The sequence below is a fragment of the Eublepharis macularius genome, chromosome 8 (genome assembly GCF_028583425.1).
Source record: "Eublepharis macularius isolate TG4126 chromosome 8, MPM_Emac_v1.0, whole genome shotgun sequence".
NCBI lineage: Eukaryota > Metazoa > Chordata > Lepidosauria > Squamata > Eublepharidae > Eublepharis > Eublepharis macularius.
In genome coordinates, this window is record NC_072797.1 from 20,132,682 (window position 1) to 20,273,448 (window position 140,767).

At 43.9% G+C, this 140,767-nt stretch overlaps 1 protein-coding gene across 2 annotated transcripts; it reads left to right on the top strand.

Moving 5' to 3' along the window:
• Positions 1-30,447: 30,447 nt before the first annotated feature.
• On the top strand, positions 30,448-90,343 carry MALT1 (MALT1 paracaspase). Of its 2 annotated transcripts, XM_054986404.1 has the most exons (17): positions 30,448-30,664; positions 32,644-32,810; positions 36,833-36,954; positions 38,993-39,143; positions 46,891-47,069; positions 49,673-49,769; positions 52,815-52,847; positions 53,233-53,259; positions 54,797-54,829; positions 64,339-64,542; positions 68,038-68,215; positions 71,492-71,566; positions 72,819-72,946; positions 77,395-77,544; positions 81,710-81,867; positions 83,188-83,313; positions 84,920-90,343. In XM_054986404.1, exons 1-17 carry the CDS (start codon positions 30,510-30,512, stop codon positions 85,388-85,390), a joined length of 2,454 nt encoding a protein of 817 aa, XP_054842379.1. In that variant the 5' UTR covers positions 30,448-30,509; the 3' UTR covers positions 85,391-90,343. The 2 variants fall into 2 exon arrangements, with proteins under 2 accessions (XP_054842379.1, XP_054842380.1); XM_054986405.1 differs by lacking the exon at positions 52,815-52,847.
• The last annotated feature ends 50,424 nt before the right edge of the window (positions 90,344-140,767 follow it).

Consider the following 140,767-nt stretch of genomic DNA (forward strand, 5'->3'; position numbering starts at 1 on the left):
CCTTCCTCTCAAGCCACTTTCCCTCATGAAAACATCATTGAGGGTAAGTTATTTCCCTGTTTTTGCTGTTCCATGTGCACAAATACTCCACACAGAGCAGCAAAAATGGGGAAATAACTCACCTCCATTGCTGTTTTCAGAAGGACAAACAGCTGGGGGAAGGAAGGCAGGCACCCTTCCGCCACCCCCCCAGGAGCATTCTTAACCCATTTGGGCTCTTCTTTTTTTAAGAAGCCATTCCTCACAACTGCCATGTGGCTGCAGGAACATGAATGGGGTCTGTGGAGAACTCATCAAAAAAGTAGTATCTCATTTGGCTCTTAGGGAGATATTCTTTACTATTTGTTGTATCTTTGACTCAGGACTAGACATGGGCACGAACAGCATTATAAACGGGAAAAAGCCACGAACAGCCCGTTTGTCTGTTCGCGAACAAGCTGTTCATGAGGCTCCATTCTAAATGAACAAGTGGTCATTGCAAGCCTCCTTCGTTGCCTTTGTCAGCCGTTCGTCAAGCCAGACAGTCTGGGGCCTTTCAATCAATCCCCTTGGCAATGGCAGGGACTGAGCTCTGTCTGAACTCCTTCTGGCTTTTCTTCTGGCTTTAACGCTTCAAAGTACTTCCAGCAGAGAGTTCCGTTTTTGCCACTGTGAAGAAAAAATGACAACAAAGGGGGAGACCTATGCATCATGCCTTTCCAGGGGTGCAATCTCTCTGAAACTTGGGGGGGGGGGTCTTCGGAGGACAGTGAGGACTATGTCCCCTGCAAATTTGGTGTGTATTGGACATTGGGAAGGTCAGTTTGTAACCCCTCAAAGTAGCTTCCAGCAGAGAGTCCTGTTTTTGCCACTGTGAAGAGAAAATGACAACAAAGGGGGAGACCTATGCATCATGCCTTTCCCGGGGTGCAATCCCTCTGAAACTTGGGGGGGGGGGTCTTTGGAGGACAGTGAGGACCATGTTTCCTGCACGTTTGGTGGGTATTGGACATTGGGAATGTCAGTTTGTGGGGTGTTTAAAGGGCCCTGCCCCTAGCAGGAAACGGGAATCCCCCCTGCCACCTGCCAGCTGATAGTTTAAAGGGATCTTTAAAGGGCCACGAGCAACTAACATGTTTGTGAACAGGGTCATGTTCGTTACTGTTTGTTGTTAGTTGTTCGTGGATGGCAACAAACAATGAACAGCTTGTTTGGGTTTTTTTTTTCCGTTCGTGCCCATGTCTACTCAGTACTGTTTTGCACATTAACAGCGCAATCCTAAACATGTACTCTGCTACCTTTTAATGCTATCCACTACCTCTTCTTTTTGTTTATCTTTGGCTTCCTATATAGTTCACATTCTAATCTAGGTGTCAGCATTTGCCCACAATATCACATGTCCTGCCTAGAATCTGGGCATAACAAAGATCACATGGGATCTTTTAGCAATTATTGATATGAAATGCTGGTGATGACGATAAACCTCTGTGTTTCTCAGGACTTAAATGTAAACTAGGCAACTAGTTCCTCATTCTTGTCTGGAATGCACAACAGAATAAAGTAAGCTAGTCTGTTTTTTTAAAAAATCAGACTCCACTCTGTATGTACTCAGAGACCTATTACAACAACACACAACAAGGCACACACAATTGGGTCCATGGCAGATAAGCAGGGGCTTATCTGACATGTTAACTGTCTCCAGCTACATAAACACATTTCTTCTGAAGTACGTCCCACTGAGTCCAACAGGACTCTTGTTATTAAGTTAGCATTTATACAGCAATTCTGTCTTTTCAAAGCACTTCATATTAGGGTTGCCGGCTCCAAGTTGGGAAATTCCTGGAGAAACCTGGAAAAAGTGGGGTTTGGGGAGGGAAAAGACCTTGGCATGGCATAATTCCATAGAGTTCATCCCCCAAAGTATCCATTTTCTCCAGGTGAATTGATCTCTGTGGCCTGGAGACCAGTTGTAATTCTGGGAGATCTCCACCTAATACCTGGAGGCTGACAACCCTACTTCATATACATTATCTCAGTAATCCGTACAACCCAATAAGGAAGATCAATGTTATTGCTTCTATATTGCAGATGAGAGGCAGAGGGAGAGAGGGAAAGATACACCTCAGGTTTCCCAGTGACTTCATGGCAGAAGTTAAGAACTGAAGGCAGTCTCTCTGTGATTCACAATCTCATTGCCACTTTGTTGTGTAGCTTAGTGTAAACATGGAAACAACACAAGGCAGGATTCTTAACACAAGCTTCTGTCCTCCGTACAACTCTGCTCTACATTCTCCTGCACCTTTCCTTCCTCCACGCACTACGCTCTTTTCCTTTCAGTACGGAGGGGTCTAATATGCCCAGCTACAAACTACAGTCTCCCTAATGAGATAAACTTCTAACATCAACAATGAAACAAATTACAGCTATTAAAACACATCCTCCTCCTTCTCCTCCTCCTCCTCAACATGATGGTTGTCGTTTCTTTATAGTCTACATTTCTCAGTGACATTCAAGGCAGATTACATACTGCAAGTGAATACAATATACTCAATAGCTAGGACATTCACAGAGCAAAAATACAACATGATCCGCAGTTAGGACATTCAATGAAAACAGATACAGTAGGCTAAAGTAGCTGCAAATTTGAAAAACTAGCAGAAAACCAAACACATAGATGAAACTTTTGGAATTTAAAGCGTAAGTAATTAACATGACACCTTTAGCAACGTCAAACTACCCAGTAGGAACATATCTACATCATAGATCCAGAGGAGTTAGCCGTGTTAGTCTGTAGTAGCAAAATCAAAAAGAGTCCAGTAGCACCTTTAAGACTAACCAATTTTATTGCAGCATAAGCTTTCGAGAATCAAGTTCTCTTCGTCAGATGCATAGTACAGAAACTGGTCAAATACAGAAGAGGAGGGGAGAGAGGGGAGAAAGAAGGGGACATATATCACAAGGGGACAGAATGCAATTAGCGTGGAGGCAATCAAAACATTCCTTTGCTTGGAAATGTAAACATCGCCTTTTGGTGTGCAGTCAGTTTGCCGTATTAGTTTGTAGCAGTGAAAGTATCCAATTCCTATGTAGTATAAGCCTTTGATAACCACAGCTCTCCCTGCCAGCTGCATGCATCTGACGAAGAGAACTTGATTCTTGAAAGCTTATGCTACAATAAAATTGGTTAGTCTTAAAGGTGATATCTACATCAGGAGACTGTACCCAATAGTATAGGCTATAGTTCCTGTCCCTTACCAAGTTATATCTCTGAGCTATTATTTATGACACAGCCCTATAATCTGAGTAGAAAGCACTCCTGAATAATTCAGTTTTGCATACTTTGCAGAAAGCCAGGAGGGTGGGAGCTTTCCTGACCTCCTCAGGCAGGCCATTCCATAAGGTGGGGGCTACCACAGAGAAACTGTATGTGTGGGCAGTTGATTTAGCCCAACTGCAGGACAGTATCTGCAGAAGGCCCTGTTCAGTTGAGTAAAGCCACCTTGGCAGAACATAGGGAGGCAATTGTGCAGATATGAGGGACCTAGGCCATGAAGGGGGTTGAATGTAATAGTCATGATCTTGAACTGAGCCCAGTAACTGATGGATAGCCAATGGGGTGACTGCAGAATGGGAGTGATATGCATGCTCCATCTGGCTCCTGAAAGAAAATGAGCTGCAGCATTTTGCACCAGCTGGAGTCTTTGAGTTGACTTTGAGGGGAGACCTATGTAAAGTAATTTACAGTAGTCTAGTCTCATGTCACCATGGCATGAATCCAGGTGGCCAGATCAGCGGCGTCGAGGTAGGGTGCCATCTTCCAACCTACTCTAAGTTCCATTCTAAACTGAGTTGCACCATTCTAAGTCCATTAACTTCAATGGATTTAGGGCCAAACTACATGTTTCAGTTTTTAGTGACTTGGATCCAGGTTGCCATAGGAGGTGGAGGAAGGACTCTTGAAGGGACCCCCCAAGCTGTTTTCTCATACAGAAATAGTGTAGGGGGGAGCTATTTCCTCCATTCTGCTGTTCCACATGGAGTATTCTGTGCATACAGAGCAGCAAAAACAGGGAAATAACTTCTCCCCGTGTTGTTTCTGCATAGGAAAACAGCTTGGGAGAAGCAGGAGCCCTTCCTCCCTAATGGTGGTGTTCCAATTTGGTCTGGGCTTTCCTTTTGTTTTTAAAACCTATTCCCTGCAGCTGCTGTGTGCCTGCAGGGAACACGGACCCAACTCTAAAAACTGTAACGTATAGTTTGGCCCTTAGAAGGCTATAGCCTGCTTAGGATGGTGCTGTTAGCCACTACCATATCCCATTATCCATAAGGTTGTTGCTTAACCTAATTATTCCTGAAAGCATTCAAGAAACCAAATGAGCAGATGATGCAGCCTTACCTAAACAGGCGTAAAGTATGAATCAGGTTATCATCCGTTATTTCGTAGTTGTAAAAGTCCTTTACTTCTCTGATATCTTGCCCATTCTTACACCAGGTTATCTCTGGTTTCGGGTTGCCTAGAAACACATGGAGAACTTTATTCTTGTACACCAATATTTCTAAAAAACAGGGCACTGACATACTAAAGAGGGTCAAGTAACATTTTATATTTCAGAAATGGCATGGCTTGATTTTACTATGGCAGTCAGTAGAATTAGGGTATGAATCCTCACATTCAGAATGGCTTTAATCCTTTGGCTGCAAGAGGCTGGGATCAAGTAGTAGGAAATGTATCCTCCCAGTCAGGTTAGTCACAGGGTAGACTCACATGAGGCTGCCTGCCATAGGTATGTTCTGAAAGTTAAATTCTTCCTAGGCAGGCACGGCCCTAGTTTGGATAAGGACTATGACATGCAAGGAGAGAGGACTTAAGCCTTCACCACACCATTTTTTTGACCTGAGGATTGTTCTGATAGATACACGACAGTTTCCCAAGTGGGACAAAGAGTGACTCCCAAGAGCCATTTCCAGTTTTCATTGCCCCCATGTCCCCACCCACAACCCCCCTGCTGGTTGGAAGGCTAGGCCTGGCATCCCTTCAAGTCACCAACCTCATAGCTTGCTGTGCTCATGATATTTAGCACAGTGAACTACAGGGTTAGCGAGCATCTTGAATGAGCAGTTCTGCCTTGTGCCAAAAGAGCTGTAGCAAAACCTGATGAAGCAGCAGCAAGAGTGATAATCCATTTTAGTGAATTTTAATCAAAGTTAGATTCATAACAAATGTCATAGCCTGTATTTCTTCCCAATGAGAACCCAAAGCACTTTCCTCTATTTTATCCTCACAACAACCCTGTAAGGTAAGTTAGGCTGAGAATGAATGATGGGCCCAAGGAACCAGGAACCTTCTGTGGCATTCTGGGAAGTCCAACCTGGGTCTCCTAGATTTAGGGATTCCAGGTCCCCTGGTGAGGGCATAGGATACCCCCTCCCAACCTCCACCCCCTGCCACCACTCACATGGCCAGCAGTGGGGGGGAGTGGATGAACAGGCCTTCTATCCACGCTCCCAGGCTCTGCACGATGATGTCACTTCCTGGGAGTGATGTCATCATGGTGCCCCTGGAGTGCACGTGCACAAAGCACACATGTGAAAACAAAGAAAAAGGTGACTGCTAGGTCCCTCCTCTCACCGGGAGGGTAAGGGGACCTGGCGACCCTACCTAGATTCTAGACAAACTTTCTAACCACTACACCAGTTTGGTTCAGAGAGCACAGGGAGGTTCTTAAACCCCCTGACATTTACCCATCCTCTCTGTTCTGCCTTGCTCCCCAATATGGACTCAAAGCAGTTCACATCATTCTCTTGAGAGGATATGACTGACCCAAGATCATCCAGCAAGCCTCCAAGCTTATGGCTCCTGTATTCTCTCTCTGTGAAAGAACTGAGTCCTGTGCCTCAATAAACATTTAATTTCTTTCAGTTAACCTATTGAGTCTGTGTTCCTTACTGGAGTGGTTTAATATGGGCCATTTTCACTCATCCAAATATTCCACCAATTTTGTGCCATGATCCAGTTACTGCGATCCCGCATTGCCTCGCCTTGTTCCGCTTCGTTGTGCTTCCTTGCACTTTCAGAAGTTCACATTCTGCAGAAATTGCACAATAGTGGGCGGTCTATGTGTGCATGTCACAGTTGACCACAGTACCTTGACACCCACTTTCACCTTTTTTTTTTTAAGGCTCCAAGATTTGCGCAATATCGCTCACCCGGCCAGTACATGTTGGAACCCGGTGCACAAAGGCGAACAGAGGGTAGCATTCTGGTATGCCCAGCTCCTTTCGCTTTTTTGGGGGGGGGGAACTGACCGAGGCCTTGGGGGCTGGAAAAGGCTTTCTAGGCTTCCTTCCTCACACCCCTCCCAACTCGCTTTCCCCTCCCCCGGTTGGAAAGAGGGCTCTGAACTTTGGAGGCATCTGTCATCTTCACTGTCCTCCCCGCTACCTCCAAGACAGTTCTATCTCCTTGCCCTCTTCCAAGGGGCTTCCTCCAGTGCCTGCAGAGCTTGCTGCTAGCGCCTTTTGCACAAACAAAAGCAGCCTGATGTGGTAGATTCAGGAAAGACACCAAACGCTGGGCTGCTCCTGCCATCTCTGCAGATTTGTGCTATTGCGCTGTCTCCCAGAGAATTTTTTTTTAAAAAAGAAAGTGGTGGTTCTCTTTTGCTTAGTGCATAATTAACAGCAAACCATAAACGTGCAGAACTTGAATGTAATCAAAAGCAACATTAGAAAAAAGGAGGGGCTTGACTATCTCTGGGAGCCTGCAAAGGCTTGTGGGACTCCTGGTCTTGGGCATGAAAATAGGGCCGTTTCCACACTGCTTACTTTCCCTCAGAATGACTCGAAACGTTGCGCAAAAACCATGGAAGATCGCGTTTTCTCACGCAAGATTTACGTGACATCGTGCAAATCTCGTGCGAGAAAACGTGATCTTCTGCATTTTTCGCGTGATGTTCTGGGTCGTTCCAAGGGAAGGTAAGCAGTGTGGAAACGGCCTAGCTTCCAATGGTTCAAGAAGAGAAAAAGGGGGATGGGCTAAGTGGGAAGGAAGCGTTTCCAATAACTCCAAATCGTTTCCAGGCGTTCCCACCAACGCAACAAAACTGCTAAATAAGCGTCACTAAGCGGAATAAACTATTACGGGATAATACAGGTATTCAGGGGTTAAGCAGAAGAACAGCGATAGGATGCACTAGTTTTGCACTACGATAAGGCTGTGTGAAAATGGCCATGGCCCACTAGGGACATAGATTTATGCTTCCCAAGCCATTTGGATATGGTTAAATTTATGAAAAGTGATAGCTTCCTTAATCATGTAGAATTTTTACAAAGAAACAACACATTGATCTGAATGTTAGACAGTAGTGCTTACCAGATATTTTGCAAGTGAATGTAGCATCTTCATTTTCTGGCACAGATACAGAAGACAAACTGCACAGGAAATAAGGGGAACTCTTAACAGCAAATGATTCTGAGCGCAACAGCATTCTGCACCACACTGACCTGAAAGAAAAAAACTTTACAAGTGCTTTACAAGTTTACAAGAAGTCCTGTGTTTTTATGATCAGTGCTTCAGAAATCGATGTCAGATCTCAAGATTCCCACCAGGAAATGATTTGCATTAATAATTCTAAGAGAATGGACCCTTGCTTCGGAAAAACCAAAGAGATTCCTTCTAGGCCATCTAAATGAGAAGACCCACTTAAAGAGCCAGGCTCATAGTTCTTAGTGAGTGAACAGATCAATTCTCCTAGGCCTCGTAATACCCCAGGCTCTGCATCTAGTGTTCTTGAAGCTGAGGCAGGGTTTCGTATGACCCCTTTAACAGCAGAGAAAAATGGCAGCAGTCTCTCCCTTTGCAAAGATCCACAGCTGAATGAGTAGCTCATACACCAGTGATTAATTTTAAAAGTTTAATGTGCTGGGAGACACATTCCCTCACTGCATATTCGTATATCTCAGAACAGTCTGGTGGATGATGTTCTATAGTAGAATGTAGCAGCAGGAACATTGGACTCTGCTATCTTGTGCTTCATAGCCTTAGTAGTCCTCCACTCCAGAGCCAGGATTTCTGTATGTCGGTACATGTGTACTATAGCTAGGCAGCAGGTGATGTTCTAAACAGTTAACAAATGCTATAATGATAGCCCAGTGTCTTTGAACATCTCTACTATAACAGAAGTGATCATTAATTTAACTTGACTGTCTATTTGTTGGAAACCTTTGATACTGTTTCTGTATTGTTATTTATTTCTTACTTTGTGATGAATCTTTGCTTTTTTGAAGTGTCCACAAATTTGTGATTATAAAAAATATTTTTAAAAAGGAGTCTCGTGTTTCTTTGAAGCAGCTTTTGTGTCAATTAAGCTGTTTGTTTTCTGTGGAAGGCCATAGAAAACAAATGGACAGCACTAAGCAATTTAAGGCTAAAATCTTGTTTGGTTTCACCAGTCTGTTCTGCTTTCTAAGCACCTTGGGAGTGACACACTGTGGGTGGTTTATATATATTTTGTCTGCATTTGTCAATTCTGAAAAATAACACAAAAACCAATATTAAAAGCAACTCTTTGGACACTGCCCAAGAGGACTTCTTTGGAGGGAATCTACCATGGTGTGCCACTTCAGCTGTTCAAGAGATCCTGTGAAAAGTGGAGATAGATCAAGATGGGTAGCTGTGTTTTCTACTGCCTGTAGCAGTAGAAAAGAGCAAGAGTCCAGTAGCATCTATAAGACGAACAAAATTTGTGGTAGGGTATAAGCTTTTGTGAGTCACAGCTCACTTCTTCATTCAGGTATCTGGAGAAGTGAGCTGTGCTGTGACTCACAAAAGCTTATACCCTACCACAAATTTTGTTAGTCTTATAGGTGCTACTGGACTTTTGCTCTTATGAACAGTAGAGTAGTAGTAGAGTAATACCTATCCCATGCACACTGTGTCAGGCTTTAAAATCTGTGACATTCAACACAGAAATGCCAGTGAGAGGAGGCTTTAAATTCATTACTTGGATCATCTTTTTTCTCCCTGAATCTCTTTTTTAAAAAAACCATTTTTCAACATCATCTAGCCAGAGAAAGAGTTTGCATGAGCTCAAAAGCTTGTGCATTGTTTTGTGCTATTGATCCTAATAAATGCATTACATGGACTGTGGTTTGTTTCTAGGTTTTAAAAACTATGGGCATCTTCTCTTCACATGCAGCTAGAGCCCCACTGGAGTAATATGCATGTTACTTTCCAAATTGCTTGTTTGTATGAGTAGCACTAATTTACATTGTAATGAGTATGGCAATGAACAATCAGCAACCTGCGATATGCAGATGACATTACACTGCTAGCAGAGAAGGCTAAAGATCTGAAGACTCTGATCATGAAACTAAAGACAACAAGTGAAGTAATGGGGCTTCAGCTGAACATCAAAAAAACAAAGATCATGACCAACACTAACAAACGAGTCCATATCAAGATAAACAATGATGAGATCGACATGGTTGACAACTTTGTCTTCCTAGGTTCAATAACAGGGGTGACTGGACACCTGAATCAATAACAGGGGTGACTGGACACCTGAAGTAAAGCGGCGAATCACACTTGGACGCTCAGCAATGGTCAGCATGGATTCAATCTGGAAATGCAAAGATGTCACAATAAGCACCAAGCGCCGACTGGTGACAGCCATTGTGTTTCCTATAACAACCTACGGATGTGAGACATGGAACTTAACAAAAATGGACAGGAGAAAAATTGACTCATTCTAACTGTGGTGTTGGAGACGACTCCTGAGGATCCCTTGGACAGCAAAAGTAACAAACCAAGCTGTCTTGGAACGCATAAAACCTGACATGTCTCTGGAGGGGAAGATTACAAAGCAGAAGCTCAGCTATTTCGGGCACGTAATGCGGGCCAACTCACTAGAAACATCAATGATGCTAGGAATGGTGAGTGGAATGAGGAAGAGAGGAAGACCAAAAACCCGCTGGCTGGATACAATCCTGAAAGACACTGGACTGAACATGAAGGAATTGAAAGAAGCAGTCAGAGACAGAAAGGCCTGGAGGGATACAATCTACAGAGTAGCCAAGGATCGGACACGATTAAATGGCTAGGATTGGGGATTGGGGGGAGTATGGCAATTAACAAGAGAACAGCACCCCTCCTATGCCTTACTTTGCTGCATCCAGCAACCTGCTATCTCATCTCCAGCACACATCTCTCTGTGGTGTTTTGACATCTCTGTTCCTTCAATCCAGGCCAGTGTTTTAGACTGCCCCAGTCCACTCTAGGACTTAAGTAGAAAGGAAGTTGTTGTCACTGCACCTCTATACAGAGAAAGAATATTGAACTGTGCTCTTATTTGAAAATATGTTGTCCCCTTATTCTAATGCCTAGCATTAAGGACACAATACCCTCCTTGTAACAACAGCCTAACCTAAGCACTAAAAGTCGCTCTAGACAAGATGTCTTGGCATGTATTTGTCAAGTGTAGGCAGACACAATGTTAGCCGGGAAGCGTAGTTTAAAAAGACAGAGCTGACAGAGATCGGTCCTCAGAGGGTTTGTTAATTTCATCTTCTCCTCTCCAAAAGCTCTGTCAATTTCACCTCTGTGTGGGATCACAACCTGAGGGCAGCGAGGAATGGAAATGGGCTGGAGCTGCCTTTCATAGTGAGGCTTGGACCTGGAGAGGTTATAAGGGTCTGAAGTTTCCCTTCTGGCATTTCATAGCCCCTTCACACTGATCCAGTATATAGCAAAGCCTTTGCCCTGCCACTGGCTATGTCTTTTTAAACTACCCTTCCCGGCTAACATTGCATCTTCTGACATGAGTTCTTCACGTGTCAGATGTTTAGTGTAGAGAGACCCTATGAGAACCAAGAGAAGAGCGGGCCCCAGGATGCAATAAGATGAAGATCCAGAGGGCGTCCATGCTCTGTGTATGGTTAGGCACAGTGTGACGACTCCAGCATTCTGGGAGGGGTAGGAAAGTTTCTATACTCCTACCATGTTTACCGTTCTGTTTAATCACAGATGGGTGGAAGAAGTCATGCCTTCCATTTTAAAAAACACTGTGGGCTGGATACAACCAGCTTTTCAGATGGTGAAAAAAGGAAAAGTTTTCCTTTGACGACCCAATAAAGGTTGACCTTGGATGGTGGGATATGCACAGATGGAAGGAACAGAAGCTGCAGTAAGGAGAGAAATTGAGCAGGACTGAATTAAAAAGCTGACTGGATCTAACCTGTTCTTTTGCAAATACAAATTTTAATGTAAATGTTGCAAAAAATGTTGCTCAGGGATTAGAGGACAACCTCAGTAACAACAACAACAAAAGTATCTCCTCTTTGTGTTCAGGTACTGATTAGTCCATTTTACTGAAGAGACTTATAATAACAGCTATTATGCAAATGAACAGCTACACTGACAATAATAAAAACTCCTATTATTTTTAGCCAATGATAACTCTTTTTAAATAATTTAACATTAGCTCCAGAGTCATTTTCCTAGACTGGAATGAACAAACGTGTAAATTAAATACATACCTATAATTATTCTGCATTGCATGAAGTAACATTTACAATTGATTGCAAAGGACTAGGTTCCCCCCTCCCTTTTATACCGCTGAATCAAACAAAAGATAATGAAAACAATTTCTTGCACTTCAAAATGCTGTCATTTTCTCCTTAAAAACATTTTAAACTGCAATCCTATGCTCACTTTCCAAACAACAAGCTCCACTGTAGGTCTTACTACTGAGTAAGTATACACTGCTCTTTAATCTTTTAATATATCACATAACCTCTTAAATATAGGTCAAGGAAAGATGTGAAAAGAAGAGCATTTTAAAAGTTTCAGCCATCCGCATGCAAGTGCCCCCATGGTAACTTGTTTAGCACAGTTTCAGGTGAGTAGCTGTACTGGTCCGCAGGTGAACTAATCTTTGTGCTCTGCACAGAAGTTGTAAATTTAGGGAGATTTCCAGGCCCCATCTGGAAGCTGACAAACCTACTTTTATGGACCATCTTCCCTCAGAGGTCTGGTGACTGAGGAGCAAAATCAGTGCAACAGAGGGAGGTCACGTTTTTAATGGTAACAGCAGCAGCTATAGATAACTCCCATTTGGACTGAGGCCATGGGACAGCAAGGCATTATTTACACCATTTGTCGGATGCAAATCAATTCCTTTCCCCCACCCTTTGGAGGTACCTCAGGTAGCTTACAAATATTCAGCAATCAATAAAAGCAATCAGAAAGAAAAAGGACGGTACCATAACACAAACCAAACACAAACATCATAAAACGTACTCCAGTTGCCATTTACCAAAAGCCCTCCTATAAATTATCAAACATGAAATTGCCTTATACCGTATCAGGACACTGGTCCATCAACATTAGTATTGTCTAAGGGCCAAACTACAAGTGACGAACGACACAGGTTGGACACTTGTCAGCTTCCCTCAAGTTTCGATGGGAAATGTAGGCAGCTTTGCAGAATGTTGGACAAGTGACAGTTGAAAAGTCCATTGGTCAGCAGTTGGAGAGCCAAGCTGCAAGACCAGGATGCCTACATTTCCCATCAAAACTTGAGGGAAGCTGACAAGTGTCTGACCTGTGTCATTCGTCACTTGTAGCTTGGCCCTAAGACTGGCAGCAGCTCTCCAGGATGGATAAAAGTCTTTCACATCACTTGCTACCTGATCCCTTTAACTGAGGACACTGGGAATTGAACTTGAAACCTTTTTCATACCAAGCAGATGTTCTGCCATTGAGCCACAGTATCTCCTCACTGGGATATTAGAGATACTCTTGACCTCCATACAAGGAAACCCATTCCATAAAGTTGCAGCAATTGCTGAGAAACCCTGCAAGTGGGCAGAAATTGTTTATAACTCCCTAGAAGATGGAACGACGAGAAAATGTTGACACAAAGAATGTAATCAATCAGTACACAAGCTCCAAGATGCAAGAGATGATCTCTAAGGTATGGAGATCCCAGGTGGTGAAGAACCAGCACCTTGAACTGATTCCGGATCAAACAGGTAAACTGATAAGGATATTTCAGAATCAGTGTATCATGCTCAAATTGACTTGCTGCAGCCTGAAGGGAGACTGCTGCATCTTGAAATCTTCAAAGCTGACTTCAAGGGCAGCCCCCAGAGCATATTACAGTGATCAAGCCTGAATGGATCAGATGAATTTAGAAGAAAAGCCAGCATCCATGCCGTATGTAATTTTGATCAAGGGCTCTTTTTACAACCACACTAAAATCTATTCCCATGAACTGGTGCTAGCTTTAGAGCTGGCTCACCCAGCAAAAAGGGGGATGCTGCTTTAGAAATAAAGTTCACACACAAGCTTTGTTGCTTCAGAAAAAGAAGTGGATGGACTTGACTGCTAAGGAACTCCACACAATGATAGAAAAGGAAGAACCGGCATTCTAGCTCCGATGGAGAGAGATACTGAGAGCACATCTTGCCCTCATGGAGGTTAGACAAAGAAACAAGAACAAAAAGAGCCAGTCAAAAGGAAGGGAGATCCTGAGATCTGCAAGCAATCTGGGTAAACGAAGATTCAGGGTTAGTAGCAACTTAGTGACTGATTTGATTCCCATGGTACGAGCTTTTGAGAGTCAAAGCTCCAGTGAACCAAACAAGAGGAAGCATAGAGAGAAATCTGCCCTACCCCCCTTACTAATTCTACTGCCTTCTCTGGAGTACTGGAGTGTGCTTGGTATAAAGAGACAGTGCACTACCTGTCACTTCCAACACTACACCACCCAAACTCATTACACAGCCAGCCAATGAAAGGCTCACCCCATTCAGAGCTGATAAAGCACTCTGTTCCAAAAGAGCAGCCTTGCCAACCAAGCACCATCTCCATCTTACTGGATTCAGTTTTACTACCCTCTCCCTCAGCCATTTTACCAGGCCCTGGCCAGAAACAAAGGCAGCCATTTCTGGACGAAACACAGAGACTTTTGGTCTGATCTAGCCAGGCAGATTTTACAAACAAGGATGTGAACACGTGCGTAATCTCACCAGTTGTGACACTCTCCTGGTATCAGAAGCCCCTGAGGTCTTTATGCCCTGTGCTGTGCAGCAGCGTGAATCAATGCTGCTGCTGAATAGGCATCAGATATTGTCATTGCCAGATTTGACATAATGTCAAACAAAGCTTAAGTGGCACAAGGATGAACAAAGAATAGTACATGGCAGGGGTGATCTGATATGAAGATCTGGGCATTCTCCCAACAAAAAACAATATCTCATGTTGTTGAGGTGTTGAAATCACCGTGTGTGTGTGTGTGTGTGTGTGTGTGTGTGTGTGTGTGTGTGTGTGTGTGTGTGTGAGAGAGAGAGAGAGAGAGAGAGAGAGAGAGAGAGAGAGAGAGAGAGAGAGAGAGTGATCGTGATATGAAGGAACGCAAGATGAATTCTTACAAAAGGGTATCTGAATTATACGTTAAGTCTTAAGGAATGAAAAGATGGAGTAAAGAATGCAATCCCTGGGAGATAAGGAAAAAGAAAGGTAGATTGGAAAAAGCAGATGAGATTCAATTCCACTGGAGAAATTAAACAGGAAAAATAAGCCCACATAGAATTAGAGTGTCTTGAAGGGGCAAAATATATGGGGTCTTACATTCAAAAGTGTATAATGAAACTGCAACAATTTTTAAAAAAAACAACAACTGCAGGAAGCTACAATTTTGAACGAGGGGGACAGGGTGGGGAGAGTAGGTTCATGACCCTTTCCCTGCTGTTAGTATTCTCATGCAAATCTAGCCACAACCCTTATTCTTTTGTGGTATTCCTGATGTGTAACTTTCCCTACATACACACTCCTGGAATATGCAGGAGGGTACACCGGAGGGTTGGTTTTACTTCTGCAAAATTAGTTTTATTCATTTCTTGTTTTAAACGTGAATTATCATTTTATTCCCACCCCCATGGGAGACTGGGGGCAGGGACATGAGGAGGGGGCTCATTGTGCCAGCAGCGTGATGCCATTTTCAGGGCAAACCTGGAGGTGATGTCATGTTGTTCTAGGATTCAGCAGAAACTCTATGCCAAAACTGTAACATTTCTATTGACTCTGGATTTCCCCCAGAAATTACATCTTGCTGTCAGAGCAGTGGATTTTTTTTGTCTTTGTGGAGAAATGCTTTTATTTGTAGATTTGGACTGTATCAAAACCTTCATCCCCAGTTAAAAAATGTCTCTTAACTGAGAAAAGGAAAGCGGGGAGGGGAAACCAAATAGTTTCTAAGTGGCACCCAGCCTTGAGCATTAGTTATGCAGTTGTGACCAGGAGACATCCTGCTAAAAACTTGCCTTTGCAGGTGTGAGGGGGGCCACAGACCTGAAGGACTAAAATGTCAGAGAGGTTTCTTCATGGAGCTCTCAGGAAAAGCCTCTCTGACATGTCAAAAAGAGTCCAGTAGCACCTTTAAGACTAACCAATTTTATTGTAGCATAAGCTTTCGAGAACCACAGCTCTCTTCGTCAGATGCATAGTACAGAAACTGGTCAAATATAGAAGAGGAGGGGGGAGGAGGGGAGGAGAGAGAAGAGGCAGTTAGGGGGGGAGAGGGAGGGTGCAACCAAAACATTCCTTTGATCTTCTCTTTCCTCCCCTCCTCCCCCCTCCTCTTCTATATTTGACCAGTTTCTGTACCATGCATCTGACAAAGAGAACTTGATTCTCGAAAGCTTATGCTACAATAAAATTGGTTAGTCTTAAAGGTGCTACTGGACTCTTTTTGATTTTGCTACTACAGACTAACATGGCTAACTCCTCTGGATCTCTGACATGTCACTTTGACCTGCCCAGGGGGTGGGCAAAGAGAAAGAATGAAACCTCCTGGCAAAGGGAGGAGAGTCTCTGGCTGATTTGAGCTGGAAGGTGAAGGAGCTGAGAGCTGGCTTCTTGCAGACGGTGGCCACTGGCCAAGAGGAGGCTGAAGGCCTGAACCATGAAAGGTATGAGGAGGACTTCTCAACAAGTTGGAATTATCTGAGACAGAGACCCTGCCTAAACAGAAGATCTAAGTTAGGCACGCACAAAGGGAGGGATAAAGGAATTGCATTTGTATCCATTTGTTTTGGAGATTCCTTGCTTGCTTTGGGGCAGTCCTTAAAAGTGTGAATGTGGACATTTTCTTTCTTTTTTAAATAAATGCTTTTAAAATTCTTATATGCTGGTACCTCTTCTCTGTACCACATAGACTTCCACTGCTCAACCACACCATTTAAAACGGGCCCCATAGAAAGGGGGTGGTCTGTAGGCAATTGGCTGATCCCCCAGTGGTATACAAGTGCAGTAATCAGCCCCTGCAGTAACCAGGTGCTGGGAAGTAGGAGACTGGGCAGAAGACACTGTGCAAGGCTGGCCTGCACAGGGGAGTGAGCAGCCTTGGCCCTCACTTGGCCCACAAGGTCAAGTGGTCGCTGCAGGTGCAAGAGAGAAGGCGCAAAAGCCACCTCTGAGGGCTGGGGAGGCACTAGCTGTGCCAGGTGGAGACTTGGACTGCCACTGGTTAACCCCAGGCACCCCAGAAGGCTAGAAGGGACAGCGTTCACGCGTCAGTGGAGCTGTTCCACTACAGTCTTACTTTCCCCACACCAGCCTACCAAGAGGCAGCAGACAACAGGGGCTCAAAGCAGGTGTCTCCCACTAGGAGCTATGGTTGCTGGTCCCCCAGTGGGGCGGGAGACCTCCCCTGCTCCCAGCCTCCTCCCCCTGCCATCACTCTCCTGGCTGGCATGGGAAACAGTGCAGGAACCAGCCTCCTGGGGTGCACTCCCAGAGCAGTGCAATGATATCACTCCCAGGAGTGACGTCATCGCCCCGGCCCTGGGAGTGCTCCTGGGCTTCGTGCTTGGGCCCGTTTGGGGCCCAAATTGGCCTGGCTCAAAGCCTGAAAGCACTTACAGAGCCCATGCAATAATGTCACTCCCAGAACTGAGTATGAAAATGGCAGCCCTAGGCTCAATGTAAGTGTACTAAATAAATAAATAAATAAAAACAGTATTGAGGAGCAACTTTGAGTGAAAAATTCCCATAGGTTAAAGGAATAAACACATGCATATATACTGTTTTTTCCTATTTAAAAAACACAGCTTCCCAAGGTTGCTTTTCATCTGAAAACCAGGGCTTTTGTTCAGCAGGAACGCGGTGGAACGGAGTTCCAGAACCTCTTGAAAATGGTCACATGGCTGGTGGCCCTGCCCCCTGATCTCCAGACAGAGGGGAGTTTAGATTGCAATCTAAAGTCCCCTCTGTCTGGAGATCAGAGGGCGGGGCCACCAGCCATGTGACCATTTTCTCCGAGGGCAACCCACTGAGTTCCACCACCTCTTTTCCCAGAAAAAAAGCCCTGCTGAAAACAAAAACTTGTCAAGACTTCATGTATTTGTGTTCACTGTGCAGGTCTTCACAACAATTGCTTAAATTTGGTTGCCAATTACTCAATGAACGTACTTCCTCAGTTTTCAGTACATGGGCGGATGATACTCAACAAAGCCATGAAGATCAAGCTGTACAATTAATGCAAATGGAACACAGAACGGTAAAAATGGCACGTCTGGCATTGAAGGGATTTTCAAAATCAGGGAACGTTTCCATCTGGGAACAGTGGAGGACATTACAACTGCAAGAGGAATAGCAATCTGTTTGCTCTGTGATGGCAGTTGCTGTAACAAGAGAATGGCTAACACCCGTATTTAACAAAGGAAATAATAACAGTAACCCAGGCAACCACTGTCCTTTGAAGTAGGGTACAGGGGCTATAATAGCACAGCTACATAATAGCCATAGTACATGCAGGGGGTGATGCTCAGGCAGGATTCTGGAGTCCAGGAAACAAAGTAAAAGGGAGCATGCATATTTGCACTACCTCTTACTTCTTACCAAGTTTTCGGCAGCTGTTTTAATCAAAGTCTCACTGCTTTTGACTTTACATACTTACTAATGTTGAGGAGGGATGCCTTGTACATTTTATTTATATATTTAGACAATTTCATGATATCTTTTCAGAGACCTGATTGAGGTGGCTCACAACTAAAATAATGTTGTAAAAAAACCCAGAAAGCCATTAAAAGCAAACAGTGGGGAAAAAACATGCCAGAAAGTAAAAACATACAATTAAAAAGAAGCCAGATCATACAAAATAAGCCGTTCAACATAGAACATATTCAGGCTAAAGCAGACCATAAAAATAATTTTAAGAGATCAGTCCCTTAGATCTAACGATTTAAAAGTCCATCCCTTGGGTAAAAAGAAATGTTTTTGGCTTGGCACCTACAAAAAAGTTGGATAGGTGCCTGGTGAGCTCCAAGGGGAACAGCATTCTATCAGTGAGATGCCACCACTGAAAAAAACCTGTTTCTGGCAGGGAGCAATGTTGTCGGTTGATGTGTGATATTACTTCTGATTTGTGCTGGAATGGCATCATGACACTTTAGGAATTCGCTTATCTCTGGGTTTTTCACCATAGAGATGTGCTATTCGTAAAGCGTCATGATGACAACCTAGAAGGGGTCTCGCAATGCCATGTGTCATCACATGGTGTCACTCTCTGTGCGCACCTCCTGCTGCTGCTGTAGGGCTGCCAGGTCCCTATATCCTCCTTGCAGGAGGGGGAGGGACCTGGCACTTAACCTCATGCTCCATGGATGTTGCTTTTTGTGTGTGCGCAAAGCACGCATGCACTCCCAGCGCTAGAGTGATGATGTCACTTACAAGAAGGGACACCAGCATGATTACCACGGGCATGCTCCTGCGCTTCATACAGGGTAAATTCAACCCATTTGGGGCCAAAATTGGCCCCAGCAAGGCGCAGGAGCACAGCTCACACCCCATCAGAAGCGCACCCTATGCTCTCTTTTCTGGATTGCCTGCCACTGATGGAAGACTGTGACATCCGGGAACAGACAAATATCACTGGGGAGGGAGTTCCATCATTTTGGTGCCATAAGTGAAAAGCTCTTTTCTCAGGTTGCCTCAGTTCCATGAAAAGCTTCAGTTGGCCATCTCCGCGTATTAAGCCTCCATAAAAGAGGCATCACATTTTTCTCAAGGCCTGCTGACAACCATGAGACACAGGAATAGTTCCAGATTGTAGATCCAGATTGCATGTATGCCATGCAGCTCCAGGACTCATCCTCATGTGCTTTTTCAGGAGGTAAAACAGCCTCCAGTTGCTGTTTCAGCATCAGAAAAGACAGAGGAAACAAGAGATCCTGAGGCTGCCACTCCATTTGCACAATCTGGATCAAGGCCCCACAGCAACTTTGAAAGAACTACAACTGCTTTTAAAATGGCTGTGATGGCCAAGGGATGGACCTATGGCTGCTGTCACATGAAGTTTAGCCCTGCGGAAAGGAGGTGACGTTGCAAGATAATGCTCAAAACCACTGTTGGCACTGTTGGTGAGATGACCTTGCCTACCCTTTATTTTCTTTTTTACAAGGCTACTTATACAGATACGTAATCATACACTTATTTTGTAATTACAAAATTTATCTTTAAAAGTCATTTAAAGTCAGTTCAAAACTGTTCTGAATGTGGCGTTCCAGGCACTATCCAAAAAGTGCCTGTGAAAGACACAGGAAAATATACACACGGCTATTGCAGCAATGCGCATACCCGTCACACTCCTGGATCCAGCTTGGGCTTTTCCTTGCAGCAAGTGAAGAACTTGGGGTAGAGGGTTTTTTGATCAGAAAAATGATTGCAGGCTGCTTCAATCAAATTCACACACCCCAACGTCCTTTATTTATTTAATAGATTTCGGTCCCGTTCTTTAGAACATGTAAAGGTGATCAATAATGCTCAGTTAAAACAATAAAGAACTAAAACCAGCATTAAAACTTCTCTGAAAGGCTGAATCTCAAGGGGAAGCATTGTTCTGGAGTCTGCTCACACCTCTTGCTTCCTTCAGCTCTTAGAAATGGGACATGTCAGTGCCTTACACTTACAGCATAATCTTAAACTGAGTCACATCATTCTAAACGCATGGAAGTCAATGGGATTGGAAAGGTACAACTCTGTTTAGGGTTGCACTGTTCATTAGTCAAGCCAGTAGCCTTTTTCTACAAACCTTTATTGCAGTGTATAATTTAAATTTAATATAATCTCCCACTCCATTCCCTCAAGACTTGACAATAACTGTGGATCAAGTAAGAAGTATACACACTTTTAATTAACAACACAGCAGGCTGATTGCCTTGTTGGTCTGCTAGAAGAAAAATCCAAACACATCAGCCGTGTAATATTTTTCATTAGGACCAACAAAGACATCACAAAGTAAGAACCAAGCTTCGTATTCCACATAACTTCAGAGAGAAAAAAAATCTCACTTTGTGACATTTTAGAGGATCCTAATAGAAGGTATTCCACTGCTGTTGCTTTTAATTAAAAAGAGGAGCTAACGAAATGCAGGCAATCACAGACACATGCTGATCCTGCCATAATCTATTTTTAAATGTTCATCAAGTAACTGATATATTCAACTTGTGCAGTTTATTCAGCCTACGTTTGGGGTATGTATGCATTATGTGTATATATATATTTGACATGTAAGCACATATTAAGAATATATGTTAATTTCTCGGATTTCATAGAATTAGGTAGATAAGGTGTGCAATAAATCATTATATAGATTATATTATAGATCACTGATGTCTTTCATTCATAGACCAGATCTGTTATTTGTTTCTGACACGTTATATGCATTCAATTAAAAACGAAGGGACGCTATTTAAAGATATTTTTAATACTACCAAATCCATTCAAGTTAGCAAAGTTTAATAATGATAAATGTGTATGATGTATCACTGGTGTGGCTTAAATAATGAATAGCAGTGCTTGTTAATCATGCTGTTTAAAGTACTCTAGAAATACGTTAACAAGAAAGAGAGAGAGAAATCTGGTTGTTTACAAGCCATCTTAAGACAACAGAACAAAAGTTTCTTGAAATACTGACACACGCACATACTCACAGTGGAATGCTCTGTACGGAAGGGCTGGCGTGACATAGAAAAGATTGATGACTTGTTCCTCTTTTGTAGTACGTCTCTTTGACAAAAGGGAGTTGCATGTCATTCCCACTTGTGGCAAGCGTAGCTGAAAATATCAGTGTCGTTTTGCTGGGTCTGATCGTATCACTGTGTATCTGTTGAGGGTAGTTATTTCATCACACTGTAGCAGGTGCCTCTTCCCAAGGACATCTTGATGGGGAATTGGGGGCCTGGCCTTCAGATCACCTCACACTCTTCTATTTTAATTGAAAAAATGTTCAGGCACTAGGGTTATGATATGCGAGTTAAATAATGCAGTTTTTAACTGGAAGGCGTGTTCTTAATTGTACACCTGCTTTCTTAAGTAAAAACCAAGCTATTAATTACCACAGCTTCTCCAGTTGCCTGTGACGGGTTCAGCAGAAGCGTCTATTTGAGACAGATGGGAATGTGGGCAAATATGATTAATGCAAGAAATTAGATAAGCAGTACGAACCTGAGAGCCCACGGGCTGCGACACAGCGACACCAACCAAGTTTCACCGCAGCACAGCGGTGAGGATGTGTGCGTAGGTGTACCAGGTGGGGTTAGGTAGAGTTGCCAACTGCCAGGTGGGGCCTGGAGATCTCCCGGAATTACAACTGATCTCAAGACGACAGAGATCAGTTTGCCTGGAGAAAATGACTGCTGCGGAGGGCAGACTCCATGACATTATGCCCTGTGCAGGCCCCTCGCCTCCCTAAACCTGCCCTTCCCAAACTTCACTCCCAAATCTCTAGGAATTTCTCAGTCCAGAGCTGGCAACCCTAGGTGTGTGACAGCTGCTCTCATCCCTCGGCAAGAGCATGCATGCCCGTCCTTGAACCACTCCTCCATCTCACTCGTGTGAGACCTGCACATAACAGACAGCAGAAGGTGGGAGCGGGAAGAGGGTAAGCAGCAAGCTTCTTCAGTCCAACACCAATCACACAAGGACGTCATTGAACAGTAGCAGGGAAATGTGGGGAGGCCTGATGAATGGCGCGGCCAACTCTCTCTGTCCAGTATGGCCCTTGTGCCTTGGCAAGCTGCACTGAGAAACTGGTGTGTGTGTGTGTGTGTGTGTGTGTGTGTGAGCCACCCCTACTACAGCATGAGTGGGACAGCTTTGCAGGATAAACTTGTCTGAGTGGCTCAAGATGGCGCAGAAGCTGGGCTGGAGCCAATCAGGTGGCATCTGCAAGCCACAGTGGCAGGATCCACACTGGACACGGCTGCTAGGAATGTCGTCCTGCTGGGTCTCCTCCCTGTTGAAGTGCCAGGCACAAAGCTGCCAGTGACACGGGCAATGATGAGCAATGTTTCTGACCAACAGCATGATAGTTGTGATCAGCAGAGTTATGCCCGGGGGGGGGGGGGTTAGGGTGCCATCTGCAGTTCCTTCGTTCACTGTGGGGGTCCCCCACATGCCAGGCCACCACACCTGAGGCACGTGGTATAACCATCCAAATGACATCTATCCCTCCGGGAGTCACCCTGTAACTGCATCTGATCCATCTGCTGAGGCTGCCCTATGGGGCTTTAGTCTTGCAAAGCATTAGATACCATGTTGTTAAGCCAGAAGTTCCATACAGCAGGGTGGGGAGACTGCTGGTCACTCTCCCAATGCAGTCCCGCTTCCTGTGCCCCCAACTACAGAGGAACTGAGTGTCTGCCTGGGGACAGGCTCTTTCCATCCAAGACAGAGCTGTTGCCACCTGCTTTGCTCATCTTTCCACCCTGTGGATTAGTTTGTGGATGACAGGTAGATTACATTTCTTATAAGGAACTCATCTTCTGTTGCTGCGCTCTCTTACTCTCAGTTTTTGATATTTCAAGCTGCTTTGAGTCCGCACTGAACAGAGAAAATCAGGTTAAGAGGGCTCACGTAATTAATAAATAGGCAAGAGGAGAAAGAACCCTGGCAGTTTTTGTGCTGAGAGCCTGGGACCAGGATGCCAACAGCCTGGAAGCGGGGGTGGGGCGGGGGTGGGGGGAGTCCTGTCCCTTTAATAGAGGCTTAATGGAACATTTTTTAAACTTTTGATGATACTTACCTCCATGCCATTTCTACATATTAAGCCTCTATTGAGGGAGTGGGACTTTTACATGCTGTTGGCAGCCCTATATGCCACAGTTTCTGTTAGCATAACTTTATGCAGGTTTTGTGGAACATTCCTAGGCTTAGGGAGCAAACTTCCAGTATGCCTTCTGTGCTGGTGTGCAGTGAGCAGCCACCATACCAGCACAACTCCAGGATGTGCTGGTGTGACACTTATATGCAGGGCTTTTTTTCTGGGAAAAGAGGTAGTGGAACTCAGTGGGTTGCCCTCGGAGAACATGGTCACATGACGCAGAGGGCAATCTCAACTCCCCTCTGTCTGGAGATCAGGGGGCGGGGCCACCAGCCATGTGACCATTTTCAAGAGGTTCTGGAACTCCGTTCCACTGAGTTCCAGCTGAAAAAAAGCCCTGCTTATATGGCTTTCTAAGCATTTTTGGCTCGGGGCCAACGGCTATTAGCAGAGTATATGATTGTGCTTATTAAGACTGTGGAGATCTGTCCAAGGGCCTCTAAAATACAATGAACACTGGAGAAAACTCTGTATTATTCTGGTGAATTTAGGCATAAGAGAGATGAAATAATAAAGTTACGAGCCTATTTTAATTTGAAATTTTATGTGAAAACTTGCATGCTCAGCTGTACGCACTCAGGCTGCTATTTGTATTGGGCACAATTAGCCAAACTTAAACTCTTTTAAAACCCATTGATACCCATGGAGGAAACTCAAGCATGTGCTTGCTTAGTTCTCCAGTCATAATCAAGACCGTCTCGTGCTCATAGATGCAAGGCATCATTTGAATGAGCAACATATGTGACTGACTCTCCCGGAGACCCAAACCAAGGTGGATTCTGGAACTTTAAAATTTATAGATCTACATGTATATTGATATTCTAAGGACGTCTCACTGGAATCCTTCTTGCATGTGAAAAAGTAATCCTTTATTGCACACCTGGTTGTGAAGGCTCAGTTGTGCACTAAAGCAACTGTCACAAAAAGCTCAAACATCTTGGGAATTATGGAAGTGAAAAAAGCCTGAGTGTGTGGCTTCCAATGTAAGCACACTTACTAGGGGGAAAAGTCTCACTTAACTCAGTAGGATTTACATCTGAGTATGCATGTTTACGGCCCAGGCTAGCCTTTCATCAGATCTTGGAAGCTAAGCAGGATCAGCCCTGATTAGTACTTGGATGAGAGATCCCCAAGTAAGGGTGCTATACAGAGGAAGGCAAGGGCAATCTACCTCTGAAAGTCTTCTGTCTTGAAAACCCCAACAGGGGCTGCCATAAGTCTCCTGCAACTTGACGAGTCTTAGTTGTGGGTTTTCCGGGCTGTATTGCCGTGGTCTTGGCATTGTAGTTCCTGACGTTTCGCCAGCAGCTGTGGCTGGCATCTTCAGAGGTGTAGCACCAAAAGACAGAGATCTCTCAGTGTCCTCTGTCTTTTGGTGCTACACCTCTGAAGATGCCAGCCACAGCTGCTGGCGAAACGTCAGGAACTACAATGCCAAGACCACGGCAATACAGCCCGGAAAACCCACAACAACCATCGTTCTCCGGCCGTGAAAGCCTTCGACAATACATTGACGAGTCTTTCTACCACCATGCATGTCAAGGATTGCCCTTCATGCATTGCTAATTGCAGGACTAAAGGACAATTTACATTAGCACGTGTTGCTGGGCACATGATGTGGCCCTGCCCGCAAAGCCTTTATCTGTACATCTCCAGTGCTATCAACTGCTTTCTAGCAATTCTTGGCTCAGGCAGGAGTTGCATTTTTCAAACGTGAAGGAGCTTCTACATGGGAAAGGGTTTTTCAACATTATACGCAGCCAATATTACATCTAAATCAAACCCTTCCTTATTATGAAAGCTGTTTCTTCTGTTTTACTTTCATCTTTTTACAAGGAAATTAATTTAATACTTCCCAGCATGAAATGGAGAAAACCAAGTGTGGAGGGATTGCTTTTGCGAGGGATTGCATTTGTGAAAAAAACAGAGGGATTGAATTTGCGAAAAAAACAGAGACCAAGATTTTACCTTGGATATAGTATTAGTATAGTGAGCATGGCTCACACAAGGTTTTTTTTTCCCCAGTATGACATTGAGACTGGAGGGTAATGCTTGGATTTTGACCAACCACATGACATCATCTTCTAATTATTGATAATCAGGATTTCCTCTGCTTTGCTCTAATTTTTCCCAAACCTGGGTTAATATGACCTTTGGGGGAAAATCATGGTTAAAGCAAATTCGCATGCCATATGGGTGGGAAAAGTGCTCACTTTGGCTTGAAAAATCTGTTTTTCTACCCTCCTATTATTTTAAATTTTGTAACAACCAGCCTGATGAAAAATTCTCAGGAGCTTGAAAGCTTGCATAACATTTTGTATCAATTTGGTGGGTCCTGGTAAAAGGTGTATTACTAGGGTTCCCAGGTTCCTATACTCTGCTAGCGGGGGCGGGGGGACACAACCCAGGACGTACCTATTGTGATCTCCTTGCGCATGTTCCCGGAGAGGTATGATGACATCACTTCTGGGAAGTGACATCATCATGGTGGCCACGGGTGTGCCCTGCACTTTGCATGGAGCTAATCCTGGCCCATTTGGGGCCAAATTTGGCCCAAGCAAAGCACAGGAGCATGCCTGCGGCTGGCACAATGATGTCACTTCAGAAAGTGACATCATCGTGCCCTGCTGGGAGTGTGCCTGGTGTGTGCTTTCCCAAGTTGACTGCTGGTGGCCATCTCTGGGGGCAATGGGGCAAACCTGCGGGAGATCACTCATCACCAGTGGGCAACTGGGAAGCCTATGTATTACTCAGATTTTGCTTGTTTTATGAATAATCTTGGACTAGCCATACTCTTATCAGCCTAACCTACTTCAGAGGGTTGTTGTGAGGATAAAATTGAGAAGAAGAGATAATCATATATGTCACCACAGGCTCCTTTGAGAATAGGCAGGCTAAAAATGTACATCATTGAGCACAGAATCAGACATAATTATACAGATAATCTTTTCCCTAGTAAGATTGCTAACCTTTTCCCTACTAATATTCTTGTGCCTTTAACAGCTGAAATCAGCAAGAGAATTTTTTCCTGATGGGGAAAATGTTTTGCCTGTTGTTCTGTCAATTATAGTGCTGTTACAGGCATTCTGACAGGGGGGAAAACTTTCTAGCCCTAGGAAAAACAAACATACATATTGAATTGCTTTCCCTTTTGCCACAGTATGTGAATCATGCCAAAGAAAGGCACATTTTGTTGATTCCTTTTGCCTTTGTGAATCCAATTCTTTTACAAAAGCTTTTGAACCAATAAGAGCGCATGGAAGTTTATGTATATACTGTACAGTATGAATGTACGCACAGGGCAGAAATGCATGTTAGTCTTATACAAAAACAAAATGGTCAATTTTATCACTACCATACCACAAATGAGAGGAGGAAGAGAGTGTGTTTTCCTTCAGAGGCGTAGCTTAATGGTTCAGCACCCAAGCTATGCACTGGAAATCCTCAGTATTAATCTTGGCACATCAGGGAAACTTTTGTTACATTTTTCTCCCACCATTTTTCTAAGGAGCTCACATCAGTCTTCTTTATTTATGTTCCACTTTTCTGTTCAAAAAGAACATTCAAGGCAGTTAAGAGATTATAAGACATCCTAATAAAATACAAATATCAACCAGCCTATCAATAATTGATAAAACAGTCATAGGGTGGGATGGACTGGGTGGAGAAGCAAACTTGGGCCACGTCTCAAAAATACCTCTCCACTCACGGAATGCTGGTGGCTCATTCGCATGATTTCTGGCGTCACCGTTTCCAAAACGGAGGCAGGCAGTTATGATTCCGTCATGAAAACAGAATCATAACAGACTGCCTCCATTTTGGAAACAGTGATGTCAGAAATCGCACAAAAGAGCCGCCAGCGTCCCGTGAGTAGGGTGCTATTTTTAAGACATGGGGAAATGGCCGTGGATTGGATCTCCCAGTGAGCGACCTTCTGTTCATCCACGCCCTTGGTCTATTAAGGTTGGCATTGTCTACTCTGACTGGCAGCAGCTCTCCAGGGTCTCAGTTCTTACTTATCACCTATTCGGTAAAGGTACCGAGTCATTACTGACCCATGAAGGGACGTTGCATCACGAGTCCAATGTTTTCTTGGCAGACTTTTTACGGGGTGGTTTGCCATTGCCTTCCCCAGTCATCTACCCTTTACCCCCAGGAAACTGGGTACTCATTTTACCACCCTTGGAAGGATGGAAGGCTGAGTCAACCATGAGCGGGCTACCTGAACCTGGCTTCTACCAGGATTGAACTCAAAGCCCTACAGCACAGAGTGGTAAGCTGCAGTACTGCAGCCCAAGCTCTGCTCACGACCTGAGTTCGATCCTGGCAGAAGCCAGGTTCAGGTAGCCAACTCACCTCCTGAGAAAGCCTGTTCCACTGAGGGACTGCTGTAACTGTCAGGAAGTTCTTCCTAATGTTTAGCTGAAAACTCTTTTGATTTAATTTTAACCCATTGGTTCTGGTCTGAGGAGGAAGTTTGAACAGGGTCTGTAAAAATGAAGACCATCTGTGGGTGGACACCTAAAGAACAGATCTGTCTTTCTGTCCACCATCTATCTCAGCACTGGAACGCATGAAATAAGGACAGAGTGCCTCTGAGCTCATGAAAAACAGTTTGCCTTCATGACCGAGTACCTAACCCATCACACACCGTTTCTAGGATAGCTAAAAGGTCTTCCAGGTCAGAAGACGGGATCCATGCCAAGCTAAGACACAGCACTTCTAATTTTAGAATTAAAGCAACGGGCAGAGAGTGAAGGAAGAACAAGTTGTGGGGGAGTCAGCAGGGGTTGCGCCATATGTCTTCTTAAACAGGTGACAGAAAATCACATGACCATCCCAGGCAACATGTCATTATAGCTTGTCTGTATGTGTGGGTCTTGAATAAGTAAAATGGAATAGGAACCAGGGAGAGTCTGTGAGAGTATTTGTGGGTACGTGCCTTTGAGCAGAAGACAGTAGGGTAATTTTACATCTGCAATCCTTTGTGCAGAAGGGGGAGGGCATTGGCGGGACTGGAAGCAGCACACTAATCCTACAAGGGACAGGAGTAGGTGGAAGAATTAATATACAAGAAATATTAATATACAAGAAATATGAGAACCAGCATGGTGTAGCGATTACAGCATTGGATTAGGCCCAGGTTCAAACTCTTGCTTGCCATGAAACTCAGAGTCTCTGCACACAAGACATCTTACATGGGACATTCAAGCGACTTACTTTCTGTGTGGTCTTATACTCAAGTGCACTCTGTCTCCCTAACAGTGCACGTGTATCCACAATGGAAGATCAAGTGTAAGATCTGTCACCTGAGCATCCCTGTTTAAGATGTCTAGTGTAGAGAGACTCTTACTAGGTGTCCTTGGGCCAGTCTTCTCTCCCACCCTAACATACCTCAGAGGATTGTTGTGAGGATAAAATGGAGGAGACAAGAATCATGTATGCAAATACAATATTTGAAGGGAGCCCTTTCAAGACCGTGCGTGATAGAAGTCGCAAGCTCAGGAGGGCAACCATGCTTCTTGGAAAGCTATTAAATGTAGCACCTGGAAATGTCTGTTTTCATTTCATCGGGAGAAGAACACGTTTATTTGCAGTGAGTATTGGCTAGTCTGTAATGTTCATTGAGGCATTTTTTTCAGGTAACCAAAGAGGTTGAAAAAAGACCTTGTGTGCAGGTAATAATAGTAGTAGTTTATATACTGCTCTTCTAGACAAAGTGGTGTCCCACTCAGAGTGGTGAACCAGGTCCGTGATTGGAAGACTTGCTTCCTGCAGTTTATCCTCACAACAGCCCTGCGAAGTAGGTTAGGGTGGGAGAGAATGACTGGCCCACAATATACCCACAATACAGGTGGGGAGCTGGGGCTGAGAGGAGCAGCTTATCCAAGGCCACCTGCAGAGTTCATGGCAGTAGTGGGAGTCGAATTAGCAGAATGCTGATTCACAACCTAACCACTTTACTATCAAGGTCAATATCCAAAAAGCTAAAATGGTATTAAATCACAGAAACTTTAATCAATTATAATTGTACCTGGTCATAGGAAGGTGCCTGTAAATATGTTACACCTCCATGTATATAACTGCAATTATTTTTAAAAAATTGTACTAGGGGAATGTACTTATATATGAAACCGAAGTTAATACATTTTAATGCAATGTTTTAAAAATTATTTATAATTTATAAACCTCTTTGGTTACTTGGTACTTCTGGGTTGAAACTTCACCCCCTTTTCCATTTTTGCTGAAGGTATATTTCCATCCTGTTTTTCTTCCCAGTATACTCAATGAGCTTAAACTGGAAGATTAGCCTCCTGTTTTATCCTCGCAAAAACCCTAGGTAGGAAAGAATGACTGGCCAATGAAGAAAAGAAATACTTTTCATGGGCTCAGAGGCACTCTCTTATTTCATATCTTCCAGTGCTGAGAGAGATGGTGGACAGAAAGATAGAAACTCTTGGTATACTCTCAGTATAATCAGTGAGCTTAGACTGGAAGACTGGCTTCTTCCATTTTATCCTCACAACAGCCTTCAAGTAGGTTAGGGTTGGAGAGAAAGACTGGCCCATAAAAGAAAAGCACTTTTCATGGGCTCAGAGACACTCTCTAATTTCATATCTTCCAGCGCTTAGAGAGATGATGGATAGAATTATAGTAACTCTCAGTATACTCTCAGTATACTCAATGAGCTCAGACTGGAAGACTGGCTTCCTCCGTTTTATCCTCACAACAACCCTGTGAAGTAGGTCAGGGTGGGAGAGAACGACTTGCCCATAAAAGAAAAGCACTTTTCATAGGCTGAGAGGCACTCTCTTATTTCGTATCTTCCCGTGCAGAAAGAGATGGTGAACAGGTAGTAAATATAGGATGTTAGGCTGCAATCCCAGTCTCCTGTGGGCATTTCCACTGAAAACAATGCGATTTACTCCCAAGTAGACCTGTTTCAGGCTTAATCCCCCTGTTCGAAGTGTGTATAGGGGGAAGAATGGGGTTGCTTTGGGGTGCCTGAGGAGAAATGTTCACCATCCCAGCCCTAAGCACGCTTCCTGCAGGGGGCACCCCATTGATATTAGTGGGGTATTACCCAAGATTGAGCATTCCTAAGGAGGAGGAGGAGGAGGCCTCTGCTTGACGGCCTAGACCCTCACCCTCAAGAAGGCGGCCCTGAGGGGAAGATGGCGCCTCCCCAAGGCCACCTCCGCGGGGAGCGGCTCGGGGTTGCTCAGCTGGGGCATCCCCCGCCCGCTCGGCTTCCTGAGCCAGGCCGGCGCCGCCTCCCGGCCCTCCCACGGCTCCCTTTCGGTTTCCCTGTCGACTCTTCCGCGGCCCCTGCAAGCGGGGTTGTGAGGGGGAAGCCTGCCCGGCATGGCGGGGTCTCAGCCGACCGCCCCTCTACCCCTCAGCCGCCTGCCGGAGCCGCTGCTGAGGAGACTCAGCGACCTGTTGGATCGGGCAGCGCTGGGCAGAGGCTGGAGGGACTTGGCGCAGCTGGCCGCCAGTCACGGCAGGCTCAAGCTGAGGTGAGCCGCGGAGGGGCGAGGCCGAGGGGAAAGGGCCGGGCTGGGAGAGTCGAGCGGCTTTCGGGCGCCACTGGGCTCTTCGCCGCGGCGATGGGAAGGTTTAAAGTGGACCTGGCTGCGGTCCCTGTAGCTCTTGAGCAGTTGCAGGCAGAAATTCAGCCGGCGAAGCTTTTAGCTGCCGGGGGTTAAGGAGGCACGAGAGTCCTGCCTGCAAAACATGGTCGTAATTCCGTTTATTTTTTTAAAAAACCCTCCAACATGACTGAGGAAGGAAGCTCTGACTCTCGAAAAGTTACACCCTGTTGATCTCTTAATACGCCACTGGACTCAAACCGTTCAGCGTGAATCTGTTAAATTAACTTTGTTTAAAAGAGTTCACTACCACCTCTCTGGCTTGTGATTTCCCATTCATCACAGGTATTAAGTATGCGCTTTGCTCCTGTTACAGATGTTAACTAGTTTGAAGTATCTGCTGAATGGTCTATGCATCTTTTTTGGGTGCATCATAGAGGTGTTGGTCTGCAGTAGAAAAGCAGGATTTGAGTCCAGTGGCACCATAGAGACCAACATGGTTTTCAGTGTATACACTTTTGAGAGTCTGAGCTCCCTTCTTCAGATACAAGTAGGAATGGAAATCCATGAACCTTTATATCCCTTTATTATATACTCTTGACTGAGATATAAAGACTCCGAGATCTCCATTCCTCCCTGTATCTGACGAAGGAAACTCTGACTCTTGAAATCTACCCTGAAAACCTTGTTGCTCTCTAAGGTGCCACTGGACTCAAATCCTGCTGTATCTTTGTTGTTGTTAATTTTAAAAGTGTGTTTCATCTTCCTACTTTCTGTTGATTCTTATTTATATTTCCGTGCCCTTTATAACAACAACAAAGTTTATTAGCCAGAGGCCATCACATTCTTGAAATCACCGTGCCCTTTATATGAAGTGACTGCCCAGTGAGGATCCACTCATTGCATCTGAAGAAGCGGGCTCTAGTCCACAAAAGTTTATGCTAGAATAGAAATGTGTTAGTCTTTCAGGTACCACAAGATTGCTGGCTATTTGTTTTTTTAGTGCAACAGACTAATATGGCTACTTCTCTGGAAGCTTATTATACAAACTAGGAAATACTTTGCAGAGTGTTTTCATTGTTCTCCAGGCTTGGTCCTATGCATTCATCATACCTTGGAAGGAAGTCCCTCTATGTCCAGAGGAGTGTATTCCTGTGTTGGTGTGTGCATAGGTGGGGTTGCAGACTTGCCTTCCCTGTAACTCTTTAAAATGGTTAATGTTTCTGAAGTGGAGAGATATTGGGGAGGATATCCAGGCACATAGTCCAGCTTGACTTCCTGACATGTTTTAGGTGAGTAGATGTGTTGGTCTGCAGTTGAAGAGCAAAATCCGGGTCCAGTAGCACCTTAAAGACCAACTAGATTGCCAGTTTGCTCCTCATACCTTGGAAACCTAGTTTTTCTTTTAAGGTGCTATTGGACCTGGATCTTGCTTTTTGCCTAAAATGTGGGAGATGATTCACTGGAACTGCCGAAGAGGTGAAATGATGCATTGGTCCATAGCAAAATGCATCTAATAATGTTTATTAAGACCAACCCCCCCCCCCCAACACAACACTATTGTAAGATTTTGTATTCTCCAGAACTGTTTATCTGGGTGGACGGGTAGGGGGCTTTCCCTTTCCCTGTGAGTAATTGCAGGTGCCCCTCTGTTTACTTCATTTATCTTGCTGGTGTAATTTTGCTAAACAGAATCAAGAAGTTGCTTAGGAGGAACTTTTTTGTACAAATAGTTGCAAAGCCCAGAATTGTGTACTTGGCTTAGTGGTTGTTCTTGATAAAAGAAGCCTTTTTGAAAGCTGTTGCTGAGAGAGAATTGGGTTTTATTTCAGTAATTGGTCATGATTATTAATATAAAAATGGACTTCCTAACTTTTTTTTCTCTAAAATATTATGATTCTTTACAGTCCTCAGGAATTGGAACAGTGTTCTCTCCAAGTACTGGAGCCGGACGGAAGTCCCAGCAGGAGTCTCCTTCAACTGTTGGGCGAAAAAGGCTGTACTGTGTTGGAAATCAGAGAACTGCTACAGGCCCTAGAACACAGCGAGGCTCTTCAATGTCTCGGCCCTTCAAGTTAGTTTTGAGTTTTCATAATAAACCACTTCTCTGTGTCTTTTGCTGAACATTCTCTTTAAGATGGGACTGTTTGACGTTTGCTGCATGAAGGAGTCAGTGTGGTGTTAGTGGGCAGAGTATCAGACCTAGGCTCTGAAAGACCCAAGTTCGAATCCCCACTCTGCCAGACCTTGGGCCAGTCACTCTCAGCCTAACCTATCTCCACATGGTTGTGGTTCTGAGGGTAAAACTGGGGAGGGGGAAATGATGGGTGCCACTTTGGGTCCTCGCTATTCAAGCAGAATAAATACATAAAAAGCAGCCTAGCTTCGTTTGTAACTATGAAACAAAAAAAGATGAAGGGGCTTGAAGCAGTACTGACATGGAAGGAGGATCAACTGGCCGGTTTTCTCTTTCCCTTGTCTGAAGCTTTAGTGCATTTGCAGGTTAAAATACTTTGTGCACATTGTTTCCATATTGGAGATGTGGGCTGACAGAAGATCGCCTGCTTAAGGTTGTCTCCTGGCAGAGATGAGATTTGAACCAGGGACCTCTTGGATTGCGATGCTTTACATGTTCCTAAGATATCCTAAGAATGGGGAAGTAGTGTTCAGTATGATTTTTCAGCTGATTGATGGGGGGGGGGGGTGGGCTGTAAAGCTCTGTGGCTGACGTGTGTGAGCTGCTGTAGCATAGTGGTTAAGTGGTTGGGCTTTGAATCAGCACTCTGCTGGTTTGAATCCCACTATTGCCATGAGCTCAGTAGGTGGCCTTGGGTAAGCCATTCCTTTCAGCCCCAGCTGTATTGCAGGGATAATAATACTCTGACCTTGTTCATCGCTCTGAGTGGGGCACTGATCTTTCTAGAAGAGTGGCATATAAGAGCAGTTAGTATTTTTGCACCTGAGGCATCAGGAGTAATGGGCTCAAGTCCTTGAAAGTTTATGCTAGTGAAAAGTGTTAGTCTTCAGGGCGGCACAAGACTCCTTTTTACATTTTTATAGGGGATACCAGGACACGGGAGACCTTTCCCACTGGAGACATTCTCCCCATCTAGGATTCTCCCAAGTTCTTGAGGGCTGGAACTGGCTAATTTCCCCAGTCCTGCTTTCTTTTTTCAATGGATATTCTACTGTTCTCTACACACTGCCTCCCCAACAACATTCTGTCCCAACAGGCTGGGATATTTGGGGGGGGGGGTTCCCCTTTGATTAATTTACTGGGTGAGTTGTCTTAGTTTTTTGTATTTTAAGATGTTGGTTATTATTATATTACAATTTGCAAAGTCATATGTTTCTGCATACCTGGGGAGTTCCTTAAGTAGCTCAGCGCTACCTTGGCAGTGGGTAGTGCTGAGCTGCTGTCGTTTCCACACAAGAGCCCGTCAGTTTAACATTAGGTACAATGACGATGAGTGGATGACAGCTTTATCAGTTCCAACAAGGGGACTGGACTGACATTGGGAACAGTCAGAGTAGAGTGGGCTGAAACTTGGGGGGGGAGGGTGGTATCTGCTGTCATGATCAGAGACAATCTGCACACCTCTTGACTAGTACTTCATTGTTACAAGTGAATGAGAGCGAGAGAGAGAGAGAGAGAGAGAGAGAGAGATGACTCACTTTGCAGGTATTTGAGTCCTACAAAGGAGCCTCCTTTATATTTGGAGCACTTTTTAATATATGGTAGTAGTCTCTGAGAATAGGGTTATGGCTGACAATGTGAGACAGAAGTAACTACCTTGCCATACTGCTGTATGGGTGACTGCTGGAGTTCTGTCAGTGCCAGCTATTGTGCTCTCCCATTATATCGTTGCATAATAATAATAACAACATTCGATGTATATACTGCCCTTCAGGACAACTTAACACCCACTCAGAGCTGTTTACAAAGTATGTTAGTATTAATCCCACAACAATCACCCTGTGAGGTGGGTGGGGCTGAGAGAGCTCTGAGAGTGCTGTGACTAACTCAAGGTCACCCAGCTGGCTTCGAGCGGAGAAGTAGGGAATCAAACTCGGTTCTCCAGATTAGAGTCCCGCTGCTCTTAACCATTACACCAAACATAGATAAACAGTGTGGTGTACTGGTTAGAGTTTAGGACTAGCAATCGGGAGACTTAAGTTCAAATCCCCACTCTGCCATGGAGGCTTGCTGGGTGACCTAGGGCTGCTCACAGCCTAACCTATCTCCCCTGTAAGGATAAAATGAAGGAGAGGAGAATGATGTAAGTTGCTTTGGGTCCCCTGTGGAGGAAAAGGTGAAGTAAAAAAAGGAAACATGCAGGAGATAGGTCATGTATCAGCCAGAGATCCTTCAAACTGAATGTATCTGGGATTTTGTTACCAGGTTCTTGACAGTACTGAACCATAATTGGCACATTCTATTGCCTGATATCTATGATAATTCTATAGCATACGTAAATAGCTTCTAGGTTTGATCTATCAGTGCCTGTGAGAAATGTGAGTTCTGTAACTTTCACTGTATTCTGAAATAACAAGATTGAATACCGCTTGTTTGTGCAGTCTAAACACAGAAGGTCAAAGTCTCCATTACTGTATCAGTGTTGATGGGCAGTGTTCTCCCATAAGATTTATAATGTCATGCAAAGAGAAATGCACCTGGTTAATTGGTTTTGCTCCATTGGTTTTTAAGTCCAAGCAGGTAGTTTTATATGAATGTTTTGAGCACGATGGGAGCAAAGTCCCAATGTTGTTAATCCTGAACTTTTCCAAATATTAGCAGTGAGACTGCAGATGTTTATAGAAAGTAAACGTATAATGAGAGATGTAAGAACAGCTATATTGGGGATTCTTCAATCCATGAATGGATATGTGGTGTGTAGGAGATTCCAAGTATGGATAAACTCTGAATAGCCATGTTTGAGCGTTATGTTCTGTAAACCTCTGCCCAGCTGTTTTTCCAGAAAGCCTTAACCCCCACACACTCCCATCCTGTATTTGTTTTGAATGAAGGATTCCAAACACTGGGGCGGAAGGAACGCCTTGGCATTCCATCCGCAGAACTCCAGTAGTTTGACCCTGTATTCTCAGCAAAGCTGCCTTTGAAGAGATGCTTGTTTTGTTTGTTGCTTTATTCTTGTGGTAGTGTTTGGATTGCTCCGGGCTTGGCTATGGGGTAGCATTGGTTGTCTATTTCTGAACCATCGATAGTTGTACTCTGCTGATTAGAGGCACTGGTCAAATTAATAGAGGGCGTTGCCATTCTGCATATGTATCCTGTGTCTTGGAGGTGGGAGTAGAGAGGGGTTGAACCTGGCCCACAGGGAATGCACCCAGCATTGCTAGGCCTGTCTGAGCAAAATGTTCACCCCCTGCATGGGCCTCAAGCAATTTACTGCAGAGCAATATTGCTACCGATTTCAGCATCTGAAGTAAAATGAAATAAAAATGAAGACCCCCACCCCTACTCCCTGGTATCTTAACGTAAGTTCCAGGAACATTACAAATAATTTCTCAATGGGGACATAGACAGAATAGTTTTGTAATGGTTCAAGAGGTTTAGACTGTAAGTGCTTCATAACCTCTAGGGGTGGAGACCTATTAAAATGGCTCACCCAGATATGCGTTCCTGAGGGACCAGTAAGGAGTTTCCCATTGACGTGGTTGACATTCTTATCAAACAATTGGAAGTTGGAAGTGTCCCAAGTAGTGGGCATGACTGCTTCTAAGGTGTACCCTCTTTGGTCCCTCTGCACACAATGTCCTTTTATATATTTCTACTGTTTTCAAAATTTTGATTGTTTCTAATTTTCATGTTGGAGATCATCCTTTAGTTTAAAATAAGATCTTATTCTTCACTGTGTGGCAAATGTACTCTTGATCAGAGATGATAAAATCTCCTGTTTAGTTACTAGTTTGGTGAAGTAAGTTGGCCTGTTGCTGTAACAGTAAAAGTGAGACTCCCTGAGAAGTTTGGATGTGGAAGGGTATCACTTTTAAATTGACCAAAAAATGCATCTGACCCAACTCATTGGTTTTAGGTAGTTTTATTCGGATTGAATGTATTCCCCTTTTTTGCAGGTATAAAAATAGCTGTAGAACCAGAATCTCAGGCAGTGCTTTCTGGGAAGGTGGTGAGGCTGAACTGTCTGGCAACTGGTTATCCACTTCTACATTATCAGTGGTTCAAGCAAGAAAAAGAGGTAAATCACATTGAAAAGCTCTGGAAGCCTACTGGACATATTGATAAAGTGTAAAGCAAAATTGTAAATTTCAGAACATGGAGGGGGGAAATCCATAGGCATTGGATGTAATTCATTTCTCTCATAGCCCATGGAGCATTCTGAGATATCCATCTACTATATCTTTTAAATGATAGTGGTTGTCTTGATTAAGGCAAATTGCTGTCAAGGTGTTGTATGGCAAAAGCATAATGGGCTGTTTTTGTTGTTTTATGTACTTGCTTTTGTCTTAAAAAGCAGAGTAGGCCATTCTGAAAAGGTATTTTTCTTTAAACAGAATTCTTACAAATTACATTTCAGAATCAGTTCCTTATATTGCTGTGGTAGCTTATGACCCATTTTCTAAAGAAAGAAAAATTTGCTATTCTGTTTTGCTAATAAGTGAGTGAATGACACCCGAGTCTATGAGGCAACCAAAGTCTTGGTTGTAAAGCATTTAACATCTAGGTGCCATAGCAGATTTACAAAATGTAATGTTGCCTTTAGTTAGTTAAGTTTTTTTTTAAAAAAATTGCCTGCAGCATGCCCCACTGAAACCGGATTTTCTGTAAGATCTCAGTAATCACTGTTCTGTTTTGAGCTCTGTGGCCATTTCATTCCTCTTTTTACTCAAGGCCTATGATAACCCCTTCCTTAGAACTTGATGACTACAGCTATTGTTAAAAGCCGTTTTAAAGATGAGTTTAACTGGGTGGTGACCTCCAGTCAACATGCTGAATTGTTTTTCTCTCTGTGTTTCTAGTTAAATGTCTGAAATCTTTACAATCATCAGTCAAAAGAAAGAGTTTCTGAACTAACAAACAAGCTGTGTGGAGTTCTTTACAAAGGGCATATTACCAATCCATGTTTGAGTACTTTTCCCCCCTTCTGGATCATGAGTATTAGAAATCTGTGGGAGCAGTTTACGGCTAGAAAGAAAACATGGAGAAGTATCTTGAAATACCTTTTTGTAGCATTCTAAAAATCTTGATGCCAAGGAAGGCTACATTGGCATGCAAGGTGAGGAATCGCATTAGTTATGCCTATGCAATCTCACCAAATGAGGTTCTAAGTATGTAGCAAAGAGAAGTTAGGCCTGGGTTTTAGGTGATTGGAAGTGTGTTGAGCAATGGAAGTAAACATATGAGCAGTAATGCTAATACACACACACACCTACGTGATGGAATGATTTAAGGATGTTCAGCATGATTTAATGAACCGCATTAAATTGGAGGACTCGCTTTAGAAATTTCTCGTTTTTTCCCCAGTGTGATATATTGGCTTCAGCGTGCAAATTGTTTCAAAACTCTGCTTATCCTTGAATATCACTGGTTAATGTTCATCAAACTACTCTTTCCAAGCACAATCTAACTGCATGTGCACATCGGCACATGAAGCTGCCTAATATGGAGCCAGACTCTTGGTCTATTAAGGCCAGTATTGTGTATTCTGACTGGCAGCAGCTCTCCAGGGTCTCAGGGCTAAGAGCCAAACTACAAGTGACTCCTTACACAGGTTGGACACTTGTCAGCTTACCTCAAGTTTTGATGAGATATGTAGGCATGCTAGTCTTGCAGCTTGGTTCTCCATTACAGAAGCAAGACCAGGATGCCTACATTTCCCATCAGAACTTGAGGGAAGCTGACAGGTATCCAACCTGTGTCAGGCGTCACTTGTAGCTTGGCTCTTAGTCTTTCATATCCTCTACGGATTCTTATCTGGAGATGCTGGGGATTGAATGTGGACCGTTCTGCATGCAAAGCAGATGCTCTAGCACTCAGCCATGGTCCTACCCCCAATACAGAGTCATAATAGGGTAATACAGAATAATGGCACAATGCTTTGAGGAGAGGAGGATAAAATGTAATGAAAAAATATTAATTTGAAGTGAACAATATTTGAGTTTGTCGCATTTTCCTTATCGGAGGGTTTGACTGCAGCTGCCATATGGAAAGTCCTTGTGCTTTATTATGTGTTATGATTTGTGCTAAGCCTTTTTTAAAAATCCTGTGCAACTTAGATTCCACATGGGAATGCTCCAGAACTGGTGTTCAACCAAGTCAGTGCCGATGATGCTGGGTTCTACATATGTCGAGTGAACAGTGGCCTTTCCTTTGTGTTCAGCCAATGGGCGCAGCTGGTTGTTTGTGATCTCCAAGGAGCTGGCCAAGGTGAGTTACAGAAAACTGTGTGTAACGTGAGTGGTCATGGTGTGGAATCTTTGAGTCACGTAGTCCAAAGCAAATACTATCTTAATAAATATCAGTTGTATAATACGGAGTATAATGCAGTTTGCTATGATGATAACAGATCTATGCAGCATATCTGGCTTCCTTGTGTGACGTTCCCCTTTTTTCTGAGATTGATAGAAGCATGAATGACTTAGATGATGGAGCTATTGCTGACAGAAGACCCATGCTTTCAGGAACTTCTGGCTCGGTGGTATACAAATTGAAAAAATAAATAAATAAATAAATAAATAAATAAAATGTGTCACCCACAATATAGGCCAAGATGTAGCTAAGCACAGTTTCTGCCCTCTTCTCCCTGCTCCATTTTTCCTCACAGAAATTTTCCAGCAGAAAACTTTGACATTTTGGGGGGAGCTCTGGAGGAGTGGGGGGGAACCTCCTTTGGAATATTTTCACTTTTTGAATACTTTTTAAGACAAGGTGTCCCCCCTCCAAGTGTAGTATTAATATTTTTTGTCTAAGACAGTTTACGATATTAGAGAATGGCAAGCAGGAACACGCAAGGACTGGCAGGGGGAGGGGGGGTCATCTAATTTTCTTTTCCCTTTTTTTCAAAAAGCTTTATTCAAGCTTTAAAAAGATTAAATTACAAAGCAGTAATATAGTCTAAAAATACACACAGAGACAAATCATCAAAAGAATATGAAATATGAAAAAATTCTGAGCAACAGAAACCCCAGTGAGAAAATTCCCCAAACTATGTCCATTCCCTGAAAGCCCACTTAACTTTTCACCTTTCCTTGCTTCCATCTCTCCTTCCTACCCACCCAGCAACCTACTTTTGATCTGCCCATCTCATCTACAGTTATATATATTACTTTTATATCCTGCCTTTCCTTACAATGGGAACCCAAAGTAGCTTACATCATTTTCCTTTTCTCTATTTTATCCTTACAACAGCCCTGTGAGGTAGGCTAGGCTGAGTATGTGACAGGGCCAAAGTCACCCAGTAAGCTCCCACAACAGAGCAGGGATTTGAACTTCAGTCTGACTGATGTTGCAGGGTGACTGATGTTGAACAGTAGCAAGCAGCTGGTTCTGGGTGAGTCATGCAAATCGTGTGGTAGCAAGTTGTCCAGTGGTTGTTGCCAGGCCAAGCCACACCACAATGTGTCCTCCCTCAAAGGTCAAAACAGCCCTGGAAAGGGCCCTGCCCCCTCTTCTTGCCTTTTACTGACAGAAACCAAGACTTAAAGGTTGGCCATACTGTTGTGGTTGCATAGCAACAGCCACTAAAAGCATCCGTTTCTAAAAGCTACAGCCACTCCTTTTATCATTTTGGGAGGTCCCCCCTGGAGGGTTTTTTTTTTCTTTCAGATTTTCTGCAAACTGAGGCTTAACTTTCCATTATCCTAATCTCTGGATTTAAGTACCCAGAGGTAAACTGTGTTGAGAATTAGATATATTGACTGATAATCATAATTCCTGTGTATAATGTAGACAAGCAACATATTTTCAGAGATGTCACATTTAAGCAGGCTATTTTGTCCACAGTTAATACACTGTAATGTGCATGATTAAAAAGTTCAGGGCTGACCCTGTTGTAAAGTTTTTTTGTGATATTAAAATATGCTGCTAGGTCTGTTGTGACTTTACTTTTTTATTAAAAAGGCACCTCTTGCATGGAGGGCAATCTAAACTCCCCTCTGTCTGAAGATCAGGGGGCGGAGCTACTGGCCATGTGACCATTTTTGCCGAGGGCGATTTAAACTTTAAAAAACTCCGCTCTTGTTCCAGCTGACCCAAAGTGACATCATTGTGCGGTCCTGAGTTCCACCACCTCTTTTCCCAGAAAAAAAGCCCTGAAAACAACTATTTACATCTTTAACTAATTAAATTAAAAGAAAATGACAATATGATGAGTTGCTTCTAAGTGGATAATTAAAGGAGAGCAATTACTTGAGCCCATTGACATTTCTTACTAAAAATAAGCAGGTCACAAACGAGCCTCTTATAAGAAGAAACAGATAATCAGTGTTTTAGTGGTCTAATGATGGTGTGACGGGATTCTCATAGGCATGTAGATGTTCTTTGTGATAATTTCAGTATCCAGTAGGTGCTGCTTAGGCAGTTGGGGAGAACTGCATTTTCCTGAAGCAAAATAGAGCTCAAAATAGAGCTCATCCAGTCGGAGATATATGTCGCACCCACAACAGAATTGCAACATTAAAGAAGTATGCAAAATAACATTTATGACAGTAAAAAAATGACAGTTCAGAAAAATCGTTAGGGAGGCTTTCTGTGATCAATTTCGAGAGCTTCCTTACGATTGTCAGGAATATCTCTAGAGGTTGTTTGCATTATCTTTTGCCAGTTTCTTCTTTTTCACGTGCCCCAGGCTATACTTCTGCTTTCATAAGTCTTTTGTCCCGTTAAGTTGTTTCCTAATTCACAGAATTCTAGAAACTTTCCAGCTAGTTTGTTGGCATGCAATAATACCAGTGCACCAAATATCTGTTTTGTAACTCTATGACATACTATGGTTTGGAATTTTAATGAGTTATAATAGAATTCTTAGCAGCCACAAGCCACCAAGCAATTTTTAATCCCGAAGAGAAAACAAAATATAATCGTATGACAGTATGCCAGAGTAATCACAGAATGCAATGGTAAAGTTCTCTTTGTAAATTTACATGAAGGAGGTAAGCATTCAGGAAAAACAGATTAATGTTGCAGTGAGGTTGCATGGAAGAAAACTGGAATGCTTGTAACGTTCTGTATGGTGCCCCCACTTTGTGGTGGAGAGTGCCCTCAAGTCATAGCTGACTTATGGCAACCCCTGCTGGGGTTTTCATGGCAAGAGACTAACAGAGGTGGTTTGCCATTGCCTGCCTCTGCAATCCTGGTCTTTGCTGGAGGTCTCCCATCCAATTACTAACCAAGGCTGACCCTGTTTAGCTTCCAGGATCTGATGAGATCAGGCTCACCTGGGCTATCCAGGTCAGGGCACACTTTTCCTTAGGTTAGCAGAAAAAGCAATTTATATTATTTTCATCACTCTGCTTGTGCAACAGGTTTCTCAACTGCAAAAAATGTTTTCAAGTGTAGAGTGCAGCTAATCAGGATCTGTTTTGTAAATGCGTGTTCCTCTTTTCATAAGAACTACTTCAACTGGGTTTTGCATTCTGGTCTAAATGTGTAATGCAGGTCACTGATTTTTCCTCCCTCGACCCATGTTTTCTCCCATGTTTAAATTCTAATTGTATTTCACTGTAATCCCCATCTACATTTTTAGAGGCAGTTTACGCTCAGCACGTTTTTCCCTGGCATGGATGCTTTGGAGTTTTTCCCTCCTGGTTCTCCACAGCGTGGTGACGCTTTCGTGAGCCTCCTGGGTTTCCTTGTCTTTTCTGTGATGTTTCCCAAGCCTGCTTTATTGCGATGTTTTGGGAAAGATCACAGCAGAGGAGGGATGGCTGCCGTGGGGGTGGGAAAGTCTGTCTTCTGATCCCACTTCCATTGTAGCCATTTTTTCCTCCCCACGGCCACTGCAGTCGCTACCCCACCCTTGCACCACTGGAGGGCTTTTTAAAGGTGTCCTTTTTCATTGTCGATTGCTATTTTGATATACTGATACAATGGTATATTTGTACATTAATTATCATTTTTTTTAAGAAAATGCAGGGAAAAAGCCCAGGGTGGTATGGGGGGAAGGAAATGGCCACCGTTGCCATTGGTACAGGGAAAATGTGGATAAACATCACCCTGTGGAAGCCCTGTTGCCGCTATGGAACACCAGCAACCGCAGCAACAATGGAAAAGCCGTGGGGAATTGTCACCATGTAGAACAGGACTTGTTTGTTTGTTTAATTCATGTATACCCCTCCTTGCTCTCCAATAGAGACCCAAAGCAACTTACATTGTTCTCCTCTTGTCAGTTTTATCCACACAACCCTGTGAGGTAGGTTAGGCTGAGTGTGTGTGACTGGCCCAAGGTCACCCAGTGAGCTTTCCTGGCAGAGTAAGGAATGAGTCTTTCAGATCTTAGCCCAGTGCTCTTAACAACTACACCTCACTGGCTCTTATCATGGGGGAAACCATGTCCCAAGAGGAGAGTCCAGCACTGTATCCCCCTCCTCTGTCATCTGCTGCTGCCAGCAGAGAAAATAACATTGAAAGATGCTTCACCAAAGATTCTTGTAGCTGTTGGGCTCTGGCCAAGTCCCAGACGCTTGTACTGTCAATTGCTGGGGGTGATGATTGCAGTCTGGGGAGCTCCTCCCTCACTACCAGTAGACTGCTGCTCCCTTCTGGGCCCTGTGGTTTCCAGCCCAATAATAAGGACTTCTCTCATGTCCAATAAAAACTGAGCTCCACAGGTAATTTTCACCCAGAGGGAACTAGTCGCGGTTATTGCCTAAACTCTCTTGCTGTAGAAAATGGTAGGTGTGGAATTTCTAAGAGCACATAAATGTTAATATTTGTATGGGCCACTCAAAACCATTACAAAGAGGAGAAACAGAAAACTAACAGTTTAAGTCTCCCTGATAAAAGCAGCCTAGGAGTGGGGTGTATCTGCTGTGTGTCCCTCTTAAGCATTGGTTCCTGATGGTACGTGACCTATAAAACAAGAGGATCTGGGACAGCGGGAGACCGAAGGGCGTGAAAGCACGCACTACATGTCATTGGTTGACCCTTTAATCCCCAAGCCCCTGGCAGGCTGGGTGCCAACTGCTGCTTGCGTCTGGATTGTCTAAACCTGTTAATCCACGGACACTGGCGTGATTGACCACAACAACTGAGTTAAGAACTTGCGACAGATCCTTCTCTCCCATAATTGTTCAGTGTGCTCCTCTTACATTCCATGCAAGCCTAAAGCCCTGCTAGCGTAGCCTGTGCATTAGAAATGTTTAACCCCAATGGCTTAGTTGTTTTTATTTTTAATTCAGTTAGAAGCATGCATTAATTAATTTTAAATATTAGTTAGCAGGTGGGGGCAAAGCATACCATGGTGCCAGACATTCCTGAGTCTTGTAAAATGAGGATGAATCTCAGAGTGGAAAATACTCTTGCTCCCTCCCCGGGGCAATGCAGGTGCAGGGGCCGAATGCATTCTTGTAAGCTCAGTTTGTACATTTAAAAAAAAAGTATATGTGAGCGGGAGGGGACTACACAAGCCTAGCCAGCGAATGTCTCTGTGCCTTGGAGTCTTGCTGTTTGCCTTTGCACGATGGATCCAGGGGTGCTTTTCTGTGTGAACTAGTCCTGACTACTTTGCAGTCTTTGTGGGAACTTGCTTGATGTTTAATTGCAACTTATATTTTCTTGATATTAATTCCAATGGGAGAAATAAATATATGATTCAGACATTACAATGGGTTTGAAAAGTTGTTGTTGGCTACTGTGATATATGGAGTAGCCTTTGAGCAATGGCTGTAAAGCATTTTTTTTTGCCATCAAGTCACAATGAACTCATGGCAGCCCCCATAGAGAGGCTGATTCGGGTAGATTCAGTATTTCCGAATTGGCCCCAGCATTGCTGAGCCGATTCGGAAATACCAAAGCAAAGCTTTCCGAAACGCTTTGTGATGCTTCAGAAAGCTTTGTTTTGGTAGGCAGCAACCACAGACCTTTCTTACCGTTTGCAAATGGTGAGAAAAATGTTGCTTTGAGCTTCGGTGTGCTCCATAAAAATTCCCATATCTTTACGGAGCATACTGAAGCAGTTTGAGCTTCTCACCTGTTTTTACCTGATGGGAGGGGGGAGGAGTGGGTTGTAGTGACTCACTACAGGAGGGAACCCCCAATCAAGTGAAAAAGGCAGCGGGGCAAGAAGCTTGAAAGCCACACTTTTCTTGCTGTTTGCAAACAGCAAGAAAAGTTCTGCTTTGAGCTTCGGTGTGCTCTGTAAAGATTCCTGAATCTTTACGGAGCTTTACAAAGCAGTTTACATACGTGGCTTTGAGATTTGGGTTATTCCAAATTGTTTTCCTGCTTTGGGTAAACTCAAAGTGGGAAACCTGAATCTTTTGGGTGGTGCACACCCATAGTTTTCAAGGTAGGAGACATTCACAGGCCATTTGTCATTATTGGTTTCTGCACAGAGACCCTGATCTCCCATCCAAGTACAAACCAGAGCCATCCCTGCTTCTGACAGTTGATGAGATTGGTCTAGCCTGGCTATCCAGGCCAGGACTGTAAGGCCATAACGCCAACTAAGGTGGCTGTAGCATTCATACCAATAAAGAAAGGAGGTCATATACTGTGCTTATTACATATCACTGTTGATAAATCCCATTCATGTGGCTCAAAATACTCTCTAGAAATGCCTACACACCCAATGAAGAAAAAACAAAAGCTGATACCGTTCCTGTAGTGCTATTTGGCTGTGAGTCAGAATCTGTGTATTTTGCTAGTGCTAAGCAAAATGCAGTAACCCAGTGATACCCATTTCCTTGTTCCTGGGAGAAAAGGTAAGAAAGTGGAATCAAACAACATGATGCAAGTGTTGTAATACAGCACATAGAAAGAAGCTTTAAAATGGGTGGGCCTTTTAGGGTGAAACTGTGTGTTTGGCCATCCCCGAATTTACAAGGGCCAATCTCCATGTTATGCTGTTCGTGGGCCTGCCCTGAGTCCTGCCGCACAGATGTATGTTTTTGATGTTCCCTTTTGAAACTTGGGCTCTCAGGTGTGCCCAAATAAGGATTCAAGTCACATGGAGATGGGGGCTTGAAATTTCCTAACCAGAAGTAGCAGCCCCAGGGAGTCACTATTTGCTGTTTTACTGAGACTTACATGTAGCCTATTAGAATATATAACATTTGTCAGTGAGGCAAATAGCAGGGATGTTTCAGGGTAGGAAAATGGTGGGAGGGAAAAGTCCCCTCCACAATGTTGTCCTATTCTGAATCTGGTCCCAGTTGAGAATCTCCCAGCTCATGAATACTGGTCAGGACCCGGGGTAGACCTATAAACAATAAAATGAGTAGCTGGGCCTTCGAGCAGCAGGTTTCCTCCTACAGAATGGTGGAGGGGACTTTCCCTCGTTTGCAGCTTTCCCCCTGGGAAATACTCCTCCTCCTCTGCTGCTTTTCCCACTTGATGTGCCAACAGTGCGCCCGTGTGGGAAACTGCTCTGTTCGCACATATGCATTGGGAAAGACAGGGATTATTATGTAACATCCTTTCCTGCTAGTTCTTCCTTGGAAATCATTGTGGCACTTGCTCAAATCCTTAGCAGTAGAGAAGGAGCAGCCTGCATTCCTAGACTGCCTGTGTCTCAGTGGCAGAGCATTTGCTTTCCTTGCGGAAGGTCCCTGGTTCAGTCCCTGGCATATCCAGTCGAAAGGATCAGGAAGTAGGGGATGAAAAGACCTTGACATGCCTCTTCTAGGTCAGTGCTGCTGACCTACTGATAGACCAATGGTCTGTGAGAGGATAAAGTAGCTTCATGTGTTTATTTGCCTTGCCAGCGTGGCGTAGGGGCTAGAGTTTCGGACTAGGGCCCTGGAATTTTATTGAGCCAATGACACGATCTCAGCCTTTACTGCAAAAGTTTGTTGTAACACATAATCGGAGGAAAAGAGAACTATGTAAGTTGCTTTTGGCCCTTCAGGATATAAATGAAATAAAATAAAAAATTTGCTTCCAAATATCAAGCTTCATTTTTTACTATCAAGAATCTCAGTTCTTTCTCTCCTCCCCCCACCCCCTTTAATTTAAGGAATCTCGCTTGATCTGCCTGAAAACAAACTCTTTATCTGCACCCATCCACTGTCCCAAAGTCTGATCGCGGGGGAAATGTTGGTTCTTCATTGTGAAGCTATTGGGACTCCTGTGCCTCAGTACCAGTGGTTCAAGAATGGGTCTCCACTGATGAATGGGGACAAAAAAGCATATGTGGTGAGCCTTTGTTCTTTTTCTTTAATCAAATGTAAATTCTAAGACTCCTGAAAATTCACTTTATTTTTAACTGTCCTCTTGAAAAGTGACATTTTCTTTAACTTCCTGGTCATCAGCATGCTGAGAATGTTTGCCTAGATATGTTTGGTGTGTTGAACTCTAAAGAGGGTTTAATTGCTTGTTCCAAAGAGATTATCTGGGTGGGTGGAGCTTCACAAAAGGTTATTTGTTGTTACTGGAAATGTAATGCAAAGCTGGATGCTTCACACCTACACTGTGGCCTGTTGAAATTCATAATGAGGGTTCAGGAGATGTTTGCAATTGTTCTGTTCTAGGTAACTGATGGCTTATTTTATAAAACGGTGCATTTATGTGCCCCAGCCTGTTCATAAAAGCTGAAAGTCTACTTTTCCAGGCCTCTGGTGTCTTTAAAGCAGTCCATGTTGAGTTCTAGAAAGAGGAATTAAAAATCAGCATAGGTATGAGAGTGAGAGTGGTGAAATAGTTAAGCATGTCAGATTTGGATTGAGGAGACCTTGGATTAACAATGCAATCCTAAGAAGATCAAAAAGAGTCCAGTAGCACCTTTAAGACTAACCAATTTTATTGTAGCATAAGCTTTCGAGAATCAAGTTCTCTTCGTCAGATGCCTGATACAGAGACTGGTCAAATACAGAAGAGGAGGAGAGAGAAGAGGCAATTAGGAGGGGAGGGGGAGGGAGCAATCAAAACATTCCTTTGCTAGTATATGTAAACATCTCCGTTTAGTGTGTGTATCAGTTGGCTTCAAAGGAGTTTGCCCTGTTAGTTTGTAGCAGCCAAACAGCTAGACCATCCAATTCCAATGCAGTATGAGCCTTCGATAACCACAGTTCTCCCTGCCAGATGCATCTGACAAAGAGATCTGTGGTTCCCGAAAGCCCACGCCAGGTGCCACTGAGCGCCCCCGGACCCCACCTCTGTAAAGGAAATCTGTTACCTGTGGTAATGTGATAACCATTCATAGTCCCTATTCAGTACCAGCTTGACAGAGTCAAATTTGCATATGAATTCCAGTTCAGCGGCCTCCCGTTGGATTTTGTTTTTGAAAGGTTTCTGTTGAACTACAGCGACCTTTAAGTCTTTGATGGAATGTCCTGGTAGATTGAAGTGTTCTCCCACTGGTTTCTGGACGTTTCCATTTCTAATGTCAGATTTGTGTCCATTTATTCTTTTGCGTAGAGGTTGGCTGGTTTGTCCAATGTACAGAGCAGAAGGACATTGTTGGCACATGAGGGCATATTAGAAAATACATGTGCCAACAATGTGCCAACAATGTCCTTCTGCTCTGTACATTGGACAAACCAGCCAACCTCTACGCAAAAGAATAAATGGACACAAATCTGACATTAGAAATGTCAGGCATCTGACGAAGAGAACTTGATTCTCGAAAGCTTATGCTACAATAAAATTGGTTAGTCTTAAAGGTGCTACTGGACTCTTTTTGATTTTGCTACCACAGACTAACACGGCTAACTCCTCTGCATCTTAAGAATTACTCCAGTCTAAGACCATTGATTTTAATGGCCTTTGACTGGAGTAACTCTGTTTAGGATTGCACTGTAAATTTTTTATGAAGTTTTGTGGATGACCTTGAGCTAATCTCTCTCTCTCTCTCTCTCTCTCTCTCTCTCTCTCTCAGCATTACCTACCTCACAGGGCTTTTGTGAGGATAAATTGAAGAAGGGAAGAAGAGGGCAAGATTTGGCCTTTTAAATTTAACATTGTTAGATTCTGAATATTGTTGTTTTCAGAATTTTAAAGAGTTTTAGTTTATTATTTTTAAATGAGTAGCAGGCCTTTGGTCTCAAGGGAATTGGAGAGAAAATAGCTAGCTTTTTTTTTCTGGTGGAGTGGAGACCCTCAGGCCTGCATTCCAAACCAAAACACTTTTTTAAAAAAAATGTCCTGGTTTAATTGGATTCGATCAGGCTTTCAGTCAGGAAGGCCTGGTCTGTGGGTCAGGACAGGAAGTGGTGAAGAATGGCTTTGTGAAGCAAGAGCTCCAGAGTAACATCATCTTAGGAAATTGGCAGGAATGCCCACATGTCTTTCATCCAGCTGGTGTAGAGGGGCTGGAGATGGAATGAGTTCTTCTAGTTTTAAAAGTGGCACCATGCAGGCAGAGGCTTGGATCCAGCCATGTGCATGCAAATGGAGACACATACCTAGTGCAATTGCTTTCTTCCATATTGTATTATAGTGTCAGAAATTAATTGCACAAAATTGTGTGCTAGCAGTCACGCAAGTGGTGATACATTAACAAACAAATCCTGAGTTTCTCCAGTCTAAGCCCATTGAAATCAATGGGCTTAGACTGGAGTAAGTCTGTTTAGGATTGCACCGTAAGTTTGATCAAGCACACATGGAAATATAGCACTGGATCCAACCCAAAGGGTCAGATTTCAGGTTGCAGATCCTGGAATATTGAATGCTGTCTTCCAAGTCACTGGCTTGCTAGTTCATGGTTTGTCTTTGGTTGTCTTTTTCCATCTTTACAATTTTTGCGCTGAGAATCCACTTATAAGTATTTCTTATCAGGAGATGTTACACTGTTTTCCTAGGTTCCTTGTGCGGATGTTGAACATCAAGGCGCATATTGGTGCCGTGTATATAATGACCAAGATGCTCAAGAAAGCCAGAAGGCAGAAGTTGTTGTAGGTAAGAAACTTTAGTGAGTGTAATAAGCAGAATCCCAGCAATTTCTGCTGGGAAATTGGGTCATACAAGCAGGCCACCCACAGAAGCTTGTTGGAGAGGGGAATTCTCTTTACCTCTCCCTGCTGGCCTCTGCTCCTGCTCCCCTTCCCATCTTGTTCAAGTTCCTCTTTTCTTTCCTTCCTCTATTCTGGTTATACTTCTCCCTTAAGAAACCAACAGATTCCCTTAAATGCACAATTAACTATTCAATTTTTGTATCTCTTACATTCAGTCTTCTATCAATGAAAAAAGTGCAAAATGTTAGTCTCAATATAGTTATAAGTTCATAAATACAATAGCATAAATAGTAATAAATAATCAATACTCTGGTTGTTGTGGGTTTTCCGGGCTGTATTGCCGTGGTCTTGGCATTGTAGTTCCTGACGTTTTGCCAGCAGCTGTGGCTGGCATCTTCAGAGGTGTAGCACCAAAAGACAGAGATCTCTCAGTGTCACAGTGTGGAAAAGATGTTGGCAGGTCATTTGTATCTACTCAGGAGGGGTGGGGTTGAGCTGAGTCATCCTGTAAGAGTTTCCCAGGGTGTGGAATGCTAATGGAGGGAGGCTTCACTGTATCCTGAGGAGGTTCTTTTGCATATGGATTGGTGCTTGATGTGCTAATCTTCTCTGCAGGGCTATTGTCGAGTATAGAGTGTTTTGTTAGCCTGGTGTTTTTCAGAACTGGAAACCATGCTCTGTTCATTCTTAAGGTTTCTTCTTTCCTGTTGAAGTTTTGCTTATGCTTGTGAATTTCAATGGCTTCCCTGTGCAGTCTGACAAAGTAGTTGGAAGTGTTGTCCAGTATTTTGGTGTCCTGGAATAAGATACTGTGCCCTGTTTGAGTTAGGCTATGTTCAGCCACTGCTGATTTTTCAGGTTGTCCAAGTCTGCAGTGTCTTTCATGTTCTTTTATTCTTGTCTGGATGCTACGCTTTGTAGTCCCGATGTAAACTTGTCCACAGCTGCAGGGTATATGGTATACTCCTGCAGAGGTGAGGGGGTCTCTACTGTCTTTTGCTGATCATAGCATCTGTTGTATTTTTCGGGTGGGTCTGAATACTGCTTGAAGGTTATGCTTTTTCATAAGCTTTCCCATCTGATCAGTAATTCCTTTGATATATGGAAAAAACACTTTTCCTGTAGGAGACCGTTTTTCCTTGGTTGTTTGATTCATCCTGGGTTTGATTGCTCTTCGGATTTCATTTCTGGAGTAGCCATTTGCCTGAAGTGCGTGGTTTAGATGATTAATTTCCTCATTGAGAAAGTGCGGCTCACATATCCGTCTTGCGCGATCCACTAATGTTTTCATTATGCCTCTTTTCTGCCGGGGGTGGTGATTGGAGTTTTTGTGTAAGTACCGATCAGTGTGAGTTGGTTTCCTGTAGACCTTGTGACCTAACTGAAAGTTTGCTTTGCGGATCAATACTCTGATCCTTATAAATACTCTAACATCAATTGCATACAAATAGTCGAACTATCATATAAATATGTTGTAAGTCAAATCCATATATAGTCAAAATTCCATTTCCATTCCATTCCATACAATGATAATATTATCCCAAAGTACACTCCATATATTCCTTCTAACAAAAGTAAAGCTAATGCACAGTCTCTATTAAGCTTGTGAGGAATGGAGGTCCTCTGATGCAGTGATAAAGAAAGCCGTAGTAGACTAGAATGTATCCAGCCGAATATGAGGGAACCACTCCTCTTGTTCAGCCTGGCAAAACACTAGCTGCCTTCGTTTCGCGTAGTTGCTTTCTCAGGGGCTATAACAAGCGAATAACCAGAGACATTATACACACCATCTCTATACACAACATACTGTAATACCTGTGAAAACAATCAAATCAATAGTACTCACTTATCTTCTAGTCAACCTTTTCTCATAGGATGTACCTGGAGGAATTTCGACGGAGGCAATATCCCTAGTCCAGAACAGCATTCTGTGGGGTTATAAGGTTAAATGACCCCACCCCCTTCCTACAAATACTTGTAGAGTAATGTGGAGATTGACGTATGCTTTCTTTAAGGGACGAGTCCTTTAATGAGAAGTATTTGCAGGAAGGCAAACCATGTTGCCCCTGACTCCATTTTTATCCTTGCATACTGCGCCTGCACAGGGATAAAATGTGAGTCATCAGCAACACAGTTTGTCTTTTATATAGTAGGATTAGCTGCTGCTTTTTTAAAAAAGAGGGTACCCCTGTTCGGTTACTTTCAGGTCAAAATATTACAGTGGGAAAGTTGCGTCTTTTACCCAAGCAAACACATGCCTTCTTAATATGGAAACCAGAGTTTTCATAATACAGTAGCCTACTTAGAAATATGCTAGGTGATGCAGAAAGCTTATCTGCTGGTGTCAGGTGTCAAGTTTCTCCTATGCACATGATTTTGCTGGCGAGCCTGTCTATGGCAGAGGTGAGCAAGCATGGAGGCTAAACAACTCAGACCAGGTCAAATGGACTTCTACAAGCAGAGCCTTTACAGAAGGGTGCCGAGAGGACAAACAGCAGATGGTTAGAGCAAGATAGCCACGATACAAGGGAAACACTTCTGTAGCAAAAGCATCGCTTGTCTATCAGGCTTTGTTTCCCAGCAGAGGTGGGGGAAGCATGCAATGTAGTACCAAAGCTGCATCAGTCTGCTCTTCGTAGATTTAAATTATTTATGTATACCCTGCCTTTCTCCCCAGTGGGGACCCAGAGTGGCTTGCATCCTTCTTCGTCCTTCCATTTTGTCCTCAAAACAACCGTGTGAGGTAGGACAAGCTGAGTGACTGGCCCAAGGTCACCCAGTAAGCTTCTGTGGCAGAGCGGGAATTCGAACCTGGGCCTCTCAAAGCCTAGGCCAGCACTCTCACTGCTATACAATGCTGTCCCCCATTACTCATTCCCAACTGACCTTTAAAGAACTTAAATTTACCCTAGGTTATCTTCCACTTGTATTTCGTACATATCCTAAATGAAATCAAGAACTTCTTCTTTTTGTTTTCTTGAAACCCAAGGTGGAAAATCTATTGCAGTAGAATGCACCGAAGGTAAAGTCAGCCTTTGATGGGGTAGAGCTTCTTGGTGAATTCTGCATGCTGGGAATGATAGATGTTATAACATTAATTGCAATAGGATATTTATGCTACATTGGGCACTAGTGTTTATACTGTGTTGATTTACTTCTGCATGTCCTCATATCTCTGTTTATATCTTCTATTAATGATACAAAAAATGTCCTTTTCTTTGTCACTGAATGTGGAGCAGCTTTACCTGTGTAACGTATTTAACACATCACCATAAACCATAATCATTAAGTATGACCTTCCTTCCTTCCGCCTTTAGCTTTCTGTTAGATCTATTCATGACTCTCCTTATAATATGTCTGTCAAAGTCACCGTTACTCAGTTTTCTATTTTCTGTATTCCCTTTCAGAAGATTTAACTGGTGTCGTAAAGCCTGGTAAGTATAACATTAATTCATAAGACTATCCCTGCAGGACACAAGGGAAGTTGGTAAAAACTGCATCTCTTGTCTCCACTGACTTACCGTAAAACTATCCCAAAGCTCTAATCTAGTCTTCAGTTGCCGAATGTAAAAAGATGATAATTCCTTGATGGAAAAACATCAGGTGTTCTGAGTCTGGAAGGTGCAGGGTATCAAATAATGACCCCATTAGAGTTTGTGCCAGGCATTTTATTCCCCCAAAAAGGCCTGTCTAAAGGTCATGTCAATCCTTCCTTGGCTGCAAAAGTTCATGTTTGTTTTTTTGCCAAGTGCTACTGTGGCATCCAAAATACCCTGTCATGTGGAATTGTTGCATACACAGCAGTGAAAGTAAAAAAGCATTCCACACACCTACTCAGGACATGTGTTATCTGTGCCTCAGCACTGCAAGCAATGCATTTATAGTAACAGTCTTACCTATTGCAGTTCTGTCTTTTTGTACAGCCTGCTTTGTGTCTTTGCTTAGGGCCAAACAAGTCAGCTCACAGCAGCTGCTGGAGAGTCCGATTTGGCTCTGAAGTGTGGCTTGGGGGGAAGGAGGGGCTTGTGTCTCACCCATGCACTGTTTTCTTGAGTTGAAAAGGCTCCCGGTAGGGGAGTTATTTCCCCTTTTTTTGCAGAATCCAACTGTCTCTCACTTTAAAAGAGGCATTCTCCTCAGCTGCTATGTGGCTGCAGGAAGAGTGAATTGAATCTAGTCACCCCAGATCTGACTCTTTTTTTTTTTTTAAAGTAACATCTAGTTTGGCCCTTCGTTTTTTACAGCAGCAGGGATTGGGATCTTTGGTTTGGGGAGCCCTTTTGGAATAGCATCAGGAGTTGGAGGGATGCTTCAGGTTGACCGTGCCATCCTAAGCAGAGTTACACCTTTAGAGGTAACCTGTTGATGTCCAAGGGTTTAGAAGGCTGCAGGACTCTGCTTTAGGATTGCACTGTTATTAGTCCTGTGGCTGGCATAGTTTCATCTAGTGGGATAGCTGCATTCGTCTGTGGTAGCCGAACAAAACAGAAGCCCAGTGATACCATAAGGACTAATATTTATTCCAGTATGAGCTTTCAAGAAACTGTTTCAGCTGAAGAAGCAAGCTCTGTCTCACAAAAAGCTTATAGTGAAATAACTGGGGCTAATCCTTAAAGTGCTGCTAGACTTCTATGTAGCGTGATCTCGTCCTCGGATCCTAGTTAGTGGAGAAACTTACTCTGTTTAACCTACATGCCTACACATAAACATCCCGTATAACTGGAGTTCATGTTGAACAACAATGCTTGCTGTGAGAAGGGGGAAACTAGGCTGAGCCTGCAGCCACCCTGGATCATGCACATTTCCCCATCGTTATGGTTAAACTTGAGATCGGGATGCACCCTTCATAAGATCTAAGCGCAAGGAGGAGCATCACAGCTAGAGAACATCTTTAAAATATTTGAGCATTTGCAGATGTTGATGGCGATAGTCCATTCACATTTTTCATTTCCTTTTTTTTTTTTTAAACAGATCTTCAGAAGCAATCAACTGAAAGGAATTATGGTGAGTAGGTTGCTTGTTGTTGTTTTTTTGAGAATTCCTATGCTCCCCCTCCAAAGAACCTGCTGGAGGCAGCTTACATAGTAAAACACGATAAGGACATAAGACTGCATAAAAGTCATTAATATTTAGCAGGTAGGTTCAGGTACGTGGTTATGGTCACTTTTGTCTAGATTGTATCCTAACAGGGCTTGTTTCTTCATGTTGTTTTTAAGGCCAGTTTGGTGTTGTGGTTAAGAGTGTCTGGACTCTAATCTGGAGAGCTGGGTTTGATTCCCTACTCCTCCATTTGAAGCCAGCTGGGTGACCTTCTTGGAGGTCTCTCAGCTCCACCCACCTCACAGGGTGATTGTCGTTAGGATAATAATAACACACTGTAAATTGCTCTGAGTGGGCGTTAAGTTGCCCCGAAGGGCAGTATATAAATGAATGTTGTTGTTGTTGTTAAGTGGTACTGATATCAGTAGGATTTCATTCGATTTAAGTTTTCTTTAAATTGTTCCCTGAATCCAGAGTTTTCTCTCAATCTGACTTTTGATCCCCAGGATATTTTGTTTGAATAGAGAGAAGCTGTTTTTGGAAACAAGACTTTTGTAAACAGAACAAAATGTAAACTCCTGCAAGTTCACTCCATTTGAAGTTCTGTAGGATTTAGCCGTGTGTCTCATATTAACGCATGGGAGCCATTGACTTACATTGGAGAAAGGAATTAGACTGCAGTCAGGGACACAATTTGGGAAGCTGAATTTGTTCCCCAGCCCTGGTGACCTCTTTGTCTTGTTTTAGGGAAGTTTTGTCCTGTCTTTCAGATATGTCCTAGAAATCTGCTTTGAGTCCCAGTGAGAAAGGGGGACTATAAATAACGCAGATAAAATAAATGAACAGAATTGCTACAGTTCCTTAAGTACTCTTCCTTGGAGCTTTTTAGATTTTTTTTCTGATTATTTATGGGTTTTGGTTATACTGAATTTTGCATGTAGCATACAATAACTTCTTAAAAAGTTATTGAGAATGTATTTTAAATAGGCCAGCTATAGATGTTCTGAATTAACTAAACTCTAGAAAGTTTTTAATTCTAGCTTAAGCTTTTGTGGGCTAGAGCCTTATTCACATGGGGAGATGGGCTTTGTCTAGTTCATGAACACTTATAATAAAATAAAAACATGCCAGGCTTCCAGGTACCACAAGATTCCGGTTTGTTTTATTCTGCAGGGGACTAATATTACTTCTCTGGAATTGCACAGTTTAGTTCTCTGTCCTAAATATCTCTTGTAGGTGGTGGGTAGGAAACAACTGTAATAATTCATACTCAGCTGTTATCGACTATATGATAACAAAATCCAGGTTGTTGGCTGCATCAACACAGCATTGGATATTATGCTATTGTTGCACTGTAGCAAACATATACAACTGGATTGGCTTGACCAAACAGGTTAACCCTGGTTGCAACACTAGTTATCTTCTGAGGCCCTGCATTGGGTGCTCCCGTCTTCTGAGTTTAGGCGAGTGGCAACCTAAAATCGGGCCTTCTTGGTCGTGGTACCAAAATTGTGGAGCTCCCTCCCTGGGGATATTCATCTGTGCCTTTCGGCCCCTTTCTTCTGCCAGTGGGTGAAGACTTTTTTTTGGGCCTTGTTTAGTGCTCCATTGGAGACCTTTTCTTCCTGCCCTGTCTTTTTTTAGTCGTGTTTTATTTTTGGTTTTAATTGATCTCATCTTGTGATGTTTTGCTTTTAATTGTTAGCTACTCCGGTGTCCCTGTTTGGGCAGAAAGTTGGGATATAATTTTTTAAAATAAATACAATAAATGATGTGTGGATACAGCCGTTGCGTAGTTTGATATGGTACTGCAGAAAAGCTAAGCAGTGGAGGGTACTGATGCTTTTGAACTCTTCTCTCTCCCCACCCCTTTTTTTCTTCTTTGCAACTCTATGTTGAATGGTTTCACTGTAGTGAAGATGTACCAGTATGTGTTTGTATGTTTATGTGTTGCTACTGTACTTATTGTACTGTACACTTATATGTACCTGTATAAACACACATTTTGAATTATGTTTGAAATGTTTTTAAAACCTTCATGTTTGCTGCCCTGGGGATCTTAATTTGCTTGGAAAGGCGCCGTATAACTGCTATAAATAAATAAACAACTACTTTAAAAATATGTTGGTCCCCTGATTACTCCGGTGTTGTTTTACACTGATGTATTTGCAATTCTATTTCTACACCTCAACAAAAGCCTAGAACTTCTGATTTAAGTAACAGCCTTTCAGTTTTTTAGAAGACGCTAATTGCTTGATTTGTTAACTTGACCTTCTGTAGGAGGGTGTTTAAGCCCATTCTGCAAAAGGTTCCACTGCATGAGATTCTTCTTTGGACAAAAAATATTCTTTATATATTAAAAGAAAAGAATCAAAGCAAACAAAAAGTTGGTGCATTCTGTTAATACAGCAAAATGCATACCCTGGAGAGGTCATTGCAGAAAAAAAATTACGTTTCACAGCACAGTCATGATCAGAGTGACCCTCCTTTAAACCCACTGATTTCCTTTTTGTTGTTGTTGTTGATATATTTTTATTTAAACAATAAACAGTAAACAATACCTAAGAAATAAAAACAAAATCATCTAGCAAACAAACCAAAATCATCTAGCAAACAAACCAAACTGACAATACATATGAACAAGGAAAGAAAGAAAAAAATAAAGTAAAAAAATAAAGTACAAACGGGGTTCCGATTTTCTCCGTGACAAATATATATCACTAGCAACAAAGCTAGTGAAAGGGGGGAGGCATTGTCGCCACCTGTGCTCCTGATCCTGGCCGAGGGAAGGGGGGGGCGTTGCCACCTCCTCCACTCCGTCCTGATCCCAACTGGGTGAAGGCAGCGGGCGGTCATTGCCACCTGCTCCACAACTGATCTCAACAGGGTGAAGGAAGGGTGGACATTGCCACTTGATCCACGCCTGATCCCGGCTGGGTGAAGGTGGTGGGGGCGGGCATTGCCGACTGATCTGCTCCTGATCCCAGCCAGGTGAAGGCGGTGGTGGTGGTAGACATTGCCACCTACTCTGTGCCTGATCTTGGCCTGGTGAAGGTGTGGATGGACATTGCCACCTTCTCCATTCCTGATCCCTGCCAGGTGAAGGCGGAGAGCGGGCATTGCCACCTGTTTCACTCCTGATCCCGGCCAGGTGAAGGCAGGAGGCATGCATTGTGAACTGCTCCGCTCTTGACCCCAGCTGGGTGAAGGCGGTGGGCGGGCATTGCCACCTGCTCCGCTCCTAATCCTGGCCAGGTAAAGGCAGGGGGGAGGGCATTGCCACCTGCTCCAGTCCGGATCCCAGCTGTGTGAAGGCAGGGGCAGGAATTGCCTCCTGCTTCACTCCTGATCCCAGCCTGGGTTTCCCGCCATGGCAGCACCCTCTGGAGGTGCACCAGGGTAGGAGGTGAGTTGTCTGGAAAACACTTACCCTTTTATATAGTAGGAGGATTTTCAAATTTTCACTTGCTCTGTGTTAAAACTAAAAGCTGTCTTTTTTCTAAAGTTCATATTCCTTAATCCATAAATCCACATACCGTCAAATCATTATTATCTATTTCATGTAAAAAGTATATTAAAATTTTCCATTCCACCTAAAAAATAGATACTGTCTTTAATCAATGAAGTAAGTTTTGCCATTGATGCAAATTACAAGACCTTTATCAATTATTCCTCCATTCTAGGCAATGTTGTGGTTTTCCAGTTTTGTGCATAAATAGTCTTGCTGCCGTAATCATATGTAAAAATAAAGTTCCAAAACTTCTTTCCAGCTGACTGCCCATCATTCCCAACAAGAAAGTCTCTGTCTTTAATTGTATTTTAATCTTCAAAATCTCTTCAATTAATGAATGTATCTGTGACCAAAAAGTTTTTGCTTTCTTATATGGCCACCTCATATGATAAAATGACCCTTCTTGGTTAGCACATTTCCAGCATATGTTTGATGTACCCTTAAACATTCTGGCCAATTTCTAAGGAGTCATATACCAATGATACATCATCTTGTAAAACTTCTCCTTAAAACTGAAGCTTAATGTGAATTTCAACCCTTTTAACCACGTTTCCACATTGTTCCATTAATATATCATGTCCAAAATTTTCTGCCCATTTTTATCATACATTCTTTCACTTGCTCTTCTTCTGTCTCAAACTTCAACAAAAGTTTATACGTTTTAGAGATAACATGTTAATCATTTGTACAGAGGACAGTTTCAAATTCAGTCTTATATTGCTCAAAATCACGTCTAACAAATCTTTCCAAAATTTGCATATAGGAAAACCATTGACAAACATTTTGTTCTACTACTAAGTCCTCTCTTGATTTAATTTTAACTTCACTTTGTAAAAATGCCATCATATCTCGATCTGTTAACCATTTGTCTGGGCTCACCATTTCCCTTCTAAAATGGGCTTCTTGTGATGATAGCTACAGGGGTATTTTTGGGCAAATCCAAAGTTTATATTTGTTCCGTATTCTCAGGATAGCATGCCTAATGTAATGATTATTAAACTCTATGTTAGCCTTAGCCTTATCATACCATCCACTGATTTCTGTGGATTTCAAAAGGTGCCACTCTGTTTAAGATTGTGCTGTCAACCTGGTTGTTGGTTCAGCAAAGGGCAGCCAGCAGCTATGCTCTTTGTGTTATTTATCTCTGCAGGTTGTTTGTGGGAAAGGGGAAGATGTTGCTTTCTGGGCAACGGCACTAACTTCCTTGTTCCCAATTAAGCCCTGTTGCCTGAGATGAGTAAACTATTTGCATGCTGAATCCAGGGGCGGGGAGGGGTTGTACACAGCAATGGAAGTAGACTGACCTGGGCGACCACATGATAAAACTCTTGCCAGACTGTATCACTTGAGTGTTTCCAGTTGTGAGCATTGGTATAACCACACATTCCTCCAGATTTAAAACCAACCAAATGAAAACCCCTTCCAGAAAAACTAGCACATGGAGGAGGAAGATTCTATCCTAGGCTTTTCTCTGACATGTTCAGGGATCCCCCCCCCTTTTTCCCATGGGGAGAGCACTTAAACATTTATTTATTTAATGAATACATTTGCGTACTACCTTGCTGTCAGGATGCTCAAAGGCAGTGCAGGAAACTGGAAAAAATTGTCTCAGGTTATTGGTGGTTCCGGGCTTGCATCTTGTCTTACCTCAAGGCACCCAGGCCTTTCGGCAGCCCCAGTTAAAGTGGACAAGCAGGTGTCTCAGGTGGGTTCTGTCAGGTTGCTGATGGCCTCGTCAGGAGCTGATGACATGCAGCTGCCTTATACGGAATCAGACCCGTGGTCCATTAAGGCCAGTACTGTCTACTCAGATCAGCAGTGGCTCTCCAGGGTCTTAGATAGTTTTTCACATCGCCTACCACCCAGTCCTTTCAACTGGAGGTTGAACCAGGGACCTCCTGCAAGCTGAGCTAATGTCCTTCTACTGAGCCACGGCCTCAATATGTGAGCTACAGCGTTCCCAGGAATTTCATGGAATGATTTTACTATGTGATGTGCCATTTGTGAAGACTGTCCCTCAGCAAGGGGGAGTGCCCAGGCCTTTGCATGGTAATAGGGGATGGAATAGACAGCCGTGTACCAGGTTTGGCGTAGAACCATATTCCCGTTCAGGGATTGTCCTATCCACTCAGCTGCCATCTGGGAACAGAAAAGCGAGACATTGTAGCTGAGATTTCCTATCGTTTTAGGCTCAGGGGTGGTTCTGAAGAGCTTAACAGCGCATGCAATTCTTAGCAGAGTTACACGGCCCTAAGAACGTAACTGGTGCCCTGCTGGATTAGACCAGTGGTCTATCTAAGCCAGCATCCTGTTTCACATAGTGACCAACCAACCACCCTGGATGGCAAGCAAACCCTGGATGGGCATCGAGGACAAAGTCTCCCCCTGATTATGCCTCCTAACGCTGGTATTCAGAGGTTTACTGCCTTTATACATCATGGCAATTAGTCATTGATGGATCTATTCTCCATCAATTTGTCTGATCTCCCTTTAAAGTCATCCATACTTGTGACATACCACTATATCCACAGTTTCTTTACTTGTTTCATAAAGACATGCTTCCATTCATCAGACCTGAGTCCATTGCCCATCAACTTCATAGGGTGCCCATGAGATTTAGGATTGCATTACGAGTCAGCATATTGCTATAGTTTGCTGTGGTTTGAGTGCATGTTCTTTATTTTATAAATATTTTATATTTATGGCTTTTATGGCTTAGTTTTAATCCCTTTCTTGTTTGTACAGTACGGTTTTATCATTTCTTGTATTAAATTTGGATAAATTAAAAAAAAATTATATTGTCAGACCAGATTCTACTGACATCTGCGATCCATTTTACTGGGTCAGTTGCACGGAAGATAGCAAGGGCCCTGAATTTCCTAGGTGAAGCCTTTGTAATTTTCAGTCCAGGACTGGATTCTCAAACAGAATTTATCCTGTCTTCTGTTTATATATGAAGCCTGGCAGTTTGTAAATTGTCTTACTAATTTACAGTTTCTCTTGGGATAAGAGGAGCTCGAAGATATTATGCTGTCAGTGTAAATAGGCCTGTATTAATGACCCTGTTGCCCCAACCCTCCAAACAGGTGGTCATTGAAACTTGGAGAATATAGTAATCATTTGTAACTGTCTCTGTAAAATGGCTTTCATTGTGATGGAGCTTGGCAGATTGTATCTCATCTATAAATGATCTGTTTATTTCTAAAGCTACAAGTACACGCAGTAAATTAAGACCAAGGTAAAGAGATCAGTTCGCGATTGTGTTGGGGAAACATGTCAGATCTCCTTATTCTGCTTTTGAAGCTCAGATGTGTTTGTTCTTTTTACAAATGTCTGAATTGGTGTTTTCAAAGAGAATAGCAAAATATGCAATATCAAAGGAGTTACAAATGTTAAAAAAAGAACACTAAGGCTTAGTTGAGACGCTATGGCATACTGTGGTTTAGGAAGTTTAACTACAATTTAGCATAATGTCTGGCATCGCAATTATAGCCTTGTTCTGTCTGCAGAGGCTACTGCAGTTAGCAGCTGGAGTGCTAAGCACATAAGCAGCTGTACTGCATGGCTGGCTGTTCATTTGGCAGTTCAAACCATGGTTAGGTTCTGAACCAAGGTTAAAGTAAACCATGGTTTGACATAATATCAGAATTGAACCTAACAATTGCAATCCTAAGCAGATTTACACTCTTCTAAGTCCACTGTAGTTGATGGGCTTAGAAGGGTGTAACTCTTCTTATCACTCATATTATACTATAATCTTCATTATCAAAAAAATATGGGATGAGTACAGAATGCTGTAATGTTGTCTCTCCCTTAACCATGCTCCCTCATCCCGTCCTCTTTTAGCTTTATTGTTGAGTTGTGACCTGAAACCGTATCGGTTTTAAATCTTGCCTAATACAACTCTGTTTAGTTGTAACCATGGCTGAGGTTTGGGTAGAGCTGTTGTTCAGTGGTAGAGCTTAAGCTTTGCATGCAGGAGGTCTCAGGTTCAGTCGCCAACATCTCCAGGAAGGAGGAGTAGGGGGTTTGAAAGATCTTAACCTGAGAAACTGGAAAGTTGCTGCCGGTCAAAGCAGATGATACTGACTTTGATACAGGCAGCTTCGTGTTCACGTGTCATTGCAATGTTAACAACTGCTGCAGTTACGAAAGCAAGGGCGGGATTTGCTACTTGGAGGGGGGAGAGTGTGAAGAGAAAGTACATACCCCAACAGCTGGCTCCATCTCTTAGCCATAGTTAAATGGAATCTAGGAAGCCACTCTTTTGGAATGAGATAAATGCTTTTTAAGACAAGGTGTCACTCACTCAAAATGTATAGTATGCAGACTGGCATGAACAACGGTTTTAAAGCATTAGATGATAATCCCTATTTATTTATTTGGGTCATTTATAGTCTGCCTTTCTCGCTGAGACTCAAGGTGAATTACACAGTGTAGGTCAATATAGTCAACGGCTGAAACGTTCAATAAACAATACAATAGGGGGAGGATTGCAGGAAAAACAGGCCAAATCTGATACAGACATGAAAACGGTGCTGGAACAAAAGCTTAAGCAAACTGGCATGACTATTACAAGACATGGAAACTATTCAGTGGGAGAGATGCTATTTTTAGTGACATATTTATTATTTAAATGGGACTAATTTTGTCTATATTTAATACGCTATAACATGCATGATAATAGTTCAAGGTTTTCAGGGTTACAGAGTTTAATTGGATATCCAATGATGCTGATAGTCCTGTTGTGACTGTATGAAACCATTTCTGGCCAGGTAATACCCTTTGTTTACTACAAAATGCATGTGTTCTATGTTCATTTTTTTCCTACCCCTTAATTATTTATTAACTCCATTTATACCTCATTTTTCTCCCCAGAGGGGATTCAGAGTGGCTTAGAACATTCCCCCCCTTCCCCATTTTAGCCACACAACAACCCTGTGAAGGAGGTTATACTGACAGTTTTTGACTGTCCCAATGCTACCTGGTGGGCTTCTGTATGAAAGTGGGGATTTGAACATGGGTTTCCCTGATCCTAGGCCAACACTCTAACCATTATGCCGTGCTGTCTCTCAAAATGACAAAATCTAAGCCAACAAAACATAAGGTAGCACGTAGTAAATCATTTTGCAGGTCTCTTTCCAGTATTAGATGTATGTGTAGAATAGTAACGAGTCCAGTAGCACCTTTAAGACTAACCAACTTTATCGTAGCATCAGCTTTCGAGGACCACAGCTCTCTTCGTCAGTTGCATGGAGGGTATGAAGAAACTGGCCAGAGATATATAGATGGTGAGGGGAGGGGGGAGAGGGTGCAGGGAGTGAGGGGCATGAAATGTAAATCAGTTGCAAAAGTCATAAAAGAGGTGGAGTGCGCAATCCAGGCTGGGCGTGACCCCTTCCCTCCATTACTGAATCTGAATGGAATGCCTGAAGGCAGTTACTTGTGGTAACGTATGTATGTATGTTAACTAAGTTATAACAATACATTTTATACTGTTAATGCATGTTAAGCTTGAGGACAAAGAAAATACTACTACTACTACTACTACTACTACTACTACTACTACTACTACTACTAACAATAACAATAGCAATAACAACAACAATAACTGTGTGCTTATATAACATGCTTCTGGACAGATTAGTGCCCCACTCAGAACAATGAACAAAGTCAGTGTTGTTATTATCCCCACAGTACAGCTGGGGAGCTGGGGCTGAGAGGAGGGGCTTCCCCAAGACCACCTGCAGAGTTCATGGGAGTCGAACCAGCAGAGTGCTGGCTCAGAGCCCAGCCCCTTAACCACTATGCTACGCTATGCTATGTATATATTTCCATTCCCCTCAGAATTTTCAGTTTTTTCTTGGCGAGGGAGGGGAATTTTTTTACCAGTGGTTTCAGAATGTCTGGGAATGAACACCTCTTCTCGGCAGCGTGCTAAAGCGAGATTTTGTTTTTTCAGCGGTAGACAAGGTAGCTTTGCTGATGGGCAACATGAGCTATTGTAGGCATCCAAAGCTGAAGGCTCCTTTAGTAGATGTTTACGAACTAACCAACTTGCTGAGGCAGCTGGACTTCAAAGTGGTTTCACTGTTGGATCTTACCGAACCTGAGATGCGGAATGCAGTCGATGAATTCTTGCTGCTTCTGGACAAAGGAGTATATGGTAAGAATATGATGGTGCAGAAGCAGATCTTTTTAAAGCATTTACTTGCTTGTATATTCTGACATTTTTCATTTTTGTTGTGAGAAATGGCTTTGTCTCGTACCCGTGATGCCCGATGACATACCCTCCAGTGAGGTCTCCTGGCACCTTCTTCTCCGAAGCAGAGAGCCATTCCTGTCTTTTCTTCACCTTACTGGAGCAGAAAGTGCTTCAGAAGACCCTAGGAAAGTGTCTGTAGGGAGCACCCATTCAGAAATGGCAGCCTCCATCATAAGAGGACACTTGGCTTGGTGCACTTTGTGATTGGCCCCAGCTTCTATGTCGGCCATTTTGTGGTGGCGCCAACTACCTGTTCCCAAAATCTTGAAAATGTTCAGAATCTCAAGTGCATTGAGGACTCCTGCCCTGTCCAATTAGTAGAGAAAAAACCCACTGTTTGCATGAAGCGTTTTTTTCAATTCCATATCTGAAAAACTTGGAGTTGATGACTTGTAACATCCTGTTTTTTAAAAAACAAAAGGAAAGAAGGTGCCCACCTGCTGATCGAGCTGTTATCGTGAGTTGTTAATGTTGTAGAAGCAGAACATATGAAACTGTCTCATACCAAGTCAAGATGCCAGTCCTCATTATGTTTACTGCAGCTCTCTTTTCCTAGTCTTGATAGCTGAGATTTTTTTAAGCAGAGAGGCCTGGGATTGAACTTGTGCCTTTATGCATGCAAAACACGTACTCCGCTGAGCGACGTCTCCTCCCCTTCCCATCTTTTCCCTCTTAATCTAAAAAAGCTCTGCATGTAATTCCTGCCTCCCTGTATTACAGTTGCTGTTGTGAACAATAAATTCTGCTTTCATTGAAGGCCTTTTTAGGGAAGACTCCTGCGTCGAGTAGGGCTATTTCAAGTGGTTAAGTGCGAGGGGGGGGGGGCAGCGTTAGTTTTACACCGGATGCCTCCTCGCAACTAGTGACAAGGGGAAGTTATTACATAGTATGACTTTCTCTTTGATCGGGTACCTTTGATTCATTTAACGCAGGCTGATATGACATTCAGAAGGTCATGCCCTTTCTACGGCTGAGCCAAGGGTCACTCTGACAGGAAGATTTATAGGAGCAGGAAAAGTGCCCACTGACCTTGTGACAGCATGCTTTTCACTGTTTTCTTAACGGTAGCTTGTCAGACGCATTTTAAATCCATTGCAGCAGTGCCATTGCTGTGGCTGACTGACGAGGACTCGAATGGAAAGCTGTGTCGAATTGTGTGTAGCACTTAACCTTTTTATTATTTAAAATCTGTCTATAGTAACAGCATTTATTAAAAGTAATCCGAATCCCAAAGCTCTTTCTGCATCTAAAATTGCATAAGTAAAGCAATATTTACACCTATGGGCCCTCTAAAAATAACATGCTGCTGACATCCTGAAATTCTCTGTTTTTCTTTCATATTCTATAAGGAAGTAATCCCAGCCCCCACCCCGCATCAAATCTTGTTCAGCTTCTTCAGGACAAAGCTGATTCATTGTGGGTTTCTTTTTAACTGACTTTGGTTAGACAACTCTGCAGCTAAATGGCTGTTGGTCTTATCAGCTGTTTGATGTTGCTCGAAGTAAACATGGGCATGAATCAAAATATGAATCAAATTTCGTGATGAATTGGGCCTATTAGTTTATCGCGAAACCGCATTTCTTGGGGCCACTTTTTCATGAAATCTACAACTTTGGGGGCCAATTCATTCGATTCATGAATGTTTCATGCTGATCCATTGATTCCCTAGGCAACATAGGCCCGGAATATCTGCAGACCTTTTGTTGCCATGGAAACCCCAATCTTAGCCCACATAACCTTGATAGGCGGCTTTTCCTGCCAACCTGAGAGCTGAGCAATGCGGGTCTGCATAAGTTTACCTGGAAACTGTAGTCAGAGACTGCTTCCTCTCTCTGTTTCCCTTCTTCGTTTTTAAGAATGGGATGGTGGAGTAGTGGCAGCGGCGGCAGCCTCAGCAGCTCTTTCTGCCACTGTTCACTGCTTGCCCACCCACCCCACCTCCAAGCTCTCTGGAGCAGATCCTGAGCAGATCCACTCTGTTCGACTTTTCCTCTGAGAACTTGGAGGTGGGTGGGGGGAGGGCATGTTAGAGCAGCAGGGGGATGGGAGGACGGGAAGGAAAAGTCAGCAAAGAGAACCTGAAGAGAGGAAAACCCCAAGCAGATGTGCTCTGCTTGACTTTTCTTCCAGCAGTGGCAGAAAACCGGAGGACGAGAGGGAAAAGTCAGCAAAGAGAGCCTGAAGAGAGCTACTTGGAGGGTGGCTGGAGGAGAGCCTGCTGAAGTCTCCCTGCGAGTTTGGCATCTCTGGGTATGAAGGGGGCTGTTGAAGTGCCTCGGGTTCTGATGAATCACAAAACTAATGAATTGTATCGCAAAACGGAACAATTTCGTGGAAGTTTGTGATTCGTGGAACGTGACGAAATGCGAAACTCTTGTTTCGGTTTTTTCCCGTTTCATGGCCATCTCTAGCTTAAAGTGGGATAGCAGAGGCATAGTGTTGGTGTACATGTACACAGTGCACGTACAAAGAACTGAACTGTGAAGCAAAGTCTTGAAGGATGATAAAGTGGAAATGTGGCACTAGATCCTAGAGCTGCTATAATTGCACGTAGGCAGCCGGGGTGGTACTGACTCCGGTGATGGTTTTTCGGGGCAGGACTTTCTTTTTAGCAGGTACGTAATACCTATGTGCTCAATCCCCGATCTGTGCTGGTACATTGGGAACAGTGCAGCTGCTGTGTGATGACATTGTGCAGTTGTACCATAATGGCTCACAATCAGTTGGATTCTTCATATATATTGTCATTTTGTACAGTCAGGTCAATATCTTCTGAATATCTCTGGAGCATGTAAAAGATGCAGTCAGTGTATAAACTGCTGTGGCCTCAGGTGCTGCTGGCCTGCATTTAGCCCTTGTTACAAATACTCATGGTGCCTACTATGATTTGCACTTTCATTATTACTGCCGGGATAGTGGCATTTCACATCCTATAAAAACACAACTTATAAATTTGCTGCTGGTGTGTTGGCATAAAAGGTGCTAGAAACATGGCTTTAGGTCCTTTTGAACATTTCTGCCGATGGAAGGGGGGAACAACAATTTTTGCCAATCCCATCTCTTGCAGCAGACCTCCGGTTCTCCCTTTATGCTGCCTATGGAGCTCTCCATTCCCCAGGAATGGCATTTCTGGGGCACTTGGGGATCTAATGGTGGGAGAAGACATGGAAGTCACACTCCACTCACAGAAACTCTTCCATCTGTGGTAACTTTGTGGAGGATCCAATCTGTCACTGCTTGTGATGCTTCCATGTGCCTCATCAAGGCAGATGGATATTCCCAGCAACTATTGCAGGAAAACTGCAGCCCGTTGCGTAGCTTTTGTCATTTTAAATTCAAGGAATGTTCGTGCTGAATATCTTGGTTTTCTTTGAGTTGTTTCACCTTTCCTCCCAGGCTTATTATATTATGCTGGTCATGGCTATGAAAACTATGGCAACAGTTTTATGGTTCCTATTGATGCCCCAAATCCCTATCGAGCTGCAAACTGTCTCTGCGTACAGAATATCCTCAAACGGATGCAAGCAAAGGAGACTGGCCTCAATGTGTTTTTACTGGATATGTGCAGAAAAAGGTATTCAATCTTAATTTCCTGTGTTAAAAAATGAATAGGTTGGGAGGGTGGGAATCCTTTCATTGGTAGAGGCTCAAGATATATAGCTGTGTTGGTTCCACAGAAGGAGGCAGACACACTGAGTAAGTAAAAGGATAACGCCTGTTTACAACATGCAAGATTCTCCTCCAAACTCGGGAGTTCAGAACAACAGCAAAACTTCATGAAAGGAGTTTACTTGCTACACGGCTGACAAAAGAGCGATGTCTTTAATTGTTGATTTCCAGCAAGAATTCTTCCCAAAAGTTTGTGCCTCACGCTTCAAAATTAAACTGCAGACCTGTAAAAAGCAAAGAAAGCTTGAAGTCTTACTGATCGTATCCAATTTGTTTTGTCGCTCTCTGTTAGTCTCTCTGCCATTTACAGAGGCCAAACAGATCAGGATTAAATGAGCACATACAGAACATTTAAAAATTGCAGCACTGTGGGAACATGTAGCCTGCCAGTCTTCCAGGACATTTGAAAACCTGACTTGTGACACTAGCGAAAGAGTTCTAGAGGAAGTCTTTATTGTGAAGCCTCCCAATTGGATTGCCTTAGCTACTTTTTGTAGTGGAATTCTGTTTTTAGCAATTCCAGGGAATGGCTGGCTAACAACAGAAAAGAGTCCAGTAGCACCTTTAAAACTAACCAACTTTATTATAGCATCAGCTTTCAAGAACTACAGCTCTCTTTGTCAGATGCATCTGACAAAGAGAGTTGTGGCTCCTGAAAGCTTATGCTACAGTAACGTTGGTTAGTCTTAAAGGTGCTACTGGACTCTTTACTGTTTTGCAACTACAGACTAACACGGCTAACTCCTCTGGATCTATAACAGCAGAAAGCAATTCTCATTTTTAGATGTGTTTAGATGTGCTCAGTCTCTGCTTAGAAATCCCCAAATCCCCCCTTTTTCTTAGAGCACCTTTTTATTGGGACCTACTGTTCTTTGTATTTCACTTTTTGAGCAGCAGAGTGCTATACCAGAACACATTTTATTTCTCCAGGATGAAATGAGGCCAGTCAGTCCAGTTTGTTGCTTTGCCTTCCACTCACAGATTAACTGTTGATCCCTTGACAGGAACGGTGGGCAGTAGATTGGTCACAGGCAAGGGAAGCTCTAATTTGCACAGTGCAAAATTAACTTCTGAAATTCACTGCCGTACCACATGATGGTGGCCACATAAGTAGCCGTAAAGGGGGGCTGGACAAATTCATGGGGAGTCGGTCCCTCCGTGGCAGTGAGGCATGACCATTAAACAGGATCATCTAAATGGCATTATTGCTCAAATACTGTTTGCTGGGGGACAAACTCTCTCTCTCTCTGTGTGTGTGTGTGTGTGTGTGTGTGTGTGTGTGTGTTGTGTGTTGTGTGTCTGGCTGTCCTCTATGGAAACTGAGTGCTGGGTTACACGGACCTTTGGTCTGATCCTATGGACTGCTTGAAGATCATATTTGTTTTGCTCTGCAGGGCATTATATAATACATTGAGCAGCAAGAGTGATCTCTGTTCAGATCACTGCCCTTTAAGTCCAGTAAGGTCATGAGTGTTAAATTCCAGGTGTGCTTGTTAAAGGTGGGGTGCAGGTGCCTTTAGGGCAAGTCTCATGTAGTCAGAGCGGGAGCGGTCGTGTTGGGACAGATGCCAGGGTTATCAGGGTGGGTGATGCATCCTTGGCAGTTCGTACACATTCCCTGGCAAACTCTTCTGCCACAAGGTCAGATTTTATTTGTGAAAATCTTTCCAGGACTAAATATATGTCTAGATTAAGTAACAACATTTTAAACACTCTGGGGAACTGATGGGGCATGTTAACAGTTGTTTATGTATGTAAAAGGGAATCAGAAACAAAAAGGAGAAACAATTGCTTGCTCTAAAAACAGAACGCTGAGCAAAATTGCAAAAAAATCTCTTCCCCCCCTTCCCCCAAGCAAGTTGCTCAGGTGAGCTTTCAAGGAAAGGCTGAATAGACAGGAGTTAACCTACTAGGATCTGAACAGCCCTTCGCATGATTTAGATCTGTTGGTAGCAAGGCAAGAGATTGGAATGGGGTATAGGCAAGAGAAGTCTGAGCAAACTGCACAATGAAGCTAGGTTTTCTGGCAGGGAACATGGAAGATTTGGAAACCAGATTCCTAGTATATTTTTGTCTCCTGTGTTTAGTCCAGGGATCTCTTATTGCCTGCTTAATGTTGATGCAACTGCTCAGTATTGGGAGACTTTTTCTCCAGTGAACACAAGACGGCTTTGAATTTTATTGTATGCAGCACAAATTGGCTCCAGGCTCTGGTGCTGCCGACGTTTTATGCATTGGGTATTCATCTAGTTAGTTCACGCAAAATCAATGAACTTCTGCCCATTGGGAGCACCCAACACTATTTAACAATCAATAAAAAAGAATAAAGTAACACAATCAATAAAAAAATAAGGTAACGCATTTAAAATGCATAAGAAAAACTAAAGCAGTTAAATCCTGAAATCAAGAGGCAAATAAAATCATGGACAGCATGGACGAAATTGGTGTACTACATGAACCAAAGTAGTCCCTTTCAGCATTATATGACTGCTCTTTCTCCCCCACCTTGTATCTCATCAAGATGGACAAAATCGAGAGGGTGCAGAGGAGAGCGACAAGAATGATCAGGGGTCTGGAGACAGCCCTACGAGGAAAGGCTGAGGGCCTTGGGAATGTTTAGTTTGGAGAAGAGGAGGTTGAGGGGGGACATGATTGCTCTCTTTAAATATTTGAAAGGCTGTCATTTGGAGGAGGGCAAGGAACTGTTCCAGTTGGCAGCAGAGGATAGGACCCGAAGCAATGGGCTTAAATTACATGCATAAAGGTACCGGCTGGATATTAGGAAAAACTTTTTCACGGTCAGAGTAGTTCAAAGGTGGAATCAGCTGCCTAGGGAGGTGGTGAGCTCCCCTTCACTGGCAGTTTTCAAGAAGAGGCTGGATGAATACTTGTCAGAGATGCTTTAGGCTGATCCTGCACTGGGCAGGGGGTTGGACTAGATGGTCTGTATGGCCCCTTACAACTCTATGATTCTATGATTCTAAGATGCATTGTGAAAGTCTCACAGGATAGAGGCAGCTTCTATTAACATACCAGAATGATTCTTGTTTTAGCTATTCATTGAATGACGTTTCAAGGGAGCAGCAAAAATGAAATTGTATAGGGATAAGAAAAGTTGGTTGTTTGGTTTGCTCCAGGTTTGACTGTTCTTCTCACTTCTGTGTTCTTACATTCATTGAAGGAATGAATACGACAACACAATTCTAATCTTGGATGCCCTGAAGGTTACAGCTAACATTGTGTTTGGATATGCCACGTAAGGATCATTATTTTAAATCTGTAGAATTTTTAACAGTTAGAATAACTGTGGTAATGTGGTCTGACCTTCTAAAACAAGATTCTCTTGTCCTTTTTTAACGAAAGGGATGGGTACCATAAAGATGACAATCTGCCCGTGTCTTCTTTAAACCTAAACTGTAGCCCAAAAGCCAGTTCAGAGTTTTTTCTCTGATCCAGCTGGAACTGTGCCCTGCCCTTAAAATCTCTTGGTTGTCTTGAACCAGAACTGAACCTCTGAACAGGAATAAAGAAAAAGTGGTTCGGATTCAAGGCAACCAAAAGATTCAGGTTTAGATTCAGTTCTGGTTCACAGGGGGAAAAAAGGCTCCAAGCAAGTTTTGGGTTAAGGTTCAGGTTACGCTTGACTGCCTAGTTGAAATAAGTGTGGCACACCCCACTATATTAATTGCTTTTTCCCCTTTGGCAAGGGGATGAGCTCTTAAAAGCCCAAGACTCATTCAGGTGAGAATTCTCAACCTAGTATGAAATCCCTCAGCAGGTATTCCTGGGGCCTTTTTATTGAAAGAGAACAGAGGGAAGAGAGTAGTGGTTTGCTGAAAGCCACATAGCAGATCTGTGGTAGAGGTGGAACCTCAACCACCAGATTCTATTTGCTACAATTGCTGGTACTGACAAACTTCATATTACACTTCCAGATTTTTGTCTCCCAGTGTTGAACACTTGTGTACGAACGTTCTTGAATACTCCACCGTTTGCGTGTGTAATGGAGTCTTGCTGAATTTCCCAGCCTATAGAGATTTGCTTGACAGAAATTCTAACAGCGCATAGACTTGTGAACAGACATTCAAATGTATCGATAGAGATCTTGAAGCATAGCATAAACTCTTACCAAATGAAAGCATGTGTTTTCTGTTGATGTCTGAATATGCTTTACTGTCAAATCTGTGTATGGTGTGTACATGCATCTGATAGACTGAACTCTTACTCATAAATGTTTATGCTGGAATAAATCTGTCTTTAAGGACATGTTTTAATTTAGCTTCAACAAACTAATACAGCTATTGCTCTTGAACTGGTATCCTGTAATGATAGTTTCAAGTGGGTAGTCATGTCGGTTTGCAGTTGAACAGCAAGATTCGAGTCCAGTAGCACCTTAAAGACCAACAAGATCTTCAGAAAGCTGCTTTTTTGTATTTTCTTTTCTATATGCTTACCTATCCCTCTCATTGTTTGTTTCCCTCACTTATTTACTGTCCTATATTTTAAAGGTGCCAGGGAGCAGAAGCTTTTGAAATTCAACAGTCTGGATTGGCCAATGGAATTTTCATGAAGTTTTTGAAAGAGCGCTTATTAGAAGACAAGAAGATAACTGTGTTGCTTGATGGGGTGGCAGAAGGTGAGAAAAATTGATGTGTAATACAGTGTCTGTTCTGAAATATTACATATAACTGTGCCACCAAGGAACCGATAGGGGCAGTAACTTGGTGATAGAACATGTATGTAAACTGTATGTTAAACGCAAATACTTGTAAAAAAGCCCTCTTTTTTAAAAAACAACAACAACAACCCTGGAATTAGTCTTCAGAGGAGACTGTTACGCATGCATATATATTTACCTAATGTTTTCCCCATCGGCTTTCTGTTCAAACTTGCCCTCTGCTCCAACTGCTTTTTACCCTATGGGATTGCAGATGCTCTTCTTCCCAATGAGGATGTTATGGCTGTCTGCCGTTTACCATATTACTTAAGTTTCGGATTGCAGATCCGTCTTGAGTTGCAGAGGCAGAGTTTGTCACAAATGTTCCCCCACCCCTGAGTTTCCAGGAACCATTCAGAAAATACATCTTAAAAAGTTCAAGGAATAAAGTAGTTTTTGTTTGCTGAAACGGAAGTAATTGAGAAATCCTCAACATAAAGAAAAGGGATGCAGAGAATCTTGTTACCGTGCATGAGGAAAGATCAGACCAAGGAAGTGATCTTATTCCACTTTATGATTCAGAGATTCCATCAGAACCGCCAGAAGATATACTGGTGACTTGAGGATTTGAACCGTTAAAGAGAATGGCTAAGTTGTTAGATCTTTAAGTAACTTACTTATTATCTAAAGCTTAGGATCCCCTGTTTTGAGTTCCTCACTCATAGACCATTGGACCGTGTATCCTCTGCTATCATACAGGGACTTTTAGATACGTCAGTGAGTCCCTGGGCTAAAACTAGCTTTCGATTCATCGTGTTTGCATATGACTAAAATTGTGTAAAGGGTGGCAAGATAGATATTCCTTAATACACACACACACGTTCTCTCTCACTCTGTCCCTCTTCTGCTGATTCAATAAAAGTGGAAACTATACGGGAAAAATGAAAGGGTTCCGCACAGAGTGGGTGGGAAGTTAGATCCATTACTCCTTTTCAGGTCTGGTGGTTAGGATAATCCATTGTCAGGTTATCATGAGTCACTAGCAGTTGTCCTTATAGGTACACAAGACTGGTGAACGTCTTCTTGAAGGGATTAAGTAATACATATCCTCCAGTCAAACACCCTGTCCTTCAAAGGAGTTTGAAACTGGTGTTAAAGTTATTTGGTTCATTTGCCAATGGTTCTCTGCAATTCTGAGGCTCAAGAGTGTGGGTTTTTAAAAAATATATATAGAGAAAGAGAGAGCCTAGAATTTGTACCTAACAGAATTTCTCAGTTTCATCTGGATTATATTACCAGTTTTACAGATGGCAAGGAAGGGTCATACATTCTCTAGATGTTAGCAGAGCATTGTTTTATTTATTTTATTTACTTCATTTATATCTAATTTTTTTCTCCCCAATGGTGACCCAAAGTGAGAGAATATTGTTAGCCTTATTTGGTCCCTGTCAGGGATAAAAGTGGGCTATAAAGTAAATAAATCGTTCTCCTCGTGTTACTGGAACTGCTCTGTTAATAGGATGGGGAGTTAGCTTAGCAGTCCAGAACTAAAACAGCGCGGATCTAGCCAGCTATACCAAGGTCCATTTTCAGAGCTCCCCTTAACAAAGAGGCAGACTACAAGTATTCAATCAATAACGTGTATTTTCTAATAGTGTAGCGTATGCCTGAAATTACACACACATCCAAGATTACATACAAGATCTAAGAAATACAGATATGAAAATTAGAGACCTGAGCAGGAACCCCACGATGACAAGGGCATACTCACAAGCAGTAGGCATGTCAGAGATATGGACGTGACATGATCCAGCGCCCACACTGGAGTCACGGAGAGACAGCAAGGTAGCTGGGATGGGGCTGGCACGCGCGCACCCTCGGGTTTGAGGGGCTAGCTTATATACTTTCAAAGCACCCAGGGGCTGGCGCCCCTGTCAGTGGTTCTCACGACTTAAATCAAAGGATTTAAGGCCATCGGAACAGCCTTGATTGGACCATGTTTGAAGTCTGATTAATTTATAAATGATACCTTTGGGGAGAGGGGATGGGGAGGAGGGAGGGGATCCGGGCAGTTTGCTCGTTCCGGTGCCTTCAAGTCCGGAGTGCAAAGGTTGCTTTGATGTGCGCTTGTTGATTGCCCCGGCTGACTGATGATCAATCTCCATTCTGGATAGGTGTTAAGAAATGTGGAGGAGAGTGGGATTCTCTTGCTGCGTACGTGGTCCGCTTGCTCCTTCGCAATGGCTTCCCAAAGCAGGCTGTTCCCCTCAGCTTCTTGGCTGTTCTGAGAACATGGCTGTCATCTGGGCCTGGCTAGGGCTTACCAGCAGACTGTCTGGCAGTGAGGGCAACCAGCCCACGGGAGGCTCCCGGCAGGAGCTGGCCAGGAAGCGCCTAGCCATTCTCACCGAAGGTTCCCCTGGCTGGCATCTGGCTGCTGGCAGCATGGCTGGAGCCCAGGGTAAGGCAAGCTCTCATGGCAGGCAAGGGAGCAGCGTTTAAGACACAGTCCGTGGTTGGCAACAGGGCAGCATCACACAGGAGAGTCCAGATATAAGCTTGAGCAGGGCAGTGCCATGTAAGAGTTCTGAGAGCAATTGTCCAGGAACTGTCAGTCTGTTGCAGCATCAGATATGAAACTGACATGTGTATTAGAGGCACACAGGCACGGCAATCTTTTAGTGTAGAACTCAGACCCAGTTCATGGCTGGCCTCTGGAGGGAGGGGGGGCTGCTCGGTAACACTCGCCTCAATTTTATCCTCATAACAACCCTATGAGGTAGGTTAAGCTTGAGAACGTGTCACTGACTCATAGTAAGCATCCATGGCAAATTGGGAATTTGGACCTGGATTTCCCAGATCCTATTCCAACACTCTGTCCTGACGTGGATAGCCCAGGTAAGCCTGATCTCGGATCTCGGGTGCTAAGCAGGGTCGGCCTTGGTTAGTAATTGGATGGGAGACCTCCAAGGAAGTCCAGGATCGCTATGTGGAGGCAGGCCATGGCAAACCGGTTCTGTTAGTCTCTTGCCATGAAAACCCCACAAGAGATCACCATAAATCAGCTATGACTTGAGGGCACTCTCTACCACCACCACACTCCAACTCTCCTACACAATGTTGTCTCTCAATTTTATTCCAGAAAAGCAATAGACTTGTATCTATTTGTTACAGTGGTAAAAAGATAAATCTCTCCCAATGGAGTGCCTTCCTGAAAGAAAGCATAGCTGGAGTTCATTGTTGATTGCAGATCCACACGCACTTGACCAAAACACACAACATTTTCAGCTTGCTTTCCTGTGGGGAGTTGCTGTAGGAGAAAGTTGCTGCATCAGGCACTACTCGTTACATGTCAACATTAGAAGAGATGCGGAAGCGGAGGAAGCTGGGTTACGTAACCTGTTCAACTGAGAATCTCGGCTTACTCATCTTCCATTTGGGACCGCACAGAGGCCACAAAGATGACAACAGAGTTTCATTGAAAGCTCTGTCACAGGAACAGCTGTGGGCTTCTGTGGTAAATCAGAGGAACTGAGGTGTACCCTTCCTCTTCTTTGCATGACTCAAAAGGGGAAAAAACTATTAGAAAAGGGGCCACTCTGTCTAGTTCCAAAACATCCCAAGGACGGCCCACGCATGCACAGTTATTGTGTCACAGGAAGGGAGTTGTTACCCTAGAGAACTGCTCCATGTCAAGAGAGACCAAGCAGAGCGAGGTGGGTTATTAGGCTGTTTGTAGTATAGCAAGTGAAGTATAATTCTCTGGGGGGGGAGTTGATAGCCTTACAGAAGGTTGGCAGGGGGGTGGGGCGTGTGCAAGAAAATAGCCGTCTTTGCAGGATTTCTTTTTAAAACAGAAAAGGCAGCTATGTAAAAATAAGGATAATGATTGCCAAAATATTACAGTAAAATTTTAAAAGGAGTCCAAGGTGCAGAATTTTTCACAAAAATGTACCTGCTTTGTTTAGGAAGACCATTTTCGAGACTGAAAATGTCTGGGTCCCCCAAATTAAAAAGATAACTTATTGATAGCAAAACAGCATGGTTTATCTGTAGTGCAAGACAGTAAGAACACCTGTTCTTGCAAGTGAAATGAGGGAACCCAAATGCCTGTGTGTACATGAGAAGATTTTTGAGGAAAAGAGAAAGTGCATATCCATATGAGAAGAAGGTGAAAAACATTGAATAAAAACCTTGCTGGGATGTTAAAGAAGAAATGTTTGTGTCACACCGAATGCGCCCAACCAACTTAGCATTTAGTAAAGTACTTCTTGTAAGAAAACTTGCACAGTATGTTTGTTTCAGTACTGAATTTTGGAACAGCCAGGCTCTGAAATGACCCTTGAATCGTGTTTGTAGTGGAAAAGCTTTAATTAGAATTTTCAGCAGCTTTGATTCCTAGAAAATGATTTGTGTCTTATTTTTAGATATGGGCAAATGTCACCTTACCAAAGGCAAGCAGGCTTTGGAGATTCGCAGCAGTTTATCTGAGAAGAGAGCGTTGACTGATCCCATTCAGCAAACAGGAACCTCTGCCGAGGCGCTGGCACGGAACCTGCAGTGGGCCAAGGCTCATGGTATGGCAAATACAGACACCCTCTGTTAAACCAATAGCCCCTCCTTTCTCAGGGTCTTGGGGTGGATAACAGTATTGCCCTTGCATTGAATGATTAGGCTTGCATTCTCAAACGGTTTGCCATATAACGAATGCAGAGGAAGTGATGGTAGAAAGGAAGGGGAAATAGAAATCCAGCAGATCACACTTCTGTCTCCACCTCCAGCTCTTCTCCCTGACTTAGCAAAGGGCCAGCTATCAACCACAGCTTAGACTGTTCTGAAAACAGCCTCTTTCTCCAACTAGTAGTTGCCCCATGACAGTTTCACCCACGCAGATAAAGCGCTGTAGCAGCCCCTTTTGTAATACTGGAGCAGCTACACGTCTCTAACTTCTGTAATTGAGTAGTGTGTTGGAAAACTCAAAGTGTATACATATTTTTTACTTCCTACCACACTGCTTTGGCCTTTTTCTACCTATTTGTCATTTTATGCATAAGGCTGTAGGTATAAAAATGGAATATGAAAATTGCCATTCACTTAACAGCCACAACTTCCTCTTCTGAGCCCTGTTTTATATGCAGCTCTGCCATCTTCTGTAACCCAGTTAATAGTTCAAAGGCTAATAAAGGCATTCAAATGCTTTATTTGGTTCTGCATTAGAAATGTCTGTTTGTTTATTAGCCTACTTGCTTTCTTTATAGCACACTTACTTTATAGCACTTATAGACTCAAGTTGCATTACAAAATGAGACAAAAATGCAATAAAAATACTATGAGATGTATCATATACAATGCAAAAACTGGTTTACAAGAATTAGAAGACATGCAAGAAAAGCAAGAAAACATGCAATAAACTACAAACCTGTTCCTTTTACAAAAGGGCCCTCCTGAACTATTACAATTTTATACATTCTAACACTTATACTTGCAATGTATATACCAGTTTGGGCTTGATGTGATGTCTATGTAGGAGTCCTTAGATCTTTTCTTTCTTCTTTACAAATGAAGTTTGGTTGTTCAAGACTGTTTCCTTCATGGATATGATCAAGAAATGAGTCTTAAAGACTATAAAGAAAAGATAGAGATTCGAGTCCAGCAGCATCTTAATGATCAACAGGATTTCCAGGGTGTAAGCTTTCGAGAGTCAAGCTCCCTTCGTCAGATGGTACCATCTGACGAAGGGAGCTTGACTCTCGAAAGCTTACACCCTGGAAATCTTGTTGGTCTTTAAGATGCCAATGAACTCGACTCTTGCTATCCTACTGCAAACCAACATGGCTACCCACCTGAAACTGTCTTAAAAGAAAAGATAGTGCTCCAGTTCAAAAGTAAAAAACATTCAAAAACAACACATAATTTTTCTCATTGGGGGTAAGGGCTTTGAGCTTTTATTACATTGAGCATTTATTATCTCTGCATCAGCCAAGAGGCAATATTTATCAGAGTTATTTTTGATGTCGCTGTGGCTTGGCCAAGGCTAGAAGGAACTGCATTTTGCTGCTTATGATTGCACCGTTAATCATGAATCTGACACTTGTTTTATTTAGAGGCTCCACGCGTAGAGCGAACCACGTCTCATGTGTTTGTCCTGTTCATGTACAAAGTAGGAAGTTGATTAGGCCGGGGGGGGGGGGGGCGGCTCTGATCAGCTTTACATCAAGAGGTGTGTGGGATAGGGAAGCGGGTCCCTCCCCCGCCTTATTTCCATGTGTTCTGATGCTTCAACACAAGTGGAACATTTGAACCTGTGCCGGCTAGGGACAGGTGGAACTGAATGGGAAAGATGGGAAATAATGGGATAAGAGCAAGTTTAAAGAATAAACTGGCAAAGCCTTGGAGGAAGGCCCCCAAGTAAATGGTATGTGGAGAACCTGTGACCTATAGGGAAAGTGCGTCAATTATGTTTTAATTTATTTTATTTACTTCATTTATACTCCACCTTTCTGCCCAATGGGAACCAAAAGCAGCTTGTAACATTCTGTCTCCTCCATTTCTCTTCACAATAACCCTGTGAGGTAGGTTAGGCTGAGAGAGTGTGAGTGGCTCAAGGTCACCCAGTGTGCTTCCATTGCAGAGTGGGGAACTGAACCTGAATCACCCAGATCCTCGTTCAGTGCTCTAACCACTACACTACACTGGCTATAATCATTCCTGAATGGAATCGCATATGTCCATATTCATGTCAAACCTTTGAGAAAAAGGTCCTGCTATGATAGAGACCAGATGTGCCTCTCATTCAATTATAAGATGTGTTGAAGTGATATGCTGAGTAGAAGCTAAGGAATAAAGAAGTTATACGTCCAGAAGATGTAATCTAGAACATAGAACTCAGACCACCAAATAGTGGCTAAGCAGAAGAAGACCTCACCATAGGTGTCCAGCAGAGAATGTATAAAAAGGCTATTAACTCAGGTTTAATTAGAGGAGACTGGGATCTGTCAAAGTCCATGAGGAACTAGGCTACATAGTGGAAGTGGCCAATAGGATTCCATCTTGATCTGGCCAACCAAACCTTAAGAACTGGTGATAAGATCAATTTCTGTATAAAAATTGATTTGTATGTTTAAAATAGGATAAAATATAATCTATATTAAGTCACCTTTTTGAGATGTGCGTGTGGCGTAGTAGTTAGGGTCAGACTAGGATCTGCGAGACCCAGGCCTGACCCCCACCCCCCACTCTGCCATGGAAATTCATTGGGTAACTGTGGGGCAGTCTGTTTCTCTCAGCCTGACCTACCTCATGGGCTTGTTAGGATAAAATGGAGTCACAGAGAATGGTATTGTAAGCCCCTTGGGGAGACAAGTGGGATAAATAAATGGGCAGTAAGAGTGAATTGCTTTCAATAGTCTTGTTCAGTCTCGGAATGCTCTCCATCATACAGTACGTAAAAGACTTCCAAGGACAGTGAAGTATCTGTTTTGTTTTGCTAACAAGTGATGTTCAGCAGCTGTGTGATAAGAAAATGTTAGTGTAATGATTTAAAGAAATGGGTGCATGTGTCTTTAAATGTTTGGTGAGATAGGTGAAGAGTGGGGGGGTGAAAGAGAGATGAGTGAGAGATATGATTGGTTGATGACAGAGTGGGCGGAGTGAAGGCGGTTTTCAGTTACTGAGGAAGAGAGAAAAAGATTCAGTTAGGGCAAGAGAGGCGAGCTGTGGGCAGCCTGAGTGTGTTCATGTATTTGTGAGGGAAAGGCAACCTGAGTGGAAGCCTGAACTGAGTGTGTCTGTGAGACTATATATTCACTCTATTTGAAGCAGGCAAACTGTGTGTGCACCTGAGAGAGAAAGGATTGAGAGTGAAAAGAAAACAGGCTAGCTGTGTGCTGTCTGAGGAGTTCTCTGTGAGAGAAATAAAGAGCCTAGAGAAAGAGGCTAACTGTGTGTGAAGCCTTACAAGAGATCTGTGTGAATGAGTTTGGATGAAGTAACTTTAAGAACTAAGAACTACTTTTATGAAACCAATACGCTTCTTGAAAAATAAACATTTATTTTGTTTTATTATATCCCAGTGTAGCTGTCATTGCTATATCCCATTCATATCCTCAGGGCCACATAGAACCACGAAGGAGCCTGATGCTTAAACACGTTACCAAAGGGGCAATTGGAATAAAATATTTTGGAATAATACATTCCTGGTGGCAGCAAACTACCCAGAGGGTGTAAGGGGAAGATTAAAAGAAAAATCTACCCCAAAGAAAGTTAAGATGATAACAGTTAGGTTGAGGAAAGCTCACTTTCAGCAACTTCAGGCATTCTTATCTCGGTTGTATCCTACCAGTTCTAGTTCTGGAGATGAGCCATTGGAGCAAAGCTTATGTTGGACTGAATGGCCTTCCTTGATGCTCTTGCTCTGTGATTTGAAAGAAGACACATCGTCCCCTTTTCTTCACCCCCATCCTTTGCTGCTTGTTGTCCCTAATCCAGCGGGCCCTTGAAATTCACTTTAGGTATAATTTGTATACAGAAGGTTAAAAGAGAGGCATCTTTCAAGGGGTTGCTGGAAGGGCCAGTCGATGGGGTCTTGAAGACTGATTGAAAACAAAATGTACTCTCTGTCTGCTGAAGTAAACCCTGACATTCTACTGACTAGTAAAATGTAAGGAAGAATACAGTTTGCGCAGCTAATTTTTAAAGATATGTTGACTGGTACTAATTTTTTAAAAATGTGTTTATTTCCAGAGCTTCCAGAAAGTATGTGCCTTGAGTTTGAGTGCGGTGTTCAAATTCAGCTTGGCTTCGCAGCCGAATTTTCCAACGTCATGATTGTCTACACGAGGATAGTAAAGAAACCGCCTGAAATAACAGTGTGCAAAGCCTACGTCACAGATTTCCCTCCTGTAAGTTGCTGTCTGGAGTGGGCATGGCTTTGTATTGGGCTAACCATCTAAAACGTACATGTTTCCTTAAATCACAAATGGTATGGTCCAACAGCTAGCAGCTCTGATGAAATAATATACTTAACAGAGTTGAAAAAATAATGTATTACAAAGGACAGACCTGCCACTGTGTCTGGCTCCCCATCATCTCTGGCTCACCCCTCTGCCCCATGCTCCATGTCCCTGCTCTTTCCTTTCCCCCCTGTATTTAGGCTTTCAGTCCTTCTCCTGCACTGTTGCTTACCTCTCCCTCCCCAGCATGGTGAGATGTGTGCAGGAGACCTGCTCCTGCCTGGTTTTTTTGCACGCCATTTTAAGTTCCCATGGCAACCCAAAATCCTGCTTGAACTCTACTTTGTGGGGAGTCTGGCAATTTCTGCCCAGGTGGAGGCTTGCGTGCCAAAATTAATACAAAATGAAGACTTTCCCGCAAACCTGGGGATGCCGCAGGATTTGCAGAACTGACAGCTGGTCCCATCGTGCAGATGGAGACCAGCTCTTACATATGAGAGAGAGAGATTTTTCATGCTGTGAAAAATCATTGGCAGCTCATCTCAAGATACAATTATACTTCACCTACTTATATGGCTTAGGGAATGTATACATCTCACTCGCAATAATTCTGAAGGTCACTCATTAAAAGAACCATTTTTACACCTTGGAGACTGAGTGAGTTGACCAACATCTCTCTGTGGGCACTTGTCTGAACTGGAGTTCTTGCCTTTAAACCTTCATCTTCTGGGGCTCACGTGATGAAAATTATGGCTGTAAAGTCGGCTGTGACTTGACAGCACTGTACACATGCAAGTTAAAAGTAAGGAAACTTATTCCTGTTAATAACTGGTGATTAAAAACGTATTTAATTGGGGGGGAATTTAAAGGCTGAGATGAAGAATAAGGGTTGGCTCACTCTTGCAAGTTGGTATGTAGTGTTTGCAGCCTCAAGCAATTGGTTTACTTGCTCGAATAGGTGCGCATTATGTACGTCGTGGGTACCAACAGAACTTGCATGGCATAAAAGTTAGTTGACATTCAGTTGCTCCCCATCCAAGCGTACAGAGAGTCATATTATGCATATGTGAATCAGCACCATCATAAACTGAAACACTTTTTATTTTAGTGTTAGTTATTTTTCAAAATGTTACCCTCCTTCCTATTTTAATGATTCTCAGTTTGGACAATAATCGTAGGCCTGGCTGAGAAAATGCCTCCTTGGTGCCTTCCTCGCTGTTATTGCTGTCGAATCTGCAATGGAATGTTTTGCTTGCTTTGTTTTGGCAGGACTTGGATGTAGATCCTAAGGAATCAAACAAGGGGACACCCGAGGAAACCGGCAGCTATTTGCTTTCAAAGGACTTGCCCAAACACTGCCTTTATACAAGAATAAGTTCACTACAGAAGCTAAAGGTCACTTCATGTTTTTGTCGGGCAGACTCATTTTATGTTGTTTCTTGTATCAGTCACTGAAATAAGATGAAACTTTTGGCAAGCACTAATGGCCCAGAGCGACCAGCTCCCTTGTAAAATGGAGCCAGCGTAGTGTAGCTATTAGAGTACTGGATGAGGACTTTGGAGACCTGGGTTCAGGTCCCCACTCTGCCATGGAAGCTTGCTGGGTAACCTTGGTAACTGCCTCTCGGTCTAACCAATCTCAAGAGAGTCCTTAGAGGAGTAAAATGGAGGAGGATAGCTCATTAGAAAATGGGCAGGATAAAAATGCACTCAATAAATAATACATCTTTGAACTTACCCAACCATTATGGTCATCGTCAGAGGCCCTTCTAACATTAGGCGGCCCTTCTAACATTAGGCAGGTGGCAACCCGGGACAGGGCCTTTTCGGTCATGGCACCAAAACTCTGGAACTTGTCTCTCCCCTTCCACCAGCGGGTGCAGTCTTCCACCAATGGGTGAGGACTTTCGTTTTGTTTGGTGTTTCCTCAGCGATTAATTGCTGTTTTTTATGTTTTTGCATGTATTTCAGCTCTGGGCAAGGCATAAATTTTGTTTAATAAATTGGATGACTGGAGGGAGAGGCATTATAGATGTCTGGCTCTCTTCCAGCACCAACAGGCTCATGGAGACAAAACGTCGAATCCCCTCTGTGCTATGAAAGCTTGCTGAGGTGACCTTTGGGAGTCCAGCCTACCCAAAAGAACATGAATGGGTCTGCAGCCGTGACACTCAAGTGTCGGCTGAGGAATGATTGGAACGTGGCCAGGCAGTCAGCATGTACTGTGGGGAGAAGTAGCCAGTTTCCAAATTGTGGGCAAAGAATGACTTACTGCCGTTATAACAACTGTGGCATGTGGTGCAGTAAGAAAAACCAGCCATGGCAAACTGCAGCTGCTTTTAAAAGATAGAACCTTCTTAGACTGTAACCAGCATAGAATGTGTTATCTGGGAGGCAGCAGAATCCCCTTCCTCACGCAGTTCTTCCTATTGTGTGCAAAGATGTGAACTTGTAAAAACAAAACCACAATCCTGCTATATAAAAGGCTAAGCGTATTCAAGACGACTCACTTCCTACCCTGGTGTGTCTCCAGAGGGTGCTGCTGTGGAGAGAAGCCCAGATAAGGCAGCCAGACCTTCAGAGAGGCTGCCACGGCGGGAAGCCGAAAGCAAAATCAGACATAGAGCAGGCAGCAATGCCCGCCCCCCATCTTCACCCAGCTGGGATCAGGAGCGGAGCAGGTGGCAATGCCCAGCCCCTGCCTTCACCCAGCTGGGATCAGAAGTGGAGAAGGTGGCAATGCTCGTCCCCCGTTCACCTGGCCGTGCCTGCCCCCGCCCCTGTCTTCGGCTGGGATCAGTGACAGAGGATGAGGGAATGCCCGCCTGCCCACCCTCTCCTTTCTAGAGCCCGTTGTATATTTTACCACAACAGGCTTTGTTGCTAGTTAATACAGAATTTTTCTCAATTGGCTGCTTTTGTTTTGGGGGGTGGGCACTGAGAGTTGCCATTTATTTATTTCTCATTCTCTTCTCTCCCACTCTGCCCCTTTATTTCACAGGAAGACTTAACTTTCGCAGTCTGCCTGCATTATGAATATGCTGGAATAGATGATGTGGTGGACGAGAAGAAGCTGGTGAACATCGGCAAGCCGCTCATTGCTAAACTCCGCATTCACCAAGGGTTCCGGAAGAACAGCTGCATCCAGAGCTGTTGCGTACCCAGTGGACCTTGCCTCACCCCGTCACCTGTTGTGGGGGCAGCCAAACATGGCCCCCCTTCCAGTCACCACCTTCCGCCACATCCCTACATGGGCTTTTGCCAACTCAACCCTGCGCGCCTGGGAGATCCTTTGCAGCCGGTCAAGTGCCACTGTGGTGTGACTCCAGACAGGTTGGTGGGTTGGCAACCGGCCTGGGTATATCCCTCCATCTCAAACCAGAGCAACGATCCTGTGGAGACGTCGGATGATACAGGTGAAGAACTGGGGTCCCATTTGTCAGGAAGCTTAAGGTTGTCTCATCCACAGTAGCTGCCGTCCTTTTTTTTTTGGCAATGCTCCTTGGGAAGTGAGTGGCAACGCTGCTTTTGTGGACCTCTCTTGGTTTGAGAGAAGGGCATTATCATTTATTGATAATACACGTATCTGTTAGGCAACAGGAAATGACAGAGTTGTTGCACCATTCCTAGATAGTTTTTCCTTGCTAGTGAAGGGTTGAAGAAATTGAAAGATGGTGGTAAGGAAGAGTCCAGTGAAGACAGAGGGACGTAGCCAAACAGCAACGCCAGTTACAGTACAAGAAGTCTAAGATGCATTCTCCGAACTTTGTGGGTATATTCAGGGAACGACACGATACTTCTGAATATGGATGGTGAGCACAAAGTTTGCTGACCTGCTTGAACATCTGGATGGAAACTGTCAGAGACAGGATGCTGGACTGTGTGGGCGCTCCACCTGGGCTCCCAGGGATGTTCTTATTTTTGCTGGCATCATGCCTCTGGCTTCTTTCCCTGAACCTTCCACACTATCAGAAAGCTTCCTGGGAAACCTTGTCAATCAAAGCTGCCATTTGCTCGGAAGACAGATTTGTACAAGTGCCATGTTACTAAAGCCGGGAAGGAAGAGATTTGTGTGTGTGGTCAGTGCACCTGAACCTGGCTGCTAGTTACCAAGAGCACACCAGCTTTACAGATACTGCTCCTCTATCCTCCGCTGGCTTTGTTTGTAGCATCTTTGCATTCCAGTGCAGTCCCTCCGTTTATGAGGAAAGGGATGCCTCGCAAACAAACTTTAAATTTTAAACGATAGATCCCAGTTCTGGAGCTCCTGGGCCTTTTTGATGTGGAATCTTGGATGCTGTAACAAACAGGAGTAGGGAAATTGTGACAGATGATAGCTGGCAAGTAAATTTAAGGGACAAGAGGGGAACGCTGGAGAAGCCTGCAGGGTAAGGCACTGTATTCACAGTAGAAAGCAAGAGGTTAATCAGTGAAGGGAAGGAACGGATAAAAGAGATCCTGTTGGGAATGGTGAATACTCGTGGAGGCTAAAGGCTGTCTCCCTTTACCGGGGACCTTTTGTTTGTTTGCCGTAATTCTATCCCTTGTAGCCCCCCCCTCTCTCAGTGTTTTTGTATTGGGTCCTTCCCCCCCCCCCCTCTGCTTGTGCTCCGGTCTGTTGGAGGATATACTGGGCAGCTGTAACCATGTGGAAAGTAGATCCAGAGGAGTTAGCCGTGTTAGTCTGTAGTCTCAAAATAGTAAAGAGTCCAGTAGCACCTTTAAGACTAACCAACAATAAAGTTGGTTAGTCTTTAAGATTCTACTGGACTCTTTACTAACATGTGGAAAGTGGGCTTTTAGAGTGGCGTAAGGGAGAAGGCCAGCTAAGTACGTGAAAGGAACTTACAGCCCTGAAGGATGCTGCTGTCTGGCCAGCCCCAACCTTTCTCTCTTCATTTTGTGTTTATTGTGCCCGAACTTGGGAAAGTAGATCCAGAGGAGTTAGCCATGTTAGTCTGTAGTAGCAAAACAGTAAAGAGTCCAGTAGCATCTTTAAGACTAACCAGCTTTACTGTAGCTTTACTGTAAGCTTTCGAGAACCACAGCTCTCTTCGTCAGAAACCAGACCTTGCTGTTCCCAGCACATTTGGTCCAGGTCTTCTATTTTGGCTTTACGTTTTTGTGTTCCGAGGTCCACTGGCCGGGTGCTAGCCCTTTTCCTTCAGCTGCAGTTTCCTAAAGGGGAGTAGCATTTGTTAATCCCACACACCGTGACACCAAAGTGTTGTGTAAATATTGTTATACTGTTCAAAGTAGATGTGAACGAGAGTGATATTTTCCTATGAATTCTCAAAATCTTAACATGCTGGCCGAGTATCCTTTGGCAAACATAGTTCATATTCCTTTCTAACATTTACGGGAAAGGCCAGTTATTGTGGCAGGTGTCCATGATGTAAACAAGCCTCTAGTCAGTTGTTTAGTCAAAAGCAGTGATGGATTATCCCTTACCTTCAGAAACCTTCAGTAATCCCTTACCCCCAGAGGTTCCATGGATTTTCCATAGCCTGGCAACCTGCAAAGTTACATGGATAGTGCAAGTTTTTCAGGCACTTGAACAGGGATAGCGTGTCTGACGGGCTGACTCATATGTGACGAAGACATGTTCTGGAGTTCTCTGCCGCTCTGGTGCCGTTTGGTTCCAGGCTACAAGATGTGGGGCAAGGAATTTGAACCCTTTCCCCAGGGCTGTTCTCAGGGTTGGAAAATGAGACCAGAGAAGGCTTTTAAGCCCTCTCTCCTCATGCTGCGGTGCCAAATCAAAACGGCCTGTGCACGCTCGGGAGGCATGGAAGTCCAGAACATGAGTCAGCCCTGAGCTTTCCAGAGGATGCTGGCCTGGAATTGTGGACTCTGGTGGTCCCGTGCAGAAGCCTGGGCACTCTTCGGAATTGCAAGTATCTCCGTTTCATTATGATAAAAGGGGCACGTTCTTGCCACTCCTGCTTGGAGGAGAGCGGGAGGGGGTAAGGGTGAAATATAATTCTAGAAATTGTATTCGTCCTTTTCAGATTGCAAATGAGGTGTGTGTTTGCATGCGGCTGTGCATAAAGAGGCACTTGCGTAAGCAGTGTTTAAAAGCTTCCACATAACAGCGCCGCATCCCTCTTGGTTACATCGTGGTTTACTTTCAGAGCAGTGCAGCGGCTTTTCAAGTACAATTCCACCTGTGGGCTTCAGAACCAGCTTAAGAGGCAACAATTAGTGCGGAGCTTCTGTTGCCATGGTAATGTGTGTTTTTTCTGTATACCTTCGGCACTTGGGAAACCTTTGCGGCTCCCTCCTACGATTGGACCGAAGACATCTGAACATTATTCAGCTCATGGCAAGATTAAGCCCGTCAAGCTTCAAGCAAAGACATGGCTATCCCCAAGAATCTTGTAAGCCACGCACATTGCAGCGTATTGTACAAGTGATGCTCAGAGCATTCATGGCCCTGCAAGGCTGAACTTGGGGGCGGAGTTCCCGAAACAGGAAGGTGGCCCCAATCCTTCTGATGTCAGTCCTCCTTCTCCTTCCCCACAAACTGATCTCAAAAGTAAACTTTCAGACCAAGGTGGTAAATTTGTGCAGGCTATATAACACTTCAGGCTGCAGGGAAAGGCTTAAATACACTTCCATACAATTAGCATGCCAGGGAGAAAGCCGAGCTAGAACTATTGCTAGTTTTCTGCATGTGAGCTTTTACTGTTTGGTGTGGAGGAGCATGCATTCATGGCGTTCCCACGCCCCCTCCGCCACACACACACCTGCAGTCTAAGAGCAAAGCGACAAGTGACGCCTGACACAGGTTGGACACTTGTCAGCTTCCCTCAAGTTTTGATGGGAAATGTAGGCATCCTGGTCTTGCAGCTTACAGAAGTTTACATGCGGTCGGGAGGGGAGTGCAGGCATCGGGCTGTTACCGGGCGCCCCCCTTCCCCTCTGCTGTGTTGGGGGGGGGGGCAGTTTCTGTAAACTTTAATGGAGAGCCAAGCTGCAAGACCAGGATGCCTACATTTCCCATCAAAACTTGAGGGAAGCTGACAGGTGCCCAACCTGTGTCAGGCGTCACTTGTAGCTTGGGTCTAAAGCCATATAGCCCAGGCAGCATTTGGAGGAGAACCAAGTTCCGATTGCATTGCTCACAAGGAATCGGGGAGGGGGGTCGATTTGGGCAGAGGAACAGGCAGGCCGATATCTCCCCTCCTCCTGTAGCTGACTCACCAGCACTCAACATTCCAGGCCTCCTGCTTGTTGTTCAGTAGGAACCAGCATGGTGTAGTGGTTAGAGCATTGGACTAGGGTCTGGGAGACCTAGGTTTGAATCCCCACTCTGCCATGGAAGCTTGTACTGGGTGACCTTCAGCCAGTCTCACACTCTCAGCCTACCACACAGGGTTGTTGTGAGGCTAAAATGGAGAAGAGGAGAATGATGCAAACTGCTTTGGGTCCCCATCGGGGAGAAAGGTGGGGCATAAATGAAAAGAAGAAATGCATTTTGAATTGCAGTGGGGACCTCATAGGCGTTTGAAACCTTTCCCAGTTTGAAATTTTTTAACAAACTTAAAAGGTGTAGCCAAGATCCTCACACATTACAAAAACCTCCAGGAAACGGTGTGATTCAGACTTCATGAGGGCGATGTACAACATTTCCATAGATACATATAAGCTTCCCTTGTGAAAACCTTTTGGCCGTATATTTTATTTTGGAGACCCTCGAAGTGCTTGTACATCACTTCCCTTTGTTTTATAGGGACTTGCTGGAGTCATTGTTTTTCTGTGCCTTTAGAGCAAAAGTTCGAGGTCTGCTGAAACAGCTGTCAGCTGGGCCTGTTGTGATTCATGGCCACAGCTGCTCGGGTCAAGAATGTGGGTATTTGGTTACACGGACAGAATGTGTTCACCCGTATATCTCGGGACTTCTTTCTCCTCATATTTGCAGGGCGTCAGCTTCTGCTCCAACTACTGTTCACTTTGCACAAACCAATTTTATATATAGTTACCCCTCCCCTTGTAGACACATCAACGACTCAGGGCAGGTAATGAAATCTGGTTCATCATTCCTTCCTGGGGTGCATTGGGGCGTGATGCTGATGGACCAGAGAGTACAAGAGGTTGGTGCTCCCTGTCGCTGCACATTTCCCAACTCTGTTAAGAGCCTGCTTTTTCTGGACCAGAAGTGTTTTTTCCCTTCTTTAGACCGTCGCAATGAAGCAGCTGCCTTGGAGACTCTTGCGGTGTCATTTGTAGGGTGCTTGTATCAATTGCGTTGCGGTTTTTAATGCTGGATTTTGTAAAGAAAACTTTTAAATGTTTTTATTATTATTGAGGGGGAAATCCCACTGTAAAAGCTGGAATGGTTTACAAGGACTGTTTCTCTTTGGCTTGATTTGCACAAAATAATGTTAAAACCTTTATTTTCAAAATTTAATAAAAAGAAGCTCATAAAGATGTTCTGCTTTCTCTCCTTCTCTACCCTGTACAGATTCATTGATCTTAGATGCTTCCAATGTGCAGTATTGCAGTTCTTGAATCATTTAATTAAATATTAATTAATTGTTGAATTCTTAAATCATTTAAATTGTTCCTCATGGAACGGGTTACGGTTGGTGACTCGCTGTTTTTAGTGTGGGAATTATCTTGCAGGGATCCACAAAGTGCAATCTAATTCCACATGTGATTCAACCTCTGTGTAAAGCCTTTAGGAGAAATCATTCATAACTTTGGAATTGGATGCCATCAATATGCAGGTGATACGAAGCTCAGTCCCTCACTATCCAAATCTCCTGGTGATGCAGTAGAGGTCCTGAATAGCTGCCTGACAACTTTTGGTCAAATGACTAGAAGGAAAAAAATTGAAACCAAAACCAGACACTGCAGAAGTGATGCTGATTGTGAAGGCAGAGATCTTGAAGGACACAGCGCTTCTCATTTTCGATGCGTTCGGTTGACTCTTGCTGATTCAATTAAGAGCTCCATTGCTCTTATACTGCTATACTGGCTCCATTGCTACTGCTAAAGAAGCAAATTAAAGATGAGCTTCCACCATTTGGAAAATTGGCGAACTGGGCTAGAAGAATGACTGTTTGTTTGTTTATTTAATGTCATTTATAGTCTACCTTTCTCACTGAGACTCAAGGCGGATTCCATAGTGTGAGATTAGTACAGTCAGTATCAAGGACATTTCAATAAACATTGCCATAGGGTAAATAAATGCAAACTTACAAAGACATAATATCAACAAAATCCAATAGAGTTGAAATGCTGAAACAGAGCATAAGCAATTCTATGACTGACATTAAACAACCTAAAACTACCCAATAGGATCACACTTAAAGCAACAGGTTGGACATAGCAGCACATACTTAAAGCATCAGATAGGACATAGAAGTGAAGTCTGTGGTCCCTCCCCATCTCTTTAGTGAAGCATCTCTTTGAGACCAGCTCCCTACAGTACAGTTCTATCTCTCGAGAAAAAACCCTCTTGAATAATTCATTTTTGCATTGTATGCAGAAAGCCAAGAGAGGGGGGGCTCTCCTGACCTCCTCAGGCAGGCCGTTTTATAGGGCGGGGGCCACCACAGAGAAAGCCTGTGTATGGGCAGCTGCTGATGTGGACCATGTGCAGGGAAGCAACTGCAGAAGGCGCTGTTCAGATGAACGAAGCTGCCGTGGGGGAAGCAGATGGAGAGAGACAGTCCTGTAGGTATGCTGGACCAAGGCCGTGAAGAGCTTTGTATGTGATAGCCAATACCTTGAATTGAGCCTGGTAAATGATAGGTAGCTAGTTGAATGACTGCAGAGTGGGAGTGATATTCATGCTCCTGCTTGCTTCGGATAACAGCCAACTGGAGTCTCCTAGTTGACTTAGATACCGGGCATTACAATCGTTGAGTTACCATAGCATGGATCCAGGTGGCCAGGTCAGCCGTGTCAAGGTAGAAAGCATTTTTTGCACCTGTCTTGACTTGCTTATTTAGCACTAGTGCTGGATCCAAAATAATCCCTACTCTTAACTGAGTCTGAAAGGGTCAGATGAACTCCATCAGAAGTGGGGAGTGCAATGCCCTTCAAGATCTCTGCCTTCCCAATCAGCATCACTTCAGTCTTGTCTGGATTCAGTTAGTTCATTTTCAGCCATTTGACCACAGCGGTCAGGCAGCGACCCAACATTTCTACTGCATCCTGTAGTGATATGGGTAGTGTGAGACAAACCTGGGTGTCAACTGCATATTGATAACATCACACTCCATAGCTGCAAATGAGCTCTCCTAAAGGCAATAAAAGTATCTAGCAACATGCACGATGTGTAACTCCAAAAGACTGGGGAGAGATGCCATGGGACCCATGAAGACTTGCTCTTCCAAACCCTGGGTGGGTGGGTGGAGAATCCAAGGAATTAAAAAGATCTGCAGCTCCTTTGTTTTTTTCTGGGCCAAGAGCAAGGGAAATGTTTGCCCCTATCGCCTGTGCTTTGGGGGATGCAACATCCATCTCGTGGTTGGATTTGGGATGCCAAGATAATGTCAGAGTAAATCGTAAGTTAGACTACTTAGAATTTTCGTTCGTTCGTTCTTAGTCTTTATGCCATGATAGTCCCTTCCTAGCATTTCTGTGTTCTGCAACATATTTAGAGTAGTACAATAAAGATCTTTCTCTGTTTGAAAACTAGTCTGTATCAAAGTTCTTCCCCACATGCTTAGCTGTTTGTTCATTCTTGGCATTTTATATGTGTTCAGAGGTTCACCAATACCGAACTACTAGTGATGGGGTTCAGTTGACCCTTGCTAACTCAGTTAAGAGCATACGGGTTATTCTGGATCCAGCATTGCTGCTAGAGAAGCAAGTAAATGAAGCTGCAAAAAAAGGCCTTTTCCCAACTCAGACTAGCCTGGAAGACAGCCCCTTACCTTGACGCAGCCGATCTGGCCTCTTGGATTCATTCCACAATAATGTTGAAGATAGACTACTGTAATGCACTCTACATAGGTGTCCCCTCAAAGTCAACTTGGAGACTCCAGTTGGTGCAGAATGTCATAACCCAGTTATTATCAGGAGCTAGGCGGAACATTGCTCTATTGGCTTCCCATCAGTTATCAGGCTCAATTAAAAGTTTTGACTGTCACATGCAAAACCCTTCATGGCCTTGACCTCTCATATCTGCGGGATTAACTCTCTTCCTATGCTCCAGCACAGCAGCTTCACTTACCTGAACACGGCCTTCTACGGGTGCCACCTTGCAAACTGGCAAAACTGCCCGTGCACATACATTGTCTGTGGTGGCCCTCCACCTTATGGAACAGCCTTCCTGAAGAGGTCAGGAAAGCTCCCACTTGCTTGAGTGAGAATTGAGACATTCCTATTCTACCTAAACTAAATCTAATGAATCGAAGTTCTAAGTCTTACCAAAAGCATATGCAAGGAAGTCTGTATCTGAGAGGTTCTCTATGTGTGTGCATGCGCATGTAAGCTTGTGTGTAAGAAAGCATGTTTTCAGCTGAGTTGTGTATTTTATTATGTTCCTTTGATCAAGTGATATTGCTAAGTGAAACCATGAAGGCCAGATGCTGGTTACTAATTGCAGTGGCACAGTTCCTGGGATTTATGTCGGCAAACAGCTGTTCATGAGAAGTTGTCAGAGGTCGGTCCTTGCTTGCTGAAGTAACTTCTCAAGGACAGTAACTGTGCATTAGAACGAAAAGGAACAAAACATGTCCGGTTGGATTGGTCATAGGAAATCATAAGTGGCTTCAATGAGCCGTAACTGATTCAGACTCACTTAGGCTAACTAATGGAGCTAGGCTATACAAAAATACATACTACATACCATGCATACTTTACACAGAATTCCACAACAGGGTCCGTGTTCGGCCGCAATGAGTCCCTGCTCAGACTTCTCCTATGGATGCGAAGGCCAAGATGGAAGCCAGAAGTTGCTGCCACCGCCTCCTCTTCAAGGAAACGTGTCAACTTTCTGATTCAGTGAGAGTCCGAGGGCTTCTTTCGAAACTGAATTAGGTGACAGAGCAGTCTAGCTTCTGGGGCTTAAGGGCAGTGTCAGTCACATAGCATCTGTGCTGTTCCCACCAGCCCACAAACTCCCATAGTGTTAGGAAATGTATAACGGAGAAGATTACAACTCGAGATTGCTGAACTTGAGTTCACTAGGGGCATAATTTCATCTCTCTTCAGAGACCAATGTTCTGCATTTCTCCCCTGCTCTAATCAAGCTGATTACATTTTGCATTGTACCTTTGCATCCTGACTCTTCTTCTCAACACCCCTCCCACCTTCTGACTGGGATATAAGGGCCCGGGAATCTCCACTCCTACTTGTATCTGATGAAGGGAGCTTGACTTTCTAAAGTTTATACCCTGGAAGTCTTGTTGGTCTCTAAGGTGCTAATGGACTCTTGCTCTTCTATTGCAGACCAGCACTGCTACCCACCTGAATCTATAATCCAGTCAGTAATATGGGGGAATACAGAGAAAAAAATGCTTCCTCCTGTTTTCTCCAGTATTCTGTTAAATATCTGAAAACCTTTATTTAAGTGAGACACGCCCAGATCCATTACTTTATCTTGGTATGGCATTTATTCTGCAGCAATGCTTTGGAATGTGTTTTAGTTCAGTTCAGTTAACCTTTATTGGCATCAGTTGGCACAGTATTCACAATACAAGAAACATAGAAAAACAAAGTTACTTCTGGAACCACTCCTGATGGAATTTTATAGCCATATAGAGAAACATTGCTACATTTTCAGTGGTTTTAGGCAGGGTGTCATTCAGAAGGTGAAAGACCTTTAGAGAATCCAGGAAGCCCCTCATATTAACTAATTCTGCTTCTAAATATTTAAGACGCACGTCTGCTCTGCATATAGTTGGCAATAAAGCAGGACATGCGAAACTCTCAATACTATCATGACCACAGTGACAAACTCTATGTATGGGATCTTATTATATCTGCCAAATAAGATTGAAGATGGCATCACATTGAATCTTGCAAGGGAGAAGGCGCTGCGAAGATGTGGAGCCTGTAGGGAAGATAAATAAGAAGCCATGCCACCTGTCTTAAGGGGCATCTCAAAGCTTAGAGGGGAACAGGTTCCATTGGCTTGGCTAGATAACTCCTGATATTCGATATCCAGTATTCTATGTTTAATTATGCCTCTAGAAAGGAAAGTGAGTATAAAAAAACAATGGAAATGCCTATGGTAGTTATTTTCTTTTCAATATAGGCTAGCCAATTAGACCTGTTGGACTCTCAGAGCATATGTTGTATAAAACTCCCTGCCTCTGCAGTATAATGCAAGCGTAGCCAGTATTTTACTGTCCTAAGCCATGCTCTTTTTTCCACAAGTTTTAGAGAATGTGTTTTAAAACGCTTCAGGCTGTGAAGCATTTTTCTCATTAACTGATGAGAACCTGAAAAAAAAACACTTGCTTTTGTATTTCCCGTTAAGCCAGTCAGATTTCAACATACTTTTTGTCCTTTCCGCAGAATTTTTCTAGAAAACCTACAACCTTTAAGTCTACAATGTAACTCTAGAAAACCTTTGCATTTGCGGGCACTCAGAGCAATTCTAAGAAGAGTTACATTGACTTTATAAGATGCCAGAGATGAATGGATGAATTTATAGTAGATCCATGCCTCATTGTGAGGGTTAAGGGAAGTGTAAGGGGGTTATGTGTAGAAGAAAATAATTAAAATTCTAAAACAGCTTTGGATATTTTTCTCTGTATTTATGCATAGGAATGAAACATAATGAACGCTATTTTTGTACAAATGGTACCAATGTAATAATCAATAGGTGCATTTCCCGATTGTTTCACTAGAGGGCAGGCATTCCTCGCTTTCTGCAGTAGCTGATAGCTGTTCAGCACTTCAGGTTATAGATTACAAGTCTTCACATCTGGTTTTGAAATTATACTAACCTACGATTAAAAGTGCCTCTGAGTACAGAACTAGTATGTCATAAAAATGGCTGGCCCAGAATCTCTCTCTCAGATGTGCTAGATCTTTACTTGCAGGTCATTCCAGATTCTTGCCTTGAGCTGTACCATATCCAGGACACAGTTTAAGGAGTATGAAGGATGGGTATGGGAGTCTGTGCAACAGTCACACAGTCTATGCAACAGTTTGTGCAACAGTCATACAGCGTTGTGTCACACCGAGTTGTTCTCAGTTTACTCCTGTCTCCTACAGTACAGTCTTAACTAAGTTTGCTCAGCACCCTTATAAGTGAGAAGAGTTAGATGTGTCTCTCAAGCTATTTTACAATTTCCCATGTGTGTTAACTGTCCAGGCAGTGATGTTGTCTGGTGGGCTGATGTGCCTGCTCAAAAGTTAAGCAGCTTGAGGGCCAGATGTGCAGCTTGAGGGCCAGGTGTGCAGGCCAGATGTGGCCATCAGGACATAATTTCCCCACTTCTTTCCCTAGACACATACTCTGTCTGCCTACCCACCTTGCCCTTGGGACTAATTTTATCCCATTCTTTCTTGAAGGCCGAGATGTATGTTTCCATAAGATGTTTTTCAGCTGGACTGGGAAAATGGTTAATTGTGTCTCCTAATGATGCTATTTTGAACTAATATAAATAAGGAAATGGCAGCATCTGTGGTTTGCTTTTCAGTAGACACAATATGTTGGCGTTGCTAACATGGATGCATGTACATTAAGTTGCTGTAGCCACTGGGGAATTAAAATATGGTGTGTGCCACCTACCCTACAGTCACTCCATTGGCTACCTATCAGTTACCGTGCTCAGTTCAAGGTATTGGTTACTACATACAAAGCCTGGGTCCAGCATATTTATGGGACCACCTCCCTCCCGATGTTCCTCCACGGCAGCTTCGCTCATCTGAACAGGGTCTCCTGCAGGTGCCAGGCTGCACACGGGCAAAAATCAACAGCAGCCCATACACGGGCTTTCTCTGTGGTGGCCCCTACCCTGTGGAACGGCCTGCCTGAGGAGGTCAGGAGAGCCCCCACTCTCCTGGCTTTCTGCAAAAGATGCCAAACCGAATTATTCAGAAAGGTTTTTTTTACTCAGATAGGAGTAAAAATGCTTTGCTAATGAGTTAGGGACCGTAGACTTCACCACGATGTTGCCTTATGTACTATTTGTTGTTTTAAATATGTACTCCTATGTACTACCTGTGCTTCATGTTGTCTGCTGTCAGTCCTAGAACTGATTATGTTCTGCTTCAGCATTTCTTCTACTCTGTATTGGATTCTTGCTAAAGCTATGTCTTTGTAAATTTGTATCCATTTATCCTATGGCATTGTTTATGGGAATGTCCTTGACACTGTATGGAAATGTCCTTGATACTGATTGTACTAATCTCACACTGTGTAACCTGCTTTGAGTCTCAGTGAGGAAGGCGGACTATAAATGACATAATAATACATCATCTAAAAATAAAAGCATATAAATCATTATAAATTATCGGTATAAAAACAAAACAAGCCATTAAAAACAAGCCAGGGACATTAAAAAAAAACATAAAACAGACTTCAGACCACAAACAGACCCCCCCCCAAAAAAAACCCAGGTGAAAAGATAAACCCCCTCAGTTAAAAGGCTGGGTAAAAATAAATTCTTTGGCCTGGCACCTAAAAGGAAGTATGGTAGATGGCAGATAAGATTCAAGGAGAAGGACATTCCAAAGATGAGCTGCCACCGCTGAAAATGCCCTGACTCTAGTTACCACCTGCCTCATTGCCACAGGCCTGGCCGGGGGGGGGGGGGAGATCTTACCTGGTGGGAGGAGAACAGGCAGGAGGAGAGGCTAATGTGCTAGAGAGGGAACTGTGCAGCCCAATTTGAATCTGGTGAACCTTCCTCAGACAAAACTAAACAGGAATCCAGTAGCACCCTTAAACACGAACATTTATTCCAGCATCAGAATCCATTTGTTGGAAGTTGTGTTTTTTGACAGGCTGAGTTAAGAGCTTGGGAACATTTTTGTACTCCCCTACACACACTCACACTTTATTGGAAAAACTACCTGGTATAGCAGCCAAAAGTGTTTTTTTTCCCCAACTACATAATAGGGTTGCCAACTCTGGGTTGGGAAATTCCTGGAGATTTTGGGGAGGGAGAGAGTGGGGTTTGGGGAAGGGATGGACTTCAGCAAGATATACTGTTATAGGGTCCATTCTCCACAGCAGCTATTTTCTCCAGGGAAGCTGATCTTTGTATTCGGGAGACCAGTTGTAATTCCAGGAGATTTCCAGGCCCCACCTAGAGGTTGGCAACCGTAGCGAGCAAAGAAGTTATCTGTACCACTTAGCTGTCCTAACCATGCTGCTCCATGCTGCAGTCCCCTTGCAACTCTGAAAGTTCACTGGGTCCATAAATGTGGCGGCCCAGTAAGTTGCTGGGAGAAGCCGTTTTGTGCATCCTCATTTCTGCAGTTTCAAACAAATGCTGAATTTGTTCCTGAGTTCACTTCTGGATGCTGGAACCGAAACCCTTCATGAGTTGGTACCCACATAGAACAGTCATTTCTCTCCATTGGTCCCCAAACCGACTGCCGGGCTCAACCCAGCTCAACGGGGTCTTCTAGGGTCTTGTGGTTCTAGAAGAACTGTCACTGAGCTGTCCAGGGCCTTCTTTGTGGCAGCCCCAGTATAGCCTTCTGGAAGCTGTCGGGAAGGCTTATTCTGAGGAAATGGTACAAGTTTTGAATGGTTTACGCAGCATTTCAACATGTTTTGAAATGGGACTGGTCTTTACGGCTGTTTTGGTCTTATGTGATTATAGATTTCATTGAGATATGTGCATTTTATATCTGCTGTTTTAATGTTTACTGTTGAAGCCAATTGTTTTAATACTACTTTTATATACGTTGTTATCCCCTTTTGGATCCTGACATACTAGGGAGAAAGGGGGTACATAAATATTTTTTTCTTTGGTACGCTGCTTTGGGTCCTTCCGTGAAGTAGAAAATTGGGGACAGGTGTTTTAAAAAACAAACCAAGTTCCTATGTACATGTTCACCGTTTACATTCATTTTTAATATATATATATATATATATATATATATATATATATATATATAAATGAGCTTACATAATGGCATTTTAATCAATTGTGCAGAGAAATAGATGGCATCTGAGTTCTTTGTTCACCAATAACTGGAAGGCAGGTTTAAAAAAAAATATTAACCATGTCTGAGTAACACTTTTCTAATATCTATCAGGAGATGTTTGATTTCTTAATTACTTAACAAGGACTTGCATTTGCAAGCCATTGTATAGGCTAAGAGTGTCATGGGGCCACAGTTCAAATACTGCTTTCAGCTACAAAACTCATGAGGTGGACTGAGTCAATCCACTGTTTTCTTAGGCTTACAGGTATAACAACAGTGGCCTACCTTGCAGGGCTGATATCAGGATTACTGAGAAAATGAACATCGAGTATTTGGATCATTAAAACATGTTCTGTAAATGCATTGTTTGTAGTGCATGAACACGAATGCCATTAGACACCAATCTCCTGCAATGGCATTTGCTGTAGCTTGAATTTCAGTGTACCTGACATTTTTCCTACAATGGGTATAAAAAAGTATTGTTTCGTCTAACTGGCAGATTTTAACCGGGTATTGCTGATGCATGGAATATCTGCTTAGGAGCAGGACTTTTTTCAGCGGTGATATTGGTACTGCATAGCACTGTCTCTCCGTGAAGTCCACATCTCATCTTTCTTAACGTTCTGCAAAATGGATGAAAATATTTTTCTTCCATGATACTTGCAGAAGCCTTTTTGGGGTGGTGTATCTTACTGCCCCTTCACTTTGGTTTAAATCATAAGCTAGTTTTGGGGGGGTGATGAGGAAGTTTTAGTAGTTGTAGTTGACTTTTTAATGTAGAACACTTTGGAAACGTTTTAGTTGAAGACTGATATACACAGGCTGTTCTTTGCTCCACTCAAGTGTTTAAGGAACATTCTGAGAATTTTTTACACTTCACATTGTTACAAATTACCTACTCCTTGGCCAAAATGGTGTGCATTTACTACTGGATGTGTGGGTCAAAATCGTGAGCACATCATTGCTTTCTCTTCTGGCTAATAACAATTCAAGAGTTACTCATGGAACTTTGATCTTGTGTGCAGCTAATTCTGTTTCTGCTAGATGGCGCTGTTCTATGCTGTTCCAAATACCTTTTCCAGTTACACTATTTTGTTAAAATTCACCTTTTCGCTTTCATACCCAGAGAAGACAGAAATGGAATTCTGTAACATTTATTAACAATGGACTTTCTAAAGGCGTTTGGAGTGAAATTTCTGATCAATTGGAGCACGGTGAGTTCAGGGGCTCTGTTTTTAAAACATAGGTTGCAGATAAATACTGATTCCCTGTATGGAAAACTGATTCGGAAGAATTCTTCACCCAGATGTACTAACGGAGGGGAAATCACCTAATGGTAATGTTTTCTTATGGATCAAGGAAGAAATCTGCAGGGATGAATTCCAGTTAGCGATAGGGATGCAAGCTCCAGGACGGGAAATTCTTGGAGATTTGAAAGTGGGGTTTGGGGAGGGGAGAGACCTCAGCGGGGTACAATGCCATGGAACCCACCCTCCAAAGCAGCCATTTTCTCCAGGGGAACTGATCTCTGTAGTCTGAAGATCAGTTGTAATTCCAAGAGACCTCCAAGAATCACTGGGAGGTTGGCAACTCTAGTTTTGTCGAGGCTCGAGGAAGTCGACAAGCAGCTTAGATGTGTGTGATCCTCCATGTCGAGCCTTGTACCTTGTCCCTCGTGGCTGTGTTGGTAACAAACTGAGCTGGATCCAGGATAGGGATGCCAGCCCCCTCTGGGGGCAGGGGATCCACCATCCCCAGCTGCCACCCCCTGTCACCACTCAGCTAACCTCGCTGGTGAAGGGGAATGTGTGGGGAGGCTGGCTGGAGTCCATGGAGAAATGGAGTGCACTCCTGATTAGAGGTGGGCACAGACTGAGAAAAACCCATGGTCTGTGGGTCTATGGTCCGTGGCATTTCATGGACCATGGACCACGAATTTTTCACGGTCCAGCGCCAGTTCATGAACCGACTGGTTCGTTGGTCCTGGCCGGCGCCAGGAGTGCTTAAACCCTCCTTTGCTCCAGCTGACTGGTGGGCCCGCCAGTCAGCTGGAACAAGGGGAGGTTAAATGTTAAAGCGCTCCTGACGCCGCTCGCCAGCAGGGCAGGGAAGCATTAACAGACCATAGACCAACAGACCGACAAAAAGTCTGTGGAGTCTGTGGAAAATGGGCATCCCATGATGCGCCGGTTCACGAGCACCGAACTGGCCCACTCTGTGTTAAATTTTGGCCCGTTTTCCAGTCCGTGCCCACCTCTACTCTTGATGACGTCATTTCCAGTTGAAACCAGAAGCAGGATCTCAGCAGGACCAATTATTTAGGAATAGTGAAGAGTGCGTGCAAAATAAGAGAAGTGACACACACACACCCTTGCTAGGATTACCCCCCTACACACACACACACACACATACCAGGTAGAAGACCTGACAGCCCTAATCCGGCAGGGAATAAATGCTTCTCTGTGGGAGGGTGTAATTCTGATCACTTTGGACGAGGTGGTCATGAAGTCCTTCCTAAAGAAGGCATTCTTGGACCCCATTGACCTGAATGACTGCGGCCCAGTAGCCAACATTACATTCTTGGGCAAGGTTAGGTTTGCCAACTGTGGCTTGGGGAATTCCTGGAGTTTGGGGTCTGGTGCCTGGAAATAATGCAGTTTGGAAAGGTGAGGTAGCACAGTCAGAATGAGCAGCCGTTTCTTCTAGAGGAACGAATCACCGTGGTCTGGAGATCAGTTGCCATTCCAGGAGAATGCCAGGCCCTGCCTAGAAGATGGCAACCATAACAAGGTGCCTGACGGTGTGGCGGCCACATAGCTTCAACAGTTTTGGAGGAAACAGATTATATATACCCATTTCAATTTGGATTCAGGCCTGGCTTGGGGAGGGAAACAGTCTTGGTTTCCCTGACTGATGCTCTTTGCCAGGAGAATGGCAGGAGGAGGTTGACCCTGGTGATTCTCTTGGGCATCCTGGTGTCTTTTGATACCATCAACCATGGTATCCTTCTGGAGAGGCCAGCTGAGTTGGGGGGGCACCATGTATCAGTGGCTCCTCTTGTACTTGGCTGACCAGTTCCAGAAGGTGATATTGGGGAACAGCTACTCAGCCTCGTGGCATTTATGCCATGGGTTATGGGTTCCCCATGCTATTTAACATCTACATGAAACTGCTGGGAGAGGTGAGTTGGAGATTTGGAGTGAGGTGCCACCACTATGTGGATGACGCCCAGCTCTGTTTCTCCTTATCAGCCAAGTTGGGTAGATTTGTGTAAGCCCTGGAAAAGGTAGTGCAATGGATAAGGGTGAATAAACAAACTCAGTTCAGACAAGACTGAAGATCAATGACAAAGCTCCTCAAGGACTGGGGAGTCAGCTGTTTGGGAAGGGATGCACTCCACCTGAAGGAGTAGGTTTGTAGCTTGGGGGTGGTGCCAGATCAGGTATGCCAAGCCCCTACTGCTGGCAGGGGATCGCCCGCCAGCAACAGACTCTTTCCACCACTGCTCAGCTGGCCAGTGGTGATGGTGGGGAAATGGCGGGAAATGTAGGATAGACATTGACAGAGTCCCAACACATCAATGTAATTCCCTGTGCACCTGGAAGTGTTGTCAATGCCTCACCGGAGGTTAAACCATAGAGCTTTGCCCAAATACCAGAGCATCCCTGGTGTCCCCTGGTGATGTGTTGACATAATTTCTGGGTGTAGGGGGGATGATGTCACTATGTTGCCAGAAATGTAATGACATTGCCGGCAAGCCCCCCAATCCCATAAATCCCCCTTGACCCCCTACCAATTGCCCAGGGACTCGGTAACCCTATGCTTGATCCTGGTCTATAGCTTGGAGGCTCAGGTTTCCTGCTTTGGCTGATATGCCAATTATAGCTCTTCTTTGAAAAACATGTTTTGGCCACAGTGATTCACATTCTGATCCAGGGTTGCCAATCTCCCTCTGGGGCCTGGAGGTCTCCTAGAATTCATCTTTTTTTTCAGAACAAAGAGGGGTACAGAAAAAAGAGGGGGGATAACAGGGGTCAAAGAAACAGTAGGATTTTGCACTACAAGAGTTATTAAAATACAGAGTACACAAAACGTGTCTGTCTGGAGATCAGGGGGTGGGGCCACCAGCCATGTGACCATTTTCAAGAGGTTCCGGAACTCCGTTCCACAGTGTTCCAGCTGAAAAAAAGCACTGTTTCTATTTATCTTAACTTTATGCCAGTGCCGTATCTAGGGTTGCCTGCGCCCGGGGTAACCCTAGGCTGGCGACCTCGCGCTGTGTGATTACATCACTTAGGTGACGTCATCACGCAGGGCAGAATAGAGGCAGTGTGCGGGGCTGGCAGCTGCTCCCGGTGCCCCCTCCCTGGGGGCGCTGGGGGCAGACTACTCCCCTGCCCCCCCTTGATCCGGCCCTGCTTTACGCCAAAGTTTCTGTATCAAATATTCTACCTCATCATTAATATTTAACCATTTTCCATCTTATCATATCCTAATCATATTCAATATATCAATGTACAATCTTATTCAGAATTACAATTCATCTTTGGGCTACAGAGATTTGTTTCCCCCTGGAACAAACAGCAGTTTGGAGGCCAGATTCTATGCATTATACCCCACTGAGGTCCTCCCCAGGCTCCACTCTTAAATCTCCACAAATTTCCCAAGCTGGAGTTGATCACATCCAGGTTAGATTATTGTAATGTATTGTACTGTACTGCCAGTTTGGTGTAGTGGTTAAGAGCAGCAGGACTGTGATCTGGAGAACTGAGTTTGGTTCCCCACTCCTTTGCTTGAAGCCAGCTGGGTGATCTTGAATCAGTCACAGCTCTCTCAGAGCTCTCTCAGCTCCACCCACCTCACAGGGTGATGGTCCTGAGGATAATAATAACACACTTTGTAAACCACTCTGAGTGGAAGTTAAATTGTCCTGAAGGGCAGTATATAAAGCGAATGGTATTATTTATATGGGACTGCCTTTGAAAACTGTTCAGAAACTTCTGTTGGTCCAAAATGTGGTGGCCAGGTTCTTGTCAGGGACTGGCTACAGGGATTGTATCATACCTGTGTAGAAAGATCTGCAATGGCACACAATAAAAGACTGGTTCTTACCTATATGGCTTGGGACTAGGATACTTGAAGGACTGCCTTCACCTGTATTGTCCGGTCTGCCAGTTTAGATCCTCTTTTGAAGACTGGTTTTTGTGTCCCACTCTTCAGAAGTTAGGCAGATGGAGACCAGAGACAGGGCTTTTTCTGTGGTGGCACTTTGCCTTTGGAATGTCCTTCCCTATGAGGTTCACCAGGTGCCTCCCTTACTGTCTTTCAGGTGCCAGGCTAAAACACTGCCCTTTAAACGCAGGCTTTTAACTAAGGGGGTTTATCTTTTAAATGTTTTATGGTCTGCTTGCGGCCCAAGGATCATTTAATTTACATCATTTTAGACCGCTGCTGTTAGGCCTTGGTGTTTTAAGGGTGTGTTTTTATGTTGTCTTTTAATGGCTTTGTTTTGAATGGGTGTGTTTTGAATGGGTATTATCTTAGCTGTAAGCTGCCTTGAGCAGGCCTAAATACATTTTCTGAACAAATAAGCAGTGCAAAAAGGGGAAGGATTCTTATGGGTATATTTTTATAATTATATCAAGGCAAACATCACAAGTAATTGTATATTCTTGAGCAAACCATCACATTTTGGGGCTTTTCATTGTTCTAATTAAGTATAATAATCTTGGAAATCGGTATAAGATGAACCAAATAACATAAACATGTTGTCAGAACATTGGAGAGATCACGGCAATATGGATTCCTCATTGAAAAGGACAACAGGCAACAATTGTGGGTATGACCTTACCACTCACTGTATTCTTTATTTATTTATTTGTTATATTAGATTTTTAGTCCGCCCTCCCTGCCAGGCGGGCTCAGGGCGGAGTACAACATTTCAATTTACATAAGTGTCCATGATGGAACTGCTGCTCCTCACACATGTCCACCCCCTGCCTCCCACATATTTGGTGCCTAGGATCATGCTATGAGCCTTGACAGTTGATAATGGGAATGTGGCAAAGGAGGGTGAGGTGGTCATGTGCTTGCATGTGTGCCGTCAAGTCACAACTAACTTATGGCGACCCCAGCAAGGGGCTTCCAAGGGAAGTGAGAAGCAGAGGTGGTTTGCCATTGCCTTCCTTTGCAAGTGGTCATGTAAGAGCTAGTAAATGCTGGTCCTCCAAGTTGAAGAAGATAACCTCTCCTGGTTATCTTCATGTCCTCTGGCTAGAGCCCTGATGCTTCCCACTTTTCTCAACCTTCCTCTGCCATATACCATGCCATACCGTATAAAATACCATAGTTTAACTACCAGCACCAGCAAATGTAATGTGATGGCTAGAGTGTCAGACTAGAATCTGAGATTCCCTGGTTCAAATCTCCACTATGCTAAATAAATAAATACTTCCTAGCCACGTATGCTTCTGGGCTCCTTTGACTTGCACACAAGCCAGCTGTTACTCATAAAGAGGTCTGTGTTTGTTAGAAGACCTCCAGTCTGCTCCCAAGCAGTGGATGCAAATTTGATCTGTAGGCCAGTGCGCTCTCTCTCTCTCTCTCTCTCTCTCTCTCTCTCTCTCTCTCTCTCTCTCACACACACACACACACAGTCTGTTAGCATGATAACAAGAATACACAAGTACATGAGGAAAGGTTGAAGGAGCTCGGAATGTTTAGCTTGGAGAGGAGACGACTGAGAGGCGATATGATAACCATCTTCAAGTACTTGAAGGGCTGTCATATAGAAGATGGCACAGAGTTGTTTTCCACTGTCCCAGAAGGTTGGACCAGAACCAATGGGTTGAAATTAAATCAAAAGAGTTTTCGCCTAAATTTGAGGGACTTCCTGACTGTTAGAGCGGTCCCTCAGTGGAACAGGCTTCCTCGGGAGGTGGAGGGCTCTCCTTTGGAGGTTTTTAAGGAGAGGCTAGATGGCCATCTTAAATCAATGCTGATTCTGTGAACCTGGGCATGAGAGGGAGGGCAGGAAGGGTTACATCAGTGCTTAGTTCTCGTGGCCCCTTCTTACATGCCCAGGGTAGGCCACCTTGGGGTTAGGTAGCAATTTCCCCCAGGCCAGTTTGGCTAGGGATCCTGAGGCAGTTTTGTCATCTTCTGGGCATGGAGTAAGGGTCACTGTGTGGGGGGAGGGGAGGTATTTGGAAATTTCCTGCATTTTGCACGGGGTTGGACTAGATGACCCTCGAGGTCCCTTCCAGCCCTGTGATTCTATGATTCTAAGATTCTAGGAAAGCTAGGGGGACTGCAAGGTAATAGAGAGAAAATGGATATAAGGGTTGGTTTGGCCTGAGCACTGCTTCTCCTATCATTTTGAGCTAGCATAGTCACCTGACAGTGAAGAGATGACAGCTCATTAAATAAATGATCATACAGCAACTTGTAGGCAACGTTCGATGCCCAGCTTTTCCATGTGGACCTTTCTGTGCAGGTGAGCATACAATGTTTAAATAGCTGCTGACAGCCCCCTCTGCAGAAGGGCTAGCAATACACGTATTAATCAGTGTGAGTTGCTATCTAATCAGGCATGTTTGCAATGAATAATTCAGCGACGATCGGCATATCTTTGAAACATATTAAGAGCTGCAAAACCATACATCTGGCATAACAAAAGGGGCGGTGGGAGAGAGCGTATTTTAAACTCCCCCCCCAACCAGACAAGCCTGATTAGAGCAGACATTAATCATGTAAGCACTTAATACCCTCAGAGCTTGAGTTGTGAGCTTGAGGGCCGACCCAGTGATTGTTCTCGTCTAGTCACCTAGGTAGAGACCTGCTCCCTGGAAGTTGTGTTGTACAGATGCATATACAAAATGGTATAATCTGAAGTTCTGACAAAAATAATTTCCAGATCATTGATTAAGTAGGTGGGGTTGCAAGACCCCCAGTGAGGGCAGGGGTTCCTGCCCTTGGCTCCTTCCCCCCTGCCCCCGCCCCCGCACCACCTTTCACCTGGCCAGCAGGGGGGACAGGTGTAGGAACAGGGCGGTGAGGGGTATTCCTGCAAGCACTTCTGTATTGCGCCAAGAATAACATCTCGGCACAGTGCGGGAGAGCTCTGAAGAGCACATGTGTGCTTTGTGCAAAAGGTGAGCAGATGCCAGTGACAGACACACACACACACACACACACACACACACACACACACACACACGGTTCCCCAGTTTGGACCCCAGAGTACCCTAAAGTGCAGCCCAAATGCGCGTGGAGATGTTGGATACGTTTATTTAAATATATCCTGCCTTTCTTCGTGGCTCAAGTCGGCTTACCAGGGCTTTTTTTCAGTGGGAAAGCAGTAGAATGGAGTTCCAGCACGTCTTGAAAATGGTCACATGGCCGGTGACCCCACCCCCTGATCTCCAGACAGAGGGGAGTTGAGATTCAGGGACTTCCTCAATCTCAACTCTCCTCTGTCTGGAGATCACGGGGCGGGGCCACCGGCCATGTGACCATTTTTGCCAAGGGCGATTTAAACTTTAAATATATCAGGCCCTTGTTCCAGCTGACCCAAAGTGACATCATTGTGTAGTCCTGAGTTCCACCACTGCGTTCCACCACCTCTTTTCCCAGAAAAAAAGCCCTGCAAATAACAATTAAAAAGCATCACACAATAAAACTGAAAATAATTTCCTTTCTGCCCAAAGATGCCTGAAGCCTACACCCCACTAAATATCCTAACAAATAAAATGTCCACATGGAGCCTCTTAAAGGCTTCGAGACCTGGTGCCCCCTATCACCTTAGGGAGCCCATTCCAAAGGGTGGCAGTTACGAAAGGCATCTGCTCTGGTTGATGCCAGGTACGCTACCTTAAATGGGAGAACAGCAAGTTGGAGGTAGCCTGAAGACCGTATTTGGCCACACAGGGACATATGTGAGAAGATGGCCTAGAAGGGTATTAAAGGTCATTACCTTTCATTGGTCTTAGAAATAAGCTGGCATCCAATACTGTTGTGTTAAGAGAGGTGAGACATGTTTCCATGTGCCCTGACAATAAACAGGTTGCTGCAATTTAAATCAGCCAGTTTCCAGCTTGTCTTCAAGGGCAGCCCAACATAGAGCACATAACAGCAGTCCAACCATGAGGTTAGAAAAGGATGGCTCAGAATAGTGAGATCAGCTGAGTCTAAGAAAGGAGAGAGTTGGTGAACCAGTTGCAGCATCTAGAAGGCTCTCTTGGCCACTTCTCCAACCTACATTTCAAGTAGCATGGCGGGGGCCATCAGCACCCCTAGAGTCTAAGCCAGGGCTCCCAGGGCTCCTGTTATAGCAAAAGAACTATCGCTGGTGGGAGAAAACCGGTTTTTTAAGCAGGCATTATCTGCACTGCTACATCGCCTCAGGGGAATGCCTGGAAGAGACGTAAGGTAACTGTAGGAATTGCTGGAAACTCTTATGTTACCATAGAGTTTCCAGAGATTCCTAGAGCTGCCAAGGTGACCTAGAAGCACCCAGGATGTTTTGTGCCCCTCATGCCCCGCCCCTGAGCCTCCTGCAGGTTGCCAGGTGTGGCCTGACAAACTCAAGTCTTAACCTGCTCTGCAAATACCAACTCTGCTCCACCTCTGTACAATCCATGTCAGTTTGTATTCCTGCAGGTAGCCCTACAGGTGATTGTGTTGGGGCCAACAAGAGCTTGAAATAACCTATCATTTTCTCATTTATCAAAAATACTTCTTGCATCTATCCCATAACCTTCTGGGTTTAGTAAGATGGCAGGACTAACAGACTATCAAGACTTTGGGGCTCAGGCTGCAGCCACTGGACTTACAAAATAATGTTTTCTTTCCTACCATTTGAATATATCGGGCCAAGAGCTGCATCCATAATTTCCCCAGCAGGGACTTTGGTACTCCACAAAGGAGTTAGAAATTGGCTGGGAAACATTAGGGTTTAGCTTACGTTCTCACAGGGTTTTTTCTCTTATCCAGAACTCTTGGCAATTCCTTGGGCTAATCAGTATTAACTCCCAATAGTATATTGTTTGTGGACAATTCATACAACATGTTCAGCAGCAGCTGAGACAGAGGAATTCCTAATGTAAATTTGTTTTGTATTCATCCCTTAGGTTTTAACCATTCTAAAGTAATAGAGGAATTTTGTGGGAATAACTCATTGCAAAGTTTCTCCCTTATCCGAGTCTCCCGCTCCAGAGTATGGAACAAGTTAGAAAGCCATGAAGGACTAGGGGAGGGGGAAAGTTAAATAATGTGGAAATTCCCCCCCAAACCAAATTCCTCTTCCAGCATCTTAGCACCGCAGGCAGGTCAAATTCACCATTTCCCTATTCCCCCTTACTTATTTTTACTGACTCATCTCAGTTTCCCTCAATATTCCATTCCTTCCCGAGCATGCTCAGTTCTTAATGGTCCGTTTTTGTGTCTTTCATTGTAGCTTCATTTGCAACGTTATATCTTTTTGTATACCTGAAAAATCCTCCATGAAGAATGTAGAATTTCCTTTCTTCTGCTGGTGTCTTAGCAGCGCTGCTTTCGTGAGATATGCAAGCCGCTCACTTTACTACAAGATATAAAATCTTTTCTGATGTTCAGTTTTGGTGATCCAGCCTCATGTAATGGGAGCGCTGGTTACTCATCATAATTTCAATAATGTGTGGTCATCATTTTATGTGAATAGGGCTGCCAGGTCCCCTGGTGGGGGTAGGGGATACCTTATTTCCAGCCTCTGCCCCCTGCCACTACTCACCTTGCTGGCGGGGGGAGAAAAGCAGGGGGACATGCTTCTTGGGCGTGCTCCTGGCACGGCACAATGTCATCAGATAGGCTCCAGGAGTTCTTCCACATGTGGGGAGGGAAATAAGGTGTGTGGGACCACCCCTCCCACTGGGAGGGTAAGGGAACATGGCAACCTGATGTATGAATTATAGGGCAACGTACATATAGCTGGCTTCGGTTGTATCACCAAAACCGAGGTTCCGAAAAGGGTTATATTAAACAAATAATTGAACTTGGTTTGACATTTCTAATTTTAAAACTTCAGTGTTTTGGGGGTGAACATATAGAAAACCCAAAGGAAGTGAGAGGGCCAAAACAGCATTTTCAGTTTTTCTTTTCTCTGTAAATAGGGTTGCCAGCCTCCAGGTAGTGGCTGGAGACAACTTGGAGCTGGCAACCCTATCTGTAAAGTAGTCTGACACAGAAATGTATTAGCAAGTCAGGTGAAGACTATATTGAGAAACGTTCACGTGACTGATTACTGAGGAGTGGTCCACGATTTGAGGTCTATTCAGGCAGGCTCTTCAACTTGGAAGTGGCCAAGTTAACAAACCAAGAACTCTCTGACATCCTTGCCTATCTCAGTCTGAGCCCCATCCATGCCAATTTTAATGATCTTTTTGTTCTGAACCAATGTATCCTGCTGTATCTCGATGTCATTTTACCAATGCCGTAAGTATTTCTTTCACAGGTGTTTATCTAACGAATTGCAACAGCGTCTAGTGTTTCTGACCTTGTATGCTACTCCCTCTCAGACTTTGCTACGTCTTGTTTTCTAGTGACTCAACTTAATATTACAAATATGTGAAACGTTCTCACACAAGAAAAGCGCCAAAATCTTGTTTATGATTGGGGGGGGGGGCGGGGAGAGCAGACTTGAATGTTAAAAGAGAAGTTTCTCTCACATGTCATTCCTGTCAACCTTTACTCTTGCTGCTTAGATGCTTACCTTGCTTCTGAGTAGTTCTATGGACATATATATGGAAATGATCTGATTTCTGAATGAAAGCCGTTTAACCAAGAACCTGTGTCTTGCTGCAATGGTCCAGGGATCTGTCTGCCATTATCCTGTCATCCATAGCCTGACAGATGCTATGTGGCTCAAATGGGATATCCCTGTATACTTTCTGGCCTGGAGGTCTCATTGGGGTGAAATATGATACAAGGAACCATCTATATTTCCCCTTCCTCTGGGTTCACTCTGGGACAGTCACCGAAATTTTTAACATTCAGAAATTAGTAGTCACAAACAACATTCAGCTTATTGATTATAGAGCCTGAAATCTTTAAAAAAATAACTCAAAACATGTATACTCAGGACATCTCCCAGATACTGAATACATTTTAAATAAATAACACAATACTGGTTGCTTTGGGAACAAGCCTTGAGACAGCAATTAACCTTCCAAAGTCTACTGCTGTTTTAATAAAAGTTCTAAAAATGATAGATCTTTAAATGAATTTTGACTTCCTTCCAGGTAGAAGTTCTTTAATTAAACTTACAATTTTAAGCCAGCCTAGCAATGGGATATAGGAGTGGGGGGGAAAGTATCTTTGTGCGATGCTACTAACTCTGAGAAATTTCTTCTAAATCTGATGCTTATAATTCTGTAAGTATTTCTTCATCCCGCAAGGTGAATCTTGAATGGAAATGAAGCTGTTGGTTCTCTGATTATCTCCTTTAAAAAGAGAACAGATTTTGTGTTTAGATGGACATTAAAATTATATATATATTTAAAAACCCTATTAATTACATTAATGGATTCTTGCTTCTTTGAATTCCATATACGGTCTCCCTCAAATAAACTGTTTATTGTCTGCAGCCAAGTAGCTTGGAGAACAGTAGCACAAGGAAAAGGCAGACTGACAAGGCAAGGGCATTTGATGACACAAGGAAGGTAAGGCATATGGGAAGACAGGCAGAATTTTAAAAATGCTGTAAGGGATTGGGCCTGCAATGTGGGGGCTAGAGTATCCAATCCTCTGGTGGGATTAGGGTATCACCTACTCCCAGCCACCACCCAACAACACCACTCACTGGCCAGCAGGAACGGGCCTCCCTGGGTGCATTCTAGGCATGGCGTGATGACATCACTTCCAGGAGTGATGCCATTACGTGAGCCATGGGAGTGCTCCTATGCTTTGCCCTGGGCAGATTTGGCCCTCAAACTCTTTGGGGCCCAAACACGAAATGTGGGAGCACTGTCGTGGCCCGCACAATGCTATCACTCTCAGGAGAGATGTCATTGCGTTGGCATTGGGAGTGTAAGCTTTGCCCATGAACAAATATTCTCTAAAGGTAAGTGCCGTGTCCCCCCTCCCAGGAAGGTAAGTGGACCTGGCAACCCTAGTGGCAACCCTAGTGGCAACCCACCTGGCAACCCAGGGGATCTTATTCCCCCCCCCACACACACACTTTTTCAAGTTCTGAAACTAGGGTTGCCAGCCTCCAGGTAGTGGCTGGAGATCTCCCGGAATTACAATTGGTCTCCAGGCCACAGAGATCAGTTCACCTGGAGAAAATGGCTACTTTTGGGGGTGGACTCTATTGAATTATGCTATGCCAAGGTCCTTTCCCTCCCCAAACCCCACTTTCTCCAGGTTTCTCCAGGTCTCACCCTCCAGATCTCCAGGAATTTCCCAACTTGGAGCTGGCAACCCTATCTGAAACAGCCACTGTTTTTGTACTCGAAAAGGCTTGGAGGGAACAAGATTGTCTGGTCCCCCACCGTGATGCCAGCCTGATCAGGATCAGACCCTTGAGGCATTTTTAAATGGCCAAATTCTTCCCTCAGGTGGCATCTACAATCATGGGTCAGACCCATGGCTGCTGTAACATCTAGTTTGGCCCTGAGATCCACCAATATCCTTCTAATTGTTCCATCACAAGCAGCTCCTTCAGTGGACTCCTTGCTCTGCCTAAGTAACCTGGCACTAAGATCACTTCTGTTCACCATCCTCTTGTTTCAGACTATTCTCGCTGGACTTCCGTGAAGGACATGCTCTAGCAGCTGAGGTGGGGGATCAGGGCCCGAAAAGAAACCAAAACAGACAGGGGTTGAGTCCAAGATAACAAGCAGGCTGCAGCAGAGATGAGTCAAAGGAGTTCTGAGTCTTTATTGTAACCTAATACGGGAGCAAAGGGCACGTGCGTTAGTAATTCAGCTAAGAGGGGGGTCCAGCTGTCAAATTGGAGAACCTCTCTGGTGCAACTTTGATTACAAAACTGGAGAGGTTTGAGATGATCTTTTTACAGGCTCTGAAGTCACTAGACTTCATAAGAACAGAAGCATAGCCTGCTGGACCGGACCACTGGCCCATCTAGTCCATAGTACTGATCCACACAGTGACCAACCAGTTGCCCTGAAAGGCCAACAAACAGGGCATAGAAGCCAAGACTTTCTGCTGATGCTACCTCCCAGCACTGGTATTCAGAGGTTTGCTGTCTCTAGGGTTGCCAGCTTACTTGGATTAGTGAAAGACCTCCTGCTGCCACCTACCAGCCCCCACCACTGCTTTAATGAATGGCACAAGAAAAACGGGAGGGAGAAGTGAGGTCAATCAGTATCACAATGTCATTTCTGGGTTTCACCTGGAAATGATGTTGCAATGTTGATCAAAGCTTCCCCTCCCCATTTCCCAGGCCCAAAAGTTGAGGGCAGAGGCCTATCTATCTATCTATCTATCTATCTATCTATCTATCTATCTATCTATCTATCTATCTATCTATCTATCTATCTATCTATCTGTCTGTCTGTCTGTCTGTCTGTCTGTCTGTCTGTCTGTCTGTCTGTCTGTCTGTCTGTCCGTCCGTCCGTCCGTCCGTCCGTCCGTCCGTCCGTCTCTCTATTGAGAGTTGCAAAAGGTTAAATATGAATTGAATAATATATTGTCAATGAAAGTAGAACATGCTCTGATGTCCCTGAGCCCATCATACTGGGAAAGAGGAGAGTGAGCTGGCAGATTATTGGCCCATTGTTTAAGGCAGCGAAAGGACAAGAATTATATTCCTTTGATTAAGGATGAAGAGAATGCAATGCATACTACTTCTACAGAAATAAATCTGCAGTTTCAAAAGTGTTACTCTAACTTGTATACTAAGGACTGGGCCTAGGCTGGGCTTTGAATGTAATAGTCACTCATGACCTTGAATTGAACCGGTAAGTGATGGGTAGCCAGTGGAATGACTGCAGAATGAGAGTGATATGCCTGCCTTGTCTAGCTCCTGAAAGTAAATGAACTGCAGCATTTTGCACCAGCTTTGCACCAGCTTTGGATATTTCTTTGGCACAGGGGAATTCTGTAATCGGCTCAACTCTGTGTAGAGCTTAGGATCCACAAAAGGATAAGATTGAGAGTGTTGAGTCTGGTTTCCCATTGGTATGTTTGAATTTTGGGCACTAAAATTAAGAGAGGGATGACTGAGTGCCAGGTTGCTCCAACTTATATGACCAAGGCTCAGCAGTGCCTTGATGGCCTTCCCTGGGGTAGTGATTGAATTGCTGGGGAAGGTTGTATTGTGAAGAGAGCTCTGTGTTCTCTGTGTTTATTGTCTAGCAATTATTTCTGGCCTGGGTGTGAGGAAGCACGTGCTTCAAACAAAATCAATGTGTTCCTTGAAGTATGCCAGCAGTTGGGCTATTCCTGTCTGGCATGTCCATGGAAATTCCTGCTAGATCAAGGGCCCTGCTTTAATACACGGCTGGATAATTTATCCAAGTCTCTAGCACTTACGTCAATTTTTGGGGGGCGTGTATAAATACAGCAGTCCCAGGGGGCACCTTGCACAACACATTGTAGGGCCTGGTGAAATGCAATTAGCCGTGGAGATCAGCTGAGGTGATGCCAGAGTCTAGATGGGGCCCTGTAGCCCAGTGAAACGGTGCAAACACAGAGCTGGTACATCAACCTAGATGGTGCCCATATCAGGTTGCCATAGTTTCAGTGGATACAGACTGCCAGTACTGCAGGTGGTAAGATGAGAGGGCCTGGCTGCAGGGGCTTTTGTTCTGAAGCTCCCCTTGGCTAGCTGTACCACTAAGGAAAATAATAATTGTGTGCCATCAAGTTGCAACCAACACATGGTGACCCCTGGACCATGCAGTTTTCAAAACAAGAGCTGACTGCATAGCAAACCCAGTCTTCCTTAGTGCTCTCCCATCCAAGTACTAACTGTGGCTGACCCTGCTTTCAAGCTAGTCTGAGTTATTACCTGTTTTAAAACCTTGTGTGTGTGCATGCAAACACATCGGCTCATGCTCTTGAAGCATCTTGTCCTCCTAGGAAGAGGGAGCATAGCGTATGAATGAATGCCTGTAGCATTGTTCAGTTAATCACATGAATTAATTTGGAGTGAGAGTTGGGTTGCCACCTTTTCAGCTGGGCCCTGTAGCTGTGCCTTCAGCCAAGGCTTGATCTATAACAGTTACTGAGCCCTGAAAAGCACCCCTTTTTCATCTCCACAGGTAACATAAATGTCAAACATACAGAAGCAGGCTGGTACTTTTAAAAAAATTGTAAGTCGGAGGGAAGAGAGGCAACAGCGAGATGTGGAGAAAAGCCATGATTTGAAGGGTCTCTGTGCCCGTTCTTTCTACAATTTTAAACGTATTTGTTAGTTTGGGAGACAAAGTTTTCTTTTTCATCAAACTTGGCAGGGGGAGCTGACACTGTAGGTCAATTTTCTCTCCAGGGGTCCCACAAGTCTGTGAATAATTTGGCAATTGTCAAGAAACAAATAAAGTTAGGCCCAGGTGGTAAGTTTGAGAACAAACTGGGTTATGAAAGCCTTGGAAGAGAAGGAGGGGGCTTAATAATTGGAGAATGGGTTACAAACAGAGGAAGCAAAGAAAATGTCTGTCTTTTGTGGGACACACAATGTTTACTTTCATTTCAGAAATGGATATGACTGAGGTGATTTGTCAGTACTCCTGTGGCTATGTTTACTGCCTGATTTTTACCACAGAACAATAGACATGAAAGGAAGGAGTGGGATGCCATGACAACAGAAGAACTTGTGGGAAATGATGCTTCTCACTCTCTATGCTTTGTTTCTCTCTCTGAAGGAGAAGAATATAAATTCTATGATTCACTCTGTTGCTGTCTGTTCAAGGTGGACACGCAGTTTGGGGCTGTGTATATCTCTTGATGGAAGGATGAGAAGAATGTGTGTACTTATGTGGTTGAGGATAAATACATGAGATTTTTCACTAAGCAGAAAATTACCACAATGTGCAGCTGGTTAGTAAGCCTGGTACTCATCCCCATATCCAATGTGCCCCAGAGTGTCCTCTCACACCTTGGGTAACATGGCCAGCTGTATTATGCGGCCAAGCGGTAAGAATTTACCACATACTAAGTGCAGATGTGTGGTAAAACGGTTGTCTGAACAAATTATTTGTAATGTCCCTTCTGGCATGTGATCAGAAATCTGCAGCATGGTAAGAGTCCACTGACCACTTGGCAAGAAATAAAGATGACAAATTCATTTATAGGCTCACAGTGGTAAGGCCCGATTCACATACGCAGAAAGATGAGATGGCAGAACCCTCAGGCAGTAAAATGGATTGCAGCACTTCAGATTGAGGTGGATTCCAGCTTTGAATGTTCCTTTACATAAAAAATGAGTACACACAGAAATCTAGCACAAAAGGAAAAAAGGTTCTGTTTGCCTGATTGGCTGACTTTCTATCTGCAGGGAGTTTTCAGCATAGCATCCCAAAATATGATTCTCCACTGGCAGTCTGAAGAGATACAACCCATTCTGCCACCTCACCAATCTGCCATTTCATTTTCCTCCATGTAAGAACCAGGCTTAAAGTGAATAATTGTGTGTGTTTGACCAGAAGAATGCAAATCCATTTGAGTGCAGGTGAACCCTTGACAAAGAAATATGCCCTCATGTGGTGCACAAGGAGTGAGGAAAGACTGCTCATGCAATTTTTTCTACGGCCCACTGGCCATTCTAAAACTGGCAATGTGGTCTCTGGACCAAAAAGATTTGCCATCTAAGTTAATAGTAAACATGCAGAGAAAAATGAACACTTGAAGGCTGTCATTGTGTCAATTAGCATACAGAAATATTCTTTTAAAATAGGTATGTTTATCATAGACGTAATTGGACTAGGAGAGGAACAAAAATGAAAGAACTGTTCCCTTTGTCTCCACAGAGCAGAGCTGCAAAATATCAGCCTAAACGGAAGACAATGTTTAAAAGGTCTTTTGCTTTATTAAACCATGTGAGTTAAAACAAAGACAGACTTATCGTAATACAATTTTAATACTGGCAGGTTTGCCAGATAAGCGCCACCAAGATAAGGCTACTGCAGAAGCATACTGTTGGTCGCAACCCTGAACACACGTCTAACTTTTGCATGTCAATAAATTTCAGGCCAACGGGACATGAATAAACATAGGCAAATTAGGTGAGTTATCACTATGCCCTTAAAACAGACTCCCACCTTCTTCTGAGTACGGGAGGAAGATTACCGTGTATCCATTCAACTGTGGCCTTGTTCTCACACCTGCTATCTTGGCTGTAGTATTTTATTTTCTGTGCTAGCCATGGAGGACAGACTTTTAAAATGAGGTAACTCCCCCTATCCCCAGCACAGAATATTAATGAAAGATATTGTTTGATGTTGTATATTTGGTAGGTTTTTTTTTAAAAAAAAGGTCTTTATTGCTTATGGTGTAAAATGTGAAATTCTTGATTCATACTATTCTTCTCCTCCCCAACCCATGGTAGTTTGGCAGCCCAAACCATCAACAGCCTTGTGACTCTTAAAAGAGCCACAAATGTATTGTGGCCTCTACTGAATAAAGTGAGTCCTGGCTTATGGGGGGTGGGTGGGTGGGAAATCCACAATAAATTTGCTAGCCTTTGAGGTGCCACCACAGGACATTTACAAATGGAATACCAAAAAAAAGTTCATTAAAAACACCCTTCTGCTTGTATTCTTAGGACTTTAAAAAGGGTGTGTGAGAAGGTCTTTTTGTCTCTTGCAAATCCAATACCTCTCTGGCCTGTTCGGTCTGTTTGCATGAAGGAGATTTCGAAACATCATCAACACCCCACCCCCAGCAGAGCCCTACTCCAGGTCCCATTACTGCGATTCTCTTTTCTCCCTTGCCTGTAATTAAAACAGGCAAGGGAGGGGTGGCGGTGGTGGCTTTTAACTCCTTTCCTCTTCTGTTTTTCTCCACAAGAGGGAAATTCCTTGATTTGCAAAGAAAATGCTTCAGAAGAATCACCAATAAATATATATATTTTAAAAATCTGTCTCTCTCTCCCCCCTCCCCCCCCCCCACACTCCAGTGACAAGTTTTAAATTGAATCCACAGGGGAGATCTCTTCCACACACCCCCATCCATCCCTTTTTTTCCCTTCCCAAGCCAGAGGCATCCCCCCACCCCCACCTTTTCCTTAGTCCCAGCAAGAGCCTCTCCCTCTGTCTGCCTGCCATTATGTGCAACCATCTTTTAAAGCCAGGCCTCTCTCTGCAGGCTGCTGTGGCAGGGAGAGGGAGCCCTTAAACATGTCTGCCTGAAAGCACCCTTGGCAGGATCAGCCCCTCCCCGGCTTGCAGCACACACTGGCCTCTTTGCTCCAGGGCTACCAGCAGCAGCAGGTCTGTTTGCATGGCATGGGGGTGAGGCGTTTGCATGCAATGTTGGGGAGTGGGGGAAATCTTTTTTTCTCTCTCTGTCTCTCTGCTTTTGTTTCCTGGTGGGGCCTGGCTGCTGCAGCGCCTAGAGACTATTTCCAGCCGCCCCCCCCCCCCTTCGCTCGCGCATACACACAAAGGAAATAAAAAATACATAGTAGCAGGCCCTGGTTGACAGACATCGCTTGCTCAATACAGCCGTCGCGGCGTTGCTTTGCCCCTTGCAGTGCCTACGCGGCATGGAGAAAGCAGCCGGGGGGGGGGGGGGCTTGCATGCAAGCATGCATGCAGCCGCGGCCTCCGCCCGAAGAGATCGAGGGAATAGCTAGGCGAGGGCCCGGGTGTGCCAGCGAAGCAGGCCGCTGCAGCGCTTTTCTCCAGCCGGAGAACAGGCAGGCGCTGCTGCCGGAGAGGAGAGGATAGGCCAGCGGGGCAGAAATGACTTTTTCAGAGGTGGGGAGGGGGAAATGCTGAGGCTGCATCTACCAGCTTCTTCCCAAGCTGGGACCAATTTTTGCTTTTAAGACTGTGGAGTGGTAGGCTTGCCAACCTCCAGGTGAGGCCTGGAGAGCTGGAATTGCAGCTGATCTCCGAACTGCAGAGATCAGCTCCTCTTGAGAAAATGGCTGCTTTGGAAGATGGACTCTGTGGCTGTAGACGCTTTCGAGGTCCACCTATGCTTTTCATGCTGGGTGCCCCTTTCATATATTGCAAGCATGCACTGCTTCCATCAACGTCCCAGGTAGTGGGCATGCACCCCTTGCTGCAGTCCACTGCGGTTTCCTAGGACAGGGAGTTACACACTGGCTCTTGACTGGGTTTTTATTGGGATCTTTCGATATTAGCCAGCAACTGTGTCACCTGACCTCGTGGAAGGGTTTCTCCCTCTCAGTCTTACATATCTTCAATTGTAAACCCACTGAATTCATTGACTTGTACTTTTAGGCAGGTAGCCAAGTTGGTCTGTAGTAGAACAGCAGCATTTGCGTCCAGCAGCACCTTAGAAACCAACACGAATTTCAGGGGATAAGCTTTCCAGAAGATTGGATTGACCAGTGGGGCAGAAATGACTTTTTCAGAGGTGGGGTGTGGGAACAGCTGAGGCTGCGTCTGCTCCCTCCCAAGATGCCAGGATTACACCCTGAAAATCTTATTGTCTCTAAGGTGCCTCCTTGTAGTACAACTTGCTATTGTACTCCCATGTTATTGGGTAGAAGACTGAAGCCATTAGTTATCACTGTGTTGCTAGACTGAAGGGAAAAGGTCAGAGGTCAGTTTCAGAAACAAGGCCCTGGTGGTCACGTATGTAAGGAAGGTCTCCTGACTTGGCGTTTGACATTGCTTAGGAAACATGGTGTTCTTTCAGTGAGGGTACATGGGATGGATCCTTCCCCACAGTACATGCATATGGGTGGTGGATGTTCTAACGTGTGTTAACAGTGAGATTCAGATGAGTGCAAGCCCTACAGGAGCTCATTGCATGGCTCCCATAACTGGGCAGCCTTGATTGAGAGGTTAGGCATTGTGTCGTGACCTCTTCTCACCTTTCCATGTGTCTGCAGAGAGGTAATAATACAAGGCCTAACCACATCACCAAAGGCCACCACAGATGACCACCTTGCTTTTAGCCACGTGGCTTTCAGTTGTCTGAATCCATCCAATCCCAACATGGTGGGGAGACTGTTGGGTCAATGATACCCAGCTTCATATTCCCATTCAGTCATGAAGCTCACTTCCATCATTTCCTCTTAAGATTGTGCACTGATGGGGTGGGGAGAGAACCACGTGATTGGCACGTGTGTCATGACCTGGAGCCTTTACCTCATAGAAGGAGTTCTTCACTGGCTGCCATGTTTGTTTATTTTACTTGTTTAGCTTTTTAAACCCCACGTTTCTTCCCAGTGTGGACCCCAAAAGGGTGACAACTTTGCTCTCCCCGCCTCTGCTTTATCCTTACAACAACAACTCTCTGAGGTAGGTTAGGCTAAGAGATAATAACTGACCCAAAGTCACTCAGTGAGCTTCCGTGGTAGACTTAAGATTTTGAACTTGGGTCTCCCAGATTCTACTACAGGGATCAGCTGATGTTGTGCCTGTGGGCAGTACGGTGCCCACCAGAACCTTCCCTGGCACATATCAAGTGTTTTTAGAAAGTGGATGGAGCCCGATGAGTGTTTCCGATTGGCCTTTGGATCTGATTGGCCATGTGGATTTTCAAAGATTAGCTTTGGGAGCAGCTGCCAGCACAGGTCTAGGATCTTCACTGCATGACTGAAGGTAAGATGTGTGTAGGCAAGAAAATGCTTTTATACAATATGTTCATATTAAAAAGCATCATGTAAAACGAAACTTGTGCCTGAAATGTTGAAGAATTACTTCTAAAGTTATGTATAACTTCACTCCCTGACATTTTGTGGTTGGCTCCGCCTCCTGTGGTGGCCATTTTGTGGCAGGCTCGCCTCCTATGGTAGACATTTTTTGATTGTGTCGACTACCCTGTGTCAGATTTCCAAAAGCACCATCAGGGTTAAAAAGGTTGGGGACCCCCGTCCTAGTACTATACTGAGCTGTATGAATCATATTTCTGTATAGAGCCAGAGAGTGGGAGCCATCTTGGAGGAAACACAGCTAGTGAGGAAGAGCATGAGATGGCAGGAAAATCATGTATAGAAGGAGATGGGAATGAGCATGACAGGAAAAGTAAACTACCACAGTGAAACAGCTGGCATTACCTTTGTATATCATTTGTCACAGTAAAGCAGTGGTCTCTTATAGTCACAAGTACAGCCATTTTGCCACAACTGGTTTTTTGTTCTGTACATATGAAGATTTGCAAAATGTGTGTAGACTCATCAATAAAAGTATTGGGGATGTTAGCATGGGAAATGCCCACTGGATTTGGTATGATGTTGGAGCCAGTGACAATGGCTTGCACTGGCAACCTCTCTACAAAAACAACCAGTGAATCAGTCCTAAACCAGGAGACACCAGAGTATGAAACAGAAACTTGGGACAAAGGATGAAAATAACACAGCATTTAGAAGATGTGAAAAGAACGATGGAGATTGCTGGATATAGAGAATCAATATTGTTCACTGCATTGTGACTACTTTAGCTACGGATTCTGATTTTGCTTAAAGCCTAGTCATAGGCCATCACAAAATGATGCTGTCTGCCCCCAAAATCTTACATTGAATGACACAGATTGACTACCATCCAATGCAAAAATAAATACACAGTTCTGGGAAGCTTTTAAAAATTGCTATAAATGACCCCATTGTACATAGGGGAGGGGAGGCGGATGGAAGAGAAGATTCTTTAAAAGGTTGTTTTGGGGAGCCATCTTTGTATGAAGGGTTGAGTTATGGGCAGATGGCGTTAAGGCATCTGCCCCTGCCGGGAATGGTGTAGCAGATTCATCTAGGGGCAGACGTAAAGCTATGGCTGGGTTAAAGGGCCAGATTTGTGAAGGAAAGAAGCTGTATGTGTTAAAAGACGTAAAATCCAGGTTAAAAGGTTATCTTGATGAATGGAAAGGCCTGAGCCATTTGGTGTGGGCAAGCTCAGAGGTAGGGACCCTGATCTTTAATAGCGTGGAGGAAGGAATTTCAGCTTTGTCATGGCAGAATGCTTCCTGCCTGAGGAAATGTACAGCTGCCGAAATACCCAGCTATTAAAGGTAGAGGGCGGCTCCTGTATCCAGGTAAGGTACTAAAACTTATTTGTGTTGTGTTTAGGCAATCACATCCATGTGCAAAGGCGAGCGAGGGAGTAATTCTAGGCTAAAAGGCACCTCTTTATGGGGACTCAGGTAGGTGAGGAGAAGGCCTTGTGGTGAAATTCACCTTTATAGTGAATGCTGTGGCCACGAGCCCACATTTGATGTGGTGGATCAGGAGACGAGAAAAGACCTAGGAGGATGATAAGCAGCATGGTGGTGAGGAGAGAATATGTAACAGCCACCCCCAAACATTGCAAAGATGTACATGCTCGGGTTGGTTTCTGAGCAAGAAAGCCTTGTTTTGCTGTTCCCGAGGACAGTGGGCAGAAGGTATGGCATTCATTAGAAGCATCTCATGCTCTTGAGGGAGCGCAACCGGGGGGGAAACCCTGCTTAGCAGTCACCCTATTGCTCTTGTGGCCGAGTATCCTTTGTGCCGCAAAAGGAGATCCTGTGAGGATTTTTTTTTTATTGCGGTCTCTCTTTGTTAGCTACAGACACACATACACACAGAGAGCTTTTCAGCCAGGTTTCTGGGAGGTAAGTTGGGAAGGGGAGGAGAAAAAAAAGAGGAATTTTTGTATGTAGAATGCAGTTGTGAGGGGAGGGAGGTGGTGTGTGGCAGGGCTGTGCTTAAACGGGAGGGGGGGGGGGACAAAGCAGAAATACCCTCACACCAACGAAGAAAACAACCGAGCCCCTCTGATTTTTTCAGGGACTTGTTGGCAACTCAGCGAGGGTTGCCATAGCTTTTTATGTAGGGTGACCAGAACCGGCTGAAACTGGTTTGAGGCAGATCAGCTCCTGAAGACAATGCAGTCACTGAGCTACTACAGTGGGATAGCTTCCTCCCTTCATGCAAGCCAAAAGGAGAGGATCTTGCAGAAAAGATTGTCATCCCCTAACAATATGTGAATGCACACTTTAGACACACAGCGCTGGTATGTGACTAATGTGGTCATAAAAGATTCTGTGTATCTATGTACAGATTTGCAGTAACTGGGATTATTTGGGCTGTTCATGCCTTTTTTGTTTCTTTTTTTGCTGAAGGAATGGACAAGATCTGAGATTTGCTATCACCCTTATTAAAAGGAGAAAAAAAGAAAACTGTTTCCTTTGTTTGCTAGGGGGGACACTTGGATGTGCAAGATTTGTTGTAGAAAAGCTGACCAAAATAATAATAAAAAAAATGGATGTAAACAATTTGTATTTCTTGTGAGGCTTTGAGACTCAGAATTGCATGCTGCTATTTCTAAGGTGTTGTCTTGTGGGTTTCTTTTCATAAGGGGAAAAAACCCCAAACATGAAGATTGTGCGTGCGTGTGCGTGAGCATTGTGTCTCTGTTAAAGGCCAAGAACAAACTATTGTTGTAGAATTGCGCATGAAAGCATTTGTTTTTAATAAAGGCTATAAGGCATACTTTTTTTTTCTGTTTTCCTTGTAGGCCTATTGATTTGAGCTGCCTTTAACCCTTTCAGGTTTGCAGTGGTTATGCATCTGTGGCTGATCATTGGCATTTCTTTAAAAACAAAATCCACCCCAGTTCAAGATACACACGGTGAGGTATGTTGCGGGTTTTTAATTTTTTTTAGCGCTACCACAATAGGGTGGAGAGAATATATACAAAACCTGAATGTACAATATTCCCATCCCACCTCTAGGCACAAGGGTGATAAAGCAGTGGTCAGAACAAGGTGAAGAAACACTCCTGGATTGCCTTGTCCAGGTTTAATAGGATTAAAGCTATTGTTTATAAAAGGCTTCTTCTATCACCAGGCAAAGGACTCTGCCTTCCTCTGATACACCATGTAGGCAGACATTTTCTTCCTCGTTAAATCATAAAAGAACAGGCCTGTGCATGATTCTCATAAATTGTAGCCCACATGAGAGAGAGCTATTTGCTTTACAGGACTGTTTAGATAGAAACATTAGAAAAGTTTATAATTTTAAAACAGCTTTTTCTCCCTTTCTTAGCAAATTAGATATTCTGGCCTTTTGTGGGGGCAGGGGAGAGAGAAAAGACTATTAAGCTGTGCACCCGTTTCTTGACAAATAATAACAAGCACAGCATTTTGCTTAATAAAGCATGTTGCAAGGAAGGTTTTTTTGCTGCCTGGCAGAGGGGACTTGTTTTAAGGGTTTTGTAGAACTCCAGTGGATTAGTAGGGGGCATAAATTACAATACCGAGCATTAATTACCTACAGATAGGAAACCGGATGGACACTGCATCAGCTGGTAAAGAATGTCGCCTCCTGGCTTCAAGCTTCCGAGCTCTGGATAATGGATAAGATTTGTTTTTCCTTCTCTAGAAAATGAATGTGGACTTAGATTAGGGCAGGCATTTTGCATTTTACATTGAAGTTTCCAGCTTTAGAGAAAGCGGGTGGGGGGAGGCAGGAGAAACCAATAATGAGTGTGGCAAAGGGGAAGAACAAAGCTGCTCAGATTATATTGGAGCACTAAGCATTTTTGCCTTGGGGGGTTTTCTTTTGCAAGAAAGTGTAACTTCCTAAAACAGGAAACCATCAGCAACTCTGGAATCCTGTATGCGTTCTGATGTTACTAAAATCCAGGCAGTGCTGGCTGGCAGCTGACGGTATAAATCTGCAATCATGGGGAGGAAAAAACCAAACAAAGATGGAGGATAAACAGTGGGGAGAGGAGGAGAAAAAAATGTGTTCTGATCTAGTTTGAAATTTAGGTTGTCCATTGTATTCAAGCGGAATAAAGTAGACAGTCTTAAAAGCCTTGGGACTATTTTGATTGGGTAAGTTTCATGGAGGCTGGTGTCAGGCAGGGTTGACTGCATTTAGAGGGTGACACAAGCATTAAGGAACCTCTTTATTTCCTGATTGTGCAGAAGATGACATAAGGTATTTAAAGGGGATAAATGGGAGTGGATTGAAAATAGCATGCAATCGGTTAAGCCTGAAAAAATATTGTATATATGGCGTTTTCAATCAGGTATAAGCAATAGTGCTTCTCAGCACTGACAGGGTATTAAATAGCTTGCACAAGGGAGTCCAGTGTGCATAGATTTCATTTTTGTGTTATGTTTAGTATCAGTGTATAGGGGTTTTCTTCGGTGCTTGGCTGTTGATAACTGTTTCAGAAGCCACTAGTCCATGATACATGATGGGGTAATTATTGGTGTTTGATCTGCTTTGGGTCTCTTTGTTTTGGGGCTTTCTTTCCAAGGGTCACCTAAAATCCATAGGCTTACATGAGATCACCTTTTTATTTATAGGCTGTTTCAAAATTTGTAAGTACTAACACTGCATTTTGTGGCAGTATTCTGAATTTAGGTTTGGGGAGTAGCATTGTACCAGCCGTGTGTGTCTGTGTGGGCTGTGTGTTGCCTTTATTTTCTCTTGCTTTCTGTGGAGGAGAGTTCTTTTCATTTAAATATTGTGGTAGGAACTGTTTGCTGTAACTCGAGAAACCTGAACAAATTTTGTTCATGCTTCTTTGGATGTTTCTGCATAATATATTCAAACATTCTGTTCTCTGGGAAATTTTTGAGGATGCTTTTTTTTTTTTTGCATGTAGGCCATCTTTTAAAGCCGAAAATGCAGATTGATATTTGAGGGCTGGCCTTATATTAGGAGATCACGTTGGAATCCTGCCTTGTTGCAGTGGCTGATCCTGGATGGGGAAATAATCTTTTAATAGGTTTTAGACACCCTCCCCCTTTCCCCGAAATGAAATAATGTTACTTTGTTTTTCCTGTAAATAATGATACAGGATAGGAGGTACTCCTCCTGGGCCAATGGTTTGTCTGAGCAAGTGTGAAAATGCTGATCCAAATGTTTCCAGGGCCTACTGCTTGTTGGCCATCCGAATCCTTGCTTGGGGTTACCTGTGTCTATTGGGAACAAAGAATTTGCCATCCAGTCTGCTTTAGCAGAGGTAAACCAACAGAAAACAGTTTTGTTTTTATGATGTTTATAAGCCTGGATTCAAAGAGCCCACCCACACCCCAAAGATGCCTATCATTTTGGTGCATGCACGGAAGCTTTCCCGATTTCCACTTCTATTTACAGCGCCACAAGCGGCATTAAAGATTTCTCACAAGCATCCCCTGACTTTCCGGCTTGTGGCTGAGGAGCTATGATGGGAGGGGTTTGAGAAGCCTCTGTGTATGCGCAGAAGCCCCACATCTGATCATTTGGATCCCACCCAGGGTGTTTTAGATCCTCCAACTGCTTGACCTTGCTGTGAATTGGTTTATAGCAAGGGAATACATAGATCTGAACACCGTTTTTTGCTCACACCATTTTGTTCTATTTCTGTTATGTAGCACTTCTCTTCACGGCTCAAAGCAGTTTGCAATAAAACAAGCAGATTATCCCCTCTCTAGGGTTGCCAACTGTGGGTTGGGAAATTCTTGGGGATTTGGGGGCGGAGCCTGGGGAGGGTGGAGTTTAGGGTAGTGAGGAAGCTCAGTAGGAATATGATGCCGTCAGCTCTTGGAGCTGCTGTTTCCTCCATGGGAACTGATCTCTGTAGTCTGGCGATCAGTTGCAATTCCAGGAGATCTCTAGGCCCCAGCTGTCTGTTGGCAACCCTACCACTCTCCCATTCCTAGTATTAATCCCATTTGAGGAGAGGATGCTTTAGCAGCTCCTCCCAGGTCAAGAGGCCTGGATTGGGAAGGGTTCCTTCATCTCCTTCTCCCCCCCCCCTTTCCTGAGAGCAAAGGAAGAAGCAGCTAGGTTTTGCTTTGCCTCCAATAGTAGATACCAGCTCAGGGTTTTGTACATACATGTCTGTTTCATTCATGAATTGTGGTAACCATTGACAACCTTAAGCATGTGAAATAGGTTGCATCAGTGAGCCAAGAGTGTTGCCCCAGATTTAGGGATCTGAGCTCAGAGGTGATTAAAAGCGGCCCTCCATGAATGTTAACTACATAAATGCCCTCTGAATGCGGGATCTTTCCTTTTCTCCCGTTTTTGCACTTATTTAGCCATCTGTTTTACAGGGTGCAATCCTAAGTGGAGTTACACTCTTCTAAGGCCTTTGACTTCAGTGGACTTTGAAAGGTGTAGTTCTGTTTAGGACGGCGCTGTTCACTTATCCCTTCGTTTCTCCTGTTGCTTAACTGGACTTAGAAAGACCAGCATGTAAATCTTCTGCAAAGATTTAGAAAGTTTCGGTTTCTAATTGCAGCTGAATAGATTTCTTGTATAGACAAGTCCTTATAATAATATTTGGGATAGGCAGAATTGCTGAAACCTAAAATCTACATACCCAAGGGCTGGAATAGGACCAATAAATACCCTAGCAGCTTGGAAATCTGAGGATTTGATGCTGGCACTGTAGCAGTGGAAAGACTTACGTAGCTCTGTGCAGGATCCCGTTCTTTAAAAACTTTATAGTTTAGGGATTGGGAACATCTGTTAAACTACCTCTGGACATGGAAGTTCCATTTAAGGTAATAGCCCAGAGAGGACCAGATGTAATACATTTTTCAAATATTTTGTAAAAGACATCTGAGAGAGTTGCCATCACTGCTCACCCCTACACAAGTGTTTTGTGTTAGCATGGGTCTCAGTTACAGTGATCTGGGTATTTGTCCAGAGCTTCCATGCATCTTTGCCTCTAAGTAGTTCCCTTCTGTGGTTTCCCCTGCTTTGGTCTCTTCTTTCCGAAACTATCTTTGGTGCCATCTTTCTGGCAAGGCCATAGACAACGAGGGTTTGTCCACCATGTGGATGGGGAGGTGCAGATTTCCACATCTGCTCTACCCACATTCAGTGCCGTTTCCCCTCGCCCCACTGTTCTCCCCTCCCTACCAAGGACAACATGGGCTTTTTTGCCAGCATTTTTTAAAATGGTAGTCGCTATATTGCTGTACCATCATTACACTATAGTGTTATAGCTGCTACTGATTTTTTTTTTAATGTCAGAATGCTCTCTGGTGTCATGGGCATGAGATTCTTTCCTTACCAAATCTCCCATCTGTTCATCTCCCATCTTGCCAGCTGCCAAAAGCTGGTGTCCTCAGGCCTGAGATAGACAGGGAAGGGGGTTGTACCAACTTGTTCCTTCTCCTGCTCTGGGAGGGACAGCATGTGACTTCTGTCCACCCACCTCTATCAGGCTTACCCCTGCTGTACCTGGGTGTCTCTGGTGGCTCCCTTGGCAGCTTAGGGCCTGCATTTGCCCTGTCCAGGCTACTGAAGGTCTCTCATTGGCCTGGCTGAGGTTTAGCTGCCTGCGCTGCTTCAAGAAGAAGGTAATTCAGCTGCATGGCCAGGGGTTGTTGCCTGGGGCTCGGCACAACAGCAGCAGCCCCCACTCTGATGGGGAAGGCAGTCTGGGACTTTGTGGAGGTGCCTGTAGCTGAAATGCTGGTGGAGGAGACAGCGTGGGCCTGGGGAAGGCGTCTACCCATGTAGTGTTGGTGGAGTGGTGGTGGAAAAGAGGATGGCATTGCTGGAACACATGAGGAGGGGTGGCAGGAACAAAGGGAAATGAAGGAATGCCTGGAGAATCCTATAATGTGGTCTCACTGGCTGATTCCGCACATGTTGGATAATGCACTTCCAATCCTCTTTAGAGATCATTTGGAACTGAATTTTTCGAGTGTGAAACAAAAAATCCACTTCCAAACGATAGCTAAAGTGCATTGAAAGTGCATTATCCAACGTGTGCGGAATTAGCCACTGTTGCCTCTGTGAATGGCTTTCCATTTGCAGCCAAAGTGAGTGCACAATTATGAATTGTCTCCATGTGGAAGCAGCCACGATATATTAAAGGAGCCCTTTACCTTCCCTTTTTTATAAGCTCTCTGTCCGTCATCCTATCTAGCTCTTAGTCGTACTTGCAGTTCCTTTCCTTCCACAAGTTGGCTTGCCATTTCCAGGGGCCGTAAGACACCATTGCAGTCTCCTTCTCTTGGCTGCAGTTGGTGATGGGGCAACTTTAGAAAAATGAAATCTCTGTGGGTCTTTTTTAGCCTAAATACAAGCCGTGACTTTGACTTCTAAATAATTTTAAATCAAGGTTGACTTTTAAATCATTTTTCTGTTTCTGCTATTGAGCTGCCAGTGCCCAGGACCTGTACCTGAATTGTCTTTGAGCCTCATGTGGCACGTAAGTCACAGTTTGGCTATCTTTCTGGTAATAACCACTGTGGTTAAGTATATAAACTGCAGTTAGTTGTGCAGTAGAGCTATTGCCTTGCTCTGACTGCATATGAGTCAGAGGTTGTAAGACTTACCATGGTCATAGCTAGGCGGAGGCTGAAACAGGAAACCTAGACAGAATCCTCGGAAAAGCTTGGACCCCACCCCGTATCGGGGCTTCTTAAAAGGCTAAAGGCTGAATGGCTAACCTTGAACTTTGCTGTCTCTAGTGCTTCAGCATTTGAGAACGAACACTGTGTGTGTCCGGAGGAACTTGTGAGGATTGTCATCCGGGGCAGCGTTTCTCAAACTGTGGACCAAATACCAAAAGTGGGTCGAAACCAAGAGGGAGGATGAAGAACAGGGTGAACTGAGAGGGGAGGCTCCTGGGAGGCTTGGAAGCAAATTTGGGTTTATCTCTGTAATGTGTGAAATAGCATGAAAGACAATCTGCTGCTTGAAAATGCTTTGTATTTATAAATAATAATTATAATTAAGACAAGATGCAGCTGACTCATGGTGACCCCACACGGGGTTTTCAAGGCAAGAGATGAGCCTGGATGGTTTGCTATTTCCTTCCTCTGGAACTCTGGTTTTCCTTGATGGTCTCCCATCCAAGCACTAATCACGGCCGATCCTGCCTAGCTTCGAGCTAGTTTGTGATGCTCTATTTATGAAGACTAAACATGAATAATAAATTATAAACTTGTTCAATGTTAATCGATTTGAAATTTCTGCATTTTATTTTGAGGCGACGGAAAGTACTGTGAAGTTACTTTGCAAGCAGGTCTGGAAAACTGCAGTGTTTAGAAAGTGGGTCCATTTCAAAAGAAAAACCATGAAAACCCTTTGGATTGACAGGAGGTTTGCTGGGAATCCCTGGGTGTTTATTTTCCTTGGTATCTTTGGTTTGTGGTCTGCTGGGGCCTGAAGAACTAATGTTAGAAGGAATAGCCTGGGGCTATTGCTGTAAGTTTGTGTTCTGTCCCTTTAAGATTCAGAGGAGTTAGCCATGTTAGTCTGTAGTTGCAAAAAAGTAAGGAGTCCAGTAGCACCTTTAAGACTAACCAACTTTATTGTAGCATAAGCTTTGGAGAGCCACAGCTGTCTTCGTCCCATGCATCTGACTAAGAGAGCTGTGGTTCTCGAAAGCTTATGCTACAATAAAGTTGGTTAGTCCAGGTGCTACTGGACTCCTTACTGTTTTGTCCCTTTAAGGTTACCTGAGAAATGGGAGATGACCACTAGGTCCTCCAGCTGTGGAACTGCAGGTGTGCAGCACAGCAGATGGAATGAGAGAAATGATGAAAGGGCTTGGCAGGAATGCTGTTTCAAGCCTTCAGTCTTAAAGGCAGAGGATCTGGGAACGCCCTGCTGGGGTTGATTGTAGGCGGTTATATGATATCTTGCTTCCTAAAGAGAAAGTAAAGATCTCAGGAGAGAGATTGTCCTTGAGGTTTTGGTCGCTGACTTGCCCAGTGGGCATCGACACCTGCATTTCCCTAGGGTGTGCTGCATCTTGATCTCAGCTTCTGGGGAAACAAGAATACTCAAGTTAGTTATCCAGCCTCCTGCTCACATAGAGATCTCACATGGCAGTGCGAAAAATATAAATCAGGAGCCCTGAGATGAAGTTGCCAAGAAGACTAGGCCTGTTTCACTCCGCTCTTCACTGCAAAGCAATCAGGCATGGATCTGTCAAGGGACATATGCGGACAGCCATTTCAGAATGAATGAACTGCACTTTTAGCTTTGGGCTGTGAGCAACTGAATCAGATCTAGGCGTTCCCAGCAAGATCAGGGAGCTCAATTCTATATGCTGTTGGACTGGACAGCTAGATCTGTATAGTGGATTCGTATATACTTATTAAAATATTTATATCTCACCTTTCCTTGTGGCACAAGATTGCTTACAAATCATAATGAAAAGTATCACAACTTAAAACGAGCAAGATGAGTCCCGGAATTACGCCCCCTCCCCAAGCAATAAGGACAGTCCTGAATAGGGTGAATCACTGGCCAGGGCCATTGCCCAGTATCAAAGAAGCCACATTGCAAGCAGAAGGTCCCAGGTAGGCCTCAAATGGGTTATGGTGGTACCTGGGCAGGTGAATGCTGCATGCTGCAACTCAGAGTGTGGTGCCACCATGCAGACCTGATTGCCAACTCCAGCTTGGGATATTCTAGATTTGGGGGCGGTTCCTGGGGAAGGTAGAGTTTGGGGAGGGAAAGAAGCTTAGCAGGGATGTGAGGTCATGCTGTCCACCTTTTGAAGCTGCCATTTCTTTCAGGGAGACTGATCTCCATTTGGGGAAGAACTCCAGGCCCCACTTGGAGGTTTGCAACTATAGATCTGGTTCAGATTTGACTCTCACAGGCTTATGTCATCACACTTCTTTTAAATCTGGTACCATTTTTATTAAACCACTTATTAACACACCAGCATTTTAGTAATTGAGTCTTATAGTCATAGTGAATTAACAAAACTTACTCTCAGCTCCAGACAGATACGAAATGATGAGGAAAGGAGAAAACTGCTAGTTAAGCCAGCTTTCACCATGTCATAAAATACACATTTCGTTTGATTTCAGCTCAGGCTGGTTTGTGGTTTTGATGGGGGGGGGCAATAACACTTTGTGTGGCAGGGAAGGAAGGAGGGCTCCCCCCCCTTTCCCCAGTAATCATCCTTTGGTCTGAGTTACATTACAGCTCTTTCTGGCATGCCAGGAAGTGGCCTGAAGGAATGCAAGTTGAGGAAGAAATCAGAATTGCTTTTACCAGGCTCAGGGTAAATCAGTTCTTTGAGCGATTCATGAAAAAAACAGAATATTTATTCAAGACAACCAGACTGGGGGGATGTCTCTCAACATTTTGTCTCACCAACTTCTGTAATTGTGAGTAGTATATTTACCAATTGATTCATTAATTTGTTCATTGATTCGTTCTAGCACTTTATATTCCACTTGAGTGCAAAATCTGTTTCAAGAGACAGGTTCAGGAGTCCTACCTCACAATAAAATTAAAAAATCTAGTTCAAATATTATTAAAATCTTTAACAACGAAGCAATAAAAACTGAAATCTCTAATACTCTCAACAGAGGACCAAAGGCCTCTTTGAAATGGAAAGTAAGGAGCCTAAGAAGGCGAGTGCAATCTGCTTCATGGGCATTTCAGAAACTAGGCCGAGACATTTTTACTGCCTGAGGTAAAATATCTAAAAGTCACCCTTCCACTGCTTATCTACTACGTGATTCTCCTTTGGCCACATTATTGAAATGAACCAGAGTAGTGCAGGAGCATTCTTGTGTTATCTTTCTGCACAGTTTAGTGGGCCTTTGACAACAGATCGATATGGAGTCTCAGTGAGAAAGGCAGACTATAAATGAAGTAAACAAATAGTGGCCCATATTCCTATGTTCCACTCTGCTGTCCCTTCTAGCTTCCAGATCTGCTGCTGGTAATGGTAGAGGGTAGTGCCTAGGGTTACCAGATCTCTGTCAGCTCCTGGCAGAAGGGGGCCCCAGTACTGACTAGTGTGATGACATCATTTCTGGAAGTGATGTCATTGTGCTGGCTGTGGGAGTGTTCCCACACCTATTTAGGACGAAATGCGAGAGCACCCCCACAGCCAGCACTATGTCACTTTCAGAAGTGACGTCATATCCTGCTGTGCACTTTCCTGGGTTGCCTGCCGGTGGCACCAGCTATCTGTGGACACCGGAGCAAACCGCCAGGAGTTTGCCTGCCACCTGAGAACCCTAGTAGTACTTCACTTTTCTTTATATCATGATAGGGCCACCTTTTGGTCACAAGAATTGTATGTATTGTCCCTGAATCACTTCTGTTAGTGTGGACAGCAAACCATGAGGGGTTGGATATGCTTAAGAAGCGTATCCTTTATCCTCTCCAAGTGGGATTCTTGATATTCCCCTCAAGAGCTGCCCACTTTTAAGGCTGATTTAAACTTTACTGCCTCGTTGGGGTAGGGCAGATACGATGTTCCAAACAAAGGACTTAAATTTTAAGAGTTCCTTTCTGTTCTTATGGTTCAAATTATGTGCAGTGAAGAAGGGGGGCCACACTAAGGCAAAACGATACACGGGAAAGACTAAAAAGGAAGAGTGCATACATGGGAAAGACACTAAAAGGAAGATTCCCCGACGAACCTGTATGTGAAATGTGTAGGGGTGTACAATTATTAAAGATTCTTCCTTTTGTACCAATTGCCCTTTTTTTTCTTTTCAAATTATGTGCAGCATTGATAGGGACCATATGGCTATCTCAGGCGGCTGTGGTGGTGCTGCCTTGGGAGTTCAGGGCCTTTGAAAGCAATTGCCTACTCCATGGTGTCATCAAGAGGAAGTTTAATTTATATATATTATTAATTTATATTGATTTATATACACTCATGCTATATAAATATGTGTGATAAGGCAATGATGTATCCACAAATTTTGTTGGAAGCTGGCAGTATTCAGATAAATGCAAGGACCATCAATGAGTCTGTAGCTGGCCTGATCTTCGGTAGTGCTACAAAGATACTATAAGTAGAGCCCTGCTGGATCAGATGAGTGGTCCATTTAGTCCAGTGTCATGTTTCTCCCAGTGACCAGCCCTGGAGGAAGAGCAAACAGGGCATAAAGGCATTCCACTGAAACAGCTTCCCAGCAAGGGTTTATTGCCTCGGGACATGGAGGTTTCCTTTAGTCATCACGTTAATAGCCATTGATGGACCTATCCTCCACGAATCTGTTTAATCCCTTTTAAAGCTGTTTATGCCAGTGGCCATCGCTACATCCACGGGCAGTAAGTCCACAATTTGATTACTCATTGAGTAAAGACGCATTTCCTGGATATGTTGTCCATCCACTTCATTGGCTGCCGCTGAGTTCTAGTTTTATGGGAGAGGGAAGAAAAAGTTCTTTCTGTCCTTTTTCCTCACCACATGCATAAAACATTGTCATTCCCCCACCCCCCTCATCTTTTTCTAGGCTTTTTAAAACCTTTCCTCATAGGAAAGATGCTCCAGCCCCTTATCTTAGTCTCTGGATGGAATTGATTGACATGTCAGCAGGAGTGATCCTGGCCAGAGTAACACACAATGTATTGTGAAGTGGTTGCTTGTGGCATTTGTATAGAAGCACTCTTGGCTCCCAATCCATACTGGGACAGGAGTCCTGAGCATTTGGAAGAGGGTGAAGTGCTGAATACTACCATTAGGTTGGAGCCAGCCAAACAAATCCACCATAAGAGAAGAGAGCAATGGCACACAGTAGACTGGGCCTGTGTTGGTGTAATATCTGAAGGCCTCATTCAGTACTCAGCTCTTGCTCATATCTGCCCAGCTTAGGGGACAGAAATGCCCTCTGCCTCAGTGAGAGAAACAGTAATGGAAAGAAAGGAAGCAGAGCTTCAGAAGGGATGTGTGGCTACGATACCCTCTTCCCCAACTTGACGTTGCCGTACATAAAGGATTTTGTGGCTTAGTTTGTGCAGGGATCACAAATGCTAGAAGCAGAATTAGACAGATTGGTCTGTCAAGGTGTGTTTGTACTGTAGCTTGCAGTGGCTCTCCAGGGTCTCTGGTGTTTCACAACACCTGCTGCCTGATCCTTTTTTAACTGGAGTTAAACTTGGGACTTCCTGCATGCTAAGCAGATGTTCTACCACTGAACCACAACTGCTCTTGTTCTCCCTGACCTTTTAAAAATAGTGTTTGTTTCTTCCTTACTACTTCTTCCTGCCGATTGTTTCCTTCCAGCTCAGATTCTCTATTGTCTCGGTCTCTTGTCTGCACTGAATGTATACAAATTCCCTGAGCCAGATGGGGTGCGCCCGAGAGTGCTTAAAGAACTTTCAAGAGTTTGCAGACTCTTTGTCAATCATCCTCCAGACCTCTTGGAGGACAGGTGATGTGCCGGAAGACTGGAGGAGGGCAAGTGTCACCCCAATTTTCAAGAAAGGGAACAAGGACGATTCAGAGAACTACAGGCCAATCAGCCTGATCTTTGTCCCAGGAAGGATACTGGAACAGATATTAATGGCATCAGTCTGCAAGCATCTGATGGACAACATGGTGATACGGGGAAGTCAGCATGGATTTGTCCCCAACAGGTCCTGCCAGACTAACCTCACCTCCTGTGACTGAGTGACAGGCTTACTAGATTGCTAGAATGCTGTCAATCTAGTTTATCTGGATTTCAGTAAAGCTTTTAACAAGGTTCCTCATGATGTTCTAATGAGTAAACTGGAGGGCTGTGGACTGGACTTTAGGACGGTTAGATGGATAGGAGGCTGGCTGAATAACTCCATCCAAAGAGTATTTGTCAGTGGAATCACATCTGATTGGAGAACGGTGTCCAGTGGAGTGCCACACGGTTTGGGTCTGGGCCCAGTGCTTTTCAATATTTTTATAAATGATTTGAATGAGGATGTTGAAGGGATTCCTTATTAAATTTGCAGATGACACCAAACTGGGAGGAGTAACAAAACCCTTGAAGACAGGGATAGAATTCAACGAGATCTGAATACATTGGAAACGTGGGCAAATTTGAATAAGATGCAATTTAACAAGGATAAGTGCCGAGTTTTGCATCTGTGTAACAAAAATGCAAAGCATGCATACTGAATAGGGGATACACCTCTGAGTAGCAGTGTGTGTGTACAAGATCTTGGGGTACAGGTGGATGGGAAGCTAAATATGAGCAGTCAGTGTGATGCAGCAGCAAAAACTAATGCAGTCTTGGGGTATATCAAGAAAGGCACAACATAGTGGGATGTCATTGTTCCACTATATACCACATTGGTCAGGCCTCACCTGAAGTACTGTGCGCAGTTCTGGAGACATCAGTTCAAAAAGGATATGGAAAAATTGGAATTGGTGCAGAGGAGAACAACCAGGGGATGATCAGGGGTCTGGAGACGAAACCCTACAAGGAAAGACTGAGGGACCTGGGAATGTTCAGTCTAGAGAAGAGGAAGGCTGTCACCTAGAGGAGGGAAGGGAGCTGCTCCTGTTGGCAACAGAAGGTAGGACTCAAAACAATGGGTTTAAACTACAGGAGGGAAGGTACCGGCTGGACGTTACGAGAAACTTCTTCACTTTAAGAGTAATTCAGCAGTGGAACTGGTTGCCTAGGGATGTGATGGGTTCCTCCTCTGGTAGTCTTCAAGGGGACGAATATTTATCAGGGGTGCTTTAGGCTGTTCTTGCATTGGGCAGGGGGGTGGACTAGATGGTCTGTAAGGCCCCTTCCAAATCTATGATTCTATATCTGTATCTCTCCCTCTTGTCCTCTGAGACATAGGACTAACTCGCCTACAGTTAATCTGAGCTGCATTTGTGCTGCTGAGACATAGGACTAACTCGCCTACAGTTAATCTGTGCTGCATTTGTGCTGCTGAGACATAGGACTAAGTCGCCTACAGTTAATCTGTGCTGCATTTGTGCTGGACAGGTTGCTGGTGGGCAGAAGCACAGAACTGGTGACTTGTTTCCCGGGATGATACCTGTGCATTGAGGATATTGAGAAAGGGTGGAACTGCTGTGCGCCTGCTTCCTTCCTTCCTTGGTTTGCTTACCCACTACAGAATTGGGGAATTTGGTGGGGCAGAGAGCCCCATTTGGTGCCTCAGAACATAGAAAGGCATAAACATTGTCCATGGATGCCAGTCTGGCAACCCAAGCTTAATCTCAGTCTTGAGCCACAATGGCAAACTTACAGTGCCATCCTACTTAGAGCTGTGCCCTTCTTAGTCTATTGAAGTCTGTTTGGGATGGCATTGTTAGATGTCTGCTTAGGTGCAATGTAGCACCCAACACTGAGTTTATTTAATTTGGCTACAAGATCCCTGTGTGCCATGTGTTCATCTATATGGACACATTCTTTGTACGCCCCCTTTATAGTTATTTTATGTACCACTGATGAAGACTTTTGTTAAAATGCATTTGGTTCTTAGTTTTATTCTTACATAATTTGTAGTTTTCTCTGACGTAATTAGTGTTTTACGTATTCTATTAACTCTGTGATTGCTAGTTGTTTGTTAAAGTTTAGACAGCTTGGTGGGAAACAGGAAGCATTACATTGCCTCAGGTTCTCATCCAGAAGCCAAAGATTAGGGTTGTTAGTTCAAATCCACATGAGAACTTCATTGTAAAATTTAAAAAAAACAAACAAACCCTAATTTCCTATGTTTCCCAAATTGCGGTGGCGGCGGGGGGGTGGGAATCTCTTGTGAGTTGGGGTAATTATCATTCAAGAAAACGCAGTAAGAGGAGGTAAGTAGGGATGTCCACCAGGAGTGTTCCCTTAGAGAGGGAACAGGCAGATGTTTAATTTTATCTATTTATGTCATTTATAGTTCGTCTTTCTCACTGAGACTCAAGGCAGATTACATAGTGTGAGATTAGTACAATCAGTAGCAAGGATAAGGGCAGGCATTCCCCTACAGTGTCAAGAACATTTTCATAAACAATGTCATAGGTTAAATGAATACAGGAAAGGTTTCTTTATTAACAGAGGAATAAGAGGCAAGCCTACAGAAAACACACGCAGTAGAAAACAGAGCTAACTGAGAAAACTGAGGAAATGGGAAAGCAGTTTCAGGAAGGGCTATAGTTACCAGTCTTGAAGAAGAAGAGGTCAATGGAGACAGCAAAATGACCAGTGCTTCTTAGAAGGGGAAGGGGGGTCAGGCATAATCTGAGGATGCGTGGGTGGGTCCCAGAACGTGCACACAGAGCACGTGGCTAGGGGAGTCTAATTATAATTAGGGGAGTCTAAATATATAGTTTGCCTCAGGGCCAAACTACAAGTGACATCTGACACTAGTTGGACACTTGTCAGCTTCCCTCAAGTTTTGATGGGAAATGTAGGCAGCTTGGTGGAATGTTGGACAAGTAACAGTTGAAAAGTCCATTGGACGGCAGTTGGAGAGCCAAGCTGCAAGACCAGGATGCCTACCTACATTTCCCATCAAAACTTGAGGGAAGCTGACATGTGTCCAACTAGTGTCAGGCGTCACTTGTAGTTCGGACCTCAGAGACAGTAGCTTGATGGCTTGTCCAGAGGTTGGAACAGTAAGTTTAGGAGAGGCTTAGTGTCTGTACCTGCAGTAGACAAAAGGTGTGAATGGTGCTTATAACCCAGCAATTGCCCGAGGGGGAGAGCCATCAGGTTTGCTGAATAGCTCAGATTAGGAAAGGTAGGTTGAGGAAGAGTGTTGACAGGATTAACAGGCAGTTCTTGGGACTCCTCTTTTTCCTTAGGTCTGTGTCACTCTCTGGGGCGTGGGGGCATCAACTAGCCATTCTACCTATGACTCGCATTCTGGTAATTTTCAAGCTGCAGCTGGGCTGGGAACTGGTCTGCCTTACTAGGCAGTGCTGTATGCTCATGGCATATGAGGAAGGGGTGTATGATAATCCATATCCATAAACTGCCCTTTTCAGCACGAGGGAGGCGCCTGACTGCTAACACCTACATTTTAGCATACAGGTTAAGTAAATTTTGACATGGGACATGGTATATTGCTCTGACAAGAGTGTTAATAGGGACACACCATGATGAATATATCACACTTGTGTTGGCTTCCAACTTTTTTTTTTCCAGGCATGATCCAGTGTGCTGATCTAGACTTAGTTTGGTGTAGTGATTCAGAGCAGCAGGACTCTAGTCTCCTCCGCTTGCAGCCAGCTGAGAGACCTTGGGTCAGTCACAGCTTCTTGGAGTTCTCTCAGGGTGATTGTGATTGTCGTGAGCAGGGGTCATTTCATAGAAAAAGAGCTGGAGGAACTCATTAGCGTAACTCATTAGCGTATGCCACACCCATTGACATCACCGGAAGTGTGTCATTAGCATAACTGATTTGCGTATGCCACACCCCATGACATCACCTATCCTTGCTGTTTTGGACCTAATCCTGGCCATTCAGGGCCAAAATTGGGCCCAAAATGGCAAAAAGGGGCTGAAAATGGCCCCAAAGGGGCCCAAACTGGTCAGGATTGGGCTGCTGCTGAGTGGGAGAGTGATTCACCACCCGTCAGAGCCCCGATCTGGGCTGTTTTGGCCCCAATCGAGGCTGAAAGAGGCCCAAAATGGCCAAGAGTCAGGTGGGCGGGGCCACCTGACATGTGACCTCTTTGGAGAACTGTCGGAACTGCATTCCTGCGTGTTCCTCCTCAAAATTAGCCCTGGTCGTGAGGGTGATTGTCATGTGGATAGTAATAACACACTTTGTAAACCACTCGGACTGGGCATTAAGTTATCCTGAACAGCGGTATATACATTTAATGTTAAAAAGAAAAGCTATAGAGCTTCAAATTGTCCGGACTCATAGAATATGAAAACCCACCTGTTTTCTTATAAACTTGCCCATTTGCTCAAATGATGATCCTCTTGGAGACCCTTCTATCAGTCCCTCTGTCATCTGACGAGTCAGGATACAGCCTTTTTGGTTGCATACCTTAAAGTATTTAGGAAGGAGCCGTAGTTCTGTGATAGAGCATCTGCTTGGTGCATAGATGGTCCCATGTTCAATCCTGGGCATCTCCCATTAAAAGGATCTAGAAATAGGTGATGTGAAAGAGACCCGAGACTCTGGAGACCCAGTCAGCATAACACGACCGATCTTGATAGACCAGCATTTTGATTCTGTATAAGGTAGCTTCATGTATTCATGAGCATACCTGTGATGAGAGAGCTGAGTTTTCCTTGCCCTGATACCTAGGCACAGCTGGTCTGCCCTTGGGGTTGCTTTGCACCGTTGTATTGACTGTAATGTTTAAATGAAATCCTTGGACACTATACTCAGAGGCTCCATTGAAACATTATTCCTCTGCTGCACATGCATACTATACGTTCGGATAAATGTGAGTAGGTCACTGGTTTCCAATAAATGGAAGGCTATAGGAAACCAGAAGGTTATAGGAGAGTTCTGTTACTGCTTCCTTTTGCAGGGCAATTAAATGTGAGGGGTACAGTGTTGGCCAGATAGCAGGAACTGATCATTTTCATTGCTAGTTTGGCATTTACCATGCCTTGACTTTATGACTTAATTTTCCAGTTAACATATTTGAGTTTTGTTCTCAAATTGTGGGGGTGACAGGTTGCAGAATTTGAATACTAGTTTTCAAAGGACTCCCAGAATGGCTATTTAAATGGATTTCGTTTAATAGGTTCTTTTATCTCCTTGGCATCCCATACCAACTTCTTGCTTTAGCCAACGTAATTATGATAATTTTGCTTTTGCAATAATCTCAGATGAAAATAGGATACATATCCCTTATAACAACATAGCTGAATTATATCTTTTAGGTATTTCAAAAAATGAGTGACTGATCGCAACATCTAGTTTACTTATTATGAGGACCATAAAGGTCCTATAAGAACAGAGATTTGGGGAGGCAGGGGCTGCTTTCAGAGATTATAAGGGGAAATTTGGAATTAGCAT

Bases quoted from the DNA above. Each gene is read 5' to 3' on its own strand.
- MALT1 (XM_054986404.1), top strand. From the start codon at position 30,510: ATGGCGGGGTCTCAGCCGACCGCCCCTCTACCCCTCAGCCGCCTGCCG. The intron at 53,260-54,796 runs GTAAGTATAACA...TTTTTTAAACAG, and splicing joins AACTGGTGTCGTAAAGCCTG to ATCTTCAGAAGCAATCAACT. The intron at 68,216-71,491 runs GTATTCAATCTT...CATTCATTGAAG, and splicing joins CTGGATATGTGCAGAAAAAG to GAATGAATACGACAACACAA.